General features: G+C 41.0%; 4 protein-coding genes across 12 annotated transcripts; 2 read left to right on the top strand and 2 right to left on the bottom strand.

The window, feature by feature from the left end:
- Positions 1-34,082: 34,082 nt before the first annotated feature.
- On the bottom strand, positions 34,083-70,189 carry PROS1 (protein S). Its single transcript, XM_083611568.1, has 15 exons — positions 69,928-70,189; positions 63,444-63,601; positions 61,495-61,519; positions 58,750-58,836; positions 55,441-55,563; positions 55,171-55,302; positions 53,827-53,952; positions 45,782-45,903; positions 43,063-43,181; positions 42,659-42,848; positions 41,941-42,108; positions 39,542-39,710; positions 38,043-38,191; positions 36,118-36,334; positions 34,083-34,620 (listed from the first exon to the last, which is right to left on the bottom strand). Exons 1-15 carry the CDS (start codon positions 70,004-70,006, stop codon positions 34,433-34,435), a joined length of 2,052 nt encoding a protein of 683 aa, XP_083467694.1. The 5' UTR covers positions 70,007-70,189; the 3' UTR covers positions 34,083-34,432.
- A 1,494-nt stretch (positions 70,190-71,683) lies between these two features.
- On the top strand, positions 71,684-110,148 carry ARL13B (ARF like GTPase 13B). 8 transcript variants are annotated; one of them, XM_083611649.1, is made up of 12 exons: positions 71,698-71,851; positions 72,393-72,553; positions 74,123-74,193; positions 77,103-77,352; positions 95,573-95,678; positions 96,741-96,943; positions 100,345-100,459; positions 102,537-102,792; positions 104,366-104,482; positions 105,499-105,570; positions 106,676-106,719; positions 108,572-110,148. In XM_083611649.1, the coding sequence occupies exons 2-11, from the start codon at positions 72,495-72,497 to the stop codon at positions 106,681-106,683; spliced, it is 1,257 nt and encodes a 418-aa protein (XP_083467775.1). In that variant the 5' UTR covers positions 71,698-71,851; positions 72,393-72,494; the 3' UTR covers positions 106,684-106,719; positions 108,572-110,148. The 8 variants fall into 8 exon arrangements, with proteins under 8 accessions (XP_083467776.1, XP_083467770.1, XP_083467775.1 ...); XM_083611650.1 differs by lacking the exon at positions 105,499-105,570 and having other exon boundaries at positions 71,684-71,851; XM_083611647.1 differs by lacking the exon at positions 106,676-106,719 and having other exon boundaries at positions 71,699-71,851.
- STX19 (syntaxin 19) lies at positions 84,800-95,199 on the bottom strand. Of its 2 annotated transcripts, XR_014547562.1 has the most exons (3): positions 94,464-95,199; positions 86,095-87,961; positions 84,800-85,861 (listed from the first exon to the last, which is right to left on the bottom strand). XR_014547562.1 is itself a non-coding variant. In XM_083611739.1 (2 exons), exon 2 carries the CDS (start codon positions 87,903-87,905, stop codon positions 87,030-87,032), a length of 876 nt encoding a protein of 291 aa, XP_083467865.1. In that variant the 5' UTR covers positions 87,906-87,961; positions 94,464-95,199; the 3' UTR covers positions 84,800-87,029. The 2 variants fall into 2 exon arrangements, 1 of the variants encoding a protein (XP_083467865.1); XM_083611739.1 differs by having other exon boundaries at positions 84,800-87,961.
- Positions 110,149-110,882: 734 nt separating the features above from the next.
- On the top strand, positions 110,883-127,229 carry NSUN3 (NOP2/Sun RNA methyltransferase 3; the record flags this gene model as incomplete). The annotated part of the gene is made up of 6 exons (XM_083611686.1): positions 110,883-111,011; positions 113,446-113,555; positions 115,136-115,479; positions 117,267-117,421; positions 118,279-118,400; positions 126,962-127,229. 6 exons carry the CDS (start codon positions 110,883-110,885, stop codon positions 127,221-127,223), a joined length of 1,122 nt encoding a protein of 373 aa, XP_083467812.1. The 3' UTR covers positions 127,224-127,229.
- Between the last annotated feature and the right edge of the window lie 16,950 nt (positions 127,230-144,179).

Genomic DNA, 144,179 nt, shown 5'->3' with positions numbered 1-144,179 from the left:
TGAACTTGACTGTTCTCTCAGTTACAACAGCCTGAATCTTTTCAAAATGGCGGTTCAAATCCTTACCACCCTGAGCTACACTTAAATCTATGGAGTCGTGCCAGCAACGATCATGGCCTGATGTTACAAATAAAATCACCTTTTTCCAAAGATGATTAATATTGTAGTTTTCAGTATAAGCATTAGCTTTGCCAGATACAAAGATGGTCTTGGAGGCTTGCAAACATCTGGGAACGTTTTATAAAGTGGATTAGAACCTGATGAGAATTCAAAACTTGTCTCATGTTTTGTCCAAAACTTCATCTTAATTAGGTTCATATTCCCTGCAAGCAGCCATATTTTATGTTTGTTTTGACATCACAGGCATCTGGTTAATTAAATGTCAGAGAAGCAAAGGTGGTGGGGAAAAAGACTGACACAAATAAAATATGTACGAATGAAAGTGTATGTGTGTGCGTGTGTGAGCGCATAGCGCTAAGTAGCTTTCTTTCCTCTCAAAATCTTTCCTTTCCTCGTCATAAATGTCTTCGTTTTCATAGACAGCACCGACGGAGGTTACCTTGGGGAGTTTAATGAAAGAATAAATTAAATGAGTTGAAAAGCAGAATCTTTGTGCCTCGAATCTGTGGCATCTAATCTAGCTTTGCTTTCTTTTATTCTGAAGGTCAAAGGCTTAACTTAATCTATCCCATTTTATATCAGGGTTATTTTGGATGTATTTTCTGCATTAGTTTCAGTTGTTTCTAAAACACAGTTGTCAGGAGGGGAGGGAGGGGGGACAAGCCTGGTGTATGAGCAAGATACAATATAGAGGACTGGCTGTTAATTCCATGTCAAGATCGCAGCTTGGCTGACCTTAACAGGTGTGAACGCTTAGCTGCAACCAGCTATGGGGTAAACTGAGTTAAAGCAAGATACACCATTAACCCCTTTTAACCTCATATTGTTAAATGTACTTAGAATCATGACAAAATGTGACAGGGTGCGCACACACACAAAGAAGAGATTGGGTTTCCTTTTACATTTAAACAAATCAGCATCTAAATAATTATACAGACTTATCACTTCTGTAGATAAGATGCAGCTTAAACATTTGAAGCGACAAGATTAAGGCCAATGCTTTCCCTGTGAGAATTTAGCAGACATAGCAGTTAATATCGATAAATATATCAATGCAGGTATACATTCCCAATGCTTCTTGCAAATGTGATCTTGGAATGTCAGGGCCGGTCTATTTCACATATTATTTTACAGCACAAAGGATATAACGAAATCTGGCATTGATAGAGAAAAGCTGTTGACTTCAACATTTCTAGAAAACGTATATCTTTCTTTCTGGGTTCCATACTAGCAAACAGGCTCTCTCGTTAGTGGCTGCCTTCTGATGTCTCAATGGAAGAGGCAGAAAATGACAAAGTTGCTTAATCCCAAATATCCATCTGGCACAAGAAAATCCTTTCATCTGTAAAACAGCATTTTTCAGGGCCCTGGCAAGTCTTATACTTGACATCAAAAACTTCAGGCCCTGAAATAGAACAACTTTTTTTTTTCTATCTGCCTAATCAATCAGTCCCATTTCAGTATTTTGTCCACATTTACTAGCACAGCACCTCAAAACCTCCAGATGTTTTATTGTATTTGTATTTATTTATTGCATTTATTCATCCACTTTCACACACAAAAAGTGTCCCAAGTTGACTTGCAAATAAGATTCAAATACATGAAAAACAATTACAACAGCATATTAAACAATTAAACAAGGTACCTAAAAATGCTCATCCATCAATATTTATAAAAAAGGACAAATCTATCCTACTCACCTCACAAGATGAGCACGACAAACAGGCCAAAAAAGTAACTTACTATACTCCAGATTAACAAACCTAGGTGGGCGTTCTACATGAAAATAGGGACATTCTAATTTATTTATTTTTAGAAATGTTAATAAGAACACCCAAATGCTTCCCAAGCTTTAGAATAATTAGCACTATTCTGTGTAACCACATACATTAGTAAATGTTTCTTTACACGAAGGAAGAAAATAGGGAGGAAAAAATTATCAAAGGCTTGCTATTCATTTTCTCTGTTATCAGCATGGGGATTCCTGAACTATGCAATAGCTTATGCAGTTAATTAATAGGCAAATGTGAGTATTGTCCGCACTGGTTTCATTCCAGACTGAGGTCACATCCACACAAGTGCTCTTATGTGACTTTAATCATCATGGATTCCCCCAAACAGTCCTGGAAATTGCAGTTTGTTCAGGGTGCTGAAAGTTGTTAGGAAACCCATCACAAAGCTAAAATTCCCAGCACCCTTAACAAACTGTCTCAATCTTGATTTGCTTGTGAAGTGTTTATATGTCTTCCCATTAAATCATTCACCCATTCAACACTTTTCAATGCATTTCCCTATCCTTTTCCTAACCAGTCTCCCTTTTTTTTAAGTGGATTTGTTGTGATAGGGTGACAGAGTGCTTTCATCAGCTTTAATTGCACAAACCTACATCTGCTAGTATGTGCTTGAATTTTTCCTGCAAAATGCCGATAGTCTAGATGTATCCTCAATGTTTACACCCGAAGCTAAGTTCTCTGTAACTTGAAAAATCATTCCCAATATTTTCAATATTGCTTGGTCCAAAACAAGCTGTCCTTCAGCTGGAACAAACTAAGGATGGGATTCTAGAGTAAGTCTCATTGAACTTAATGAGACTTATCTCTGGGTAAACACACACAGCATTGGGTTGCATGAGACACTAGGATGATTATTAACAGCTTGCCAATAAGCCATTCTGCAGACATTACACTCAGCATGCAGTGTGGTTAATGCAATGTAACAGATGTTCCAGTGGCAGCAATGGAGGAACCAGTCTTAAATAAATCCTCCTAGTCTGGTCTTGAATAAATTCAGCTAGAATTAATTGACAAGAGCAACATAACGAGGAAGAAAAGGAACCATCAAAGTATTTTGTTGAAGGCCTCCTTCACGTGGTACAAGCAAAATTGTGTCCTTGCATCTCTGCCATGATTTCAACAATTTCTGCGATGTCTGAAGGGCATTCACAGGTTTGTAAAGAATTAGTAACCATAACCTTAGTACCTATGATTAGGGATGCGGGTGGTGTTGTGGTCTAAAGCACTGAGCCTAGGGCTTGCCGATCGGAAGGTCGGTGGTTCGAATCCCCACGGCGGGGTGAGCTCCCGTTGCTCAGTCCCAGCTCCTGCCAACCCAGCAGTTCAAAAGCTCGTCAAAGTGCAAGTAGATAAATAAATAGGTACCACTCCGGAGGGAAGGTAAATGGCGTTTCCATGCGCTGCTCTGGTTTCGCCAGAAGCGGCTTAGTCATGCTGGCCACATGACCCGGAAAAACTGTCTGCGGACAAACGTTGGCTCCCTTGGCCAGTAAAGCTAGATGAGCACCGCAACCCCAGAGTCATTCGCGACTGGACTTAACTGTCAGGGGTCCTTTACCTTTACTTTTTAGTACCTATGATTAGTGAATACTCCTAGATAAACATTCACTATTTAGGGCTGACTATTAGAAGTTACAGTAGCATAGCATCTTTCTAAGAGGTTTTTTCATTCCTGCCACTGCAACAGAAGTCACTGTGTTGACAGCCCGGCCATCATCTTGCATCCTCCACATCCTAACCCAGATTTGATGTTGTTCTGACCCAAGGATGATGAACCTCAGGCATGGGGCTGAATGCAGCCCTCCAAGCTTCTCCATATAGCTCTTGGGACCCACCCTAGGTCACACACCTCTCCAGCCACATTCCCTGCTTTGCAACCTCCTTAGATGTTTTTTGCCTGGCTGGGATGTGTCCTTGAACTCTGATAAGGCCTTTTGCTTGCCGGATGGAAGCTAGAGAGGGGTGTGTGAGTGAGTGAAGAAACTAGTCCACTGTACCACAGTAAACTTTACATTAATTACTCTACCCAAATTTGCCTCTGACCCACCAATGGCATAGAATCAGAGAATTGTAGAGTTGGAAAGGACCGTGAGGGTCATCTAGTCCAACCCCCAATGTAGGACTTTAACCCATGTAGGACTTTGCCCAATGTAGGACTTTAACCTATGACTCTGAGATTTAAGCATTATTCTTTCTTCACTTTTCTATCTAAGGCAAAAGTGAACTTCTAGCAACAGTATGTTTTGCGCATGCGCATGCACACACACACACACGGTGTGAGGCAAGGACTTTGTGGGGGGGTTGTGTGTTTTTTCAGTCCACTGCTAACAATTAGAGTTTTTCCTTTTCTTCTTTCTCATGTGTGCCAGCAGGTGCGACCTGACATTCTTCAGGGTGAGGAAAAAAACCTTCACCTTTTGTGGCCAGAGAAAAGTACTGGCACATTCTTATCCTTTGATATGATGCATACTTCTCAAAATTCGCAGAAGAATAGAATTGCCACTCGGAAGGAAATGCTTATTAGAATACAGGGACTCTGTAGTATGCTGTGACTTAGATCTATTGCTAGTAACAGATCAGGCAAAAAAATGTTCCCATTATGTCAATTGCAAATGAAAGCTACGCACATAGATTTCACAGAAATCACAAAGCAAATGTCCATCCATCATACTCTGACTTTGTTGTAATCTGCATCCATGTCTCTATATCACTTTAATGTCTCCGGGTTTTTTGATCTGAAATTGTTGACAACCTGGGAAACTAAAATAGTGTTCTATTCCAACCATTTCCTGTGAATGCTACTTTTGCATTTACTTAGCAATTATGGAGCACTTGGCAGAGTACAAAACAGAGACATGATTATATAGTCTCCGCTTACGTTCCAGGGGAAATATAAGAATGGCAGCTCCATTCTGTTCTTTTTCTGGAAAGGCAGACACATTTTTCCCCAGGACGACTCCACACTGACAATGGGGAAATGACTGTGTGTACTGCGCAGCCTGTATGTGCCCCACCATTGACCCCCATCAGCGTCCTTCACTGAATGTACCAGTGGATACACCAGGCAGCCGAAAGCAGGTCTGTAGTCAGGATTATTATGCCGAGGGGGCCTGAGGGACCGAGGATGAATTGCAGGACATCCGGAACACACACACAGTTGTGCTCTTTTATGTAAAGTTCTTTGACTGTATTACATTTTAGTGTGCAGTTGCATAGAATGCTGCATAACTCTTCCCTTTATCCTCCCAAATAAAAGGGCAAAGGATTACTTTTTAAGATGAAAGTTGAATATTGAGAGAAGGAGTCTTGAATATCCCTGGGGACTAAAATGCCCCGTAGCTCTGTTTTCCATAGCCTGAAACATTTAGGATGTGAAAACAACATCAACTTTTATTAATAATCTTTTCTGCAACAGAGCCTAGGGTGCTGTAGAACAATGGATGACAACAGAATTACATCAGTGATTAAAATTAACATAGAACTTAAATATTCATAAAAGCAGTGTTGTTTTTTTCTGGGGGGATGCATACCCCTAAACATTTTGTGAACCTAATAGGAGAAGAAACTAAAAAAAATTTTTTTTAGTTTCTTCTGTAGCATGGTGAGCCGTCAGTTCCGTTGAATAGCACGGTGAACTGTCAGTTCCATTGCTACCCCTGATAGCAGCCTCATTTCCTTTCCCAGTGTTTCCTGAGTCTCAGATGGAAGTGAGCATTTAATGTGTGGAGTAGGAGTTGGAATCTAGCATGGTGATTGGTCAGTTTCGTTGTTACCACCTCCGATGGCGGCTTCATTTCCTTTCCCAGTGTTTCCCGAGTCTCAGACAGAAGCAAGCATTTAATGTGTGAAGCAGTGTGGAATGTGGAATCAGGAAGATGTTAGTGCACACAAGCTCATGCCAATGTGGAAGTTACTGTGAGCTGTCAGCTATGTAATATGATGTAATGCATGTTCTTTGTACTTTTGTCCATTTCCTGTATTTATTTTTCCCAATTTGAACTATAAAATTGTGATTTTCTTGAGTCAAAATGAGAGTACCCTTAAACATTTTTTTTAGAAAAAAGCCCTTGCATAAAAGACACAAATCCATGCACTGGTGTTCAGGGCAAAGTTTACAAGATCCTACTGAAAAAGCTGGGTAAACAGAAACTATTATAGCTGATTCCCAAATCCAAACAATGAAGGGGACAGACACAACTCCAAGGAACAAAGAGTTGAGATCCAGTAACAAAAAGGGATATTCACAACTACGTAGGTAATAGTTGTCCAGTACCTTTGGATCCCAGTAGGGCATTTTTTGGGCAGGGCCATGCTACCCTCTCCTTCAAGGTGAAAGATTCCATTCCCTCTCACAGAGAGACATTAACCAGACCCAGGCAATCCCTCACAGCTAGGTTACACAAGCCAAGATTCTAACATAGCAGTTAGAATAGATGCAATGGATGAGCACATCTGAGCTCTGAGGTAAACATTGCACCGTGTGGAGACATCCTAGGAAAGAGGCACATCGCATGTTAACTGACGCAGCAAAAAATGGATGCATTGGTACTTTTCCTACTTGAAGGTCACAAGTGACGATGAACTTGCAAACACAAACACAACCTGCCAGCAAGTCACATATGTGTGGAATTTGCCACAAATTCTCCACACGTGTCCTTCCATGTCGGCCTCCCATCTCCCTTTGATCATTACACAGAAATCAATAAAAAATGGGAGAGTAGACTTTATGGTCTTTCTCTTCAGACTAAAATTAAATAGCTAAGCTTGAAGAGGTCACAGAAGACATAATCTTCTTTCCCTGGGCCCTCAAGTGAGTTGTTATAAAGCCCCATAACATACCTTAGGTTTGCACAGTGCCAACCTAACCATCCCCTCGCCGCATCTGCTCTCCCTCCCAGGAAACAATAAGAGCTCACCTGCCAAGAAGCTAATGACTAAATCTAGCAACTAAATAAAGTATTTTAAAAGACAGTTAACTTTTTGTTTTGTTTTAAACATGGTGCAAAATCCTATATTTGAAGGATAATGCATTCAAAGGCATGCCTATGGACTAATATTTCAATCTGATGCCTTGCCACAAAGTACAAGAACAACACTACTAATGTGTCAGATTTCTCCAATTTCATGTCATTATGCATTTACCATCTCATGCTAAAATACTTATTGAACTAGCTATCCAATGTTATTTAAAAATGGGTTAGGAATGGAATGCCTGGCACAATGGAACACATGAGCGATCCCAGAGTTATAAATGATGGGTGGAAAGATGGATAATTCTTAGCTATATACAAAGCAAATGGTACCAGCTATGATCATTTATCAGAGATGACATCTGCAATTCATTCTGCTCTGTGCATATCTGAAAATCAGCAGCATTTTCATTCTAAGTGTGGGGCAGCTCCACAGAGACGCTGTCTCAAGTCTCAGGAGAACAGGTTAAGTCTACTTAATATGGGGACGAATCTGATTTCCAGGATGCTATTTGTCAGTCAACATAAGAATTTAAGATATAAGATATATACACTTTGTATGAAAGTCCAATTATGATTACACATCTTCAGTGCACTTCAACCTTGAGGTCCCAGATGATGTTGAACTGCAACTCCCATCATCCCTGACCACTGGCTAAGCTGGCTGGAGATGATGGTAGTTGTAGTCCGACAGCATCTGGGGATCTGAGGATGAAGAATGCTGCGCTGGATAAACTTGTAACTTTTCTATAAGCTTCACTGCTAGACCCACATTCCCTTCCCTCCCTGTTTCACAGGATGAAATCTGTCAGTCGTGTCTGCAAGAATGTGCTACTTTCCTCCTTTCCACGTCCCTTTTGTCTTTTTATTTCATACCTTTTGTCAGCCAGTCCCCTTCCTTGCACTCGCATGTGCAATCAGACGAAGCTTCAGAACTGACATCAGCAGACAGAGACATGGCAGAGCAGCGAGGGAAAAGTAAAGTGTGAGAGGCTGAGTCCAGAAGCCCTTGGAGAGATTTTCTGTCAGGCTGTAGTGAGGAAATGCAAAGTACAGCTCTATTCTTTCTTTTTCCGAGCGTCCAAAGGGCTTCCCTGCCCTCCAGATAGAATGTGTGATGAGGCGGGTGGGGGACAAGTTGGACTAGACTCCCATTATGTAAAATAAAGCCAGTTTTTATTGACATTTTCAAGACTGGCTCCGGGTCTGGGTGTGCCCTGGGAACAGTGTTGTCTGGTAGACCGCCTCCTACCTCAGTGGTACCTGGGGACAGAGGTAGTGAGCCACCATTCAAATTTTGTGCAGGCCACCTGAGATAGCATATACCTGAGTGATACTATGTCAGAGGCATTCTGGGAAATTTAAAATGGTGGGTTACTGTTCCAACACAATAGGGCGACGGAAGGCATCAGCTGCAGTGGTTCTGCTGTAAATTTGGATGACATGGGCAGAATGCTACTACTACAGCGGTACCTTGGTTTTTGAATGTCTCGGAAGTCGAACGTTTCAGTTTTTGAACGCCGAAAACCCGGAAATAAATGCTTCCGTTTTCGAACACGCCTCAGAAGTTGAACAGCTTCTGCTGAGTTTTTTCCAATTTTCTCTACTGAATTTGCAGACCGCCCTTTGTGTCTTGGTTTTCGAATGTTTTGGAAGTCAAACAGTCTTCCAGAACAGATTATGTTTGAAAACCAAGATACCAATGTACTCCCCAAATCTTGGACCTCTTCTTCTGATTTGGACAGTCTCTTCCATATCTCAGCTTTCTCGAAGAGGCCAGCCAGCTTCCACTTAATAGCTTCATGCTCACATTATCCTTTATCAGGCCTAGTCTCTGTGTTATTATGACCACCAGATGGAATTTTATGAAACTAACTGCTCCTTGATCAGTGGAACAGTAGGTTTCCCTGAGAGTATGTAGCTCTTCAAAAGGGGGGTGAGGTGAGAAAGTTGTGACAGATTTTTTTTAACAAGGAGGGAGGAGATATTGCTTGCAGTGTAATAAAACACCGTTTTCTTCCTCCTAAGTAAAATTATTTAGTACATCTTAGCTGCATTTCCTTGCCTTCTTTCGATTTGTGTCATTTTCATGCTACATGTCCTAACGATGTCTGGGAAGGCATTTTCTGGTATGCACTTCAATCCTCAGGAATAGAGGTCATTTCAGGCCATGGAAAAGGCAACCTCGGGTTTATTTCCTACAGCTCGTGTCTGTTTTGAAGATGGTGTAGAATTCTGTCTTGCTTATTTTATCACAGCCCAGTGGCCAGAGTGGGATGCCTTCCTCCCAAACTTAGCCACTGTTCACAAACAAACTAACGGTCCCAAAGTATTTGTTTTTCAAATGTGTAACTTATTAGTGAGCTCGTTTATAAACTGCTGCCGCTGCTGTCCAAGTCATTTCTTCAAAGGTCATGTTCCCGATTAAAAGAATAGGGATCAAAGTTACTAGAAGAAATTGTGATGCGTGGGTGTGGGTGTGTAAATGAATCATTAAATGAGATTTTTTGACAGAGTTCAGAAGGGATTGTGGACTTCCTGTCTGACACCAGCACATTAAAAAAGGTAAAGGTACCCCTGCCCGTACGGGCCAGTCTTGACAGACTCTAGGGTTGTGCGCTCATCTCACTCTAGAGGCCGGGAGCCAGCGCTGTCCGCAGACACTTCCGGGTCACGTCGCCAGCGTGACAAGCTGCATCTGGCGAGCCAGTGCAGCACACGGAAACGCTGTTTACCTTCCCGCTGGTAAGCGGTCCCTATTTATCTACTTGCACCCGGGGGTGTTTTCGAACTGCTAGGTTGGCAGGCGCTGGGACCGAACGACGGGAGCGCACCCCGCCACGGGGATTCGAACCGCTGACCATGCGGTCGGCAAGTCCTAGGCACTGAGGTTTTACCCACAGCGCCACCCGCGTCCCGCTACATCAGCACATTAACACCATGTTAAGTGGAAAATATATTAGGTAATGAAAAGGGTGGCAGGAAACCTCGGATAGTTCAGAGCTGAAATGCTGGGGGGGGGGGGGAATCCACAGGTCAATGGGCAGATCTTTGGTGGCAGAGAGGGGTAGCATTATTAACAGTATAAACGAAGGATCCATGTTTAGCAAGGCTTAGGAGTGGGAAATTTGTGGTCCTCTGAACCTTGTTGGACTAGAACCCCGTATCATCCCTGACCATGTGCCATGCTGTCTGCAGCTGATGGGAGTTGGAATCGAAATCTAGAGGGTCACAGTTCCCCTACCTCTGACACAGAAGATGCCAACGTCTTGTTTCTCCATTAGGCAATTGTAACATACAAGGACCTTTCATTGAAAAATGGAAATCATGAATAAAGATGGTTGTGGACAAGAAATGGAATGATGCTTAAGATTCAACTTTATGCACTCCTTACATTATAGCAGTGCTTCCCAGTGCATCCTGAAGTGTTACTGAGTGGGACACACAATGTGGGTGGCTTTCCCCCCGCCCATTTGCCATACTATCTTGTTGTGAGAACCCTTTTAAGAAAGATTACTTTCCTCCCTATATGTTGTACTTAAATTCTATTCAAATACACAGTGCCTATATATACCTTCATTCGCTACCTCAATTAATATTTAAAATGAAAAATAAAGTAATCTTAACAAACAGCCTTGTACCCAGCATTGCTTGGGAATAATAATAATAATAATAATAATAATAATAATAATAATAATTTATTACGGGCGGGCCTCCCCAGCCACTTAGGAAGCTTCCAGCAGGATATTTAAAACACAATAAAAGATCAAACATTAAAAACTTCTCTAAACAGGGCTGCCTTCAGATGTCTTCTAAAAGTCAGATAGTTGTTTATTTCCTTGGCATCTGGTGGGAGTGTGTTCTACAGGGCAGGCGCCACTGCCGAGAAGGCCCTCTGCCTGGTCCCCTGTAACCTCACTTCTCACAGTGAGGGAACCACCAGAAGGCCCTCAGCGCTGGACCTCAGTGTCCAGGCTGAATGAGGGGGTGGAGACGCTCCTTCAGGTATCCTGGGTCAAGGCCATTTAGGGCTTTAAAGGTCAGCAGCAACACTTTGAATTGTGCTTGGAAATGTATTGGGAGCCAATGTAGGTCTTTCAGGACTGGTGTTATATGGTCTCAGTGGCCACTCCCAGTCACCAGTCTAGCTATCACATTCTGGATTAATTGTAGTTTCTGGGTCACCTTTAAAGGTAGCCCCACATAGAGCACATTGCAGTAGTCCAAGCGAGAGATAACTAGAGCATGCACCAGCCTGTGTAGCAGATGGAGCTGGTAAACAGCTGCCCTGAACACAGAATTGACCTGTGCCTCAATGGACATCTGCGAGTCCAAAATGACTCCCAGGCTGTGCACCTGGTCCCTCAGGGGCACAGTTACCCCATTCAGGACCAGGGAGTCCTCCACACCAACCCACCCTCTGTCCCCCCCCCAAAAAAAAAAACAGTACAGTGTTACCTCAGGTTACATATGCTTCAGGTTACATACGCTTCAGGTTACAGACTCCGCTAACCCAGAAATAGTGCTTCAGGATGAGAACAGAAATCATGCTCCGGCAGTGCGGCGGCAGCAGGAGGCCCCATTAGCTAAAGTGGTGCTTCAGGTTAAGAACAGTTTCAGATTAAGAACGGACCTCCGGAACGAATTAAGTACTTAACCCGAGGTACCACTGTACTTCTGTCTTGTTAGGATTCAACCTCAATATATTAGCCACCATCTATCCTCCAACCACCTCCAGGCTTCAAAGAAGCCCCCGAAAATGAGTGCAGTTTTGAAACCAGTGGTTAACATCAGTGGAGTTTTGAAAGATTCAGTCCACCAGTTTCATTCAAAATGGCATTCAATTGTATCTGAAGACAGAAGAAAACCTGCTCTTTGACCATACAGAATTTAGTTATGATATCTGAAGAGGTGTCCAAATGTGTAGAGAGCAGATGGGCAGATAGAGAGAGAACTTTCCAAAATATATAGTAGCAGATAATAATAACAACATATTTTTATGGTCTGCCATTAAAATTCCCAATTAAACTCCCAATGTGGCTTATAAAACATAACAGATAACTGCTGATGTGATATTATAGCTGGGGAGCAGACATTCTGGAGACTCTCCCACCGGGACGAGCCAGGCTGGGAAGAAAACTTCAATTTAAATTGGACGTGGGCTGTGAGATATTTGGGTTTCAAACTCAATGACTAGCCACAGTGGAATATAGAGAATATTGAAAGAATCTTGTGGGTAGGGGACTGGAGAGAGAGGGCTTGAAGGTCACTGTCTGCTAAAGAAAATACAGTTATAAACAAAATCTTTGCTCCAAAAAGTGATGAATCACTGCTCCAAACCTGCTAACCAGGAGACAGGGTCTCACTGTACTTCCTCTAAAGTAAGAAGTAAGTGTGGGACTCGGAGGATTTTCAGCTCTGAAGGGATATCTGATACAATAAATAAATTAAAATAGAAAAAAAGTCTTGAAAATGCAGTTGTGACCAGCTAATGGGGAAAAGCAAAGGAGCAGCAGTTATAAACTAAATAGAATTTAACGTTAAAAGTATAGTTACGGACATAGCGTCACAAGTTAAGGTAACTATAGCCAAGGTCAAAGGATCTGAATCAACATCTGTAATGATTGCCTCAGCCAAGTTTCCTGATGTGTTCATTTCCAATGGATAAGAACGGAGAGTAATCTGGGCGACCAACTTTTTGCTTTTGTTTTCCCCCCTTGTTTGAAGTATTTCTTTTCAGTGTGAGATACCACATCCTGATTACAAGTGTGCTCAAGGGGCATGTGATGGATAGAACTGCTTTGCTTCAGAGATCCCTGGTGAAGTTCCAGACAGACAGAAAACTCCCCTTTCCCTCCCTCCTTCCCCTCCCTAAAGTCAGGGAGACCTAAAATAATAGTGAAAAGGTTAAAAGGAAGCATACAGCTCCACATTTTACTCTAATAAAGCTGTCCAGTACCTGGCCAACTAACAGAACCGTTTTTTTTTTAAAAAATCAAATGGTAACTGCTTTGCTATATAAAAGCTGGCTTCAAATGGATGGTAATAGTGTGGCTGTAATACATAATACTGTAGTTATCTAGATTAACAAACAAGACAAGGGTTTTTTTAATCAAGTGTGTATCAAATATATTAATAATAAAGCTTGCAGGTGACAGGAGCCTTGAGCTGTTTAAATAAGTTTGTATCAATGTAGGGAGGATTTTGATAATCAAAATCTTGAATAACTTTGGATAACTTAATAATAATAATAATAATAATAATAATAATAATAATAATAATAATTATTTTTATTTATTTATACCCCTCCCATCCAGTTGGGTTTCCCCAGCCACTCTTGGCAGCTCCCAACAGAATATTAATAATAATAATAAAGTGACAAAACTAAGATATGGATTGGATAATAGATCCCCTAATTGTTTGTTTATATAGATGTAAAGAATGAAAATGAAAGACAAGGAGAAGAGGGATGGGCTTAAGTTTATAGGAAATAGTTTAGTGCCCAGATGAATGATTATTTGAAAGAGAGGACATGCATCAAATTCTAGCCACATTTACACTCATATTAAATTTAAGTGGATGCATAAGTTTGACTCTGGATTTATTGCTGGAAGTTTATGGAAACTGTCACTTAAAAGACCATGGTTGGTTTTCAACTAAGTTTTACTCAGAATAGACCCATTAAAATTATTGGGCCTAACTTAGCCATGTCCATTAATTCCTAGTCTATATTAATAACACTCTGTTTCCTCTTCTTTTCCTGGACCTATGTTCTATGAAACTGGTGAGTCTACAAAAAAATTGGACACAGAGACATAACTATGCAGATGGGGAAATATTCAAATGCACAAGTTTTGCATTTTTGTTTTTTGGCCATAGGACCATGTCCTGCACTGGCATCAGCATTTGCAGTGGCCATTTTTTTAGGATAGAATTTGATCTAGAGCTTGTCACAGCTCAGCCACCAAACCTACATTTAGCATCACCATTTAGGATTGCCTTCACCAGGTACCTGTGGTGGGCCACACCCTAACCAGGGCCCAATACCAACGTCATCCACACTCAAAGCACTCTTGTATCTTTTTTAACAGTCATTGCTTACCCCAAAGAATCCTGGTAACTGTAGTTTGTTAAGGGTGCTGTGAGTTCTTAGGAGACCTTTCAGAGAGCTACAATTACCAGCAGCCTGAACAAACTACAGTTTCCAGATTCTTTGGGCGAAGCCATGACTGCTAAAGTGGTACAGTCCTGGGCACTATAGTATGTTAAGGGTGCTTAGAATTATAACTTTCTGAAGAGTAAACTACAGTTACCAGAATTCTTGGTGGGGGGGGAGGCTTTGAGTGTGGTTTGAAGGTAGACCATGAACACAGCCAGTATCTTGGTATCTGCCATTTTGTTGCACTTTTTGATGGAAAGAGCCAGATTGTAAAAGGAAGTAAGTCCAGTTGTAAGTCAACTTACATTCAAGTCAGGCTTAAGATTGTTTTGCACTGCCATACTGTCAGATCTTACGTACAAGAAAAGGACTTCTTTCTTTTTCCTGTAGGGTATCGTTGAACAGGCCGGCTTAAGCCTAACGCTCGAATAACGAAATAATGTTCAGGCACCAACAATTTATAGGCTGTGACTTCACCCCTGACATAATAAATGTTTCACTGTGCTGTTTCATTGCAGGACACTGATTTAAGACACCTCAACTCTGTTAATCTTTGGCTTTCAATTGTAGGAGAACAAATTGATTAAAAAGGTAAATAAATGCCGTGGGAGTAACCAAAGGGCCAGCTGTTACTTTCCAAGTCAGCATTTACGTGACTTGGGTTCATTTTGATGAGAATAATTTACAGCAAGATGAATAAATAATAGCAGCGTGTTCTCACTGTCTAAACACAATACATAATACCCTGGGATTTATTTTTTTTTTTTTAAAAAAACCTCTGCTCTAATGACTGATGGTTGGCTTTTATGTCGTGAGCAACTGTGACAAGTAAATCATCTGAAAATAACAGACACGCTTAGCTTTGTGTAAACCACACTCCTCAGAGGGCATCCCAAGTCAATTTGGAGAGACACTGCACTGCAGTAAAGCAGTGTGATCTCTTTTCTCCTTTCTTTATCAATAGAGAGCCCCACAGATGGTTTGCTGGGCTCACTGTCAGCTATTTACTACTACGTGGTTGGATCCATCTCTTCAAAAGACAGGTGTATGTATCATGAAGGAAGGTGTACTTCTGGTTCAATGAAGCACAGAAATGTGCTGCATTCAAGCATTTGGAGGAAGGAAACCTCCTTAAGCAGTTGCTGGGCCCACCACCGTTCTAGCATATAACATGTTTTCTACCACCATAACAAGGTGTGTGTGTGTCCTAACAAGGAGACACCTCGGCTCTTTTTAGGTGACACTTTGCTTCAAATCTCCTGATGACAGCTCCCAGGGGCATCATATAGATATATAAATAGCATGGGGAACAAGATGGAACCCTGTGGAACACCACAAGGCAACTTGCTGAATATTAGCCTCGGATGACTACTTTCTGGAAATGGCCCTGGGGGTAGGAGCAAAACCACTACAGTATGGTATTTACAACCCCCTCAGAAGTCCCAGAAATATACTGTACTCAACAGTGTCAAAAGTGGCTGAGAGATCAAAGAGAAGTGCTTTTAGTTCTTGAATGAGGCTCTTTCAATCCCAGTCACTGACTTTTGAATATTGTCATGTCTCAGTCAACAAATGCCTCATATCAGCCGTTGCCAACCTGGTGCCCTTCGGGGGTTTTGGACTCCAACTTCCATTGAGCCCAGACAGTTCAGGAGTTGTAGTTCAAAACATCTTGAGGACATCAGCATGGCAACCCATGACCCAGATAGTTACTCTGAGATCGAAGCCTATACAGATTTGAGTCAGCAGGAGACAACCCTGGCTGGCTTGAGAAACCTTATGAGGAAGATGAGAAAGAATACTACATCCTTTCAAAGGCATTGCTCCAGAAATGTTCACTTCTTGTTTAAAGTATCATCTTATTGTCATCAAGCAACAGGCCTTCAAAGCAATGTTAACATTTCCTCTTTCAATTGTGATCCTCTCTACCTCATCTCTCAGCTATTTCGTACCAACTTTTGACCTTCCTCTTCCTGCTGAGCCCAATATGGGGTGTCTGCAAACATCCCTGAACTTTCACTTTGGCCTGGATTTTCTTTGGACCCTGAAAAGGTTCATTAATTTGAAACACATCAACGTGCATTCGGGGAAGGATTAACTCACTAAGCACTGGTGCTTGGAACAGTTATGAAGAACATGATGTAACCTCTTGATCCACAGATCTGCAGGAGATTTGAAAAATGACATTAAAGGCTTTTCACCCCCTGTCCCCGGTAGAAATACATCTAAAACAAACAAACAGAGAACTGCATCAAACTTCCAAATAATATTTTGGGCCAAGATTTTCAAAGGGCCTCAGCATGGGATGGATTTTCAAATGAATCCACCTCCCTCTGTGGCATGTGTTCTTCTGAGACTTGTGTACAGAGCTGCAAAGGGATCTGTACTCCTTTAATAGCTCCTAGAATACTTACTTTTAAACTATGTGTACAGATTGTGGAATATACTGATGTTGCCCTTTATTAGAGCTTCAGTGCCACCTTTTGTGGTGTATGATGGTGTGTTGTTGTTGTTTAGTCATTTAGTTGTGTCCGACTCTTCATGACCCCATGGGCCAGAGCACGCCAGGCACTTCTGCCTTCCACTGCCTCCCGCAGTTTGGTCAAAATGGTGTGTTAGTGGAGGGGTATTATTCCTTCTGAGGCAGTTTGTCTATCTTTGGCCCCACCTTGCACTCAGATCTCTCAGATCAGGTTTAAAACATGAATAAAAATGCATAGTGTTATGCTCAATATTTCTTTGGAAGAACCATCCAAAATCAAAATTGCAAGAGCAGCCAAGGCAATATGCTGAAATAGAATAGCGTCGTTCATTGAGAAATCATGAATTTCCAATATGCACTTGAAAGGGAAAGTAAGGATGGACTGAATGAAGGCTAAGCAATGGGCAATAGTGCAAAAACAAGCAATATTAGTACACAATAAAATAATAGCTTTGTGCATTATAATTTTGTGCAGTCTGGAGGCCAAGATGATGCAGCCATCCATTGAGTAAGAGACATTTGGGACTGTAAGCACAATGGCAGCCCTAACTACTATTTCTAGCTGGAGATTCCAGGGACTGAACCTGGGTACTTCAGTGATAATGGTCAAAAGGACATAGAATCTTTTCTTCTTCTTCTTCTTTTTGGGCTGTAATTTTCAGACCCTATCTTAACATGTATTTTTGTTCGGTTCCTACTTCTCCTGTGTTCTAATGAATTAGAGATGTCAGCTTTAATGCATTGCAAAGGGAGACTCGGTGAGGATTCCGTTTGCAAGGGGATTTTTGCCAGGTTGGTTCCTAAGAAAAACAATTTAGAATGAAACAGAGCATGCTCATTTAATAAAGAAATAACCATTTCATCTATAATTCAGCATGAATCCACCTACTGGTGTGTGTGTTTGGGAAACAAATTAACGGGACAAGTGCTGCCAAATCTAAATTAGCTTAATCCCAAAAGTAGATTGATTCATGGCTTATGTGCAGCTAACTGCAGAATGCTAAATGGCCCCACCTGTGCCTATATCCTCAGGCCCAAGCTTAGTCATCATTTCAAATGGCTTCTTGATATTTACTATCTTTTAAATATAGGTATAGGAGCTTGATACTCATCTTGTATGGATACCTATCCATTGAGATGATAGGGGGCTATTTCTTCTCCTGAACCTAAAACTGCAAACAAGTTTAGATATACATATTGAGAGCAATGGATTACACTTGGCGCTAAGGGACGTGAGACGCTGCCTTATACCAAGTCAGATAATTGTTCCATGATCAATATTAGCATCGTCTTCACTTACAAACCATCCAGGCTCCATGGTTCCAAGCCAGGGGTTTTCCAAGAGAGCCCTACGTGGAGATTTTGGGAGTTCTGCAAACAAAGCAGGTTCTCTACCACTGTTCTCTACCACTGAGCTATGCCCCTTCCCCAAAATATTTGGGAACCTGGGGCTCTCCAGCTACTGTTGGACCCCAGCTCCCATAATTTCTAGCCAGCATGGCCAATGGTCAGAGTTGACTCTGTGAAGAAGTATTTCCTTTTATCTGTTCTGAAACATTGAACTTTGAGAGAGGGAGAAAGACTTCTCTCTATCAACTTTCTCTATACCATGCACAATTCGATACACCACTATCACATGCCTCCCTTACTCGTCTTTTCCCTCAAACCTTACAAATGAAAAAGCCTCTAAAATTGGTCATGGGGACCAAATTGTTCAACTGTGCAGGAAACAATATAGCTGCAAAAATTGTCACTGGGTGAATTCCAGATAAGCCTGAATGATTGCTCCAGGTATTTGCACACTTTCCAGAAAGGGGGGGGAGGTAATGGCCCTGAAATCACAGATAGATAAATATCCACATTTTGTCCCATGAATATTTGAGAAATCAACTACAGTATTTCTTCCTTCCAGTAGCACCTTAAAGACCAACTAAGTTAGTTCTTGGTATGAGCTTTCGTGTGCATGCACACTTCTTCAGACCAACACGGCTACCTATCTCTAACTGGAACTACAGTATTTCTTGTTATCATGTGAATGTGGGGAGAGTTAGGTCTCAAACATCATTGAAGTAGGGTTGCCATATTTCAAACAGTGAAAATCCGGACAGAAAAGTTGAGCTTTTCTTGGCCAAAGTTGTTCAGACAGCTGGATTTCAGGTATGTCCGGGAAATCCCATATGTATGGCAACCCTTAATGAAGATTCAGCCTCCACGTCTAACCATCTATTTTAAAGATCAGTAACAGATGGCAAATAATTGGTCATGGATAAGACCCATGTCAGTTTTCTCCATTGGTTTTGGCTGTTAAAAATCTAAAAGAAAGCGACAACAGAACATAACTGGAGTGACTCAGAGGGGAAAATAAGGTCAAATAAGAGGCTGGCCCAGAGTTTGCAGGGAAATGTTCAACTGGTTTCCTGTACAGTACATGTTACCATAATTACCAGACCACTGGGCACTCCTCCTTATATTTAACCTTCTTAGTGACTTAAAAATAATAATAATCTAGGCACATGGATATGAAGCTATGTACCTTACTTGATTCGTATTTTCTTTTACTTCATCAGAGGCAGAGTAATACCCAGTTCCCACAAATGACAGAGGAAACAATTTCTTGGTGTTCCCTCTCTTGGGCAGTAATTACAATTTGCTTGGAATGCAGTTTATTGTGATTCATTAAGCACACTTCCCAAGGGCATAATTGAGTAGCACCTACATAAATATCTGATCCGGTTAAATTCTTGGAGACGATCACAATGAAAATAATAGTAGATAGAACATTAAAAATGTACGGAGATAAAATTAACAGGATATCAAAGTTTTCACCGTATATCAGATCTCAATTCAGCCCTTATTAATGCCTATAAGAAGACTTTGACTTGAAAGATATTGAAAAAGTTGCTGAATGATACTTCCAATTTTGCACAGGTATGGTGAATAGCAGGCCAGCTCTACTAGAAATGCAGGGTTCTGGTGGGTGCAGTGAAAAAGTCAGCTAGAATCACCTTCCCTAATGTTTCATGTTCATTTAAGGCAATTCCTGATCACTGCATTCCAGACTGTCTAATAGAGTTATCAGTCTGCTGTTTCCAACCTCCAGGAGAAAACCCCCAGATATGTTATAGACTGAGGTAGGTAACCTGTGGTCTTCCAGATCTTGATGGACTGCAGCTCCCATCATCCCTGGCCATTAGGCCTGCTGGCTCTGGTTGATAGAAATTGGACTCTGACAACATCTGGAGGGCCACAAGTTCTCCATCCCTGTTATAGACAAGGATAAGAAAAACGTGAAAATGAAACCAGTTTCTTCAATTTATTTACTTGTTTGTAAGTTCATTAAGTATAATTATGCCATATTTCTACAAATGATATTCAAGAGAGATAAGAACAAATAAGACATCATAAACATAACATGCAATGTTGTAAAAGTTACAATCTATAACAGCAAATATATAGAGAGATAGAGACAATAAAGGAGCAAGTTTGATTTTGAACATTGTACTGCCAAAACAAAGAGCGATGAAAGTAAATTAAGCTAGCTAGTAAGCAAAAATAAGTTAAATATTAAAAAGTCAGCAAAACAGAACAGGGTTTGCCTGGTGCCAGAAGAAAAGGAAGAAGAAGAAGAAGAAGAAGAAGAAGAAGAAGAAGAAGAAGAAGAAGAAGATGCCATGCATATCAACCACTGAAGCCTCCTTCCCAACAAACAATGTCTGATAAATGGATGTGGTAGCATCTAGAGAACGGTTCTTTAACAAAGATTCCAGCTGCAGTTTGCACAAGAATCACTCAGATATATGGGAATCTGCAGGGTGGTTGCCTGATACCTCAAGTTTCACAAATGATATAAATGAATTCGCCTTTAAAATGAAAGCTGGAGCTCTGAAGATTATGGTTCACCTTAGGGGACAACTCCCCCACCCCGATGTGAATGCCCACACTCAGGCACCATGGTCCAAAAGCATTTGGGCTTGGTAGCTCAGAAGTATCACCTTTAAATGCACCTGGACATACTGCGAGCTAGTGAAGTTCTTAAAAAAAATATGTTCATAATGACAACCCACCCCATCAACAGGTTCTTTGCCATATTTTTCACTTTTTAATGGTAGCCCTGTGTACCACACATTATGACCTTGGCCCAGCGTCTCCACCTCTATCACTTACCCCGGACACTGAGGTCCAGCACTGAGGAACTTCTGGCGGTTCCCTCACTGCAAGAAGCGAAGTTACAGGGAACCAGGCAGAGGGCCTTCTCAGTAGTGGCGCCCGCCCTGTGGAACGCCCTCCCATCAGATGTCAAGGAAATAAACAACTACCTGACTTTTAGAAGACATCTGAAGGCAGCCCTGTTTAGGGAAGTTTTTAATGTTTGATTCTATTTTTAACATTCCGTTGGGAGTCGCTGGTGATAACCACTGTCAGTTCATTCAGTTCCTGGAGAAAATGCAGCTGCTGTACAAACTTAAGTTGGAAAAAGTCAGTGCAAGCCCCAGATCCTGTCTTGGCCATCCAGCAGCAAATGTAGATCGAGGACTACCAGCAAGCTGCCAGCTTGATTCCTGCATTGCAGGGGGTTGGCCTTAGATGACGCGTGGAGTCCCTCCCAGCTCTACAATTCTAAGAGTACAATCCACTCTGTACAGGTTTTAGTGTCTGAGGACTTCCTGTGACCAACTCTTGAAGGTTTGTTCCTTTCTCCTTTGTGTGTGGGGAAAGGGTACCGTGGTTGATTGATGGTAAGGGAAAGGAACCTATTCTAAATCCCTTATTGTTATTGCTACCCCAGGATTAACACTGAAATAAAAAAGAGATTCTAGTGAGGAGGAGACTGCCTACTATTGAATCAGACCATGGTTATATTTAGTTCATTCTCTTCCACACCAGGGGTAGCCAATGCATAGCCAGCATAACCAATGACTAGGGATTATGGGAGTTGTAGTCCAATATCAGAGCAGCACCACGTTGGCTATCTGTTGTCTATACAGACTAGCCCTGGAAAGCCACAGCCAGTCAGTGTAGATCAGGGGTCAGCAAACTTTTTCAGCAGGGGGCCGGTCCACTATCCCTCAGACCTTGTGGGGGGCCAGACTATATCTTGAAAAAAAATATGAATGAATTCCTATGCCCCACAAATAACCCAGAGATGTATTTTAAATAAAATGTAAAAACTTTTACTCATGTAAAAACACACTGATTCCTGGACCATCCATGGGCCAGATTTAGAAGGCGATTGGGCTGGATCCAGCCCCCGGGCCTTAGTTTGCCTACCCATGGTGTAGATAATACTAAACCAATAATGGGAAGCAGTTGAAAGGAAGCTTTCTATGTTCTTTTCCAGTTGTGAATCCTCATGAGCATTTTAAGCTCTGATGTGCATTCTGCCACAGACCCACATCTCTTTCTTTGCCATGTTCTTTTATAGTTTATTTAAGCATCATTGTCAGGTACCAGACACACACAGTTTTGTGTGGTGCTGTCTTTTCTTCTTTTTTTGCCCCTTGTTCTGCCTGAGTTTGGCCTTTTGCATTATTATTTTTTTCTAGTTACCTTGGGTTATGCTTCTTGTATGTGCAAGTTTAATTGCATGAAGAGCCGAACGTCAAGGCACTTTTAATTAATGCCTTAAGAAAGGTATAAACTGGAGCTCAGAAGATGAAAGCTCGGCATTTGACTAATTTAACTAAATCACACATTCAGGCATTGCCATAGCTATAAGGACAAGACCCTTTGCCAACTGTTTTTGCACACTTTGAGAATTATTCTCTTTTCTTCAGAGAGTCTTATAATATCGACATTAAAGTAAGCTTCACGGTGGACTTTCATGTTCAAAGTTCTTTTCATTTCCCCCCCTTCTTCAGATCTGATTAAAACCTTCAAACTTGCAAGTTGACATTCTTCTGCATATTGGAAAGGAGCGGGTAGGGAAGAACTGATAAATCTTTCTGCCTTTTGGGATCCCCCTGCATGAAAGATATTCTGCAGTGCTACAAAATATGCTATGGTGTTCACCTAGAAAAGCGGGTGGTGGTTTTAGTGGGGAATGTGGTTGAGGCAGAAAGACAGCATTACACTGAAATTTATAGTATTATCTTCTAGACACTTAAAAAAAAATCCACACTCCCTCATCCACACTGTGTAATATGGAATTTTCCATGTCCCATGTCACTTGATTCCCAGTATAAGAACTGCTCATGTTTAACTCAATCAGATTGAAGGATTTCATTGGTTATATTAGCCAGGCTCCTCAGAATGCAAGGATTCAAAGACTCCATTAAACTAATATGAAACAATTAATCTTAGGGTCCTGGGTTAGAGCCCCACACTGGGCAAAGGATTCCTACATTTCCAACTCTACAGTTCTATTATTCCGTGAATAACAAAGCTGAAAGGGTTCTGACCTAGTTTTTTTAAAAAATAAATCTACCCTGCCTTTTCTCCAGGCAGCTCAAGATGGTAAACCTGGCCTTCCCCATCAGTCTTCCATTTTATCTTCACAATAATCATGGGAAGTCCTTAAAGTGGGAAGACAGTGAGTAGCCCATGCTTGCCCTGTGAGCTTCATGGCTAAGTGAGGATTTGACCCTGATTCTTCCTGGCCCTAGTCTGATACTTTAACCACTACAGTACATGTATACGTATAACCTTATGCTACCTTCCTCCCTCATGAATGGGTAAAGTTTTCGTAATATGTGCATTTTAGTTATAGATGTTCATATTTTACTACTTACTTAATTGGTTTGCATACTTGTAAAACAGCTAAGAAGCCTATTTTGCCATCAAGCAGTATATAATTAAATTGTTACCACCATTATTATCTAATAAAAGGTAGCAGGAAATGCTTGTTTGTGATGAAAAATGACCCATGCTCTTGCCACATGTAGAGTGTGGTTGTGTGAATTCACCCTGGCTTTCATGCTGGAACTGAAGACTGCCTAGGATCAGTTCTTAGAAGCTTTGCTCCCTAATCCTAAGTAGGTGAGGACAGATATTTGTGTATAGTTACATATTCTGGGACACTTTTCTTCACTGCTACTCCACATGTTGCAGAAATCAACGGCAATTATGGGTCCTCTTGAACACATTAAGCCCAATTATGCATCCCACAATGCTATGGTACATTTCTTTCTTTGTACATGAATGTATTGAATGTGTTCCTCCTTTAGTTTATTTAACCATTCAGTTTAAAAGGGTGTATATGACCAGAGGCATCCTGCATAGTACATCATAGATGAAAGTTCCAGTGCAAAGCAGAACAACCTTAGCTAGAAAACACAAACTCTTGCCTGATGAAAAACAAACTAAAAAATGTGTTGCACAGTAGTTAGGACATCCTGGCAGTGACAGTTCATGTACCACTAACAGCTTATGTGGTTTTGAAGCTTTACAGCCTTTGGGTAAAGAATTGTTCTGAGTGCTGCTGATACTGCTATTGCTTTGAGTGTCCTCACACATATTTTTTCATGGTATTAAATCATTCTTTTATAAACAATTGTTTATAATAAAACTGCTTCGTTACCATTGGACCCATCCCAAGTTCCTTGACTCTAAAATAAGGGTAAAGCTGGGACATATCTTACAGAGATCAACTATACAGAAATATACAAATACCAGAAGGTAGGCTGTATTAGCTGGGGAAAACTAATATTTTGGCCCTGGTTTTATTTTTCTGTTGGAGGAGGAGTATTTAGCCTCCCCATTATAATCTCTCTAGACTCACCATTGGTGATAAGATTCTTTCACAAACCACTGTAAAGAACTTCTATTAATGGAAATAGAAGTGATGCAAACTGTAATTTTATAGCATCAAAAATGAATAGGAGAATTTCTTCCCTCAGCTAAATATTCTGATTTCGGCAATGTGAGCACCAGCTATGAAGCACATATTTGAAGTTTACAGTCCATACTTTTCCACTCTGATGATAGGAAATTTCTTTGGAAGGGCATTAGCTCAGTGCTAGAGTATCTACTTTGCATGCAGAAGGTCCCAGGTTCAGTTCCTGGTGTCTCAGAGTAGGGCTGAGAATGTCCCCTGGAGAGTCACTGCCAGTCAGAAGGATCAATGGTCCTATGAGTGTAATCATAGGGAGATTATCCCTGTTTATAGATAATCTCCCTATGGGCTGTTGCTGCCATTTTGTGACTCGACCTGCCCTCCAGCTGCCATTTCATCATTTGCCCTGGCTGATGGGAAACATCATTCCATTATAAGTTTATTTTTTAGTAGATTTCGTAAACCTGACATTGTCCAAATTAGTTTATTTGAAATATCTGGTTGGAAATTTGCAGCATCTATCTATCTATCATCTATCTATATCTATCTATCATCTATCTATCTATCATCTATCTATCTATCTATCTATCTATCTCTATCTATCTATCTATCTATCTATCTATCGATCTATCATCTATCGATCTATCTATCTATCATCATCTATCTATATCTATCTATCTATCTATCTATCTATCTATCTATCTATCTATCATCTATCTATCTATCATCTATCTATCTATCTATCTATCATCTATCATCTATCTATTTTATATATTATTTATATATCAGTGTAAAAGCACAAAATTCCATATTATAATAAAAGACAAAACAATAGCGTCCCCCAGTTTCAAATGACATAGATTGTTTAATTGGCCAAAATCCTAATTAGCCAAATCAACCATTGTAAGATGGTTTCGTAACAGTGATAAATCTAAGGTAACATGCTTTGTATGCTACTGTCAGACAGGCCCTCTTGGTATGCAACAGCGGGGGTGAAGGGAAGGTGATAACACTTTCCCTGAAATTTTAATGTCTGTTCAATTTGGCCCACAGATTCTAACCTGCAGCACTGTAGCACATTCCAGTATGCATAAGCAACTCCATGCTCTGGCTTGATTAGGTGGAGGTCATGAAAGGTAAAATCAAGGTTAGAAAGGGGCCCCCACAGAGCAAAATATGTGAGAAACACTGGTTTGCTTAGCCAGTCTTATGGGTGTATTCCTTCTGTGATAAGTAATGGTCAAGAGCACAAGCAGTGACTCATTTCTTCCAGAAGAGTCATCCCAAATGAATATTTATCCCAAATGGCTGTTATCTATCTATGAAAGAGGGGCTGTTTAACTATCTCATATACAGTTGATTTATCTTCGTAATGTGGAACCTCTTAATGACCTCTCCTTACTTACATTGTTAAACTTTTATTCAAGTACAATTTGAAGCCAAATAAATAATTTTACATATTTTTAAAGGTCTGATATCACTATAACTCTACGATAGTGAACTCTTGGCTTCATTTATGGCGTTGAATCTAAATTAATATTAATATTCCTTAATCTTTTTTCCCCACACAGCCCTATGCATGTTTGCTCAAAAGTAAGTCCCTCTGGAACTTATTCTCCCTGAGTTCAGTGGAACTTACTCCCAGGTAAATGCATACAGTGGTAACTCAGGTTAAGAACTTAATTCGTTCTGGAGGTCCATTCTTAATCTGAAACTGTTCTTAACCTGAAGTACCACTTTAGCTAATGGGCCTCCCACTGCCGCCGCGCCACCGCACAATTTCTGTTCTCATCCTGAAGCAAAGTTCTTAACCTGATATACTATTTCTGGGTTAGCGGAGTCTAACCTGAAGCGTCTGTAACCTGAAGCATCTGTAACCCAAGGTACCGCTGTATTGGACTGCAGCCTGCATATTTTCCAGTCTTTACAATGAGAGTGAATCTGAGGCTGTGTAACACCATGATTCATTCTAGAATCAATGGAGATGGAGTACTTGTCCACACACAGCCTAGATCTGTTGTATTCTTTTTCCTTTTTGCCCTTGAAAAGTGCTTCTTGAGAAACTGGCTTCATTCCAAATATGAAATATCACTGCATATCGATTTTTGCATTACCCAGCAGTGTGCTTATTTGAAAATGGATGTAGGGGGTCTCGGCTATTGGAGTTGTATCCTCAGCAGCCCAGAGATACTTTGGGTGGATGTATAACAAGATTGTAATCACTCCTTATTTGTTCACCTGGAGCATTTGCAGGGAGATGAAAGCATTGATAACCTAAAGAAGGGAAGGGTTTTAAAATACATTTTAAGTACTCACACCCCACCCTTTGGATGGCAGGATCAAGAATCAATCTAAACAGGATGTTGAGGACAAGCATGAACAATTCCAGATTGAGAAAACCTGATTTTGTGCTACACAAATGTGCATGTGCTCAAAAATGTTCCAGAGTTCCTGTGCTCCAAAACAGCATAGAATAACAAAAAAAAATATTTTCATAGTCTCTGGCAAAGTTATTTATTTGTTTCTGTCATGCTTAACGTTCAACCAGTGTTTGAATTTTGGGAGAAAAGGTAGGGTCTTTTCATAAAACTTCTCCCCCCCCCCTTTTAGCCCCATCATGGCTCCTTTAGGTTTCTAAAGACATAGCTAAGGGGACTGCAACAAATGTTAAAGGGATGGCACACCCTCACACACATATTATTTAAACACTGCTTTCAGCCACTAATATATTGCCCTTAACTGGGCATGAATCTTTGCATTTTTGGATGCTTGTTCTAAATCCTTACAAATAAGGGAATCAGTTCCGCCACAATTTTTCCATCTGCATATGAAGAGTAAGACTGCCAATCAACCAGACCCAAGTTGACCGATTTTGCTTTTAGGATTGTTACTAGAAAAGCAAAGGGGCAAAACTGCTGAGTGTGTGTTATCACCCAGTGATAGCCTGGGCAGCAAGGTCAGCAGCCAGCTCTGAGTGCTGATATACATTGAGCAGTTTGATACTGACACAGTACAGAAGTAGTCAATCCCCATTCTGCTACTTCATGAAACTGTCAGGGAAGGTTGTTGTGTTCCCTTCCTGTGCGCCTCAGCACTCGGAAGCTCAAGGTACTGGGATTCAGATATGGAAATGTTAAATTCAAAATTATTTTGCGTCCTATAGTCCTGAGAAGCATCAGAAACCCATCATCAGCCTTTCTGACTTTAAGCTACCAATAGTGATCTGCTAGCTGGTTGCTGGGGAACAAAACAAAGCAATTGAACAAATACAAAGAAGAAGAAGAAGAAGAAAAAGCAAAAGCAGAAGCAGAAGCAGAAGCAGAAGCAGAAGAAGAAGAAGAAGAAGAAGAAGAAGAAGAAGAAACAGCATCAGACAAAATCGTTCATATGAGGGCCAGCAGTAAAATTAATAAATATCTTAGGAGAATAACATCATTCCGTATAGTTACTCTGTATAGGTCAAGCAGAGTTCTTGGGTGAGGGAAGTCTACAAGTGCATGAGGCCATCGGTGGAAACAGCCTGACCCTTGTATCCACCAACTTTATAAATCTTAAAGAGTGGGGTCTCTGAGGCTGATCTTAGGACCTGGGCGTATGGCTTTAAGAAGTCATTCAAGTGACTGGGTCCCAAACGGTTCAGGGTTTTAAAGATTAATATTGGAATTTTAAATTGAGCCTGGTAATGAATAGGTACACAATGCAACAATGTTGTGAAACTGGTGTGTTAAGATTAAACTGCCTAGGTCCCACCAGCGTTCTGGCAGCTGAATTTTGCATCACCTGAAGTTTCCAGCAAACCTTTAAAAGCAGCCCTATGCAGAGAGCATGACCGTCGTTTGGTCCAGAAGTAACCAACACATGTGTGGCCATGGCCAAACTGATTTCTCCAGGCAGGGTCTCATCTGGAGAGCCAACCTAAGCTGGTAAAAGTCATGAAAGTAAACTGCAAAGAAGACACATTGTGAAAATAAGCAATTGCTCATTGCAATCAATAATTCCCTGAAAGGAATATTAGTGGCACAATATTGTAATGATGCACCTACATAGCTCCCATATTCTTGAAAAGGTACATTTTCAGTTGACTGGGCCTTTAAAGCAAAGGAAACCCCAAAATAACATGGTTTAAGTCCATAATCACCATTTCTGAATATTCAAACAACAATGTTCATGGTGAAATGCCAGATTTTGAAAAAGGTATTTTGGGTTTAAATAAAAATCTGCTTTCTACTTCTTGGATAAGAAAGAGTCCAAAGTGTTTAGTGAAATGATCTTTCATAAGTTATTAGCATCATTTGAACTGAATTATTGCAGTCACTCAGCTCCATCTTCTGGTCTCCAAATGCACAACACCAGTTTTTTAATATGTACATGGATGGAGTGGAGTTTGGTTTTTGGTTGTATAGCTGCCTTATGAAACATTAGCAATCATTTATATTGCAATGTTTAGTGTGCAAAATGCATGAATAGTCCATTCTCCTTTCTGAATCATTATCCCCTTTCCCTGTAAAGAAAACCGAAGCTAATAGACAGATTGATATATAAATAGTTTGTTCCACCCTTCCTACAAGGAGTTCAAAATGGCTCACTGCAATTATTTGAAACAGTTTAGACTCAGACGGTGACTTGCTTAAAACACCACGCTAGCCACAAACCACACTCAACCATCTCTTGATTTGGCAAATCCACTCAAGGGAAGTGTGACATTAAAGCTACATGCTGTTTGTTTGGGGAAGGGCTGGGCTTAGTGGTAGAGTAGCTGCTTTGCATGCTGAATCCCCGGTATCTCCAGGTAGGACTGAGAAACACCCCAGTCCGACATGCTGGAGATCTGCTTCCAGAGAGTGTCGACTAAAGATTTGACTTGGAGTGAAGTTGCTTCCTAAGTTCCTGATTGTTCTCTGGTCCTGACTCCTGGCTGGTTCTACCCCTTCTGCATTCTTGTGTTGTCCTCTGATCGCAATTGTTTTCCAATTCTGATTTCCAGCTCCCAGCTCCTGACTCACTCTGGGCTGCTGCCCATAGCCCGTCCTTGACAGTTAAGCAGGAAACTGGTGATGTTTAACTGTGGGTAACAGTAGTGTGTATGCTAAAGTCTGCTGAAGGGTAGTGAGACGAATGTTTGCAATGGAGGGAGCAGGTGTTCCAGACTGAAAGGTCGACCCTGCTGTGAAGGCATAGCAAAATACCTACCTGTGAGGGCAGTGAGAGAGTCAAAAATAAAAATACTATTTAATAATAATATTCACAATTGGAAATAATAATAATAATTTTTAGCAATGAGAAGAAAATAGAAGTGTGTGCCACATAATTAGGCTATTGTATTGCTTGCTGATTGGTGGTTGCTTAGCAATTGGAAATAATAGTCATAATAGAAATGTATTGGACTGTGTACAATGTAGTCACAAGAAACAAAATACTGATAAAGACAGAAAGAGAAAACTGAACACAGCTGTAAAAAAGCCTAAAAACTAAAAATTGGCAAAATCCTGTTCAGACTTCAAAACCCCTAAGCAAATAGCAGATTCGATTACTATGATCATTCCTGCTCAGTATGGCAAGAGTTAGAAGAACAATAAGACATACCACCAGAAACAATAATATTAATCTCTTGTCGCCATACATGGCACCATGAAAATACCCAAACATAGTACAGAAATGGAACTGGTTGTATTTCACTAAAAAGGACACATCCAAACTTATCCCCCCCCCAAAAAAAAGAAAAAGAAAAAGAGAGCTTGCTTCATGATTCAACTAAGATGTTAAAACTTAGTTATTTAGCAGCTGTTCCCATTCCCTGTAAACTGCATGGCCTTCCGTTTATATTCCTCAGCCGAGCGTTGTAAAGAGTTCATAGCTGAGCTATTAAAAAAGACCCCCTGGTGCTACTCCAGCTAGAATCTGAGCAGCCCGGATGGACTAAGACATGCTTTCCTGTCAAAGTGACATCTCTGTTTCAGGCTGAAGAGAAATGGCAGAGTCACCTGCTTCTTGGGTTCTCACCAGCTGAAAATTCTCAGTGGATCTTGTAAGCTTGACTTCGCTACAGTGCTATGTTTCGGACAGTAGGCAAGAAAAACATGGGGGGGAGAGAAGGAGAAATGGCAGCTGTAGCACCACCTGAGTACCAACTGCATGAGGCATATCGGGTTGTTTATCTGTGCACCCAGGTAAGATTGAGTGCCTGTGCTGAAACTGCGTTTTGGCATTGTACTAGGGACATAAGCCTTTTTTTAATGAATTTTGTGCATCAGGGGTTGACAGCATGACACCCTTGGGTGCCAACATGCCCACCAGTACCTCCTACTGCATGTGTGAAATCTCTCAGTGAACATTCCCTGAAAAATCCACAAAGGATATGAGACTGTTTCTTCTTTGCATAGGGGCTCACCAGCCTATATCCTGAACACATTCTGTTAAGCAGGCCTACATTTCATTGGGGGTTTTTCCCACTGATGGGAGGAGAGGGGAGCAAGGCTGCATCATTTTGTGATGCTTTTCCTTCCTGCTCTTTTTGATGCGGCAGTCAGTTTGTGCTACTTCACGCCCCTCCCCCAAACAGTCATTTCACAACTGGGATCCACACAGCAATTCCTCAAAATATCAAATGGCCTCCGAAAGGTTATGCACCCCTGGTGGACTGGTGCAGAGAGAAAGCCTACAAGGCTGGCTGGCTGGCTTCTGCTTCTGCCTCTTGCAGGAAAGGCTATATGACAAATAAGAACGAAAGCAAAATATACAGACATTCGTATGAATAGTCACAGTAAGAATAGCAGTGAAGATGCTTTGAGCAAATGTGAACAAAACTACCCCAAACTCTAAATCAGTGTAGAAGATGTGCTTTTATATTTGGAGAGGAAACACACATTTTTGTCTATTTCTAGATTGTAAGCCTCTTGGGACAGGGACCAGCTCACTCATTCTTTGTAAAGTATAATGTACAGGAATGCGGCTACATTATTAATAATACTAAAGCAGCAAGCATAGGGAAAGAAAATGAAAGGTTTTTGTTTATTTTTTATTTTATTTTTTGTTAAAACAAAGCAGCATTTACACTTTGGTGAAAAACCCACCTCTGTAATTTACATTACAATATCCATACAGAAAAACAAAATAGAACTCAATTGGTTTTGCAAACTTCTGTAGCAATATATTTGCTCAAACAGATCTCATTCTGAAAAATAATTACTGTCCACTATACTCTATGACTGCTACTATTAAAAAGACTGGTATTTAAAAAAATAGGGGAAATGTTTGTTTGGTGATATTGTTTATTTGTCTGCATTTAACTACTACTTACATTTAGTTTTCTTAGAAAGATGTCATTTACAAACAAAACTATACCAAAAAAAAGTCTCTGTCCATGGCACAAACTAGCAATCTGCACATGACTTGTAGAACACAGTAAACCAAGGTTTGGCGTAGCAAGTTGTCTGAACCCACTCTTGTGGCTAAACTTTGTTCTCACTAGCCACAAGCTGTAACCAAGGTTTGCTCTTGCTTTAGCTCAGCATGGTGCTGGGCCAAAAGGGAGCTTGCATGTTCATGCAGGCTTGTTAAGCTGTTGTTTGGCTTGCTGTTGTGTTGAACAAGACCAATATGTTGAGTATGGTTCCAATGCTGTGAACTGTGGCAGCATGTCAGAAAACTCAAACAGGTAAGTGCAAAGAAGTTATCTGACTATCTGGTGTCACTGCACCCAGGAATTCAGCCTGCCAAATCATTTTTAATACATTTATTTAGAGCCTTTCTATATCACTTTCTGCCAAAGGTGACCTCAAAGCCACTTTGCATATCAGAGTCACACAATTTCAATGCAAATAATAAAAGGCAATAAAAACACCAGCCATAAACAATGAAAACCAATTCATCAAGAACAGTTGAGTGTGTAAAGCTCTCGAGGAAGCAAGCAACAGAAACTACTGGGCGTCTTCACAAATTTCTTATGCTGGGCTCTGTCCAATGATGTCAGGTGCTGATACCAGCCCTCTTTACCATATTACTTAAACTTAGTGCTTTTTTACTAAATAAAATAAAATAAAAAATGTTCAGGGGTAATCTCATTTTCCTACTCACACTGAAATCCTGCCCCTCAATGAGGCCAAATTTAGATTCACAAAATGTTTAGGGGTATGCGTACCCCTGTGTACCCCCGCCCCCACCCCCCGAAAAAAAAGCACTGCTGGTACTATTACTTGAGTTAGATTGAAAAGCTTTTACTTGGTTCTTCTGAATTACAACCTCAATTATGCAAACATAAGTTCCGTTAACACTTACTGTAAGCTCTAGGCTCTTGAGACTGTGATCCTAAGCATACTCACTCGAAAGTCATTCCTGTTAGCAACACATCCCCACACATCCTGTGGGGATGTGTATCTTTAATGTGTAGGGTAGGATCAGGTATCAAAAATAAGGCTTGGGCTAGATTCTGCAGGGATTGGGGATCTCAGTTGCGCAGCAAATCCAGTAGGCTGAACTTCCCCCCTTCCCAGATCAAATGATGAACAGTGAATTCAACCATTCTTTCTGGATGGATGGACTGTGTGAACTTGATTGCTGACTCGATCCAGCCACATATCTACCTGATGTCACATATGGATGTGATTTGAAGGAAATAGCCTTGCAGGCCAAAATGGGCCCAGATTTGGCCCAGAGGCTGGAGGGTCATTACCCATGACATATAATTGACTTCTATTTGAAACTGCAGGTTTCCATTTGGAATTAAGGTGCCAAGTCATGAAGTTCTGATGCACTGGAATCATGATTCTAAACACATTCCCGTGGTTGATTTCATTGGACCTACTTAAGTGTGTCAAAGATCAAATTTTTATAATTATTGTATTTTAATCCTATTGGCATCCAAAGTTCCTTAAGCGGCATATAATGTTTCTGAGCTATGTTCTAGCCATGGCTAAAAATATAGTGCAGGTTTCAAGCCTTATGCATGTTTTCCACTTAGAAATGGGAGGAGCATACTCTTTTAGCCAACAGAGGTGTTATGCTATGAAGAAATCTAAATGGGATGCAAAGGAGGCCATCACACTGCTCGCTAATAAAACATATACAGTGGTACCTCGGGTTAAGTACTTAATTCGTTCCGTAGGTCTGTACTTAACCTGAAACTGTTCTTAACCTGAAGCACCACTTTAGCTAATGGGGCCTCCTGCTGCTGCCGCGCCGCTGGAGCACGATTTCTGTTCTCATCCTGAAGCAAAGTTCTTAACCTGAAGCACAATTTCTGGGTTAGCGGAGTCTATGTAACCTGAAGCGTATGTAACCCGAGGTACCACTGTATAGCATTCTTTCTAGAAGTGAAGCGCAAAGCTGGGATCCCTCCTGGTGAATGGACAACATACTTTAATATCCATACAAACTTTCAACCTGTCCAATAAGTCAGATATATCGCTTTCATCATATCTTCCTCTATGAATATCATAACTTGAAATATATAGTACAATGAGATCTTCCTGGCTCAGAATGTTTTATAAATGGAATGTCAGGTTACTCTATTATGGTAACTTTTTGATAGTAGAAGTTGTAGCCTGGTTGCTGCTGCTAATAGATCTGCTCTGAGAAAGAGGTTGGACCCATTTAATATAATTGCTTAAAAATAGTAAAAATGCGTTGGGGGGGGTCTCATTTGTAATTTTCTTCTAAATACTTGTGTCACTATTATTTACCTGGGACCTTTGAGACAGGATCTTCATATATACTTGATTTGCTCTACCTCTGTAGACCTGTAACACTCTTTTCGTAGGATCTATGTGCAATATTATTCTTTAGAAAAAAATGAAATGTCTTGGTTCAGTTTATTCAGTGTGATTATTTGCAGCCACAATACAATATATTAGAACCAAAACATTAAACTGAGTGCAGATAGATGTTTCTGGATTTATTCTCCAAGGTATAAAATATGAATGGTATAATTGTTGAACAGCAAACAATTCAACTAAAAACTCTTGAAATATTATAACTGAAACTATTTTGATGAAATATTAATCTTGGTATAGTCCCTTTATTTTGGAAAAGGATGCAATTCTTTTGTTCTCAAAACACATTATTAGAAAAGGAGAACCTTTACAGTTCAATTTCTGTCCTTATTCATGTTGTGCAAAACAATCTGGATTTTCTCATGAGAGATTAATGAACAGATGGGAGATCAGTGGCAGTAACACCCAGCATCTCATCCATAAGCAATGGGCATGAATGCGATCTAATGTCATTCTTTTTGGAGATGGCTTCATCCAGATCCAGCTGTTTATCATTGATCTTCACCTCCATACAGCCGTTATAAAACACTGTTACAGGGGTTGCCTCAAGTGGAACATCTGCATTAAAAAAATCAGCACTTTATTTAAATATTGATCCATGCTTCTTTTTATTTTTTGACACGTATAAATGCTAAAAGATGTATTCAGTTGTGTATCTCGTATTACACATATAGAGACACACACATATTCAAATAAATGTAGAAATCAAACAAGAGTGAGGAATGTCACACACAGAGATAAAACAAATAAAATAACATGGAAGACAAACATTTCAGCTATTGAAAATGCTCTGCATACTCCTGACATTGGGCTCCAATCCTTTATGCAAAACAACGACAGTCTGTAGGTACCCATTCATAATGTGTTCATCACTTTTTTTTGTTTTGTTTTTGTTATGGGTTTTGTTGTTAAGCCTCATTTTGCCGCATGAACTTCAAGCTGGAACACTTTTCAAGGAGGCTAATGGGGTGGGGAGTTAATCTTATTGAAAAAGCTCCTCTTTATCCAGTCATTCCCAATCTCTTTTTTTAAAACATCTCATGGTTAAACTGTAGCCACATGGCTCAAACTATGAGGGAAACCTCCCTTAGGTGGCAATTGATGGTAGAAGATTGGGATTTTCCCAGAGAATTTCCCATTGACAAAAATGTGACTATAGGTGATGTGCCCTTTGACTTTCTGTTGTGTTGATTTATGTACCTGGATTATTTCTTTGTGTGTGCTAATTCTTTTCATGGTCCTTGAGAACTATGAAGCACGTGGTGGTTCCATGTGATTCTAATTTGCTCTTTCCCCATTACTTCTATTGCCAAGGTTTAAATCATCAGCATTATTTTTCTCAGCTGCTCTCCCCTTTCTCAAATGAGAGGAAAACACACAAAAGGGCAACTACTGACCACTGGATAGCAAAGAATATGAAACTTCCATACAATGTGCTGAAGCTGATTCCACCCATAGCTAATCTAAACTCAAAGCTTACTTGCACCAGCTAGGTAACATTGTTTATTAATGTTACCTCAGTGAATTTCAGTTATTCACAATTTCCAGGTTGATTTTTACACACAGCATTTTTACACACACAGGGAAGTTCACCAAATCATAATAGCAGGTAGCATTTTGGATGGCCTTTCATAAAAAGGCTTTCCTTCACACATCTCCAAATTATTAATATGGAAATAATAGGTTGCAAAATACACTAGCTTAGTTACATTTCACATGTAATTCCTCAGTCTAGCCAGCAGAGGACACTTAAAGTATGCTGTAACAGCTTCATAAGATTACAGAGGGGGGAAAACATAAAGGAGTGGGCAGGGAAGGAGGGAAAATAGGTCCCCTAGGGTCATGTCCAAAAATAGACTTTGTGAGAGAAAGTCCTCTTCTATTAGTGCTAAACCAATGCAGTTTTAACCACTATTGCAATACCAGGTTTCGCTAGAAACTATGCAACCGTGTTTTAAAAGAAACAAAAGGACAAATAAAATTGAAACAAAAAAGTATTAAAGCATAACTTGATTATTCTAATCAATTAAATTAATTAAAGGGAACAACACTTACCAGGAATGCCACCTAAGTAGGTATCGATAGAGCCATTCATCGCTTGATCAAGAGCAGAGAGCTCCTGTTCCAAGGAGGGAAGCAGAGTGTGTGAATCAGCTGTAAGTTCAAGCTGCTGTCTAGTCACTCTGAGTTTCAGCAGCATTCTTCCTGAGGTACACAATCGCTTTGACACCAACTGGGCCACAATGACATTCTCAACTGATACAATGATATCCTATGGACCAGAAGCAAAAAATGGCCTTGTTAACGACATTTTATTTATTTCTCTTTTTTTATATCCACAAGGAAACTCGAAGCAGTTGACAGTAGAACAGTAAAACAAAGACAGCGATATCAAAAACCCACAGACAAACATGAAAAAAAGTTACAACAAATCAACAAATGCTCTAATACCCTATAAATAAAATACCCAAGCAAAAAAAAAATCACTTACCAAACAATGCACAATTCATAAATATTCAATCAATGCATCCTGACAGCAAAACCATGGTAATAAACAACAAGGGGACATGCACTTTAGTGGAATATAACCCCCAGCTGAAAATATACTGAAAATATTGTGACGCACCATTAAAGCAGGCAAATCCACTCTAGAGCCAGCAGGAGCTAAACAAAAGCAAAAGAGGAGCCCTGATGGATCACACTAAAGGCCTATCTAGTCAAGCATCCTCTGTAGCCATCCAGGTGTCTATGGGAAGGCCCCTGGCAGTTTTTTAACCAAATGGCCAGGCTAATAACAAGATCCTCTAACCAGGGAGGCACCCATTAGTACTCTTTCATCATAGGGAACTGAGAGTCATTATACCCCAATAGACCTTTATGGCTGATACCAGGGGCTTCCCTAGGCAACCTGTTTATTGAACATTCAGCCTAATTTACTTGTACAAAGCTTACACAGTGGCTAGACAAGGTTCCAGTCTTTACCGAGCATTTGTTGTGATTTGTATGTGGGATGGATAACAGTGAGCACTCTTTCTGGTCATTCATCATTCATTCATCCTATATTTTTCAGTGCCTTCAGTGATAACTTCCCCAATTGCAAAGTCTCAGCTGTTGCTGTTTTAAAGTGGATTTGATGCACCAGGGCAAGAGAGCGCTTTAGCTGCACAAACCTAAATTTACAGCGTGTGCTTGAATCCCTCCCACCGGAAAAAGAGAGACTGGGAAATAAGGAGAGGCAGCCTTCTCCATTCTCCCAACTGGCAACATAAAGAGATGAGCTGCTGGAGGCAACTGTCTCCAGTACTGGTTGTGACTGCAGCCCAGCCTGGGGAGTCCACACAAGGTGACAAAGCTGTACTTCAGTGCCAAGGGAATCTCTGGTCTACTACCTTTAGTTGTTACATGTTTTATTTTCACACTGTAGCACACGAGGAACCAACTGTAACAATGTTTTCAAAGAACTTCAAGCTCAGCATCATTATTTCTGATGAAGTAAAAGAACCTTTGCAGGACTGCACTAACTGTACTATCATCCAGAGAAGAGTTTGCTTTAAAGAATCAGGTCGTAAAAATTCTGCACATAGTAAGCTAGCAGGTCAAGGAGAGATTTCCACAGCAAACTTTCAAGCACGTCATCTCCCAAGGGCATTCTGGAGTGGTGCAGCCGAGAAAGGAAAGCTGCCCCTTTGAGTCACCTCAGAGTTCACCATTCTCAGTGGAAAAGCTCCATTCACGATTCCAAAACCAGCCTAGTCATTCACAAGTCCTAACAGTAGAACTGTCCCTCGAGACTTCACTTTGCTTTAAGCCTCTGTGGGGTGGCGGGTGGAGGAGGATACCGAATTTCAGTCAGATCAGATGCCATGGGAAGGTTGAGGGCTAAAATAGTATCCACACTTTCCCTCAACAAATTATCCCCCCGCCCCACTCAGCAAAAGAAAGAATCTGGCCAGCTCTGTCCACCATGCACAAAGAACTACCTGTGTGCCCTTGGAGTTGGAGTCAACTATGGACAAAGCAAGAGGCACCGTTTCACCAGAAACCAAGGCAAGCAGGACTCCAGTGCCTGTGGATGGCCGGATGGCCAGGGTCACGTTTATTAACCAATCTTCGTTGTTCAGGCTGCTGTCTGTTTTATTTTAAACAAAGAAAGCAAGAGAAAATTGTCAATTTAGCAAGCCACAAAAGAATTGCTTTCTAGGTTTCTTGGAAAACTTGACTCTCTAACCAAATATTTAACACTGGGGTTTTGTCTTTCCTGAACTTTTTTGTTTAACGACCAGTATGTAATTTCCTCAGACATCTCCCTTTTGATGGTTATAAGCCTCCCAGGAAGCCCTGATAAAGAACAGGATCAGAGTGTGCCAATTGCCCTGACATACTTATTCTTGGTTATTGGTCAAACTGTATGATTGCAATGTTCACAGAAAATAGGTAGCTGTTGATCTACAGCACATCACAAGAAGCTTTTCACCCGATAATCTAGTTAGAATCACATCCTGACAACAATTTAGGCCATCTAAATCTGAAGGACTGCCTACTTCCTTTTGCCTCCCTTGATGGTCTGGTTTACAAGTGTTTACCTATATATGTTCTAAAAAAATATGTCCCACCTCTCAGGGCAAAACCCTCCCAAGCGTGCATCAAAACCATTCCATGGTAAAATCAAAACATTGAAATATACTGAAACAAAAGCAATTATATATATATTAAAAAATCAGAATGCTTCTTAAATATTTTGAAATGAAAAGGTGTCTTGAAAGATGGTAGGGTAGGAGCCACTATATATCTCCCTAGGAATGAAATGGGGCAGGAGGCCTGTACTAAAAATGTGCTCTGACATTTCATCTGCCATACACAGAAGCAGAGCTGAGGCCTGGGAAATAACTCAAACTAAATAGAGGACACTGCCTCCTACTTTGGGAATTCTGGTGTCACATCAAGCCTACCACCCACATGGTTAGATGGAGAACATTGTTATAGTTCCACTGATTGCACTGAGGGCAAAGTGAAAGATAATGCCCTTCCCTCTCTGTGTGCTGTTCCTTAAATATAGTAACTAAAAGGTAAAGATAAAGGACCCCTGACAGTTAAGTCCAGTTACAGACGACTCTGGGCTTGTGGTGCTCATCTCGCTTTATTGGCCGAGGGAGCCTGCGTACAGCTTCCAGGTCATGTGGCCAGCATGACTAAGCCACTTCTGGCAAACCAGAGCAGCACACGGAAATGCCGTTTACCTTCCTGCCAGAGCGGTACCTATTTATCTACTTGCACTCTGACGTGCTTTCAAACTGCTAGGTTGACAGGAGCTGGGACTAAGCAATGGGAGCTCACTCTGTCGCAGGGATTCGAACCACCGACCTTCTGATCGGCAAGCCCAAGAGGCTCAGTGGTTTAGCCCACAGTGCCACCTGTGTCCCAAATATAGTAACTACCCCAGCTGAAAAATGTTTTCAGAGAAAGTGTGAGAATTACTTACTGTAGTTAATATGAAACTTTGCTACTCCAGTGCCAGGATAGTAAGAGCCTTTCCCAACGCTTACTAAGCAGTGTTTGCTTTCTTTCTGTTGAATGATGTCTTTTACACCAGAATTTCCCTGATTCAACAAGTTCCAGGCACGAATACACCCATCCAGGCGTGGGTTAATCTGAAGAAGAAGTTGCAGCATTGTTTGTGGCAATCCACAATGGTCCAAAAACATATCCCATACTACATGTTACCAAATGTCATCTAGACACCTTTTTCTTTCTTTCTTTTTCGGAAAAAATTAATTAGTAAGTTTTATAAATATGCCAAATAGTATCATTTTATATGCTAACAAAATTATAAATGGTATATTATATGTTGTTAAATTAGTACATTGAGGTTTATTAGGAAAGTAAGCATTTTTTCCCCAGTTTGCCCAAATATTTCACCACCAACCACAAAAATAGAGAACATGGGCTCTCTATTTCCCACAGAATTCCCACAGACTTTACATCAGTACCCGGGGTTTCCCAAATCATGTACTTAGCTGCAAAATGAATTATGTTCATAACTTGCCATAAATCCAATAATGTATACTATAGTTTCCACCCTCTACAAGAATTGATAAATGTCACAGGGTTTGCACGTCAGCAGAAGAAAAGAATTATAGGTGAGACAAGATAGATTCACGGTTCTTTTTCTCTTATTCTGAAAATGCATAGTCACCCTGACACAGCAATTGCAATGAGCATGTGCAGTTCTATTCAAGGAGGGTCTGCTTCCACCCCCATCACAGTTCAGGAAAGAAAGAAATCTGCTTGGGATCAAGAGTTTTTTGTCCATCTCTGAAGTAAGATACAAAAGTTTTTTTTAGATCACACAGTGAGGTTTTATCTAGCTAAAGAACTGTCAGTGCCTGTGTGGTGCAGCTCAATTTTGCTTTCTGCTCTTTCTTCAGAGAGGTGGATTTTATTTTTATTTTTTGTCAACTGGACAGCAAGCTATACAAGAGCAATGAACAAAAGGACCTGAATTCTAATTTTTGGACAAACCAATTTCCATGTAACTCTCATAAAATAAGAGCTTGCAGTATGGAGACAGCTTTCTGTGGGCTGACTGGTTCTCAGAAAGAAACTTTAATTATATGCCCATCAAGCTAGATAAAAAGAACCCTCAGTTTAAATGTTCCATAGGGGCAGGGTTCACGCTTACAAGGTTTTTAACCTGTGTGCTGGTTGCTTTATGTGCAGTGTTCCCACACCAGGACAACTTCCATTGTGGCCACAGTTTGCTTGTATGCAAATGCTGCACAGGAGTCTAAGAACCCTTTAAATTCCTTTCCTTTTTATCACTGTTGCCGCAAGAGTCCAGGGGGTCAGTGCATCTGGATGTTAATCAGAAGGTCAGGGGGTTGAGCCCACCCAGGGCAGGATTCCTGCATTGTGGGTGCTTGGACTAGATAACCCTCTACAATTCTATGATGCTTGAAACTTAAAGCTGCTTCTTTTATCTGCTCCTTGTTTCAGGGCCTTTGCAGGAGTGGTTTCAAGGATATGGAATGGCTGGGGAAACCCAGCCAGATGGGCGGGGTATAAATAATAAAATTACTACTACTATAGAATGTCCTTCCTTGGAAAACTCAGCAAGCTCCTTCTCTTTCAATCTTTAAGTCAAAACACTTGAATTTCACTGGATTTTTGGATGTTTCTAAGTTGCATCCTGCTGCTATAATTAGTTTACTGTTGCTCTGGTAACCTGCACTTTGTTTCCTTTTTCTTGCAGCAGCATATATTTATTATGATACATATATATAGTAAACTGCTATAATGTGGCTAAATGGCAGGATACAAATCTTCTAAATAAATAAATCTAGCACAAAACTGCTAGCACAAATGGGCCTGTTGCAAATCTGGTGTTTCCAAGCCCTATTCTAGTCTTCTCCATTACAACCCTCAATGAGCTGAACCACTTTTTCCTCCATTCCAGGATGGCTTCCCTTTTTACTGAAGTTACATGAATCTGCAGCAGTAGATACAATTAGTTGCATGCATCCTTGAATACTTGTTTCTGTTCAAAGTTTCCCCAACTTTCAAACTAATGTGTTTCCTTTTTTTCTTTTATTTTTATCTGGGGTCTGGAATTACCGGGAACGAGGAAAGCCAGACGTGTAGATTAATCTACAAAGTGGATGTGTGTTCTAAGAATAAAACTAAATAATGAAATTCACAAGTCTACCTGAAAGGATACTCTCTCACTGGCCACTCAAATGCAGTGGTACAAAGCTTCGTAAAAGATCTCAGGAAATATTGTCCATGGTGATGTTTCTAAAAGGGGGGGGTGCATTAACTCTAATTACAATAAAGGAGATAACGCAACACCTGATGTGTGACATTAGCACTGAAAACAATTACCGGTTTAATGAGAGCGTTGTCCACTTTGCGAGGTAGTCCTGCAATATACACCTTTGTCTCCAGAAAGCCATTGGAGGGCTTAAAAAGATTTCTTGGGCTATTGATGCTCATAACTGCTTCTTTTGCTATTTTTACACTGATGCTGTGCTCTAGTTCTTCCACGGAGATCTAAAGGTAAAAGAAACAGATATACTTGTGAATGTTGAGAGAAGTCGTCCCAAACCAACAAAGGGGATCTGTATTCAGAAAGCATTCTGCTTTGACTGGCACAAGGAAAAAGGAGCTCAGTTTGGTTAAAAAGACACAAAAAACCTGTGTCCAGCACCCAGGGTATGTGCACACTGATAGTATGTGCATACATCCATATACAGAAGCATTGGGAGCATGAAACAATATCCACACAAGTGCATGTGCTTGCAAACGACAGGATCTGCTAGAAGTGAATTTTCCAGCTTTTCCTGCAATTCTTTAGAAAATGCCAGTATGAGCTCCTCTTGTCTGAATGAAGAACAGGAACTGTATCAAATCTTAGACTCAGAGCTCCAATGGAGGGTTCTTTTATTATGAAGACATGGAAGTATTCTGGGGACATGAAAGTATTTTGTGAAAATGACAATCTGAAGCTAGTATTGCATATTCATCAAGGGGCTTTAAAAGTGGCGTCTTCTTTTATAAGCAATTCAATGTTCAGTTTCCTAACTCATGGGTGGGGGCTTACCATGTGCCACAAACCATCGTTAATGGCTTTGCCACCGCTTGTTACTTTGGCTGCCAGTTCATTCTTGAATTGAATTTCAATCTTTCCATCACGCAGTGCAAGCAAAAACCATTCTGTGTTGTCGTGGGATTCGGCATACAGTATAACACCCTCATTATCGTAAGTCCGGAAGTCAAATTCTGCAGAAAATCTGGGTTGTTAGGAAGGGGGAGAATGAAGTATGACTGATAAAGGAACTGGATCTGTACTTTAAGAACTTTGTAACAGAATGACAATACAATTAATAAATGGTACTGATAGGAGAGCTGCACGCTACTATTCAATAGAAACTGATAATAATAGGACTAAATGTGCATTCATACTGCTATCTACTTAAATGTGCATTCATACTGATATACACTTACCTTGTAACTTCTGGCAATCTGAACCTTAAATACAAAACAGGGATCCCTGAAAATTGCTCTGCCAGATAAAGCAATTCATAATACTTTTCAAGATTCAGGGCAAGACAATTCTGCACAACCTAGACATAACAGAAAACGAAATGTTACATTATGGTTTGATCAAGTGAGTCCACATTTCTGTTCTGAGCCAGTTTTTGTAATTTATTCCTAATCAATAGGATGAATTCAAGCAACTACCTCCTCTCCAACTATCTCCATGTACGTTGGCTCTTGCAGTCACCATGCAGTGAGAAGGTTTTACACATAAGCAATAATATTGATTATACTGGAATGATATTTAATTTAACTGGTTCCTGGTACTGAATTTCCCACACATTAGATTTGGAAACAGTTTCCACCCACTAAAGGGAAGACTGTTAATAATCCTGCCCAGATTAACAAAGACTTCTGTTTGGGGGGCCACTAGGTGGCGCATCGGAAGATGGCTGACAATAACATCTCTCCGACCCACACGAGGTAATTTGGAGGCTATGATGGGGGTAATTAGCCTCCTTAACCCCCCCAGGATTATGGGGGGGACGGCCCTTGCCTGCTGTGCCCTATACCACCCCCGAATTTGTGGGGGTGGGGGCACTAGGCACAAAGCCCTCCTGTGGGATTCCGGCACTCCTTGACGCCGTCTCGGATCCGCGCCTCCAGTTTGCAAGAATCTTCAAAAGAAACAATTTGGACGAGATAAATTGCACATACTTCAAGGAAAAAGGGGGAGTAAAGACTGCTGACAGAAGAGATCTCTGATAACAAGGCAAGAATAAAATATGAGAAGATACGACAAGATACGGTATTGCAAATGACTGAGGGGGGAGGGGGAAAAAAACCTTCCATTCCTTTTTACGTGACTTAACAAGAATCCCCTCCCCTAATAAGTCAGAACTTTAAGGACTTAAGCTGTGATTTAAGGCTGTGTGGAGATAAACTTTCGAACCAAAGCAATGTTTCAAGACGAAGCTGGAAAGTTAAGAGTTTTGGAATGACGCAGTAAAAAATACCGTCGCCATCTTGGGAGGCATTGTTGGAGCTTTTGGGTCTGGGAGGAGAAAGAGAGAAATAGTGCTGTTTACATATCGTGGATAAACTCCTCTGTGGGATTTAAGAGCGAAAAAAATGCCTGATTTATGATGGAAAGAGTGATGTTATCTACGAAGGAGATTTATGGAAACCATCTGGACTTAGATTGGAAGAACGGGAAATTCACACAGGATTATTATATTTGCTTATCGGCTTAAGGAGACTAACAGAAGAGATCGTAAAAGAAAAAGAGAAATTTTATGAATAAGATATGATGTGGAAACACCAAGATAAGACTGGATAGAATTATGAACTTTGTCTGGACTGATTGGGACTGATTTGGACACTAACGCAGTAATAAGAAGATGATTTGAATCCCCCTTTGGATCTTGAAGTATGGGTTCCCCCAACAAAATTTAAAAATTTGGCTTTGTAATTTGGAATTTATGTGATGTGATTTAATTTGATGTGATTGGCCAGTTAATAAAAATTATTTAAAAAAAAAAAACAAAGACTTCTGTTTATTCTGCCTAGTATTAAAAAATAAACCTGTGAAGCTGAAATCTTCTAGGGCAATATTTACTCGGAAGATAAATGGCCTGCTTGCCAGTTCCATTATCTTCAGGGAATGGAATCACACCCCAGGTTGCCTAATCATTAAATCACAGTTAACTACCACTCACTAGGTTCTCTTAAGTATGTTCAAGCACAATAGCAACCTTTGATCTGTGAACTATTTAAGCCCCACTACATTGAACTGCGTCAAAGCTTGTTTTAAGTGGTAGCTGTCTGAATACATTTCAACATGCCCAGCCTTGCCAAAGAAGTATAAAGGAAGCTATTCATAGAGGAATGTTTTCATTGAAATCATGCACAGCCTCATGGTTTCCTCAGCAAGAAGAGTGCATGTTAAACTGCTTTGCCCACTTACTACACCTCTTACGAATTTTTAGCTTGCTGCGAGAGAATTAAATTATTTTTGAAAAAGTGGAGCCACATGTTAACGTTATAAAACAACTATACTAGTGATGGATAGTACAAACACAGGCTTTGAACCTATTATTAAACACTTACTTTGGAGAACTATCTGAAGAAGTGTGCAAGCACACGAAATCTCATACCAATAACAAACTTAGTTGGTCTCTAAGGTGCTACTGGAAGGAATTTTTTTATTTTGGAGAACAGAGAAAGAGACAATCATTTGCAGGACTATTGAAAGTGTTATGATATGGACATGCCATTATTAATTGTTTTCCCCTTTCGTTGTCTCCGGTCAAACAGGGTTTAGAAGTTTCTGATGTGCTAGAAAACCCCTGCAAATTTAATTTTATGGATACACTCAATGAAGGGTCTCCATCAATGACCTCAGGGCACAGGTAGGGATGTATGAGATGAGATGTTCCTTTAGGTATTGGGGTTCCAAGCCATACAGGGTTTTATAGGTCAAAACCAGCCCTTTGAATTGGGTCTGGAAACAAACTGGAAGCAACTGAGGTAGGGAGCGAGGACCAGCTTTATGTGGACCCAGTTTACATTCCTCTGCCATATTCTGGACCATTTTGGACAAGTGGCTGGTGTATGTGTGGTTTTTCTGAGCCTCACTGGGGATGAATATTACTTTCCAAGGAAAGTAAGGAGGAGGATACTTCACCTCACAAGTTTTCATGTCCTTAGAAAGCTTGAAGCCCTTCTTGCCATCACAATAGCAGGTGTAGCTTCCAGGAGTATTGACACACATTTGGGAACAGGCATTTTCGGCACATTCGTCCACATCTGCAGTGAAATGGGAAAAGGCACCTTGATATTTGCACTTATCACGAGCCCAACCTCCTGGGAAGCAAACTGACATTTAAGTGGCATGAAGCTCAGGCAGTGTTGGGATTGCTCAACACATCCGCTGTTAAGTTACATGGCATGCAAGTTCCAGGTAATGGCTCCATGGTTTCTGTGCCTTTTTCCCAAAATGAATTTGGCATTCATCTACTTTAGAATGGAATGGTCTGTGGACAACAAACCCAAATGCAGCCCACCGGTTAGGTATTGTGGCTTAGCAGATACTTCACCCACACTCCAGTTTTGTAATCCTAGACTGCCACCACCAACTTCATCAAACTTTGTTACAAGTTTTGCCAGCCTACTGCACGTATATTTTCATGCATCTTAAGGAGCAGCATGCATGAAATTTCACATTATGTGCAAAGGACGATAGGCAAATCTAACTCCCTTAGTCCATGTTTAGCTGAGAAAAGAGAAGGTTAAGAAGAGACATGAGAGTGTCTTCAAACACCCAAAGGGCTGCCATGCAGAACATGCAGCAGACTTGTCCCTTTAGATGGCAGAATGAGAATGAATGGGTGGAAATTGCAAGGAAGCAGATTTTGGCTAAGCATCAGGAGAAACTTCCTAATGGTAAGAGCTGCCTGACAGTGGAACAAGCCGCCTCGGGCGGCCCTTTGCTGGAGGTACTTCAGCAGAGGCTGAGTTGCAATCTGTCAGGGATGCTGCAGTTGCATCCTGCATTGAAAATCCTGCACTGAGCAAAGGTTTGGACTTCAGTGACTTCTAGAGTCCCTTTCAACTAGTGGAGGTGATCCATTAAGATGAATGAAGCACTCCCCCACCAACCTCAGTCTGCCCTCAGCCAGCCATCACCTGCCTGCCTTCTTATTCCAGGGAGTTGGCACTGACTGTCTGCTTCCTTCTTCTAGTCGTGGTTTTGCCCTTGTAAGAATCAGCAGGGAGGAGGATGGGGAATAAAAGCAGAATTAGTTGGCTCTGCCGATCCTTGGTTCTGGCTCCACCTAGCTTTGGCCACCTTGCCTTCTGCCCTACCACCCTTAATGGGAAACAGCCACTATTGCTTCTAGCTCTAGGCTTCCAGTTTATGTGGCTCTTCTTCTCAATCACAGCAACTCAAAAGCAGTTTCCCCAACCAACAACACTCCACTCATACAAATATGTTCTTGTTGGCATCCGTCTGTCTCAGGAGACAATGTAAGCACCTAGAAAATGTCTATGGTGGCTGTGAACTGCATAACCATGACTAACTGTTGGAGAAAAATATTCACAGAAATGAGCTGCAAAGCTAAAAAGTAACAACAATAATAATCAGAGCGTAAATTGTGCAAGCAAGCTCAGACCAAGGTGCCTTCACCATGATATGATATATTGCTTTTTTAAAAAAATGTAGCATCTCAAAATGGTCCCTATTATATGCTCAAACACTATGCACCGCATACATACATGCTACCTTTGTAAAGCAAAAATCAGCTCAGTACAATTGCAGTGGGAGATGAGTGTGCGTGCCAAATTGCAAAGCCCAGGGGGCTTGGGAAGCATTCATTCAGAAAAGAAATGTGGGCTGACCAGGGCAAAACACATTTTGTCCTGACTGAGCGAAGCTGACTACGTTCTCTGCTTTGTTGGCTAAGCACAATAAATAATTTAGAAGTGCAAGGCTGTGTGAAAGACAGCATTAGTAACTTGCCTTCTCTGAGAGTAAACAAGACTCCCACTGCCTGAGAAGATCCCACTGGGATCAAGCCCAGGAAATCTTGCAAATCCTGTTCCTAAAATATCACGCTTGCATGATAAAGACTTATCATGCCCTGAGATGTATAAAATTTAAGTTGCAGAGCTTGGTTTTGCAGCAACCTAAGCATTTATGTGCACTGTCTGACTCAGAAAGCTAAAAATTTCCAGTGTATTCTAAACTGCAAAGTAGCTATAACCCTTCCACAGCTGCAGAAAAATATTGCTTTTTGCAATATTTCTGCCTCATTTGGGTCACATAAACACGGTAAAATATAGTTTAACTGATAGAATGGAAGATACTTAGAATTTAACTAGGAAGATCTCATTTACTTAGATAATAAATTCATTGACTAAGGGTGGTTTTACACTTTACACAGCAGGTGCCAGTTCTGTGAACACATGAGCATTACACCAGTCTTTCTGCAGTAGAACTTTACAATGTGTGGATGTCGTACCAATAGCTTTAAAAGTGGCTGGTTAAGCCTTTTCAAGCCAAGTAAGGCACTCACCCATCAGCAACATGCGGGGGGGGGGCAGAGTCAAAATGGGTGTGGCCAATTTGTATTTTATAAATGGGGAAATGGGGAGTTCCTTTTGACATCACAGAACCATAGCAGGGGACCTGCGGGAGTGGACAATACAAAAGAGTCTTCTTTTTTAAATAAAAGTTGACAAAATTTTGGGATGTCACAGAAAACCCTTTGGCATGATGGTACCACAAAGGAGCTTTTGGGGGAGAGGCAGGTGTAGCCTGTGGGCCACAGCTTTAAGCATTCAGCATGGTGCCACGATTGGAAATATCTAGCCTCTGAGTGGCCATTGCAGCAGACTCCAGTGTAATACTTGGTGTACTCAAGAAGGTCACATCTGCCACATGAAGTATGAAACTGCTTTAACCAAACCAAATTAGTAAAATGTTCCGAGAACTTTGGAAGGAAGTTTGCATGGCAATCCGTGTGGTGTGATGGCTACTGGTCTTGGGTCTGGATACAGAAAAGGCACGTCCAAACTCCTACCCAGCTTTGAAGCTCAGATGGTGCTCTTATAGTTCAATCCTCAATATGTCTACTCAGAAGCATGTCCCACTGAGTTCAAGTTTGTTTCTTTCTTTCTTTCTTTCTGGCATTTCTACGTAGCCTTTCAAGATCAGTTTTTGAGGCAATTTAAAATAATGTTTAAAAAAATAGCAGAAAGGTTCTTTAAAACCTTTGGTACTGAAAATGTAGGAGCAACTGAACCTAACTGACACCAGAGCTATTAAGAAGCAAAAAATATGGCTTGAGCCTCCCTAAGGAAGGATGAGATGCAAATAACTCAACAGTGGAAACAGACATCACTAACCACATGGTAAAAGATTACATAGGGACAGAAGCTAACCGGACTGGGAGGTGAATCTTACTTCAGCACCGACTATAGGACACTGCAATTTTGAACAGTAGGCTAGTTTAGGGGGTGCAGAGCAGGCCACCAGTGTTGCTGCTTTAAAATGTTTTTATTGTTTTATTCCCAACCCTTTCAGCTGATGGAACCTTGGGTGGCTAGGAGACACAGCTCTGTCCTACATCTTGCTGCTACTTCTTGCCCCTCTGGCCTCTGCATCACTCTGCCGAATGGTAGGGTTAGCCCTGGAGGCAGGAAGGCAATAGTATGGGGCTCACTACTTCATATGTAGATGGTACATACAGATATTTTTCTGTATTCCACATATTTATTTGAGTTCTTCACTGCTGGGTGGGCGTATGTTGTATATATTGATGGATATGGTGTTTTCTTTAAAGAAGATTCCTGAAATATACTCAGAGTCGCAAAGTGATTTCATGCTCTTTATTCAGCTCATAGTGGTGAGGAGGAATGAATGAAAGTCCCCTCAAGGTATCTGCTTTATATACATTATTTACACAATGGGCTGCACATGATTGGCTAATTCCGGAATTCTACTGTAAGGCAATCAGGTTGTGGATTCACTTCTATCTGGAGCATGATTGGGTGGTTCCTGCCAACCAATCATACTGCTGCATTGTTCTAGGACCAATCAGACTGCTGCATTCTGAATCCTATTGTTCTAGGACCAAGCAGACTGCTGCAGTTTGGATCCTATTCAACTCAGTACATAACACCCCTCCCCTCTAAGTTCCAGTCCTGCCCGGGAGGTCGCATTCATAGTCCTCAAGGTACGCCGGCGGCCTACGTGTGCGTTGCAGCCTGGGGTGTTCCCTGGTCCGGGGTTCAGGTTCTGGCTCGTGTTCCAAGGATGCTGGCTGTGATAGGGCTGTTTGGTCTGGCGCAACCAGCTCGCTCAGTCGTGGTTCTGGTTCCAGTGTCCTTTCGGCCTCACGGGTCCTCTCTGTATTTACTGATTCTGCCTCTCCTGCTTGCCCCTGCTGCTCTATGGTCCTCACTGCCCCACTGTTCCCTTGGGACTCCTCTGACCTGTCCTCCTCCTCCTGGTTTTCTCCCGGGAATCGTCGCCGTATCTAGTCGCAGTGGCGGCGCCAGCATTGCCCCCCATCTGTTAGCACCTCGTACGACACGGGGCCAGTGACCCTGGTGACTGTGGTGGGTACCCATGCAGGGCCTGCCCCAAAATTCTTTGCATACACTTGGTCCTGGGCCTCGAAGGTCCGGGGGTTCCTGCCTTCCCCCACCACTACCTCATCCTGAGCTCTATCGGGGTGAAGGCGGTCCAATCTGATTGCAAGGCGCCGACCCATTAGTAGTTCAGCGGGGCTCCGGCCAGTCGTTGAGCTGGGGGTGCTGTGCTGTGCTAGAAGGAATGTGGCAAGGCGGTACTCCCAATCCCCTTGCGTCATGCGGCGAAGGGTGTCCTTGGTGGTCCGCACCATGCGTTCTGCTTGGCCATTGGTGGCAGGGTGGAATGGCGCCGAACGGATGTGGCGGATGGCGTTCTGCGCTGTGAAGGTTTGGAATTCTCCTGACGTAAATGCAGTCCCGTTGTCTGAGACGAGAGTGTCAGGGAGCCCGTGGGTTGCAAACAGCCTGCGTAGTACCTGGATGGCTGCGGACATAGAAGTGGACGGTACCAGTGCGACTCCCAGCCATTTGGTGTAGGAGTCCACCACTATGAAGAATGTTTTCCCCTGAAAGGGGCCAGCGAAGTCCACATGCAGGCGTGACCATGGTGCTCGGGCGGGCTCCCAGGACTGGACTGGGGCCCTTGGGGGATCTGGGTGGGATTCTTGGCAGACCTGGCAGTGTTTGACCCAGGCCTTTATCTCTCCGTCGATCCCCGGCCACCACACATAACTCCTGGCAAGGGCCTTCATTCTTACTACCCCTGGGTGTGTCTCGTGTAGGGCTGTGAGGACCCTTTTGTGGAGGGGCTGGGGAACAACGACCCTGCTTCCCCATAACAGGCACCCCTTGTGGGCCGACAGTTCATGTTTGCGGGTTGTGTAGCTGGCGAATTCTGGCCCGGGGCTGCTGCTGGGCCATCCCCTCCACACCCAGTCCAGGACCCGGGAGATGACCCTATTTTTCTTGGAATAGTGTGCAACTTCTTGTGCCTGAATGGGGCGGTCGGGAAGCAGCTCCAGGCTCATAACCTCTTGTGCAGGTGCTGGGTTGGGGCCTGTTTCCGGTAGTGGTAGCCTGCTGAGGGCGTCCGCATGGCCCATCGCCTTCCCAGGGCGGTGAATCAGTGCATACTGGTAGCTGGCAAGGAAAATTGACCACCTGAGGACGCGAGGAGACAGCACTTGGGGGGTATGCTTTTCGGGGGCAAACAAGCCAAGCAACGGCTTGTGGTCAGTCACCACGGTGAAGGGCCGCCCGTATAAGAAATCATGGAATTTTTTTACTCCCTTCACGATTGCCAGACCCTCCTTGTCGATTTGCGAGTAGTTCCGCTCGGTTGCGTTGAGTGTCTGGGAAAAGTATGCCACCGGTACCTCTCTTCCATCCGGGAGTTGGTGTCCCAGGACAGCGCCAATGCCATAGGGCGAGGCGTCGCATGCTAGCACCACCGGCAGCCTCTCGTCAAAGTGTGCCAAGACTGAGTTTGAGACAAGCAAGTCCTTGACTGCCTGGAATGCGGCCTCCTGGCGCTGGCCCCACACCCAAGGGGCCCATTTGTCCAGGAGTCTGTGTAGGGGCTCCGCTACCGCCGCCTTGTGGGGAAGGAAGGAATGGTAAAAGTTCAATAGTCCCAAGAAGGCCTGAAGTTCAGTCTTGTTCTTGGGCGCTGGGGCATCACAAATGGCCCGTACCTTGTCCCCAGTCGGGTGGACCCCTTCTGCGTCCACCATAAATCCCAGTAAGCTAATGTAGGGGCCCTTGACCACAAGCAAGTCCAGTTGCCGCGTCCGCCCTCGGTATTGCACCCTGAAGGTCCCCACCCCCATTGTGGGGACCTTACGTTTCTGGAAGTCCCGGAGGGTGAATGGGGCCGGCCTGAGTTTGGGACCCCCAGTAGGACACAGTTTCCTTAAGGTCCTTGCCGAGATTATGGATAGAGTTGAACCCGTGTCAAGCTCCATGCGGCATGGGGCCCCCTCTATCTGTACCTCTACATAAATTTTCTCTACGTTGGGGTGGGGCAACTGGTATACCTGGAAGTCCGTGAGCTCCGTCGAGTTGCCTTGGTGTGTTGGGCCCCGGGACCTGGGGCTCTTGGATTGGTCATCTGATGCCTGGCGTCGGGTGGGCCGAGCTCGACACACCCGGGCGATGTGTCCCAATTTTCTGCACTGCCTGCACTCTGCGTTGCGGAAACGGCAGGTCCTCCTCTCGTGACTTTCCCCGCAGCTTGCGCAGTTCCCTCCTTCTCGTCGAGGCAGCTGTGGTATGTGGGCTGCTTGAGTGCGCTGCTGTACTCGGTGCACCTCCTTCTTGTCAGGTCCTGAGTCGTCGGTGAGGTCTTTGTGGTGGACCCTCGGTTGGGACGGCTGGCTCGGCCGTGCCTCTTGCGTCGACCTCTCGGCAGCTTCCGTTGCCAGGGCCTCCTCCAGAGCGACCTGGAACGTTAGGTCCTTCTTAGCGTAGAGGCGTCGTTGCAGCTTCTCATCCTTCCGGCCACCGACGAGGCGGTCACGAAGCATGTTCTCCAGCTCTGAGAAGTTGCAGAACCGGGCAGCTTGGCGGAGAGAGGTCACAAACCCAGTTATGGTTTCCCCAGGGGCTTGCCGCTTTGCGTAGAAGGCATTTCGACGAGCCACCACTGAGCGCTGTGGCGAAAAGTGCCCCTTCAGCTGTTCCATTATTGTTTAAATGGAACAGTAGCAACGTCTTCAGGCGCAAGGAGAGCCCGGGCGATTTCAAACGTCTCCTCTCCGCAGACGCTGAAGAATATTGCCCTCTTCTTGGCGTCTTCTTCATCGGTGACCCCTTTGGCTTCTAGGAGGAAGGTGAAACGGGAGGCGTACGCTTCCCAGTCTCCAGATGCTGGGTTGAATGCCGAGAAGCTGCTGTCGGTTGCCATTCTGAGTTCCCTGTGTACCGGAGCTGAAGCCTGGATACACGGTGCGAGGCAGCGGTGCGGCAGGTGGCGGTGCTGCGGTGCTGTGTGTGGCAGTCAGCTCAGCGGGATCCCACCTTCGTCGCCAGTGAAATATACTCAGAGTCGCAAAGTGATTTCATGCTCTTTATTCAGCTCATAGTGGTGAGGAGGAATGAATGAAAGTCCCCTCAAGGTATCTGCTTTATATACATTATTTACACAATGGGCTGCACATGATTGGCTAATTCCGGAATTCTACTGTAAGGCAATCAGGTTGTGGATTCACTTCTATCTGGAGCATGATTGGGTGGTTCCTGCCAACCAATCATACTGCTGCATTGTTCTAGGACCAATCAGACTGCTGCATTCTGAATCCTATTGTTCTAGGACCAAGCAGACTGCTGCAGTTTGGATCCTATTCAACTCAGTACATAACAATTCCCTTCTTTCAGCTTACTTTATGTTTTAGAAACAAGATGGTAGAAACTCAAGAGGGCTAATTTGGGTGGCATCGTCCCAATATTGTGACATTTGCAATCTGTGTGAAAAGTAATCTAAACTGCCTATGCATTACCAAAAAAAACATGAAATCTATAAAACAAACCAAACACACACAAACTAAATAGAATGTGGAAAATCTGCAGAAAATAATGATGAATATGTCAAGAAAGGTAAGCTAAAACATCATTTAAAAACAAAAGTTCTACCTTCACACTTCTTTGTAGTTGAGTTATAGGCATAACCTGCCGGACATTCACACTCGTACTTCCCAGGAGTATTCTTGCACTGTGCTGTCCCACAAATCTTTGGGTCCAACATGCATTCATTCATGTCTGTAAATGCAAAATGCTATTATAAATTTCCCACAAACAAAGGAATGGATTGATTTCTGCTGCTATTGGCTATTGTTTCTTGCCACTTGCCCCAAGGGTAGAAGGGATCTAAAGAGACAATAGGAAATGGTGAAATATGCAAAATGTGAACAGCATAAACCAATCATGGCCAAACTTGGCCCTCCAGCTGTTTTGGGACTATAATGCCCATCATCACCAGCTAACAGGACCAGTGGTCAGGGATGGTGGGAATTGTAGTCCCAAAACAGCTGGAGGGCCAAGTTTGGCCATCACTGGCATAAACCATAAACTCACAAAATCTAGACATTTTACTATTTTCAAAAAAGTTGATAGCCATAAGAATGGGCAGTTTTCCAGAGATAATTATCTTATTTTTCATATTTTCTCACAGGGCACTATATTTTCCTTGCATGTGCTTACTCATGGGGCAAGGTTCCATGTGATCAGGCTAAGCAGCTATTTTTGATATTGGAAGTACATGCTCCCCCATTTCCTTTTAATTAAGCAGTACGATTGCAATCCAGGGCCCTGCATGGGGTGGATGGTTAAGCAGCAAGCTAGACAGATGGCAAATTGTGAACACATGGGCCACACCAGGCATTAGTGGATTTACTGGTGTGTGCCTGAAATATACTCAGAGTCGCAAAGTGATTTCATGCTCTTTATTCAGCTCATAGTGGTGAGGAGGAATGAATGAAAGTCCCCTCAAAGCATCTGCTTTATATACATTATTTACACAATGGGCTGCACATGATTGGCTAATTCCGGAATTCTACTGTAAGCCAATCAGGTTGTGGATTCACTTCTATCTGGAGCATGTTTGGGTGGTTCCTTCCAACCAATCATACTGCTGCATTGTTCTAGGACCAATCAGACTGCTGCATTCTGAATCCTATTGTTCTAGGACCAATCAGACTGCTGCCTTTTGGATCCTATTGTTCTAGGACCAATCAGACTGCTGCAGTTTGGATCCTATTCAACTCAGTACATAACAGTGCCAAAACTCTAAGGCTTTGCTACTCCTGTGGCCAAGGTTGCTAATACACACAGTTCCATTTAAGATATAAGACAAACATGTTGAAACTTGCCCGTATGGACCTTAGCACTGCAATCAATAGGTATAAATCCTGTTACATAATAAGACTGTCTTTTTGTTTTATGTGTTGCTGACATTTCTATGTTGGGCTTCTTCCTTACCCTCACAGTCCAGTTTATTTGGATGTATATAATAACCATCTTCACAATAACAACGGTAGCTTCCAGGAAAATTAATACAAGTTTGACTACACCCTCCATTTCTGTTTGTTAGGTCTTCACATTCATTGATATCTAGGGGGAAACAAAACAAAGCCTTTACTAAGAAATTGCTTGCATCAATAGTGCTGGTTTGACATGGAAAGATATATTTAAAAGTGAGCCAGCTCTATTTTCCACCGTAGGGAGAGAAGAAAACCTACGATTACGTACCCTCTTCACATTTCTCTCCTTGCCATCCAGGTTTACAGACACAGGTGAACTTGGCTTGCCCATCTCTGCATTCCTTATAACCTTCTTCATTGCATGGCAGTGGAATACACTGGTCTGATATTACTGCAAAGGCAGGTAGACAAAGCAGAATAAGTGTCAGTCTTATGATCCACCTTTTCTTAATCTTGATAGTTCATCTTTTCTCTAAGAATGCAAAAACTTTATCTACAAGAACAATAATTGGCAAAGCCAATTCAGCCCTGAAAAATGTATTTTATTCCTTGCGGGGTCTTTGGGCACAGCTAATGGATGCCCGTTTGACATAGGTTTTATTTCCAACTTCTTTCACCAGTCTGAATAATAGTAAGCTTCCTATTTCTGATGAAGTGAGTGGAAATTCCTCAAGAGTTATGGTTGCCCCTTACATATGCGGCCTTTAGGAATTAGATCTAGAGACCTTTTTTCTCTCCAGCCCTATAGAAACAGTTGATATAAGACATAATCTCCTGCTGGATCTCATTTTGTTAGTTTTGTTTCTTCCGATTCTTCCTCCTTTGAGAGGAAAGGCAGGATATAAAGCTAATAAATAAAAATAATATATTGTTAATGTTAAGAGCATTGTCACTATATATATATATTACTAAATGTGCGCTGCCCTGGGAACCTTCAGGTTGAAAAGCAGGCTAAAAAAAAATTAAAAAATTAAAAATACAACACAATACAAATAGTAGGCCTTTCTTCCTTTGTGACCAGTATACGAAAGAATACAAGAACAAACAAAAGTTAAGACACCAGACTGCAGAACAATGAATTTTGAGAACTTCATTCAGCATCAGTGTGTGTGAAAGAACAGAATGGGCAGATCTACATCACACATTTAACCAATGTACTGTACATTTAAATCATGTAACTTTCCCCAAAGAATCCCGAGACTTGGAGTTCCCTCCTCATAGAGCTACAATTCCCAGCATCCTTAAGAAGCTACAGTTCCCAGGATAGCACCCACTGAGTTTTTACGCATTTCCCCCCAAGCCAGTTTCGATCTAAAATGAGAAAAAGAATGACCTAGCTGTGTTTTAATCCAGTTATGCTTACACAGCCTGTAAAAGCTTCTTCCTGAGATTGTTGTCAAACAGCAGGTGGAAAAGAGAAGGGGAAAAGCAGAAAACTAGGAAGTGGTGGAGGGGGGGGAGGAAGGAACTGTGACACGTATAAACGTAACAGAGAACACATTAGAAAACTGTTGCTGCCAATAAATGTGGTAATATTTTTTAATACATCCACCCATTAATAATTTGTCCATCCCGCAATTTCCAATGCATTTCCCTGTCACTTTCCTAACCACAAAAGTATTTTATTTTAAAGTGGATTTATTGCGCTAGGGTAACAGAACACTTTAATCCATTTTAATTGCACAAACCTAAATACCGGGTTATGAACCTGAATCTCTCCAGTAAAAATAGTGACAATCTGGAGGCAACCGTAGTGTCCCTAAGCCTTGGGATTCACCGAACCGTGAGATCAAGTGTTATGATTTCAGGCTCATCAACCAACCACTTCGAAAATTCTTATGTGGCAATGCGAAGACTTGTGGCAATGCTGAGACACAAAGTGCTTGCTGCAGGGCATGGGGCTCCGATACTCCTGGTACATCAGCTTGAGATGCTACAGAATTTTTGGGACTGGATTGCCAGGTTATGAAGTCGCAGTTACAACATTTTTTGTTGTTGCTGCTTGTAATATCGTCAGAGCTTCTCCAGTGGGTAATCTGTGACAACCGTTTTATGGCACAAGCACGTATGAGGAATAAAATTAACATCAAGTACAGCGACGCTCCTCACTAGAGACTATTCAGCAAGATAATTTGCTCACACCTCCCTGCCACCCCCCAAGAGCCTCTAATGAGAGTAAGAGAGAGAGAGAAACAAGGGATGAATAAGAACACACTTTAATTTGTGACTGCAGGCATGCTAGCACAGCAGTCTGGGAGCCACGCTCCATCTCTGACTGCACGTGTGATAATGATCAAGGATTCCTTTTTGCCCTTATCTGTTCTCAAGGACAAAAGACAGAGACAGATGCTTAAGGATTAGAATGTATGCTTCGCTTGGGATCTCTTTCCAAACACCTAGAAAATGTTGCGATAAGAACAATGAGAAGGAGCACTTACAGCAAAGGAGAGAAGCTGCTTCTGGGGGATTGCTTCCTACTCATGTCTTACACCATACTTTGGATGTGTTTATTTATTTGAAATAATCTATATATTGCCTTTCCAGTCACAATGGTTATCAAAGCTGTTTGCGCCTGATCAAACTGACTGAATGAACTGCAATGTTTGGAGTTGGAACTTTTAAGGATAAAAAGAAAGGAACCACTAGAATCAGTCAAGAATTTAGTGCAATGGTCTCCAACTTTTTCAGACCCCTAGAATCAAATTCATGTTGTAGAAATTGACCTGTTATTGGGGTTCAGGAAGGGCTGAGACAGGGGAAGCCCTCAACATTTGTGGTAGCCCTGTTATTAAGGGAGATGTTGTCCCTCTCAGAGTACTATGCCTCAGACTGCACAAGCACACCACAGCCCAGTTCCTCGACCCCATGATGAAAATAAACTCTGGGACTTTGTGGTCAAAGTTCTTAGATACCCAGTCAAAAAAGACTTCTTGCAGAGGGCATGGAGAGCTAAGATGGGGCCAAAACAGTGATAAAATCATGATATTTCCTGACTACACAAAGGAGGCCCAGGAGACATTTTCTGGTGCAGAAACACAGCTCAAGAGCACAGCATCATACTGAATTATCTTCATTAAATTTCCCACACTTTTCTGCATCAGCATTAATAGGAGAGTCCAGTCCTTTAAGGACCCCAATGTGGCTGAAGACTTCCTCAGCAGCACTTGCAGAGTTCTATGCTATGCCTCAGAATAAAGGTCAAGTTCTCTTCTTGCTGGAAAAGCACTGGAGAAACTGAGTCTGTGTAGACATTACTGGCTTAAACTGCAGCTGCGTCATTCTTTTTCACAATTTGGATTGAAGACGGTTTGGGGGGAAGCACATCCAAGGGCAGTAAAGCACAAGACATGACAGGATAGAAACAGGATAGATATGGTTCCTGACTAATGCTGAGTGCACTGGAAGCAGAGTAAACGGGGGGGGGGGGGTTGGGTTTACACAACATGAGTAACTGTGTTATCTGCAATCTGTATTTCTGGTAGACCAACTGGTGCCAGTTACAAGAAAGGCTAGGACAGAAAAAATAAAGGTACCTCTCGACTCAGGAGGTATGGTATACATAGCCACAAATGCTTACCTTTCACACAAGATCTCAGGTCAGCTGGAATCCCAGAAGTCTGTAATGGACTCGTGAAAATTTCCGTTCGAAATGAAGCCAGGCAGTCTGTGAAAGCACAAGCAATTTTAGATGTTTATTTATTTACTATATTTATGGGCTGTTTTTCAGGGCTGTCCCTCTCAAGGAAAATTAAGCTGCATATTGAAAGACAGTAACCACTGCAACCACAATCTACTATTCTAAAGATTCTTAAGGACGGTGTTCCATATTCAGCTAAATCATACAGTGAAAGAATTCTGGCATTGTCTTGCTTCAGACTGTAGAGGACTATTGGTGAGTTGAAGGTTGCTTTTTTAAAGGCATCCCACATACAAAAAGAGTTTGAAGTAGCCTTCTCCCTTCCATGCTGGCTTTTCATGTGCACAGATAACAATAAAAAACTTGACCCTCCACCTGTAGACTGAACGTGAAATGGTAGAACCATGTGGTTTTGCTGTTTGTGCAGCTCAGGGCTCATCCGCACTTCTGTTTGTGCTGCGATTTCTCGGCATAAGTCTGTGATTTGTGGTCATGGGTCTAAGCGAGTTTCTCTGGGGAAAGGGGCAGGACAAAAAATCAACAATGCTCAGACCCGTGCCTACAAATCACGGACCTGTGCCTAGAAATTGTGGCACAGACGGAAGTTTTTCAGAATCAGAAGAGGCACATTTCTTTTTCATTACCAAAGAGATCGTAGGACTGGAAGAAAATGAAGGCCACCCAGATGTTCAAGCTAAGTTCCTTCAAGCGCTAGAAATCTATAAGAGCTAGTGATGGGTAGCATATTTTGCTAGAGCTTAATTAATATTATACTCTTTAGCAGTGCTTTTTTCCCAGAGGGTACTCCAGGGTACACAGTACCAGCACCTCTTTTTTGTTGTTGTTAAAAAGTATGGCACTTGCTGTGACAACTTCATGGCAAGTACCGGCACCTATTTTTCCAGAAAAAAGCACTGCTCTTTAGTGGTAAAGTTATGTAACACTGTTTTGGTACTCCATATCTAACTATTTCTGCCTGGTTTCACAACTGATAGCAATCTGATTCTGGCAAAAAACAAAATACCAAATGTGCTAAATAGGATTAAACCATTATTATTTTTTCTTTTTTAAAAAAGCATGTCAAGACAGTACAACATTATAGTGCGCCCACCAACAGAAAGCTGACAAATCACTTCCAGGTACAGAAGGTGGGTGTAGACAAGGAATACGATTCCTCAAGCATAAAAAGAGTGGTTTATACTGTACAAGGAAGGAAAGGAGAAATCTCAACGTAATCAGCCATTACAACCGAAAAATTGGCTAGTATTGTAATGATCCTAAACACATTTACCTTGGAGCAAGTCCCATGAAACTCCCAGCTAAGATTATTTCAAATTGTTCATTGAATCAGGCAGCAAAAAACAGCAACACCTGGCTTGCTGCCATTTCATGTGTCCCTCAATGCCTTTAGATCAATCCCCATATTGCTAGGCCTACTGTGGAATGAGACACAGCCACAAAGCTGCTGCTTTATTTATCTGGACAAAAAATAAGTGGTCCTGCCCTTCTGTCCCAGGAATGTGACCTCCAGGGCAGCTAAGGTTACAGTACAACCATCTAAAATCACACCAACAAAAAGCAATATCCATCAGCCTGAATGTCACTCGATAATCAAACTTTGCCAGTAGCAAAGGCCTGTTGAAAGAGCAGCTTTTTTTACTTTTTTGCAGAAAGTAGGGAGAAAAGAGGTCAGCCAGGTTTCCAGGGGAAGGTGTTTTGGAATCAACAAAAATGTCCCCATTTATGCCAGATGCTTACTCTGATGACCACAATGAAACTCATATGGAAGGAAGTTGCCAAGGTAACTATTTCAACTTGTAGGTCCCATTTCATGAATCTTTCCCATCTGATTGCCACCACATGGGAAAAGCATGCGGAAAGCATGTGTGGGTGGGTGGGAGTATCGCACCTGCTGGGCCTCCTCAGCCATTCTGGGCAGCTCCCAACAGAATATTAAAAACATGATAAAATATCAAACATTAAAAACTTCCCTAAACCAGGCTGCTTTCAGATGTGTTCTAAAAGTCAGATAATTGTTTATTTCCTGGTGGGAGGGCGTTCCACAGGGTGGGTGCCACTACCGAGAAGGCCCTCTGCCTGGTTCCCTGTAACCTCACTTCTTGCAGTGAGGGAACCACCAGAAGGCCCTCGGAGCTGGACCTCAGTGTCTGGGCTGAACAATGGGGGGGGGGTGGAGATGCTCCTTCAGGTATACTGGGCTGAGGCCGTTTGGCGAGCTCTTTAGTCAGTCATCTTTCAATGACATAATTGCTCCCAAGAAAACTTTCCGATGCAGTTTCTTTCTCCATATAATTGCTATTGCAGACAGAAGCTAGAATGCAGGGCAGTGGGTGATCTCATAGGGAGATGCTAGCCTTGCTGGATTGAAGAAAATATGGCATTAACAGAGAACAGTTCTGTGCTGTGCATCCTGCTCTCAATGAAAAACATCCCATATAGTGTCACAGTGGGGCAGCTATAATGGGAGATGCTGCCCACACAGACGAGTAATTATATGCTTTGCAAATATAATCACATTAAGCAGTCTCACTGACTGCAAACCATTTCATTGCAGCCACCTTCCAATTTTCTCCTAAAAACTTTTAAAGAAAAAATGTGTGGTTTTTTTGCCATCTAAATGTTAAATAAGTAAATAAATTTGCACTTTTTAAAAATGAAACTTACCTAAATATCTGGGGTAGAAATAATCCTGTGTTTAAAAAGAAAAAGGAAAAAAGACAGATCCCATTAGAATGTAAATCAAATAGGAGAAACAGCTTAATTGTTTGCACTGCTTAGGATGATAATTAAAATTTGCTTGTGCTATAACTGTAATAGGTCATAAAGAAATTGATTTTATCCATTTTTAGTATCTGCCGCTTGTTTAATAGTTTAATTAAATTGTTTTTTAATGCAACTCACAAAATATTTATTAAGTAAAGTGCGGCAAAACAGTCTAACTTTGAAAATACTTCTTGAGGAACCAACAAACTGAGATCAGGTTATCTTTTCTAATTATGTGGCTAAGAACCTGTAACTGAGCTCACTATTCAATCTCATTTGTGATTTCAAAGAATGAGATGGGGCATCTTTGCTTGGTCACTCTAGAACCTGGAGGTTCCATAATTTTAAAGTCACATCTTTATACTCTGTATAGTCTGAGAACATGGTCAAGTGCTAAGGACCACCTGACATCATCATCATCATCATCATCATCATCTATTATTTATATGCCACCCATCTGACTGGGTTGCCCCAGCCATTGCCCCAGAAAATTAAAACATCAATAACAAGACCTGATAAAAGCTCTGTTGCATGGTCATTCTCTATCAAAGTGGAACAGGAGTGAAGATGAAATATGAGCAATAATTAAATGACACAAGAGCCTTATAAAGAGCAGTACAAATATGAACTAAAGTAATAATATGGAGAAATCCCATATACCGTCACTTGCTTAATGATGTGAAAGTGTACATAGGAATTGGATATGCTATTCAAACCCTAAACAAAGGCTCCTAGTATTTAGGTTTGCTGGAAAAGTCAGAATAGTGTATAAATATGTGCTTAATGATAGCTGTAAAATAAGTGTATGTACACATATTGAACATTAGAAGGGAATGTTACTGGCTGCCCTTACACTGCCGGGCTTGGTTCAAGTTTCTTGCATTAATTTACAAGACCCTTAACAACTTGGGAACAGCATACCTCAGAATGTCCTGCGCTGCCACCAAGGTATTTTGGGGAGTCACTGTTAGTGGTCCCCTGTGGCTTGGATACATGGCTCATATCCATCAGGAGCCACACATGCACTATTGCGGGCTCAATTTTGTGGGACTCCCTTCCAGTTAAAGTCAGATATTTCCCCTCCGTGTTAAACTTCCAGTGCTTATCAAATGCTTACTGAAGGCTTACTGAATTGAATTCTGATTTTATAGTATTACCGGTAACTCGTTTTTAGTCTTATTGTACACCAGTTAGAGACAACTCTGATTAACTGGTATACAAATTGTTGAAATAAATAAATAAAAGTTCTGCCTTGGTCACACCACACCTGGAGTACTGTGTCCAGTTCTGGACAGCCCACTTTAAGAAGGATATTGACAAGCTAGAATGTTTGCAGAAGAGGGGGACCAAGATGATCAAAGGTCTGGAAACCAAGCCCTATGAGGAACGGTTGAGAGAGTTGGGTATGTTTAACCTGGAAAAGAGGACACTGAGAGGAGATGTGATAGCCATCTTCAAATATTTAAAGGACTGTCAACATGGAAGATGGAGCACGCTTGTTTCCTCCTGCTCTGGAAACCAATGGTTTCATGTTAGAAGAAAGGAGATTCCGACTCCCCATCAGGAAGAACTTTCTGATGGTAGGAGTTGTTCAATAGTGGAACATACTCCTTTGGAAGGTGGTGGGCATTGCTTCACTGGAGGTTTTGAAGCAGAGATTGGATGGCCATCTGTTGTGGATGCTTCAGTTTAGATTCCTGCTTGCAGGGGGTTGGACTAGACAACCCTCAGGGTCCCTTTCAATTCTACAATTCTGAGATTCTATAAATCACAGAAGCAGGCTATGCTCTACCAAGACTACTTGCCACCCTTAGTAACTGGAAACTGTCCATAGTCTTAAGAGCTCTTACCGTTTCAGGGTTATTTTCAAAGACCTCTCTGGCTTCTTCCTTGTTGCAGTATTCTTCAATGCACTCCCGCTCCAAATTCCCCTTCTTGCTTTCTTCCATAAAGGAGTTTGCTCGACGTTTTCTTGCAAGAAACTCTGATGCATGGTGCTCAGATAAAACTTTTAAAAAACAAGCATTTTGCATATAAGAGGCTCTGCTGTGCAACCAAGCAATGTCTTAGATTATAACAAAGATTTAAAGTTAAGATTTTGGGGGCCACGTGGAGCACTATTAAAGCAGTATAACTAATTAAATGTCAGCATTGCTTTGTTTTGTGTGTGTGTGCTACAAATCCTAACCCATTAAGAACCTGCTAAACATATTAAGAACATGACAAATTCCTGGTAACGCCAGCTGGGATAATTAAGAATGAACCTATGGAGTGCCATGAAGATTGGAAAATCTTCCACAGAAGCAGCCAGTTTCTGGACTAGTCAATTTCACATGGCTACAGAATTCTCGTTTCCAGTCAGTTAGACGTGAAACTAAGTAGACCTGAAGATGCCTTTCAGAATAGCAGCAAGCAGGAACCATCCATACATCCTCAATGGAACAGACACCATACATTTAAAGCACCTGGCTTTCACCAAAGTGTACTGGTAAGTGTAGTTTGTTACAGGTGCTGAGAATTGTAGCTAAAGGCTAACTACAGTTTCCATGGTTCTTTGAGGAAAGGCATGTGCTTTGAATGAGCAGTGTGGGTGGGAACAAGGGGGTGAGGCCCAACAGCCTAGCAAGTTTCCAGCACCTATAACCTGTCATTTCATACAGAAAGTATCATGGTGACCAGGCTCCTCATGTGAGGCGCATCCACATAAGAGAGAACACTGGCCACATCCATGCCACACTAACAGTCATGGAGAATCTTGGGAACTGTATTTTCTTAAGGGCCAAGGATATGTAGGCCTGGGGGGTTAGCACTACAGTTCTCAAGGTTCTTTGGGGGGAAAACCATGACTGTTAAAGTGGTATTAGAGTTCTTGAAGTATATGGTGCGGATGTGACCACTGTGAAAAAAATAGCCACTCTTGAGTTTCCCCTGGCTCAGGTTGGGGGACAAACCGGGCAGGGGATAGTTGGTTTATCCTGGTGATTAGGCAACCATCTACAGTATACATAAGGAAAGGTAGTACTCTGGTTTTCAGCACCACCTTTCATTTGCAATCACCTCTAATAGTAAACACAGGGGGCTGAGCACCAGCAGAAAAGAAGCCAAAAGACCAGCCACTGAAAACTATGAGAGTGGTATCAAATTGGGGGAACCTTGAGATTGTGCAAGCACAAGAAATAAGCATCACCCCACCCCTTAAAAACACCAACAGCCCAATGAGCACTGAACTGCTTAGCGGCCACAGACTATTAAGTGCTAGATAGAAAATGGCATGGAATGGGGTAACTGATTAGCTGCCCCCCTGCAGCAAGTTTATCCACCCACCTACCTACCTACTCTACCAATGGATTGTCACTGAACAGTTGCTTGTGTTAGTTATATGTCAAAATGATAGAGAGGATAACTTTAAGACTACTTAAATAAGCTGTTTTGGAGGGAATCTGCATGCAATGAAGCCCGTGCAGCAGGAATGAACAAGCTCACTTTCCCACATATTGTTGAGTACTGGGCAGGGATGTATAAAAGAGGCCCCTGACAGCAGAGACTGATTGACATGCAAAGCACTCTAGGGAGAGAACAAGGACACTCCAGCAAAACTAGGCGCAACTTCTTCCTACTGGCTTGGACTGGACTGGTCTGTGGGTATTGATATGCATTTGTGAGAAGGGTTAAGAAGATTGGACATTTCTAACTAGGTGACTGGGTAAAATGAACAAAATATTGAAACAGCCTAGTTATGCAGCTTTGTATACCTGAGACACAACTGAGTAAAGAAAATACTACATTGGCAAATACAAAAACAGCAGATTTGTGCCTGTACAACTGCACAGCAAGACCATTCCATAGTTGTGTCTGTAATGTGGGATTATCTGGAACTGTGCATTCTTTCCATATTTTTGCCTTGTTAATAACGTCCTGTGATTAAAATCCAAGCAGTGAATAGGCAGGAAGGCGACTAGTAAAAAACTTCCATAGCCCTATGTAAATTTTAGTAGACTCTTCTTTGTATGGTTTTTTTAGACTGGAACTCAAGATATTTTACAAATTTTTAAAAAGTTATAAAATTAGTAAATGAATGTGCTTATATCTGTAGCATATAATTACAAGGCTTATAATATAGCACTAGCAAAATGTGCACACCAGTGTTTACTAAGAAAGAAAGAAACCCTGCCACCTAAAACTAAGTAATAAAATGAACTGTTGAGCCTTCCTGGGGAGGGTGTAGCATAACTTCAATACCACTAGCACTTCTTTAAGCACTAAAATCTTATATTCCTGACAGAGGGAACATGCAGCAATATATCATACAAGTGGGCCTACAATAGGTAGTTATGGAGTGCTCCTATTCAGGGTACCAGACATGACTTTTCCAAAGACACACCATCCCACCACTACCACCTGGTTTTATATTCCCCATCCCACAACAAACACTCAGCATCCTGTGGCCACTTAGAATGTAAAGACTGCTTTGAGCTGTTTTGGGGTGTCTCATCTCCCTGGTTAGACTTTCTCCCTCTGTATTTTTTTAAAAAACTTCTGCGAAGCTTGGGTTTCTCTGAACCCTGCTGTGAATGGTGCTGTTTTGGTTACTTAAGGAACAAAAGGTTACTTAAAGAACAAAAATATATATGTTAGGATACACAGCTGTAGGATATACAGCAACTGCTGCTAAAAAATTATTTTTTAAAATCAGTTTTGCTAGTCGGAATGGTTCAGAGCATTTCTCCATAATCTGGTACATTATTCAGATAATAGACTAGGACAGTAATTTGGATAAACAAGGCTGCATTTCTAAATAAAAATAAAACCCTATTTCAGTGGGACACCTTCTGAGCAAATAAAATTTGGTTTGGGCTGGTGGGGGGGAGGTTGAGCAGGAACTCAGGGGAGCTGAGTTCCCTTAACTTTTTTAAATTAAATAAATAATTTGAAGGGGGGTCCTACGGGGGCTGGAACTGATATACCCCCAATGCCTAAGCCAAAAATCAATAAAGTTGTTGCCATTTCTAATCCAGATCACTGTCTGCTTGAGTTTATTAATCACATCTTACATTTAGCCTTTGCTGTATGTGTATGGCGCTGCGACTGGCCCACAACAAACAAACAAACTTTGTAGTGAGTCCTCCCACCTTTTTTCCAGAAAAAAAGCACTGGCTTGGGCTTTAGGAGTTGAAAGTCACTGAAAAGTGATTCATGAATAAGGCTTTTACTGTCAGGGAAAGAAGAAATCTTCTTGCATGTAGGTCATATGTTTCGATTCAAGTGAAAGGATACTGACCTATTTAGAAGTGCTCCACTGCAATGCAGTGAGGCCTGCAGATCAAATGAGCTTTGGTCCCTTTCCAATCAAAAGTAGAGAGTATATTTATTAATTTCTTATCTATTTGGGATAATTTCTATACAGCTCAATATAGAAAATGGTACAAAATGGTACATTTTGAGTCTTGAAAGAACATACAAAATAAAATACAGGGAAAAAAACTGTACAGTGGTACCTCGGTTTATGAACTCAATCCATTCCGGAAGTCCGTTCTTAAACCGAAACCGTTCTTAAACCGAGGCGCGCTTTCCCTAATGAGGCCTCCCACCGCCAGTGCCCTTCCACCATTCGGCTTCTATTCTTAGACCGAGGTAAAGTTCGCAAACTGGGACACTACTTCTGGTTTTGCGGAGTTTGTAAACCGAATAGTTCGTAAACAGGGCTGTGCTTAAACCGAGGTACCATTGTATAGCATCTTCAATAGTGTGGACAACAAGAGGGCAATAAGAAAGAAAGAGAATAAGAAAGTTCTAACAAGGGTCTAAGAAGGAATGGAAAACTTGAGCCCTCCAGATGTTGCTGAACTACAACTCCCATCATCCCTGACCTTTTGCTATGCTGGTTGGGGCTGGTGTAAGTTGAAGTCCAGTCCTGGTCCAAAGCAAAGCACATTGGACACTTGCTGGATATCCAAAAAGAGGGAATTCCACTAAATTAGGGTTGCCATATGCCTGGACATTACTGGGATTTCAATGGCAGAAGTCCAGAGGGAATTTCCGAAATGCTAAAATACCTTGTTCCTGGTGGTTATGGAATGAATGCCAGAGTGGCTATGGAGTGGAACAGTTAAAAGTGCCTCACTTGAAAACTGGAATGCCTGGTACACAGGAAATAAGGGAGTCCCTCAAATACGCTGGTCCCAAATTGTGTACAACTTCAGTATCAGCAAGACCTCAACCTGGCCTAGGAGCACAGTGGCAGCCAGTCCAGTCATTTCAGCAACATTATATGCTGATGACAGGCTGTTCTAGTTAGGAGTCTTGACTGCTGCACTCTGAGCTAGCTGGAGAGACCAGAGCAACCAGTAATCGATCTCTGATGTCACCAATACAGTCCACAATACTGCTGTGGATACAGGTTATCCCTGTCCAGGAACCGCTGAAGTTGATCAGAGGTACTCCTCGCCACCTATTTGACCTAGCCATCTTTCTCAAGTCAACAGGGCACTTGCTATTGGCTTCCAACAGATATGGACTTCATAGTTCAATAAAACAAAAGTAAAAGTAAAACATTTTATTAGCCCCATGTTCAAATCATTGAATGCTTTGAGTTACAAATAACTTTCCTTCCAATGCAGATCTTTTGAGGCAAAAACATTTTTTTACAGCAGTATGGCATACACTGCACTTTCAAGATATATCTCAGTTCTACTAATACAGTTGTAAGTTTTGCACAAGTTGCTTTCTGCTTTATAAAAGTCAGTTGGCATTTGCTTGTTGGATCCTTGTCTTTGTTTAATTTGTTGAAAATCTGTTTCTGTATTCTGCCAGAAGTAATATATCCAGGAAAGCAAATCTATTAAGATTTATAACTTTGAAAAAAACTTTTCTATGTACAGCATATCATTTCTGAATGAAAGCAATTCCAATCAAAATGTCCATCAAATAAAAGTATTTTCACATAGATCGCTGTGAGATGCAGCAGTTCTAATAAAACTTGTCAGACTTCTACAATAAAAATAATAAAACTTTTCTGCTATCTTAAAAAAACCCCAGCTTTCCTAGCTATGTAACATTATTCTTTTAATTTAATTTCAAGTCTTAGTTTTGGATACCAACGTTGAAAGCAGAGGTAAATTCTGTGTTACTTGAAAGCTAATATTTCTGACATTTTGAACAAGCAATCCTAAACACATTTACCATGGATAACAAATCTCTCCTCATCCTCCTACATTAGGCTAGTGGGCATTGTGGCCATAGGCTATGAAAATGCCTTTCCTTTTTGCCCTCTATTGTAAAAGCTCAGCAACTTTTTGCCCCCCCCCCCATTGTGCCATAGTTTAAAACAAACTATGGTTTATTGTGAATGAGCAGTGTGCTGTTGCATACTGCTGAAAAGTTCCTGTGGAGTCCTCCTCTGCTTCTGTTGCTTCTACACCAAGAAAAAAACCTTACAAATCCATCATGGTTTGCTTAGAAACAACCCATAAGCTGAGTCCACAGTGTGGTGTGTGTGCATGTGTTAGGAGCATCATGGGAACTATTGAGCAGCATGGAATAGCACGCTGCTTGTTCTCATTAAAATATAATTTGTTTTAATTTAAGCTATGGTTTACGGAGACAGGCTACTATAGTATACCTCTTTGTGAGAGAAAAAGAACAGTACTTCAAAAGAAAGAAAGAAAGAAAGAAAGAAAGAAAGAAAACCAAGAATGTAATGGTGAAAGAATACTGCCAAAAACTCGGAAAAAAGAAACATTATTATTTTTTGTTATTATCCTGTGTCAGATATTGCATAAACATTCAGCAGCACAGCATTGTTTTTTAAGTGACCTCATTATTTTGCAGTAGTGGAAAACATGTTTATTTGTCAGTATTGCTAATTACTTCTTCAGCACATTGATTGCTTCCTAGTCCTTAGCTCTGCTTTGCACAAAAACTGATTGCTTCAGGATGGGGGATGGGGCTTTGCTTGAGCAGAACAGGGTCACTTTTCCAACAAGAGTAGCTCTTTACAATCAAAATCAGCATCTCTCAGCCATACCTGATACAAATGAACCAAATCAAGTTTACAGTTGTCCTCCGCACACATTCTGGAGAGCAAATTTCCTTGAACTCAATGGGATTTACTCCTGAGTAAACACATCTGCATCTCTACTATTGCAGAAATTTCTTGATGCAAAGATACATCCTTTGCACCCTTTTTGTTTTTAGAACGGTTTTGCAATTGTCACTACACACTACAAGCACCCAGCTGGAGCAAGAGGGCACCGGGACACAATTCTGAGTTTCACTGAAAAAGCAAACAAAAACGAACTTTTAACTAAAGTTGGGAATCCAACTGATTTTACTTACATGTCCTAGCTTCAGAGAGAGCGATCGCTGAAATATACAGGCAGGAAATAAACAAGCAAGCCACGCAGTGAAGCCTCATCCTTTGGGGGAGTAGCTGCTGTGGGTTATGTAGGGCGTGTGTATCTGTTGGGGGTTAGGAAGGGGAGGGGGCTATTTGCATTTGCTGACAGGTCGCCTTCTTGCTGCTGCTTCTCTGTTGACACCGTGCCTGGAATCAGGGAGGCAGCAGCAGGGAAAATGTTCAGACCTCCCCCTGCTGAGGGAGGGGAGGGAGAGGAGACTGGCTGGGGGCTGGAATCTGGTTGCATACAGAGGCAGGACATTTCCAGGAAACATTCCTGCTGCATTTCACATGGTGGGTAAACAGGAAGCACGGGAGGGAACCTCGAGTCCATATCCCAGAGGCCGTTGAACCTCCCTGGTGCTGGTTTCGAGCAGCTGACTGGGGAAGACAGTGGGGGTGGGTAGAGAGAGAGAGAGGAGGGATACAGTATTAGAGACAAAGCTGCCTTTCCATCATATGTTTCCCCACTGGTTTCTTTAGCATTGTACTGCATCACCGGCCCACCTGCCTTTTCCTGCTTTTCTTCCCCAAATCAAAGACTGTTACCTGCCAGGTTGAGCTTATGTTTGACTGGACTTTGGTTTCTATTTATGTATTGATAGCAGCTAGTCTTGAGAAGGTACTGGAGACAGAGCCTAGCCCATGGGTAGGCAAACTAAGGCCCGGGGGCCGGATCCGGCCCAATCGCCTTCTAAATCCTGCCTGCGGACGATCCAGGAATCAGTGTGTTTTTACATGAGTAGAATGTGTGCTTTTATTTAAAATGCATCTCTGGGTTATTTGTGGGGCATAGGAATTCTTTTTCCCCCTTCCACAAGGTCTGAGGGACAGTGGACCGGCCCCCTGCTGAAAAGGTTGCTGACCCCTGGCCTAGCCACTGCGACTAGCAGTCACTGAGAGCCTCATCACCCTTGTATCTGCCTAATCTTAAAGCCGTCCGAGATGGTGACCATCACCACTTCCCATGGAAGTGTCTTTCATTGTTAAAACTATGCTCTGTGCATATTTCAATCTTGCTTTTCTATCCAGGTGCTCTAGGCTGTGTGTGCTTTCCTCCCATCCCCCTTGTGTATTCACAACAGTCCTGTAAGGTAGGCTACGTTTTAAGTTACTGTGTGTACATAAGCTGCCGATCTTGTCAGTCGATTTGAGATGGGAATCCAGGGAGGGACCCAATCCGCATAGAGCGTCCTGCCGGCAGGAAGCCCATTCCATATGATGTAGCCATTGGCCTTTTAGGGAGGAATTATTATTTACTGGATCATTCCCTGCCTCTCCGCCAAACCTACCTACCTCGCAGGGTTGTTGTTGTTGGGAATTAAATGAGAACTATGCGTGCCACCTTGAGTTCCTCGGGCAAAAACATGGGATATAAATGCATTTTTTTTTTTTTAAAGTGTCGACTGGTGGTAACACAGGATTTACGTGCTTGGAGAGAACAGTCGAGACGACGAGAAAGCACCTCTCAAAAGGCAGCCTTTGCTGCTGCGCATCCGCATCGCGCGCGAGCTCTGGTCACCCTGGAAACCATTCCCCGCCTCCTTCGCAACTAATGGTCGGCGGGAAGCCGCCAATACAGCCGCCGCCCGCTCTCCATTGGCTCCTTTCCTTTCCTTGCCCCCGCCCCCGTTTCCTCCGCTCCGCTCTCCTGGTAACCATTGGAAACCGGCTTGGTTACGCGTCCCTTGCGCGCCCCGCGTCGTTATCGGCCTGCCTCGGGGACCCGAACCAATAAGCGATCTCCCGAGGCGTCACGTGAAAGAGGGGAAGGCGGGGCGAAAGCAGCGGGGGTCACGTGTCTCCGTTGGACGGGCCGCTCTTGAGAACCGGCGGCCGCTTTGTGGGCTCCCGGAGTGACGGGTGAGGCGGAGAAAGGGCGGTTAGCGGGGAGGGAGGGAGGGGCCGGCGAGTCCCGCGCGGCGCCTTCGAAGAGGACGCCCCTCCCCTCCGGGGAAGCCGGGGGTGGTGGACCTGTCTCGGTGTGTTGACGTGCTCCTACCCTGAGGCGCTGGTAAAAGGGGCTCGTTAGGCTCGGGCCCATTTGCCTTCTGGGCGCTTGGTTAGGGAAACGAGGCTCAGTCCAGTGTGGGGTGCCGGCTAAATATTCCCTGAGGTTAAAATCCAACCTCTGGGAATATTTTGTATCCATTATCTAGGAAAACTTAGGATCCAGCTTGCACCTCTTCACTGCGCTTCAAAATTGTGTATCTGGCACGAAGAGATGATGCTCCACTACACTGAAAACAAAAAAACCTGCTTTTTTAAACTGCAACTTTTTCAGTGGGGTAGCCACTTGAAAGCCAGCCTTATAAAAGCTGTTGATTTCTTGAGTTGGTTTTGGAATAATAAAGTTTGGTGATTCGTTATTCATTGTATCTCCTCCTCCCTTTTTTTATTTTAGGTGTAAAACAGCATCCGAGTTGCTCATGTCTTGGAACTCCAGGATCCGTCTACATGCTGCATCCTTAATTCATTTGGTGTGCTGAATGGCTGTTAGATAGGGATGTATAGTCTGATGGCCAATTGTTGCAACTGGCTAAAGCGGTGGCGAGAACCTGTCAGGTAAATTACTAGACGTTACAACCATCTCCTTTTCAATACCTTGAAGTAGTCTGAAGATTGTACTATGTCTGGCAAGTGTCACAAAGAGGATAAGTATGTCCAGCGCTGTTCTACTTGTGCAGCAGACTTCTGCTTGTGCAAAGGAGCTCTGATTTTCCTACAGGCCACTGCACAAGCTCAAAATTTGTTCCTGGGATCCCTCTAGAGCAGATTTTAGGGTGAATGAGAACACATTGTGCAAGTGGAATGCCACTCATGCAGCACTGGATACAACCCAAAAGGCTTTGAAAACAACAATAGCCCAACCATTTTGAAATGGTATATTTTTAAAACTGTAAACTGAAGAGGGTAAAAGAAATTGGTAACATTAAATGTGCACTTTGAAAGGGCATGTGGATGTGAAAATACAATAGACCTTTATTAGTGGCATTCATGTGCCTGTTCTTATTCCCCAGTCTTATTTAAAAACTTATTGGAACTGTTTGCACGTAAAGGTCCCTGTGTCTCTCCATTTTCACTAACCCAGGGTTTTATTTGAACCAGTATTCAGTCTCTGTAGCACTTTCTGCTGGAGATTAGTTCAAGAACAAAGACCTCTGGATATGAGCATGATGTCTTTGTTAACTGGGGGAACATAATCTATGTGGGGAAATGTGGTGGTTAAAGGCATGGCAACATGGCACAAGGAAACCACGACAACATTTCTGTTCAGTACTACAATTGACATCATCTATCCAGTGGCGTAGCGTGGGGGGCGCAGGGGGGGCCGGCCGCACCGGGCGCAACATCTGGGGGTTAGGGTTAGGGGGCGCAAATCCACGGGTTAGGGGGCGCAAATCCACGGGTTAGGGGGCGCAAATTACTTGCCTTGCCCCGGGTGCTGACAACCCACGCTACACCACTGCATCTATCCACATTAATCAAGAGGCAAAAACAGAATCCCACACTCTTTTTTTTTTTTTTTTTGCTGAGAAGCACTGCTGTGCTTTTTTCTAAGCAGAAAAATGATTTCTACCCAACTCAATATCCAGAGCTTGCTAGTTCTCCCTTGGTACTTGTTTCCAGTGCCACAGTATGGCCCAATAAAAACACAGGTATCTGGACATAGCACGAGAGGAAAGCAACACAATGCTCAGAGAAATTTCAAAGTTTGTACAAATGTGTGGGGGGGGGGGAACTTGACAAAAAACATATTTAAGTACACAGGGAGACCTCTACTTCTTCATATTTATGTAACTGCATCTCAGGATCCCTCTGCTCCAAGTCCCTTCTCAAAACTTGCATTTTCCAGGAAGCCTTTGGAGTATCTCCCCTAGTCACACTACCCTATGGTATGAGTAGTTGAACTTTTTTGCATATTCTTCCCCTGTTTTCCCAATGCCTCTGTTCCCAACTCTCCATTGCTTCCATGTAAGATTACAGTTACAAATGGTGCTGCATATAAGTAATAGGTACTTGGTGGTGTTGATGATTCTCGAAGATACATTCAATCCCTCCCCCCTAAAATTCTATATGGCATTCAGTCAGGACAAAGTTTGAAAATATTTTTTCTTTGTATATAATTCAAAGGAGTGTGACATTAATCATGGTCGGTCTTGATAACGCTGGAAAAACAGCAACAGTGAAAGGAATCCAAGGAGGTAAGTAATATCTAAACTATTTTTGTATTTATAAAAGTATTAAAATGAGCTTTTTAAAATATTGTTTGCACAGGAGGAATTTTTTTATTTATTGCCCTTGGCTAAAACAAGGCCAAGACTGCAGTCCTAACCTCCGTTATCTGGGAGTAAACCCCACTGAATTCAGTAGATTTACTTCTGTGTAGACATGGTTAGGATTGTGCTGCAAGATGCCATATAATGCTAGTAAATACAAAACACCCAACTGAATAAAAAAAGAATTTCTGTTAATGGCTGTACTGTTTAATTACACTCATAATATTTAACACTTTCAGGCATACGTTACAGATACTGCACTTCGTTACTTCATTAAGGAGGGACCAAATACAAATGAGTGACCAAAACCACAGATACAGTGGTACCTCTAGTTGTGAACACCTCTGGATACGTATCCTTCGGGTTACTCATGCAGCAAACCCGGAAGTAATGGGAAAGGTTTCTGCTGCATGTGCAGAAGTGGCGCCTCTGGATGCGAATGTTTCGGGGTTCACGCGGATCCCTGGAACTAATTAAATTCGTATCCAGAGGTATCACTGTAGGTCTAGGAAAAGCTATGTAATATAGCAGGATAATTGCTTTCTGTTTGATGCTACAAGTTGCACTTTTTAAGCTGAATGTGGATTCTTTTCTAGTTGAAAGCAAAACTTCTGTTGTATGGCTGTGCCCCTCCTTTGAATTCTGCTTGGGCTTATATTTGGAGATGCCATAGGCACTTGGGCTGCAACCTCATGCACTTACCAAGGAACAAGCCCCATTGAAAACAGTTGTGCTTGCTTCTGAGTATGCCTGCATAGAGGGTGCAGTGTCAGAACATCTCACTTTTTTGTGAGCATTGCTTTCATTTGTTTTGTACATCGTTAGCCACATGCACATTTTTAGTGCTTCCAGAGCCTCTGGATATCACTAATACTTTGGGAGCAATGTAGATGCAAAATGAGGCTGTTACGATCAGATATATGCACTTAAATATATATATATTACTATTTCATGTTTCCAAAGTAAAGGGTTTACAGACAATTGTTGGAGAAGATTGGTGCCTCTATCATGGTAGAGAAAAATAATGTTTGTTAGGAGTCACCTTGTGTCATAAAATGGATGGGAAACATCTTTGGTAAGCATTTGAGGAACTGCTGACATAAATTATTTTTTAATTATAGCACATATATAAAATATCCACATTAATGAGGCATTTCACATTTTAGTTTAGGATAGAAAATCAATCGTTCCCTTTTGCCTCCCCCCTTTGTATGTGCAGTAACTCTTATTTGCTGAAATGCACAGTAATGAGCAGACATCAGTAAATTTTACCTAAAAATCAATGTTGTAGGTATTACCTTTTTATGATATTGACTTGTGATATAATTTGGAAAGAAGGAAATTGTATGTGCATAACAAAGTGTTATTCTAATGATATTTTTATATCCCTATTTATAATTGGGAAGGTACCAACAATTTGCCAGATCACCTTTATCCCTTCAACCATAAAAATATCTTTTAGCATCACTTTCTCTCCTCTGTCAGCTCCAATAAAACAGCATGCAAGCTTAGCATCAAATAAAATTTCTGTTTCAGCTGGGGAGAAGTTTCAGAGGTGTCTGTTCTGAGTGCTTGACAGTTTACTGACATACATGTACACGTTGTTTTGGATGAATCCAGTCCAGAATAACAGTGGATTTTTCATATGTGAAATAGTGAGTATCTTTTCTAGGTGAAAAGATCATATGACTTCAGTATGACCCAGATCCAAAGGGCCCACGGGCAAGGGCTTTTCATTTTCAGCATCTCAGTTGAAGCTCCTGACAACTGAAAAGTCGTTGTGAACATCAGGGTATTCTCTGTGTTATGGTTCTCAACTGCAACTGGTGAAAAGAGAAAGTCACTTCACTTCTCCCCTGCCCTGAAAGCTCTTGGCATGGGCATGGGCATCTTTTGGCACTGTGATGCCTGTAGCTCCCAACAAGTTGTCATTCTAGCTTTTCTTGGGTTATGAAGCCCTGGCAGAAAACATGCCAGCAACAAATTATTTTCATTAAAAACAAATCTGGATTGAAATGTGGGAATATGAAATCAAGTGAAACGAGATCATTTTAATATGAGGAGTTTGTCACCTCCCCCTGTCCTTATTGGGTTGATTCTTCAAGGGTTCTACTCAGGGTATGTTACCTAGCTCTCTCAGTTCCTCATAAACTGACATTGTTTTGCATATGAAGTAGACATTATTAACACGAATTTCTAGTCCCACAGTGAAATATTGCCTTAAACATGCCCAGGATTTGTATAGTTCTGTTCTACAGACTGAAATTAGTAGGCCATAATTCGCAGCAAGACAGGTGATAAGAAATTTAATTTGCATTCATTGTTATCACAGCAGCTTATGCATTATTGTCTGTACACATGACATCTTGTGATCCATGTTTGTAATATTTGTAGCCATTATATACATAGAAAAACTAGAAACGGGTCTGTAAAATTCATGTTATTCTGATCCTGTAAGTACATCAATCTCTCTTACCAGATTGATGCATTGCCTCCATCCCTTCCCTTACCTCATCAAAAATAGGCTGGAGAGGAATAACATGTTGGAAGTAGGTTTCCCTTTCTCCAAACTTGATCTTGAGTTGGAAAACATTACCCTCTTCTTACCTTTCCTGTATTTGATACTTTGAGGATTATGGTTCCCGATATTCATTTTAAGTGTCTCTCTGTGTGTGCTCACACATGCTTGTGTGTCTGTTAATGTAAAAAACAAAACAAAAACTTTACAATTTGAAAAACCAGTATTCTGTCTTAAAGTGCCCACAGCCCCCCCCCCCCAAGATAATTCAAACTGTATCACAAGTATCTCATAACTTGTTCTTTAATTTCATCAGAGTCCCCAGAGGATGTGGCCCCAACTGTTGGCTTTTCTAAAATTGATCTTAAGCAAGGCCGGTTTGAAGTCACAATCTTTGACTTGGGAGGTGGCAAGAGAATCCGGGCTATCTGGAAGAATTACTATGCTGAATCATATGGGGTAATATTTGTTGTGGATTCCAGTGATGTTGAGAGAATGGAAGAGACAAAAGAAACTATGTCGGAAGTTCTAAAGCATCCCAAGATAGCAGGGAAACCTGTATTGGTGTAAGTAACAAAAATCGAGAATTATTTTAAGTACTGATCCATAACTTAAATATATTTCCTAAAACATTGAGTTTGTGATACTACTTTTTCCTTAAGTTGCCTTTAAAGTGGAATATTTTCTTTCCAACCAAACAAGCAGAGAAATTAAATTGTATTGTGCTGCTGCTGATGTCATTAGAAATGATGGCTTCAATATGGCAGAACTATTGTCTGTGCAAACACTCTTGAAATGAGTTATATAATTTCTGCAAACATTCCATTATTGCCTGTAGCGATAACTCTATAATTGTTTTGATGAATAACGATGTCAACACAAGTAATATGACCCTTGTGTTGTCTAACATAAGCATGTTATTAGCTAACCGTTGGTATTAATGAGGTCTCCGTGTTTAACACCAGGGGGTGCAAGTGATGCATTATCAGAAGAACTTGGTGTCTAGAAACTGAAGTTGTCTTATGCATAACTCTGTGTCTCGGGATGTGTGCAGGTCTAACTCCAACATCAGTGTAATGATGTAGCAGAAAGTGGATGCACTTCAATTTAGACACCTGCAGAGTAAAATACCCTTCTGCCCTTCTGAACAATATGGTCATGATCCAGCCACAGTGAAGCAGGCTTAAGTCCATTTTAATGTAATGCTAACTTACATGTTCTTAATTCTTCCATTGAAAGCAGTGGGGCTTGATAGTCAGTTTAAATTAGAACTATGAATTTAGAATTAGAATGAAATGAGAAAAGTGACACTCAGTAGCAACTGGTAACATTTTGACCTGATAGGGCTGCAACTTTTAATATATTGTGTTTTCAGCACAACATGACTTAATACATCACTTACTAGAGAGTGTATTAATTGACAGTGAAGTTGTGCTTAAAATATAATTGAACAAATGCCAGACATTTAGAGATGAATTTCATATTGTTTAATTATCAAAAAATCAATGTTTCATGTAATTACTAAAACCGTTAACTTTTTTTTTTATATATTAATTACCCATGGGTAGTATTAATTTTTTGGTAACAAAATAAATATGAAAATTATATTTGTGTGAAATTTGTGCTATTACAATGACTTTCTATACTGCATTACCTGTGACCAATCTCACACTCTCTCTCATTTTACACTCATTGTTCGGACACCAGTTGCACCACCCTAGTTACTCTTCCGGTTGGCAACTTAATTCTGATGACTGTACAAAATAACTGGCAGAGGAAACTGAGCAAACCATCCTGCCAATTGCAGAGAACACTCTGAATAATCTTTTATCTTTGATGTTGGATTTTTGGAACTCAAATGTGATTCAACTGACGAGGATTTCAGGAAATTCAGTTTGGAAAAATTTTGGTTGAAATATCTCCCTGTATATCCCAAAACAGGAGAAAGGCTCTCCACATCATTATACAATTTATGCCTTAGGGAATCTGATTTTCCTGTGCAACAGACTGGATATTTAAAGTATTCTAAGATCTGGCTATTTTAAATTTTAAATTTCATGTGCATTTTTTTAAATTTTTTGGGGGGGAAATATATATATATATATATATATATATATATATATATATATATATATATACACACATTTAAAAAGTATTCGTGATTTTTTTTAATTAAGCCCCAAAATACTGTTTATGATTAAAAGTCAGCAATGTTTCAATACTTTCTAAAAATTAAAAATAGGGGCACCAGATGTGGATGGGGGCATAACATTTTTATATAATCTGAGAGCGGGCATGGGTTAAAGGTTCAGAAATGCTGCTTTAGAACTCTTTCCACATTTCTGTCTAGGAGCGTCTTGTTTATAGATAAATCCCTACAGGTGAAGATCTTGTCATCAGTTACTTCAATCATTTTATAATAAAAATTGTTCAGAGTTTTGTTTTGGAATGAGTTAGCTATAGCTGCCAGCTGCTATTTTTATTTCTTAACTTAATTATTGAGCTACATGTTTGGGGGAGGGAATTGATCATACTCCTAGTCCCACCATCTTCACTTTAGACAACTGAAATACTGACAACATTTTGCTCTAAAACAATTAGGGTGAAATGAATGAAGTTTTGCTTCTAGGCAATTTCTTGTTATGATCCCTTTAAGCTAGTATAAGGTTGTAACTTTAGGATGGATGGTTTTGCAGAAGAATATCTAACCTTTTTTTTATTATTATTTCTGGGCCACTATCTAGAATTAGATTTGTTTGTCTCTGTTGAAGTTTCAGTCAATACTTGCTGAAAGTCCATCCGTCTTCACTGGCCACAAAGAAAGAGTGAATGTGTAGTGTGTGTGTGTGTGTGTGTGTGTGAGAGAGAGAGAGAGAGAGAGAGAGAGAGAGAGAGAGAGATGTATGCCTATGTACTTGTATTTCCCTGTGACACATAATAATGTACTTACCCGTTATCTCAAACAACTTTCTGTACCTATTTGGTATAAAGGACTTGGTGGTGACATGATCCGTCTTACTAGTGACCTATGTTAAATTGTAGAAACTGAGAACTAGATTGGCTCACCCACTATAATCTAAAAACACTGAAATGCTTGTGAGGTATCAGGCCCATGGATGCCCTCCTCTTTCATACCCGGGGCAAAAGCACGAGTAGTTACGTACATCTTAGTTGTCCATAATATTTTCACTCAAACTCTTGATAGATGAATATGTTCAACATGTGGATAGCTTTCTTCAATATAAACACACTCTAAATTTCCAAGTTCGTACAAATACTGTATTTTTTTACAGCTTACCTAGTGCAGCCATCTTTAACATTTTCATACTGAAAGCTCCCTCCTTTAAACCAATAGGTGCAAATTGGCACCCAGTTTTAATTATATGTGCACACGCCTGCCCATCTCCCTCCCTCCCACCATCTCTCGCCAAAGGAATTCTGGCAGATACTTAATGGGCTGAATTTTTCTCTTTCACACCCAAGCTCTGCCCTCCTTTGATTCTGGTGACCTCTGTTAGGCTCTGCTTTCTTGTAGTCTAATGGCAGATTACTATACCCCAATCTTAGGTAAAATCAGTGCAATTTTCACTTTTCTATGCCCCTTATTTATCTGATAAGAAAAACAAATGTTAAAGAAGCCCTGAAAGTGGTTTTACTACATTAGTGCATCTCATATGAAGTGAGAAAGAGACTGGTTGTGGGTCCTGATTTAACTAGTTGGACCAATTATTCTAGTATACATGTTTGTGCCTTTTAATATATTTTGATCAGACCATATTTGTAGCATTACCTTGCATGCTGTTTAGTAGCACCTAATTGTAAGCCACTGTTGGTTGGAAAGGTATGCTATACATGCCTCCTATTGATAGCATAACATATACCCCTTAACTGCACCTCCAGCTGGGCTGGGGGAATTAGGATCATGTTGTTGCACTAAAGCATGCATGGTTGTTGCACTAAAGCATGCATAGTTGTTGCACTAAAGCATGCATAGTTGTTGCACTAAAGCATGCATGGTTGTTGCACTAAAGCATGCACAGTATCTGAATGGACCTGCTGCCTATATGAATCAAAGACATTCTCAGAGACTAAGTGCTCTTCAGCCAAAAGCCCCTTTTTAAAGTGATCAATATTTGTGAACACAATCCTAGTAAAACAAGAAAAATACCATTCTGGTATAGAACATAGGAATTTAATATAGAAGACTTAGTTACAAATACCTATCTGGCTATAAAGCTCTATAGATTACCTCTGGCATTTATATATCAGCCTAAACTATTTCAGAAGGATGTGAGGATTTCAGTGCTGAAAGTTGTAGATAAAAGTGAATACATTCTGAATGTGTGTTCTTGTACTGAATCAGTCAAATATGTTTAGAGTTGCAATACCTTTTTAAGGGGATTAGAAGACTTTTAAAAATGTTTATTGATTGAAATCCTATACACAGAAATGAGAGTAAGTCCCATTGAATTCAGTGGGACTTGCTTCTGAGTAGATTTCTTCAAATTGTACTAGGAGTTATCTTCTAAACCATATGGAGCTTTCCATCAGCCAGACTGTACTTTGGAGTCAGCATTCGAAATTAGCTGAGCGCCAGTCACATTTTTTGACTGGCAACTGGCCTTTTGCAACTGGATGATGTCTGGGTGCCACCCTTGGCAACTAGCATCTCCCCCTGCCTGGCTGCAGTCAGCTGGTCTGCAGGCACAGCAGCAGCAAGAAAAGTGTGCATTTGCAGGGTGAATCAGCTTCTCTAGGGAGGGAGTTCCAGAGTCTGGGAGCAGCCACCAAGAAGGCCCTTTCCCCCATTCAGGCATGCCTGTGAAGGTGGTAGGACAGAGAGAAGGGCTTCATTGAAAATCTCAAAACCAGGTCATATTTGTATGAGGGAATACAATCTTTCAGAAAGCTTGGACGTTAAGGGTTTTATAGGTCATAACCAGCACTTCTGGTAAGCTAGGGCCAGTGACACAGAAGCAGGCGGGAGATTTGATGTGCTATTCTGAGATATGAGACTCTTTATAAATACATTTTGTGGCCTGGAAAAAAAAATCCACTGTTTACTTCTAGATATAAACATTTTTGCCCCTCTTGGCCATAAAAATAAACTTAGCTCAATGCTTTTCCGTAATCATAAACAATGTTCTCCTTCAAACGATGTTTGAAGCTTTGTTTTAGATGGCATCCTTGTCACAGTCAGGAAGAGATAAGTGAGTAGCACATCCTTTCGGAAGGCAACTTGTTTACCAAATCACGCAAAAGAATTATTCTGATGAGATGTGTGTGGTGCTGTAACATAGCTCTTATTCTTAAAATTATTTAATTACTCCTGAGTCTGAGGTTTCAAGTGTCTTTTTTGTAGCAATAATGACTAATAATAAAAGCAAAGATTTTTAGGAAGTAAATTCAGCAGTACATCCTGTACTTTTTTAGCAAATGTTCTGAATCGCAGCCACATACAACTTGCAATATTGTAATATGCCAAGGCAAAAATCGTTGTCTGTTTTTTCTGAAAATGTTTAATTGTATCCCTAGGTTGATGTATGTTCAGTTGCAGGGGAGGGGAGGGGAAGAGAAGGTATTGCTAAAGCCAGATACTTCATGTACAGGGCCGGTTAAACAGAACTTTGCCACATAGATTAGGAGATTAGGAGCAGTGGTGAAGTAATAAGTAAGCATGGTTTCTGTACCACTTACGTAGTGGTTATTTAAATACTACTGAACCTTCCAAAAAGAGACTCCCATACCATTGATGTAATCTATTTCAGGAACTTTTTCTTAGACTCTTTATGCCAGTGAGTGTAAATATCAGTTGCAGTTAGTTATAGTGGATCAAGAATGGTCTCTTACTTGTCTTTGCTTTTGTATATGCCTGTTCCTACAGTGTTGTGGACTATTCAATGCCATGACTATTTTGTCTCCAGTGTCAGTAGGAGGAGTAGGAGTACAGAGCCAGTAGGAGGCAGATCAAAGAGAAGGAGTATGACTAGGAAAGAATGACGGTCAATAATGTAACAGATGTGTTTTCTGATATCTTTTTGTTTCGGTTCATATTGGATTACAGTGGTACCTCTGGATGCGAACGGGATCCGTTCCAGAGCCCCGTTCGCATCCTGAAGCGAACGCAACTCATGTGTGCGGGTTGCAATTCGCTGCTTCCATGCATGCGTGTGACGTCATTTTGAGTGCATGCGCAAGCGGTGAAACCCGGAAGTAATGCGCTCTGTTACTTCCGGGTCGCCGCGGAGTGCAACCCGAAAAGGCTTAACCTGAAGCGACTGCAACCCGAGGTATGACTGTATCTTGGTGACCTATAAGGAATGATAACCATTCCTGGGAACTCCATGGCAGTGTTTGTGTCTATGGCTTTCCATGAATGGGGAAGTGTGATGATGCACCAGGAGGAAACAGTGGCTGCTTCTTTCCTCTCCCATGGTTTCACTCACTGTTGTATCCAAATTTGAGCTTGTGGTTTGCCTGACTCCAAATGATCCATTAGCAGTAACTTAGATTTATTATTGGCTTACTGCTCGAAGTGTGTTTGAGAGAGCCCAGGATCCTAGGTATGCAGAACACTAAACCAAGCCATGGCTTATCTCTCAGTAGCGTAGAGGAGTTTGGGAGGAACTTACCGTAAGTGGCTGCAGTTTCATCACTGTGCAGCAGCACACTTGCTCATTCACAGTAAGCCACAGTTTGGCTTAGTTTTATATGTGAATGAGACCAGTGTAGGAAGAAAATATAGCCATTACACTAAGGAGCTATAATGGCTGGTTGGTTGAGGGGGTGGAGAAACCGGGTGTTGTAAAAATAATTGAGGGAAACTCTGTCCTAGAGTCTTATAAGGATAACCAGTTCATCCCATAAATCATACTTTATCATTTTTTTTACCTCCTTTAACTGAAAAACCTTTGCTTTTAAGTACAGAATTTTGTAAATGGCAAGTGTAAAATCCATGGTGTTGTATTGCTATGTTTTTGCCACAGCTATTCCTTCAGGTTATTTTAAATTACAAGGTTGCATGAATGTAAATACGCTGCTGTTGGAAGAAAATGTTATATGAGATTTTAACTGGACATGCTTGGTCTGAAAAACCTGACTAGCTTGGTAGTGACTATTGTGTGCTAGTCTTGCAAAATGGGAAGGACTGATTTTTTTAAAAAATGCTGCCAGGGTGGGGGAGAATTTTAAGTGTCAGGGTTGAACAACAGCTTCAGCTGTTCATGCTTTCCTTTATGAATTGATACACGAGTCCTAAATTTTACGTGTCTGGTTCAAATTATTGTAGAGTCAATTCCCATTTTGTTCTCTCCAAAATGGAGAACAGTGGCTTAATCTCTGTGAACAGACCAGGGTATTAAGATGGATCTGATCTTGTCTTACCGTCCTGGCTTGTTAACAGATGAGTAAGTCAGCCATGGAAATAAGCCAACAAAAGGAAGGTGCTAGCCTGCTACAAATTTAGCACTCTTCATTTCCATGTTGTCCATAGAAGAAAAATCCCATACAGTACTTGGCAGTTCACATGGGAACTTAGACTTCTAACCTCTTGGCAGACTTGTTTTTTGTTCTTTGTTTTGTTTTTTTAAAAAGCCTTCTATTAAGCAGACTAGATTCCACTAGCCTATTGCATTTTCCTACTAGTTACAAAGGATACATTCTCCTTTTTCTGATAGCACAGCCTTCCCTGGTTGGGACATAGGAAAGAACTCTGGGCTTTTCCATGCACAAAGTGATTTAATATAATGCTACCCTCTAGTTTTGTACCAGCAAGGAATGATTGCCCAAAGCTAAATGGAAGAGGGAGTGTTCTTTGCTTAGCCCTGACACTTATTCCCAGATTCATAAGCCATGGTTTTTGAAAGGTTGTCTGAACCTGGTCTGCAGATGGGGCCAGATCTCATTTGCTCCTTCCATGTTAATTGTGGGGGACACCTAGCCAGCACATTTTGTACTAGAATTCAAAATGTAATGCTTGAATCTGCTCTGAATGTAGTCTGTATTCTTAAATACTTATTTTAAAAGCTTCATTTTAATATGACATGTATGAAGTACTTATCAATTACAGTATATTGCATATAATAAAACCTTTATAAAATCGGTCTGGAGCAGAATAGTAAATATGTAAAATTTTCTTGACCTGACAATGTCCAGTGACTTTTCTTGCATACTTAGGCCAACATTTATTTTCCTGTTTTAAGGCCTGTTTAACTTTTAACTTTCAGCTACACATTTCAAATACGTTACTGCCTTTCTTTTCATATAATTACAACAAAACGTGTTTTCTTTATATAGTTTTCTAATATGTAAATTGGCAACATGGTTTAATTTAATCTTCCCCACACATACTTTTCATTCTTGTCTCACACTAGTGATAGATTTGCACTTTATGTAGCAAACTGTATATATGGTAATAGTCTTTTTACTTTTTTATTCTTAGTAAAAATAAATTAGCTTTTAAAATAAATTAAATTAGCATTTGTGAAATGTGGTAATTTGACAACTATGGAGAGCTAAAGCTGCTTCTGCAGTTCTTCTGCAGACAATAGCTCTTTCGTTTCTGAATAATTATGACTCCAGTGTTAAACCACATTCAGAGTAGACTCAATTGTAATCAATTGACTTAAGCTCCTTAATAATAAGTCTTTAGTTTTGTGTTTTTAGTAGTCAGTGTCATGTTACTGTGTTCTGGCATAATTGTGGGGGGAAATATATTTATGAGATGACCACAAGAATCTCATGCCCACAAACGGACCGATCCCTTTTATGGTCTAATTGTTGCAATGCTTACATAAACAGATGTTACGCTCAGGGTCAAAGAACCACATACCTATTTCTATGTGTGCAATACAACTTTCAGCTTGTGTTGTATGCTCTATGGCAAAACGTTTGTGAACAGAGAGAACTTTTGAAAATATCTTTTTTTAAAATAAAATGGCTTAGTGGATGGTATTGTGATTCAACCAGAAAAAAATCTATTGAGGGTGATGAAGCCTTTGGACATGCCTAAAATAGATCTTTTGGTTCTAGCCTGTGGCATGATAGCAGCTTACACATGCCCTCTACACCAGGAAACTGGAACTGGCCACAAGGAAGGGACAAACAATTTTTTCCCTGTATAATGTATGAAATAGCCTTTCCCCCCATTTTTATTTTTTACCTTTTTGACCCTAGTCTTCGGATGAAATTAATAAACCTGTATTGCTAACACTTGTTTAACAGACACAGAAAAGCTGTGCTGCGAGAATAATTCCCTTTTTGGAATAACAAATGTTCAAAGTTGGTTGAAGCATGCTATGCATTTGCACCAATTTTTGTTTTTTTTTAATCATATATATTGAAGAAACTTATTATGTTTTGAAAGTATAAACCAAGACCTTGGTTACAAATGCACATCTCCCAAAATATCATAGAACTGTTATGTTTATACAAATGACATGGAAGAAAACGTGTAACATACAAAAATAGCTATATCCTTTACTGCATTCTTAAAGATTTTACACATATAATGTTTTTGTAACAACCTTTCCCCCTTTTAACCTGTTTCAGTGCAGCTCTTTTAGCTGAACAATCTATTTCCCTGTTCTTCAACTAGTATTTTGTGAAATACCACAGTCACAAATTATTTCAAACTCTTTGTTCTTAGACAAGCCAGACAACAGAGGAATGTGAACTCGCTGCAGATTTGCTGACATTGTCCTAGCATTTATTACACTGGGCTTGCAGTTTTCCTTCATCTAAACTGCTGAATAAAATTGCTAGGAGCATACAGTCACTTCCCAAGGAAGTGAATCGAATGTGGAGGCGAGTGCTGTGTGGCACCTGGTTGCACCTGTTGTCACAAGCACCTGTTTGACTAGTTCCTGTGACCTGTGACTGGTAACAGAACTCCATCCTGCTACACCCAGCACTACCTTGTTCCCTTTTTTGAGAAACTCTTCACTATTATATCAAAGTCCACCACTAGATCTTAAAAAGCAATGGCAGGGGATGAGGGTCAGAAAGTCTGTCTGTTCCCTTGTAAGTCACCCCTTTTGTTCCTTAGATCCCCTGCCAAATTTGCAGCATTCAGGGCATGTGAAAAAGAGAATTTTGAATCAAACTGTGGCTTTGCCTGATAGTGCAAACCCCCGCCCCCAGCAGGGTCACCTATGTTCATTACATACTGGATTAGGGCTATTGCAAAGAACATTTAACTGCCTGTATCCCCCCCCCAAAAAAAAAACCACACAAAAAAAACCTATTAACAGCAGGGGCAGCACCAGCAGCATATTGCTCTGCACGGATGCTTCTTTCGATACCTTGCCGCCAGCCTGAATTTCTCTGTTGTCGTCTGAACATAGTCCTGAGTTTTGACAACTTCCATTTCGATGCTGTCGATCATTTCACCTTGTTCTTCCACCAAAAGTGAGATTTGGACAAAGAGGCCCTTCAAGTCTCTCACCTGGTTCTCCAGATTGACCAGTTCTTTGTGTCTCTGTTCAATCTCAGATAGCTGAGCTTTTGTGATATTGACCTCGGTGAGCAAGTTTTCGTTGAAGATTTCCCACTTTCCTTGCTGAACCATGTCGTTCACTTCTTCCTCGGAGACTTCTTTTCCAGCCACTTCAAGCTGGCGCACAATAAAAGCTTTGCATTTCTCTTGCTTGGCTGTTATGGCAGCGTTGTACAGAAACATGATATTTTGGAAGCGACGGAACAGGACCGCCCGCTGAGCACTCAGAACCCTTATAATGGCAGATGATGAACCATGTTCTTTCTCTGCTTTCTTCAGTGTTTTTGACAAGTCGTCCAAGCACTTGCTAATGTGTTCTGCTTGAACCTTTATCCCTTTTGTGATGCTGCACTCCTTTTTAAGTACGCTGAATCTCCTCATGGAAGCCACTAGGCTTTTTTGCTGCTGGCTGAACTTTTGGACGTCTGCTGCCAAATTGTTAATATCATTGTGAAGTTGCTGGATTTCATTCAGGTACCTTTCAGTTATGGGCTCCTTTTCAAAAATGACAGCTGTTTGTTCAAGTTCTTTTTCCTCTGCCACAACACTAGGAGAACGACTGTTTTCTTCTATTAATTGCAGTTCCTTTGCTCGCAATTTAAGCTCTTGAAGGCGGTCTTTCATCTTCTGTAGAGTTTTCTGCGGTTCTGTTCTTTTTAAAACCAGACAGTTGTGTAAACCTAAGGATTAAAAACCACTTTAGTAAGCTGTTGTTTACCCACAGACCTATTACAAGGATGGCAGAAAACCTTTAACGGAGAGGGAGGGGGAGTCAGAAAAATGCAGCAGCATAAGCTACCATAAATAGGTTGCACATAAAGCAAATTTTATTTTTCCCTTAGACATGCTCTTTGAAATACTTGATCCACCTCAAGATTCTTTGAAATGTGCAGGAAATACACATAATTGTTGACTGTCTAATACTGGTCCAATATTGTACTACATCTTTTTATTATTATTTTTTGGTGTGATGGGCAGAAAGAAAATTCAAGTGATCTGCAAGGTGACAATATCTTGAAAATTACATATGTAAACATTTTTTAAAAATCCTAATCATGAATTGGAGACTTGCATGATCTTTCACTTCTTACCTTCTCTCTCCAGAGCTAACCATGGTGCAGTCTATAAACTTTGCAGAGCTAACTGCTTGGTGTGGTGAAACATTGTACGAAAGTAAACAATAACCGTGTCTGGTTAGAATGTACTCTTCTGTATTTATTAATAAATACAACTGTATTTATTAAAGGAATGAAATAGGTAAGATAATTTGTGCAAGAAATCTGCATGGAAATCTGCTAATCATGACTACAAAGTCAGAAACATTACTTCTGCATTTTGGAAAGAACTAAATCTGTGACATTAAAAACAAAAACAAAAAGCTGGTTTCTTTTTTGGCATGGAAGCAGTCCAGTTATTTTGTACTTCCCAAGAAGAGATACAGCTGTTGCTTCTAAAACCTGAAATGCTTGGTAAACTTAAAGAGTCATTACTTTAGTTTGGAGATGGTGGATTATTTATATCAAGGATGGGGAGCTTTTTTCAACCTGTGAGCCACATTTTCCAGGGAATGCATGAGAGGGTTGGGTGGGATGATAGGCAAAAGTCAGTGGGATGATGGCTTGAGATTCTTACCTTTTTGTACATTAGGCTTTGTTGCATCCATGCAACAAACACACACAGGAGCCTACATACTTCACTTTATCCAGGCAAATGAACACAATTCATGGAAGTATTCTAGTCAGGCAAAAGCAACTGAGGGCATGGAGCAGGGCTGGTAAGAAGGGGAGTTTTCTGCAAAGGTCCCAAGGGCCAGATAGCGCATGCTGGGGCCCATATTTGTCCCCTGGGCCTGAGATTTCCCACCTCTGCCTTACATAATTTAAATATCTATATCCTCTTTCCACCCAATGGTGCCCAAGGTTGCAAACAATAAATAAGATAAAACAACCATATGAAGTATAAAACAGCAGATAAAACAGGCAGATAAAAATACAGGTCTTTTAAAAAATAATAAAAACCCAGCCCATTATATTGGAAATTTGGATATTGTAGGGATTTTTTTCATTGCACATCTGTAAACAGTGTCTTGAAAGATATACATGCATGCACACACCACTCCCAATTTGAATAACTTTTTTTTTAAATAAAAGAGTGTCTCAGCCTGTTCAAAGGATCAGGCATTGCCAAACACATTACCAGAATGTGAGTAGGATTATATATAAAAACTTGTTATTCGCAAATGCTTTATTCTGTACTGGACTGAGGGAAGTAACATCAATGTCTCTTTGCTCTTCAGTTTCTACTCTCTGAAGATTCAATAGCTTGTTGATTGCTGACTAAGGATCCAATCCCTTGGGGGATATCTTCTATTCATGTTTTTGACATTTGCAAATGAACTGTTCCCAGTAGAGTGTGCCCTAACATGCAGTCCCATGGCCCTTTGATAAAACTGTGTATCTCACAGGATTATGCTCCAAATTCCAGCTCTTGTGATGCTTGTTTTTCATTGAAGGGTTTTATTTGTGGAGAGGTGGGTGAGAAAGAAGGAGAAGGTTTATGGCCTTGGAGAGAAAGAAGCAAAAGTCTTGGTAGGCTTTCAGTTTGACTGACCTTTTGGTGCATTGCCTTCATGTTAAGGCTATGCTTGCTGGTTTGGTTCACTCTAATTTTTCTGTTGTTTACCGCATTTCTGTATGCTGCAGTATAATCTATGGTGTCCCTTTATTGTAACTATATCCTATACCCATATGCTGTGGACTTAACTGTGAAAACTGGATAAGGATTGGGTGGCAAGAGCTGTAGGCTTTGAGCTGTACTCAGTGGAATTTTTCATACATTGGTTCACTCGACATTGCTGCCTGAATACAAACTTCATTTTTTTTATGAAGCAGGAGGTTTGATACTCAAAAACCACTTACTATGTTGCTTGGCCAGATCACATAGGACATCTAAAGTAAATGCATTTGCAGTTCTGGTGTCAGGACTTTGCACTCAGTTTGGCTAACACACACTGTGTAATGAGTCTAATGTTTCAGGACCAATGGTAGAATGCTTCCATGCTGAAACAGTTTCCAGTTGTCTCAGTTGGTGATTGTAAACAGTGGAACTTCCCTAAAGTGCTTGGCTCAGAAATAGTTCCCAGATCAATTAATGATTTGGTTAGAATGCAATACATATTTTAATTTAATAAACTGGGTTTGGCAGCAGTTCTTATCTGACGCCATACAGACTGCCTTTAAGGAAGGTGGTGAGTAAGTATCAGCAATATGGTACCTTGTTGTAAGCATATTAATGAAACCATTTGAGCACCTGAAAATTATATAGCTAGGGTTTATGGCCTGAGATCTGTATTTGCTTGTCATATGATTCTGTGGGAAACACCTAATTCATTGATACAACTGCTGAGTATGTCCTATTAGTCCCTTTTCAAATGTGTTTTTCTCCCTCCTTAATACTGAGGTATAATTTTCTGTGCCTCCTTGTATCATTCTCCTAAAGTGCAATCTCCAATCCCATTTCCTTAGAATACCATGAGTGTTCTGGAACTTAATAGGCAAGCATATTTCAGTACCAGTTGTTGGAAACTTGCAGTCTACAAGAAAAATAAGCTGTGTTCTGATAATACATTGCAAAACGCTGTGACTTCTAGAGCAGAAAATTTTATGATGACTTTCTTCAGTAATGTTACAAAACTGCTTGGTACAATTTAGCATATTCTTTTTTCTTTTTAAATCAGTTTGGTGCATGTAAAAAAGAACTGATGTACTAAATTGAGACTTCAGGGTACCAACCTGAAAATATCTCTTAGCATAGTCTAACACATCCCTGGCCAACATTAATTTAGTATGTCTAACCACTTAGTAATTAAGTGGCAGAACGATAGTCTCTATTTTTGTCACCTACAGAAAACACTAACTTGGTTTGCATTAAACTGAATTAATGTAAAACTGTAATTCTTGAAGCCTTGTTATTACAGTTAAAAATAAAACCTTTAAAAGTTGGCTGTTGCTCATATGCTTTTTAAGAGGCTCAGTACTCCATTGCTACATCTCTCTAGCTGTGAAACACAAGTCTACACAACAAAGAATAGAAAATGGCTGTAATAGACTTTGCACTAGCCTCTTTTGCTTCCAGGAACAATGCAAAACTCTGCTTTTAACTCAATATGATTGACCTGGTTTTAACTTAAAAAGCCTTGTGCAGTTTGGGATCAGAGTATCTGCCTCCGTATGAATTTGCCTGAGTGTTAAGATCTTCCTCAAGACACTATTCTGTTGGTGCTCCCATTTCCAAAGGTGAAGTGACTAGCAGCTGGGATAGATTTCTTTAAATTTTTGATTGGTGTTATCTAATTCTGGGTGCACTCTTTCTGAAGGCCATCCTTTCCTTTAGGCATGCGGACAAACTATTGTTTTTATTTATTTATTTTTAATGACAATTTTTATTTTTATTTTCTCTGTTACTTGCTGTTTTGGCATTTTATCATTCTGCTGCGGTTGCTTTCTAAAAAGTATGCAACATTTTGAGATGTTAGGCTAGTATTCTTCGAATTCATCCCACTGGTGCAAGGACTTCTGCTGGCTCAGTAGAACTTCCTCATCATCTCCTCTCCTCTCAGGCCCCCCATCTGCTCCCGAGGATTGGGGGAACCCCTAGAGCAGATTTGCTGGCACACAGGGTGAGGAAAGGAAATGGAAGTTCTATTGCACCAGCAAAAGTCCTTGTGTAGCAACTTCATTGGCCACAACTTTATATTTGCTGCTTGCTTTATCGTTCCATTGTAGGCTGCTGGGATATAACAAACTTTAATTTAAATATAAAATGTTTGAAATTGTAAATATATCCTCTCCTACCACTCTATTGCAGTACTGCGCGCATACACACACACACACACACACAAACACAGTGTGTGTGTGTGTGTGTGTGTGTGTGTGTGTGTGTATATATATATAAAAAATGCCTTGTGAAGATTCTACATTGCTTTTTCTATGGCAGAAGTTTACATTCCCCCTGCCTCAATCTTCTAAAGTCTCAAATAAGGAATAGAATATCTTCATTTTTCAAGAATAGCATTGCCCTTCTATTAAAGATTGTTGGTGTTGGACCAGGGTCAACACATGTATCGTTTTTACAACAGCTTTATTATATAACGAAGTATTGGATGAGAGTTGATTATTCCAGAGGTGAGAACCAAATGATACAGGGTGGAGATCACTAAATGAATACTCCCAGAGAAAGGCAGTGTGATTCAGAAATGAGGAGGAGGAGAAGCACTTCGTAATAAGAAACAGCTCATAATGAAACCAGAGCTTCAGTTGCCAATCGGCAGCAACAAACTTGAAAAAACCAGCACCATAAATGTATGCCTTACTTGGAAAGAGCCATAAATAAATTGAGTTAATGTTCTTGGTGACTGGAGAAATCAATTGTATTTGTAACTGCAACTGTACTGTTTGTTGAATAATGTTATGAACAGTTTCATATGGGCTGTGCCAATACTCTTGGAGGTAGGAATTGTTCTCTGCAAGAGTTTTGGTTGTCATTGCAAGACAGATTTTGTGTTGCGAGTTTTGCAGGGCAGGCATGATTTGTTCCCTTGTTGACGCTTTCCCTGGTAAACAGGGAGTCTTGAACTGTTTCAGCTGCTTAACAAAATGTCTACTTCTATATTGGTGAAATACTCTAAGGACTTGGATACCCTGCAGTTGAGCTAGTCATTGAAATCTTTACAGTGGTTATTGCACATTTAATCAGGCTAAGAGATACAAAATCTGTTGATAACTTAATTTAATGTTTCCTTTGAGTGTTTGCAGTGTTAACATTGCAGCATTTGTCTAGAACAGTCTTTCCCGAACGGTAATTTGAGGAACCCTGACATTCTCTAGGAGAATAACAAGAATGGCAGAAAAATATTTCTGAAAGGCGGGTCCCCAATGTATGAAATGCTGCAGGTGTTTTAGAGCTGCAATCTTCAGCCTTTTTAGACTTGGGGTCCATTGTTTAGCCCCAACAAGGCTTTCCAGAGCTCACTTCTTAATCTTTTAATGTATATTTCTATGGTGGTAATGTTACAGTTGAGACCCACTTTAGGTCATGCTGTGACTCACCATCTGAAGACCAGCATTCTGGAATATGAAGTTACTTTGGGCAACCTGGCAGTGAAGGCTCTTGCCAGCATGCCCTGATTATTATAGAATACTCTCTGTTTTGAGGGGAGTTGTTGACGGACAAGTTGGTGTACAAGGCAGTTTCTGAATGCAGAAAATATGAAAAGCCGCTATCTGAATTCAGAGTACAGAAACAGAATATTTTTAAATCACTTGTAAAGCCAGACTTTATAGGAAATTTCTAATGTATCAATGAAAGTGCCATCTGAGGCATTACATTGTGCTAACCCTGCAGCTTGCAGCAGGCAAGTTTAGCTGAACTTTTAAAAAAATCATGTTTTAACCTTTTATGATAATACCTCAGCTTTTTGAGGATTAAGGAAATCCTGGAGTAAAGTTTCATTACATCTGTTATCTGTGAGCATGACCTTTGACTGCAAGCGTTTCCACATACAGTACTCATTTTTTTTTTCATAATTGTAAGATGATGTCATTTCTGTCAAATGTACACATACACTCCCTTTCCCATGATTCCTAAAATAAAAGTGCTGAAGTTCTCCAACTGTAATAAAGTCCCCCGAGGCTCTTACAACCTTTTTCTGTTTCCTTGATTCCACACCATATTCAAGTAGGTATATTAAGCATACAAGTAAATAAAACAAGAATCCTTCACGCAATGTTTAGCTTCGTATTCTTAACTTTACAACCACCCACCTCCCAGAATATTGCTTCAAGTATATATTTTGCTGTGAACCTTCCTCAGTTTTAAAATGAGGAATTTGTGCAAAGAATGGTTTTATTGACTTGGAAAATTAAAAATGAACTCTCATCTTTTAAGCTGCTGCTGGCATGCTTCCAAATGAAACGAGTTTGGGTGCATAAAACACGTCTAGCAGATTAGTATTCATGTACCTAAGTAATAAAGCTCTACAAACATATCTATTGGAAATGTTTTCAAACTTTGCAGAGGGCAGACGTCTCCTGTATTCTTAACGCATCTTAACATTGGGGGCTTTTAAATTACTCGGTGTTCTACTTTGTATTATTTGATGTAAAATAAAACCGAACTACTTACCTTTTTTAAAAATCCTGAGTTGCCGGAAGCCTCTTTAGGATCTGGTGCTTCAAGATGCTTTGCAATATCCTTGTGAGGGTAAATAACAGAGCAGGAGTGCGATTTCCATTAAAACAGTTTCTGCTTACTTAATCCTCCTAGACCTTAATGATCATTGGGAAAGTGCATCTTAGAAAGCTGTGGAGTATGAGAGCCTTCACTAGTTACGTTGTACAACAGAGCAAATTGCTTACTTTATGCTTGGGGAATCTGGTTCTGCCTGTTGGAAACGCAGCCTTGCTTTCAAGGCGGGCCATTCTATTCTAATGAGGCAGCACCAGGAAGTGCCATTGCCTGCCTTCCTCCTTACTGGACTTGCTGGTTTACATTGCAAATGCCTGTTGCTCAATATGATTCTACTCCTAAAAATAAATCCCCTGAACATCGGATACTTGGCATGCAAATAAGAGGAATTTTTAGACTATGCATATCAGTGCCAGGGATCACAGATAATATAGAGGGGAGGAAATGCTGGGGTCCTCAGAGGCCAGCAAGCATGCATAAAGTGCTATTGTGTGAATGTACAGAGTGACTGATCCCTCCCCACTCCATGCCATCCTTTCACATGAGTTGCTGTGTGTGTGTGTGAGAGAGAGAGAGCGCGCGCACGTACGCAAGAGCGAGATAGAGTGCCAGCCCTTAGGAATAGCTATCGTGCAGGCATGAAACACCATACAGAGCTTTTGGTTCTGGCCACTGAAGATACACAAGTTTGAACTCTACTTAAAAATAACTCTTTGAATTTGTGCATTCCTTTTGTTGGAACAATTTACAACAAAACAGTAAGCTTGACATTCACCTGCTTCAAAAAAAAATATAGAAGTGTATACTGTGTGTTTTAAGAGTAATTAATACAATGTTATGATTTTCCTTTTCTGGCAATTAACCATTATGTGCAACTTATTCCTCTGAGGAGTAATTATTGTAAATGGGCAATATCGGAGACTGTCACTGCCTTCTATTGCACACATAAATTGAGATTTTCTCCTGCTATAGCTTGTTGTCTTGTACGTTTACTAATGTAAACAGTGCTGTTGCATCTTCTCACTTGGTGGCTTTCTTTTTCTTAGGTTAGCAAATAAGCAGGATAAAGAAGGCGCCTTGGCAGAAGCAGATGTAATTGAGTGTTTATCTCTCGAAAAGCTTGTCAACGAGCACAAATGTCTCTGTCAGATTGTAAGTGCATTTTAATAAGATTAATTGTAGGTTCATTTTAATAAGATTGATTAACTTCCTTAAACCTGATGTGTGAGCAGAACTTTGAAACTAGAATTGTGTAATCCCATTGTTCCCATCCACTTTACAACCAGCCATTTTCTCTTCTTCTGTGCTCCTGAGCTCTGGTTGTGATTACTGCACCAGTTTTAATAAAAGACAGGTAGACTTGCTTCAGCGGCTTAATATCCAGGCTGTAAGGAAATTAAGGCCAAACCCACCCTAGCCTTTGCCACCACTCAAATGCTTTAGGCTACTGTTCCATTGTAGTGTCCATCATTGCACTGAATTTAACTGCTGCTCTTGAGCTTTATTAACTTGTTTATTTAACAAATGTTGTTAATAAAAGGTGGCAACGGGGTGTGGTGGGGGATCAGTAACCTTTAGAGTAACCGAGTGAAATAGTTTAAGCAATGGCAAATCTTCCCAACATGTCTTTCACGATAAGTTTTATTCCAGGGTTCTGGTATTTGTTGGAACATTTCTATCTGTGGATCTGTGCAATATGCTGGTATGCACTTACGCCAAACACATGGGAGCGGGGCTAGTAAGCTCAGCCCCACAACCGCCCTCACACGCCCCTTGAATGCATGGTGGTGTCATCCTTTCTCCCATTTTATTCTTTGACATGGCAGGTTCACTTAAGATGACAGCGCTTTAAATTCCATTAACGTTATGCCACATGTGTACTGCTTTAGAAGAACCCTAGTAAAAAAAATTTCCAGTGTCTAAATCCTCATTTAAATTGCTCTTGTACCAAATTGCCAAAGTGATCATTTTCCTCATATTTTTGGAATATATATGAGGGCAGCTTCTGGGAAAGCCATTTTTGGAGTGTGTAGGCAAACCTGCACCTGCATCTCTCTGGATTGCAGCCTTTACAGTTCAGTACTGAGATGGATCAAAATGTGTATGAGTTCCAACTGACAAGCACCTGTATAATTGCCAGTGAGTTAGGATCTCTTTGTCCACGTTGATAGTAATTTAACAATATAATGCTGCTGATTTTTCTCTTGCATATAGGAACCTTGTTCAGCCATCATGGGCTATGGAAAGAAAATTGACAAATCTATAAAGAAAGGTTTACTCTGGCTGTTACATATTATAGCCAAAGATTTTGATGCCTTACATGAACGAATCCACAAAGATACCATAGAGCAAAAAGCAGCTGAAGAACAAGAGAAAAGAGAGCGGGCAGAACGAGTGAGGAAGATACGGGAAGAAAGGTATGTTTGTTTTGCTTTATAAGAAGGGACTGTATGAAAGAACACTATTAAGTTTTTTTAAAAAAAATATTTAGTTATTTAAAAAATGTCATTTGTTTAGTTTGAAGTAACATAATAACTTTCATTTATTTATTTTGAAGTAATGTAACAACTTGAAATAACATAATAATGTATATTTACTTAAGAATATTTATTTTGAAATAAATATAATAGCAACCCCAAAGGGAAATAAAAATACTTTACCAAGATATGTAAGTAGTTACATAAAACATTTTTTTCTACTGCCTTTCATCATACCATATGTCAGTGTTGTGTACAACATGGAACAACATCGCATCTCAGACAGTGTAATGTGCACAACCTTGTTTACTGATGTCTTTATGGGTGCCCTGGAGGGGAACAGTCAATGAATCTTCCATGACAATGTTAAAATTACTATTTAACTGAACTAGAAAAGTACATGTGTTGGAGATTGCTAAATCATCGAATCATAGAGTTGGAAGGGACCAAGGGTCATCTAGTCCATCTCCGTGCAATGCAGGAATTTCAGCTAAAGCATCCATGACAGATGGCCATCCAACCTCTGCTTAAAAGCCTCCAAGGAAGGAGAGTTCACTGCCTCTCGCGGGAGTCTTGTTTCACTGCCAAACAGCTCTTACTGTCAGAAAGTTTTTTCCGAATGTTTAGTTGGAATCTCCTTTCTTGTAAATTGAAGCCATTGGTTTGAGTCCTACCCTCCAGAGCTGTTAATTGTCGCTTTCCAAGTGTATTGGTAATCATGTGGTAAGGTAAAGGTAAAGGGACCCCTGACCGTTAGGTCCAGTCGTGACCGACTCTGGGGTTGCTGCACTCAACTCGCTTTATTGTCCGAGGGAGCCGGCATACAGCTTCCGGGTCATGTGGCCAGCATGACTAAGGCGCTTCTGGAGAACCAGAGCAGTGCACAGAAACTCCGTTTACCTTCCCGCCGGAGCGGTACCTATTTATCTACTTGCACTTTGACGTGCTTTTGAACTGCTGGGTTGGCAGGAGCAGGGACCAAGCAACGGGAGCTCACTTCTGATCAGCAAGTCCTAGGCTCAGTGGTTTAACCCACAGCGCCACCCGCATCCCAGTCATGTGGTAGAAGTCGTCAACTACTTTGTCAGAACCTGGAGCATCATTAGAGTGAGGCTGTTACAGTGATGCCTGCTGTGGTGGTGCCTGCTGTTCCTTGCAAAATCTTAGGGCTAGGTTCAGGTTCTTACATGCTGTTATTATGATGTGCACAGCATTCTGGAGTAAAACAACCATGAGTGATTTTATTGACGGACCACATGAGGTTTTTGTTTACTTTTTTTTTAAAAAAAACAATCTGTGTTCATAATTCCTTAACGTGCCAATCTTTTCCATTGATTTGTGTTTTATTCAGCACAGGGTGTACTGTCCACACATTAAATGACCATTCTAAAGTACAGTGCTCCAGTATCATTTAATCAGTCCAGATAATAAATGTATTTAAATGTATTGTGCTTCTGTGCAGTTTCTAAACTTTCAAAAGCACCAGAGAAACATTGTGTTTACACACTGAACATACAGAGTCCATGTGCTCAAGCATCTTGCTTGCTTGCTTGCTTGCTTGCTTGCTCTAATGACTAGGCATGGCCATTACATTGAGGCTGCAACATTAACTCTACTTACCTTGGAATAAGCACCATTCCATTTAGTGGTAGTTGCTTTTGAGTAGACATGATTAGGTTTGCCCTGTTAGCTTGTTTTTGATAGAAGTTGTAGATGATGTAAGATTGCACAGTATCAAGTTATTTCCATGACTGCATGCATTTAGGAGCACTTTTTCTCATACAGTAAAGCATGTAGAGTAAAGATTAGAGGCAGGCAGCTGCAGAAACTTCTGCATGGTTCATCAAGAGGCGGTAAAAGGCAGATACTTTGCACCATTTTTTCTCACTTCAGGTCAGCATCCTAGAAATGGCTGTTCATTAGTCTCGTGTTCCTATAGTTTTCTGTTCCTATTCTATGATAAATTAGGTGAAAATAGTACCATGCTTCGGAGAAAGCTTTGTAGACAGAAGTCCAGACAGTGATCTCTTTCCAAACTGAAGCTTTATAACAAAAGAAGCTTTAAAATAAAAGAGATGTTGATATTTTGATCATAGTAATGACTTGTTTTCCAAATCTCTCTGCTCTCCTCTTTAACTTCTGTCCCCATGTTTTCTAATTTTTTTAAAAGCAAACAATGGATATACAGTATTACAAGTCTCTGTGGAATTTATGGGAGCATTGTGTTTGCTTTTTCTGGTCATTTTAGTATATGGTGTGCAGAAACATAGATGAGATAATGTAGGAAAGATTAAAAATCCATTTAATAAGTATTTAAGTTACAGTGAATGCAGCATGTACATTGATCATACACCAAATCCCTTATGAAAGTTTTCAAAACTATAACAAAAAATCAATAAGTTTCTTGTTGCTTGTACCTCTCAGAAAAGTGCTTTGAAATACAGATTTGGTTCCAGCAGAGACTTTCCACTAGAAGAAGTGCATCTAACTGGATCTAACTCACAAGTGTTGTGTACTGAAAACTTTATATGGTTGACAACCATAACCTCCTTTCCTGATTCTCCCCCTTCTCCTACACAAGCCTCTTTGCCACTGTTTTTCCTCTTCTCTCTCCTCCCCTTTTTCCTAGCTGCCCCCATGCCTTTATTTTCCTTTTGGTTCCTGACTGTTGTTTGTCTAAATTAAATTGTCCAGAAGCACCACATGGACTACCTCCAAGCTAGTCAAATGATTCCTCTTTATGGAGTGTGCTGTATCAGAGGTTCCCAAACACACTCAACTCCCTTCTATCTATCTTCCTACTCGCTGCACCTGGTAAATAAGGCTCCCCTTGTGTGCTTTCAAAGAACAGGCAAGTCTCAAATCATCCAAAATAGGTGCTGCTAACATTACCACAACAACAAAATTGGAGAAACCTGTGTCATGAGAATCAGGTGGTGGTCTTGTGCGTGGTAAAATCTTTGGAAAATATAGGGATATTGAATTTTATCATGCTCTGAACAGAATGCATGTTCAAATGCATATTGAAAGCTGGTGGTGCTAATAGCTAAAAGAGTGTGTGCCATCAGCCAGGACATTTCAGACTTGGATCTCATTTCAGCCCCTGCTGGCTGGCCTCAAACAAGCCAGTGCTCTCACCTTCACATTCGTTCTTTGCAATTTGAGGAATAATACGCATTTGTTACAAGGGGTGTTGTAAGGATGACTGACATAATGTACATGAGATGCTTTAAACACTTATAATGTGCTAAGGAGCATAACCTAAATGGCATTTCCTTTGGAATTGTGTGGATTGAAGATCTTCTGTGTTTCTTTTTAAAAAAACAACAACAATAACAAAGAGATCGGAAAGAGCGAGAAGAAGCAGAACGAGAAGGAAGAAGTGTTCCTAATGAGGATGACTCTGAACCAATAAGAGGCAACCCATTCCAGCCTATATCAGCTGTAATCACTGAGGTATCAGAACATTTGTGTATTTTTAAAAATGTTGTTGATCATATATTTGAGACTGATACTGTTCAATAATGGATATGGATTCTGAGTCAGCTGATTAGAAGTGATTTTTCTTGCTCAACCTTCCCCTTAACAGAAAACATATTTGGAGTAACACAGATCAGCAACTGCCCCTACCAATATAAAGAATCCTAGATAAGTGCTGGTTTGGGTTTAAAAGATGGTCTAGAAGTTTTAAAAGAGGTACATTACAGTATACGTGTTCAAGTAAGGGATTTTCAACATGATCATCACCATTGTTTACTTGGAAGTTATTAACATTGATTAAAATATGTTCCCACAGACTAAATATTCAATGTATAATATTAAAAACTGGTTTGTATCCAGTGCTCTGTGAGCATGGTGTTCCACTTGTGCAACTGGACTTCTTTCTTCTCCTCTTCCCATGTGTCTCTCCTTAATCTGCTCCAGAAGGTCCCTCAAGCCAGTGGAGCAGATTTTGAGGTTGAATGTGGGGGTGGCAGGGGGTTGCAAGGCAGAGGAGGGGGAAGTTATGTTGTGCAAATGGAACTCTGCTGTACAAACTGAACAGCAGCATTGGCTACAACTCAGTATCTTAAATAGTCAAGCGGAGACAGTGGTGGACATCTTGTTTGGAGTTTCTCCAAAAATTAATCCCAAACTATTTGGTATTTCATATTATATTACAGTGGTACCTCGGGTTAAGTACTTAATTCGTTCCAGAGGTCCATTCTTAACCTGAAACTGTTCTTAACCTGAAGCACCAGTTTAGCTAATGGGGCCTCCCGATGCTGCCGTGCTGCCAGAGCAGGATTTCTGTTCTCATCCTGAAGCAAAGTTCTTAACCCGAGGTACTATTTCTGGGTTAGCGGAGTCTGTAACCTGAAGCGTATGTAACCCGAGGTACCACTGTACATACACAGTCCAGTACCCCTCTTCCATGTCTGCACATCAGGCAGCAGCCCCTTGCAAGTAATGCAAACAAGAGTGCCATACTTAGGACTGTAGGCTTGGCTCCTATCCAGGAGTGCCATAAACTTCTGCTGCTGCACCAGATATGGCACTCATTCTATAGGACAGCCATCATTGTTCCAGGAAAAATACTAAGTATGGGCTTGTTACATCTATGCAATCTAACTTTTTATAGATACTTCATTTCTATGAGCTTCTCTGAAAATGTATATGCACCTGCTTTTCCAAGTTTGCTGAAAACATAAAATATAATTCAAAACAAATACAGCTGTTAACAAAAGAGCTGCATTAAAATCAGCTTCCTTGTACTCAGACTACTCTTGATTGTTCCTTTCCTCATGAGCCAAAGACCTTTGGAAGCATATATTAAGGTCAGAACTGCCTTCATAATAGCAGCACTTTTTTTTTTTTAAGTTAAACTGGTTTAGAATAATATTACCAAAAAATGTCAGCAGCTCAGCTTCCGAAATCAATGCAAGTGATTAAAAGCTTAGTATTCTCAGCAAGGAAGAAGCTATATTACAAAGTCTTAAGTACATTATACACAGTGGTTTGTTTGTGGAATCCCCCAGTAATCTCTGTGTACATACACGGGAACTAAACTAACACTACTGAAAATATTTGTAAAGCTGAACCTTTAAATACCTGACATTTAAAAACAATTAAAATGTAAAGTTGCATATAGCATGCCTTTACTAAGAATACAGAAACTAATTAATATTCAGAGATTAAGTCTTCTATATCTGAAGTTTCTTTTTATATTATTGATTATCTATGATCTAGCAGAAAGGATGGTGTGCTACCTAGGAGATTAATAAAAAAAGCTAGGCTGACTGTGAACTCGCTTCAAATAGAGGCACCCTTTGTCTCTCTGAAGATTTATTGCTGAGCTGAATGTAAACAATTATAAAACGTTTTGCTTAGTTTGTGCTACAAATGATTTTAATAATAATATATTTTCACGGATCCTTGTAGAGTTGTTTGTTTGTTTGTTTTTCTTTTAGCTGACTTTTCCACTGTCCACCCCAAAATTTCATGTCCGCACTGCTGGTTTACAAAAATTGCATTTTTTCTTCTGCTTTGTTAGAATGAAAAGAAAATTGAACAAGAAAAGAAGAGGCAGCGGGAGGAAAATGAGAAGTCTTCCATTGCCTTGAAACCTAAAACAGATCAGGAGCAAATGGACACTCAGAGCCTGAACAGCCAGCGATCAAATGAGAGTAGATTGGTAGAAAACTATAAATCTGCACTAACACAACGTTTGGAACATGAAGATGAGAATGACCAGCAAATCTCAGAAAGTCTTGACTCTGGTGATAATGCCACTTTGAATTCTGGAATAGGTGGGTTGAGTTTCATGCTCGTAATATAAACACTGGCTTCACTTGCTAGCCAACTTCAGTTGTGTTTGCCACAACTCCCCTTCTCTGTACTCTAGCATGCCCATAATGTTTGGATGAAAGGAAGGAAATATTTTTCACTTGCACTACAGTTTGGAGAAGTGAAGACCCAGCAGGATAGCTGCCTTTTCCTCCTGCTTCTGATTAAACAGGATTTGGGAGAAATGTAGGGGTTCTTACCTCATTTGCAGAAGATAAATGGCATAAGAGATTCCTGCTTTCGTACTGTAGTGTAATTTTCAGCTCAGAGATGAAGTGAATGGGTTGCGGGTTTTAAAGCTGCTCTAAATCCTTCATCTTTGTTACCTAAGGGGACCCTTGTTGGGTGGGTTTTTATTTTTAATTCCTTCGTAAGCTGGTGGGTTCCAGTTATGATACCATGTTACAAATGTTGCTCTTAAACTTAGATTGGACTGTTTTAATTGGATAATAGGTACGCAATATGTTTCTGTGGTACGTTAGGATGAAAGTTTGCCTTGTTTATTTAAGGGCAAAGTGGTAATAGTATAAGTTATAACTTGTTATAAGATGATATCCCAAGATCATGCAAGCAGTCACTCATGCAATGGATCTTCCCCTTTCCCCATACCGTCAGATGGGCACAGTCAAATTTCATCTTTTACTCTGAATGATGATGATGAAATTTCATCTTTTACTCTGAATGATAATAATAATAATAATAATAATAATAATAATAATAATAATAATAATAAAAACAAATCCAAAATAAGTTTGCAATTCTGTATATATTTCACAGATTGCACTTGTGCTTGTTCTGAGCAAGCAGGCATTGGATTGATAGGGTCATTCTGGTTAGAATTTGGAACCTTGCTCATCCTGCCTGATGGAAATTAGCAGGGAAAGTCAAAAGTCTTACCATGCAATCCTAAACACACTTGGTGGGGCATTCTGCTTTGTGCTGTTAGTCAGAGGCTCTTTAATCAAAACTAACCTTCCCTCAACATTGTGCCCCCCGGGTGTTGTTGGGTTATAACTTCCATCAGGATGTTCCACTCTGGTCTGTGGTCAGGGATGTTGGAAGCTGTAGAACAAAATATTCAGCGGGCACCAGGGTAGGGAAGGCTAGCCTGAAAATCGTCAGGTATTCCCAGATTGGCCTGCCTCTTTGGAGGCTCTTCCTAAGATGTCCCCATTATCTTAGGTGAGAGAAAACTGTACATAGCCTTCTTGATTATGACAGCCAGCTTTTAAATGGTTGTCCCCAGGGAGGCTTGCCCAATGTCCATGTGGATGACCTTTCAGAACCAGGTGAAAACTGTTTTTCTTTTTTTCAGGCCTTTTAACCTCTGATAAGGTCGTTTTTAATGTTGCAGTTTTATTTGCTGTTTTTATTTGATTGTCGTTTCAAAGGATTACACTGTTTTTACCATTTGGAAACTATAAGCCATTCTGAAAATAGAAAGGCAGGATACCTATTTGTTAAACAAACAAGTAAACATTAGAGTTAGTTAGATGCAAAGGCTAAATTGCAAGTGTTGCTTGTGTTTTGCTTTAGAGAACAGCAAAAAGAAAACAAAGAAACTAAAATTGAAAAGGAGTCATCGAGTAGAACCAGTCAATACGGAAGAGACGGTTTCCCCGAATCCTACACCAGTAGCACCTCTTGCACCAGGTTCGTAAGCATGAATAACTACTGGTATGTCAGTTTCAAAAAGGCCATTTCACGTGACCTTTCAGATAATAGGAAAATAGATCTCACATGGCTTTTTTCATAACATACAGAAATTTTAAGAATAAACCTGCCGCTGTTGGATTTTATTCCAGAGTGAACAATACTCTTGCTAGGAGGGATTCCCCCCACCCCACCCAGCACACACTGGGAGATAGTTGGGAGCATCATTTTACAACTCCTGGAATTAAGATGCTTGAGGAATTGGATCTCCATTACCATAATTCCGACAATAATTGACCTGATTCAAAACTCTTGGGGTTAAAGGATTAACCACCACTTTTTCCACTTCCCAAATGTTCTGGTGGCAGTTCTTGGTGAAAGCCATATCAAAATATGTCTCTTGAAGGAATATACAAGCATTTGTGCCCTTAAAAAATAGGAATCCTAGATTAATGGGAAACATGACAGAATGAATAAGTGAACAGATGTGAAAGTGACACAGATTAGAAATAGTCTCATAACTGTGGGCATATAGGGAATCTCTTTCTCTCCATGCCCTGCTTATAAGTTTCCCAGAAATATTGGCTGGTTACCGCTAGAGACAGAAAACTGGATTAAATGGCCCATTACAGATGGTACTTGTCATTAGTAGCAACAAAAAAGGAGCACGACTGTTCTTACGTTCTTTCTCATCCCTGGCAGCTTGTTTTAAAATGGAATTTTCAATGCACAGTTTATTTATATTATGAATTTCTCCCCAACAGCCTAGATCCCTGCAGACATGTTGTGTTTGGGTCCCACTGACACCTAAAGGAAAATGTTCAGTGAGATTGTGTAATTTGCGTATTTTGATTGTCTCGGTGATATGTTGTTTGTTTGCCTTTAAGTATATGCGTGTAACCTTTTCTGGGTTATGAATGAATGAATACATTCCATCTTCACAAAGATGAATGTTTGCATCAGTAGATTTCTGTTTGACAATGTGGTGTTGCTCTTTGATATTCTTTTTCCTGTAGTTGGCTGGGAAACTCCTACTAAAGTTAACAGAATTCGAAAACTTGAACCTCTTGGTGAAACCCGTCGTAATGGTAATTTCAGAGGAGATCACAATTTGTTGGTTTTCCTCAGAAACCTGTTCCATTTTGCATGCTGGCTTTTTTCTTTTATTTCAGCTAACCATGTGCAGCTTTAATAGCATATTTTTTAAAGTTTTGAAAAGAGCTCATTCTTTGTTCTAGCTCCCCCTCCCCTGTTTAAAGCAAAGTGTGGGCTGCATCTTGCTTATACAGTATTTGCTTCATTCTGTTTGCTTCAATACAAATTGGTCTCTGGTGTGCCCCTGCACCATGATTTACAAATAAAGCAACCAGCACCCCATGGTAACGGATCCCATTGCATATAATACTAAATATGTACTTAGGTATAGACCAGAGGGAAAAAATGAAACAAATTGCATATATTGCCAGCTTTACATATATCAATGAATTCCTAAAGCTCAGGTGGGGTGTAGGGATAAATCTGTTTTAAAATAGACCTTTGTTCTAAATCTCATTGATTGTACAATAAATGAACCGATTCTTTTAAAAATTCAGCTGCCTTTTTCTTCTTCTCAGATGACTAATGGAGGGAAAGTATTTCCAAGACCTGTGAAATACATCTAGATGCTTTTGCATTATAGCATATCCTCATTGCTTAAGCATTTCTGTTGAGCAATATTTCAAAAAAATGGGGATGCCCTTAGACCAGCGGTAGAGCACATGCCTTGTATATACAAGACCAGACCTCATATCTCTACTTTAAAGGATTTCCCCTAGAAAGGCTGCAAATGATTCATGTCCTAGCAAACTGCTACAAGCCAGAATAGGTAATAGTAAGATGGATGAAGATTCAGGTAGGTAGCTGTGTTGGTCTGACGCAGTAGAAATATATATAAAAAATTAAAAAATTGTCCAGTAGCACCTTAGAGACCAACTAAGTTTGTTCTTGGTATGAGCTTTCGTGTGCATGCACACTTCAGATACCAAGATGGATGAAAGCAGCTTCATACATTTGCAGAACTATTATTTTTCCAAAAAAGTAAAAAAAATGTTAATACTTGTAGTGGTAAGCACAGATACTTTGCACTGTAATGAAACAGTTACGTAATATGCCTTTCCACAAATTTGTGTAACAAAATGCATCTTTCTTTTTAAGGAGTTTAAAGAGAAGAAAGCAAGAGAAAAGAGAGAACAACAGAGGTAGGGAGGAGAGTGAAGGGCTTGCATTTACTGATTTCATTCCCTTTGCTCAAAACAAGGCAGCCCGATTTGTGGCTGGAGCATGAGAATGGAAATCAAAGATATATATATATATATCCTTGGACCCAAAACGGAGCGACTTTCCCTCTCTTTCTGATGTGTAGAGCCAAAATGGAAAATCTTCTCATGCAAGAAATACTTCTGATTGCACTTGGTAACTCAGCTTGGTGAATTACTGACACAAGAATACATATGGTATTCATCACCCATAGATCTGATTCCCAGAAATACAGTTAATAATGTTTATCTGTCATTGAGTTCCTTGCATTCTTATCCGCATTTCATTAACGAAGACCCACAACTTAGATTTGAGATGATAAAACAGAATCTGGGGACAGAGAGTCATGTGCCATGGCTTTTTTGATGCTACTATGGGCACTAATGAAATTTTAGAATCTTCTGTTAGAAAGTGTGCATTTGCCAGAATTCCAATACTTTTCAGCTTCAGGAGAAAGAACAGACTTCATCAATCCTCCAAAAGGTTTGGTCTACACTTCCCATCATCTTTAGGCAGCATGGCCAGCCAGGGCTGATGGGAATAGTAATTAAAAACATCTAGAAGGCACAAGGTTTTGGGGATGTTGAGACAATTTCCCTAAAATTCAGACTATTGTAAAAACTCCCCTATGCAAAAAAAAGAAAGAAAAGCCATTGGATTCATGTATATTTTTACTATAGAAAACTATGTAGCAAATATTTATGACAATACTTAACGTCATGCAACGTCATGTATGAAAAAATAATTAACGTGACAAACTGAATCAAAACTAGGGGGCATAAGTTGTATATAGCTTACCATCTATTTTTGGTGCCACAGATTCAAAAATATCCTAAGAGCTGCTTACATGCACTTTTCCTGTTTGCTGTCTCACTTTCCTGCTGAGCACATAAACCAATAGTTTTCTTTTTCTTACTTGATAATTTTGCACGTATTAAGCTTGCATGTCTCACACATGGATTTTTTTAGAGTGTAAAGATGAATGTTTTCCTTCTCTCTTAGCTATATTTATTAATTTGGCTGTGGGGGGGGGTGTCTCCTTTTTCCTTTTCCAAATCCTGTTTATCTTAGGAAACACATTGTATTGTCTTAAAAAAAGAACTCCCCAAATGACTATTCAGAAGTGTACAAGCAAATCTGGAGCTAGTGTGTCTGGACAACATTACAGTTGAAGGTGCCCACTTAAAAGCCCCTACTATCATTTGTTGCCTCTTTGTAGCTAACTATGTTGATGTGGAAGAGAGGGAGGAACCCTGCAAGTGAATGGTCGCTTGAAATTCTTCCTTTCCCTTTCTTTATCGCTCCTGGTCAATGTGGGCTTCACATGGTTAACTATAAAGCAGTTGGGGAAAATAGCAGCAGCAACAGTTTGGGGTGTGTCTGTGTATATAATCAAAATTATCACCCCAACAATTCAGGTTAGACAAGTTTTCAATTCCGTCCCCTTTTTTCTTCATATTACGTTTTGACCCTATCCCTATATTTCTTTAACATACTATGATTTTCCTCGCTAGAATACATTACCTGTAGACAAAGTATCTGCTGGTGTGAAATGTTTCAAGCATTACCATTTTTCTTCCACAAGTCTTCACGACAAAATAATGTCATTAGGAGAAATTGCAAAATATGGGTTTAAAAAATTACGGGCAAAGGTATACCTTTTCAGTATTGTATGTTTTGCCATGCCCCCATACTTAATAAACCAGCAGACATTGGTGTTCCTCTTCTTCAAAAGAATGGCTAGATATATGACATTTTATATATTAACTTGATTTCTTTTCTGATATGTGTTAGATTTCTATGGAAAGCCGCTGCCTCCACTGACTATACGGCAAAGACCTAACAGCGATACCCATGAAGTAATTTCTTAACCAACAGTCATGTGGCAGTTTTTAAAGAAGCATGTATCATGTAAAGGGAAGACCTGTATAAGACACTGTGTTCTTGTTTCCAGAGACACCTGCTTTTCTTAAATGATGCTGGGCAAGGACAGTAAGGCTGCCTTGATATCTCAGCCATGAAGATGGCCCTCACAAACTATCCTATTTCCTTCTTGACTCACCAATTCTTCTTCAGGGTTAATGTGGAACAAGAGAACTTACATAAGTAAAACTCTTGGGAAATGGAACACTTTTTTTCCTTCCTGGAAAGGATAGTTGCAATCCTGAAGAAAACATTTTCAAGACCAAATGCAACTTAACCGTGCACGTGCAAAGACTGTTTTTAAGTTTGGCTTAATACAACAAGGAGACTTTTTCTTTTGTTCTTTTTGGGGAGTTGTAAAATACATGCATGTTCAAGTGGGGGGGGGGTATAAAGTGTACATTTTAACTATTTTTATATTTTTCTAGTATTTTGTTTTAACAGAACTATTTGGTTAACAGAACTATTTTGAAATATTAAAGTCCATAGCTATATTCATAAGCAGAACATATTTAAGAATGTCACATTTTCACAGCACTTCACTCTTGCATGTGATTTGCCTCACAAATTGTCTTGTTACTTTGCCATGCTCTGATCCGCCAAGAAGAAATGTGAGTGCAAATGGATGTTGTGCTCATGTCTTTAGTGAACCACAGCTAGACTTCCTGGAATAGTACCATTTCTATCTTCTGGAGGCAAGATTTCAGACAGATTATTAATAATAGTCTGTGTGCAGTGACCATTCCTGGAATTGATTTTTCATTTCTTCCTGTTAGATTGTGTTGCTCTTGTGCAACAAATGGAATTGTATCCAAAATTATGAGAATTTTCTTCATGGAATCATTTGATTTTGACTATAGTAACCCAAAATGAATTATCTCAGAACAAAAGCCCCAAGATCTAAGGATGGAAACTACAAGCAATAAAAAGTTGAAAATAATTTAAATTTCCTGGAAAATTAAATCACTTATTGCAGAAATTGGGAACCTGTCACTCTCCAGATACTGTTGGACTAAAGCTTCTGTCATCCATTACTTTGCAGCTGGCTGAGAGTTGCAGTCAAATAACATCTGGAGGGCCACAGGTTTAGTGTGTATGCATTTTTCTTAAGATAACACTGGAATGGTACACTTTTGTGTTCAGATTTATACATATGAGAATATATGACCAGGGAAGCCCCTGTACACGTAAGTATGATGGGCAGCTCTGAATATTCTTGTACACAGTGGATACAAATTCACACTAGCACTAAAGTGAATAAGGAAGTCTCTTCTATTGGAGCCCTCTGGATCTCTGAAAACTGTCATGTTCTGAAAACGTATTTCTAAACTTTTAACAAACAGGAAAAGAACATGAAAATTTCTTTAGTACTACATTTATGTGTGTTTGGCTATCAGTTAAAGAGAATAACTTGTACACCAGAAATAAAATTGACAATTGAAGCCTCACATTTGACTTTCAACTTCTGTGAATTTTGCGTAATTGTAAATTTCATTCCTTGAAATATGTTGTTTAGTCGTGTCCGACTCTTCGTGACCCCATGGACCCGAGCACGCTAGGCACTCCTGTCTTCCACTGCCTCCTGCAGTTTGGTCAAACTCATGCTGGTAGCTTCGAGAACACTGTCCAACCATATCTAACTTAAAACTTGTGTGAATATAAATTTCATTTGCATGTGGATGTAGAAGTTATCCATCTACTGACTGATTAATTCCCCTTGCCTGGGAAAAGCAAGGAACCACAGGACCAGCTCTTACCACATCTGAGGATGATCCTGTCTTTTGGGGGGGGGGGGTTATTTTAACTGGGTGTTTTGTGATTAAAAACATGCTTTGTCCAAAGTGCTGGTAGAGCATGACAGCATCATTTTGAAAAGCATTTTTTCCCTGCATTTTCTCCTTCTCTCCCAAGGATCTCAGAAGTGGCCTACATTCTTAATCCTCCTTTAATTCCCCATAACAACGCTGTGAAGTAGGGAGCTACAGTCCTGCCCAGCACCACGCTGCTTTCCCCTCCGGGTCCTAGCTTCGAGCCCCAAGTCGGGGGAGATTCCCTCCCCTGCATGGCCCTCGAAACCCTGCTCCTTTCGTATCAACTGCAGGGACAGAAGTCAGCGGGTTGCGAAGGCGCGGGAGGAGCGGCTGCAGCCCCGCCCTTGGGGTGACCCGGCGCGCGCTCGGCGATGCCACTTCCGCTGGGAAGGGCCGGCCCACGGGGCGCCATGCATGCGCTGCGGCGCTTGGGCCGGCGGCTCCGCGGCTGGGTAGATGTCTGTCGCCGGAGAGACACCCACTCTTCGGCCGAGGAGCAGGTGAGCGCCGAGCGGGCGTCGCCTCCTCCAGCAGGGAAAAAGGCGCAGCCCGGGCTTCCGGGCCGCTATGGGAACCAATCGCAAAGCAGAGCCTTCCCGGCCGCGCGCCGCTAGCTCCTCCCCTCTTCAAGGCTTTCAAAACTCTTGGAAGCAGCTGTAGACGCATTAAAAATTATAGATTGAAAGATGCAGCGCCAGTTTCCGGACTCGATAGAACTTTTTCTTTTCCCCTTAAAGGGCTGCCCCTTGAAATCCATCCGTTATTTTAAAGCTGGCGTTCGTGCCTCCCCCCCTCTTTCTCCACCCCGCGTCGTAGCAAAAAGGCGAGACGCTGCTGCTGTTCTTGCACGCGGGTCTTTCATTAGAGTTTCGGAAGCTGCAGCCCTGCACGCTTTCCTCACTGGCTGCGGTTGGGGCTTACTCTGAAGGGGGCTTGCAGAGGATTTCCTGGCGCGTAAAACGGAAAGCTCGGCCTTCCTGCGTGTGCGTTAAGGCGTCTCTGCGCGACCGAGCAAGGGGTTGAGACGCGTAGGGAACCTGCCGGGTTGCTTGGTAAGGGGAAAGGTTTGCCTGGAGACCCAGGATCGGCCCCGCCTCCAAGAGGCGACCTTAAGCACTTCGTTATATTTCTGGTTTGCTGCATGCTGCTTGCTTATTTACTGAGCTTCAGTGTGCACCCCACCCCACCCTGCAATATTCATTCCACACCAAGTTGCACAGCCACTCTCAATGCAGCTGCCATATATATATATATATATATATATATATATATATATATATATATACATACATACACACACACACACACAGAGAGAGAGAGAGAGAGAGAGAGAGAGAGAGATATCTGTGAACACAGTAGAAGATGGGGAACAGAATTCTGATAAATTCACCACCACCTGTCTCCCAACTGGGTCCGAGTGGAGAGTAAATCTGCCTATGGTATTTTAAGTAGCCATCATCAGGCATGGCCAGTTCCAACTCCAGCCATGTTTATTTATTACATTTATATCCCGCCTTTAAAAAGCTGGAGGCAGCTTCCTTGGTTCTCTCCTTCCCCATTTTATCCTCCCCTTTAAGCCCGTTAGTTAATTTTGGGTAGAGAGACCAAGTCACCCAGGGAGCTTCATGGCTGAGTGGGGATTTGAAGCTTGATTTCCCCTGAGCCTTGTTTCTTGCAATCCTAGTAAGCACAATGGTTCTGCCTCCATCCCTTTAACTGCACCCACCAAGATAAAGAGAAACTGGAGAGAGGCATCTGATTATCTGTCTAGAATACCTTTCCCCAGTCGAGTGACCTTCAGATGCTTTGCACTTCAACTTCCATCAGTCCCGGTTAGCACAGCTGGTATAGGAGATTATGAGCAGATTGTTGGCAGCAGGTGTTTTAAGAGGTCCATTTGCTCTCACTCCCATTCAAGAGAAGGTGGGGGTAAGCAAGTAGGTAGAAATGATGGATTCTGTGTGTATTTTCTTGGGGAACCAGGATTGGAAAGATTGGGCGTGATGCATCCTTGAGAGAGCAGTAGTATGTGTACTGCTTCCTCCTGCCGCTTGGGGTCCAGCAAGGAAGTCTGGGCAAGGAGAAGCTGCCTTGTCCTCTCACCGGCTGGCTCTTGTATGGATGATGCAGCACTGGGGACTTGGGCCCAGCGACCTCAGCCCTTCCTTACAAAGGCTGAGGTTGAGCAGGGCCAACCCTGCTGTTAGGCAGAGTGAGGCAATCACCTCAGATGCAAGTTCTTGGAGGAGGGAAGTGTCCTTAGCACTCCTGAGCCTCTGACATTTGATCTCCCTCTGCTGGAGATCAGAGCCACACACACACACACCCTGGTGCAGTAAATGATGCCATTCTGTTGCCAGTGTTGTCAGCTTCCATACGTGGAATTGGGGGCAAATGGACCATCTTGTCCTTTGCCTCAGGCTGCAAAATATTTTGAACTGGTTCTGTGGACAGGCAGGAAGAAACAGTCTTTTGCTTGCTTATACTAGAGGTTTTTGCTGCCACATTTGCATTTTTCTAGAGGTTTTTTTACTGTTGCTTCTGCATTTTTATATTTGTAAATGTATTGTAAAATGCTTGGGGGGAGGGGAGGGGAAACCTGGTAAGAAGCAACGAGCAAGCCAGTAATAATAAACAACTTACAGTGAAATCTTAACCATGTCTACTCAGAATTAAGCATTACTTAATTAATCAGGCCTCTCCTAGGTAAGTGGGGTTGGAATTACAGACAGTTATTTTCAAGTGAAGTGGAAGGGGAACTTATTCACAATTTTTTTGTATTAACCTTTTAAGAATCCATGCTGGCGTAGAAACATCAGTTACTTGTTGAGAATACAGCTTCTTAAACTGTACCACATAGAGTTAAAGTATAAGTACAGTACAGCCTTTGGGTAATTGGTATTCATATATGCTTTTTTTCATATTCTCTCCAAGTTGGAAACAAAATCAGAAACAAAGCTTCAAAAGAAAATATGCCAAGTTGTTCTCAGTCATTTTGAGAAACAATACTCCAAAGAGTTGGGAGAAGTGTGGAACTCAATCAGGTCAATTTTCTGTTTCTTTTCTCTTCTCCCACCCTCCCCCGTTGTTCAATGCACCATAAAATAATTACAGTAAGCATAGCTCCTCAGAATGCAAACTAATGCAAAGTTTTGAGTTTTCAAATGTGCTTTCTGTTTCCTCAGTCTTTTATACTGAGAAGGCGGGGGGCAAATCTGATGACTACATAAAAAAGGGATGACAAAGTTCTGGGTTTTTAGGGGCCAACATCATGCCCTCCAAGTGTTGAACTTCAACTTCCATCAGCAACAGCCAGCATGGCCAGTGGTCAAGGATGCAATGCAGGGGATTGGACTAGAATGACCATCAGAGTCCCTTCCAACTCTGCAGATCTCTGATGGAAGTCAAACAGCATCTGGATGGCACCATGTTGCTCTATTTTTCATGAGTAGTCCGGGGCTGAAAGTACATTTTGCCATGTACCCTATTTATCTAATTATTTAGGAAGACATACCTTGTTTTTCAAAGCAAAAACAAAAACATTCACATGGCAGTTCATCGGTTTTCTGGTTTCATAATAAGATGTAAACTGTTAACAACTTGAAAATATTGTTACTGTTGTTTTCCCTTGCAAATGAAATTATGGGTAAGCATTTGAATATACCTTGATTAAATTTGGATCACCAAGGACTGGAAGAATTGTCCCAGGGATTTGATATGACCCATTCACTGCTAGTTGGCCATCCCTAATGTAAAAGAAGAGTTCATAATTAGGCACAGGAAGCCTAGTATGCATGCAAATGACACAGGAACATTTCTATTTAATACAGACAAATGGACTAAATTCTATGTTTGTCTGGGTTTGCTCAGCCAGGACTAAGCTGTGCACTTTTTTAAAAAATGACTCTTGCAATGTAAGATAGCCTTTGGGGATTTGCACAATGCCTTTTCTTTGTTTATAGATGATGCAAACCAACCTGTAGATCTGGAATAATGCTTCTGGGACAGAAGAACAAGGCTGATTTCAGCCTAGAACTTTTCATTTTAGAAATTTCCCTGAGCTTTACTTCAAACTCCCGTGTGCTGTTAAGAACATAATAAGAGCCTGCTGGATCAGGCCAATGGCTCACCTAGGCTAGCATCCTGTTCTCCCAGTGGCCAGCTAGCGAGGCTGAGAAAGTGACTTGCCCACCCAAGCTGACCCAGAAAGCTTCATGCCATTCAAACCTGTCTCTTCACCATCACGACTAAACGCTACACCACTCTGACTCTCCTGTAAGACCACAGAAAACAGAAAATAAATCATGTGATCAGGGAAAAATTCAAAGGCAGTTTCTGTAATCCAACTCACACTAAGAGTGACTCATTCAAGACTAAAAATTAGGTGCAATATGTTACCCTCCTGTAGCCTTTCGTTCAGTGTATTGATCCAAATGATCATGATGAAAATGCATTTGCATGTAATGCAGTCTGCAAATTAACTGTAGCCCATCATTTTAGCATAAATCTCTGCTTGGTGCTGAGCTGTTTCCTCTCCCCTTTTCCTGATGTTGACACACTTTTGTCTTCTTATATCCCAGTGCATGCCTATGTGTAACATGTATATTTCTTTTTTAATCTCCAGTCAAGTGCTTTCAACACCTCAGTGCTGGCAGTATGCTGTCCTCCTTAATAAATTCAGTTTTTCCTCTGAAGTGGAGAATGACTTGCGCTTAAAGGGCTATCGCCTCATTGTCCCGGAAACTTCTTCGTGTTTTCGGCAGTCACTCAAGTGTTACATCAGTAGCAGTCCTGGAAGATTCCCTGCTCAGAAACACAGAGCTGGTAAACTGAAAGAATATTACCTGCTGAATGCAGCGTCAGTTCTGGCTGTGCTGGCCCTGGAAGTTGAGAATGGAGAGAAGGTTTTAGATATGTGCGCTGCTCCAGGGGGTAAATCGATAGCAACGCTTCAGTATGCTTGGCCAGGTAAACCACTGCACTCCTAAACCAATTAGAACACACAAATTGGTTGCTAGATTGCTTAAATAACCTATTAAGCAGGTTATTCAGAGGCATTCATTAAGAAAGCTCTTGCGGCATCCTTTCCCCTCCCTATTGCAGTCAAAACCCAGCACATCAGGAACTGGAATCGGAGCTGTCTAATTTTTATTTCAAACGCAATCTGCATATTATGCCCTTGCTGCCTGACACCAATTTTTCTGTGCATTAGTCTGAAGGCACATGAAAAGAAGTGCTCTGCGGTCCTCTGATATTTTCACATCATCTTTGTGATACCCTGGTACTCTAATTTTGCAGGGTCAGCTAGAGAGGGAAACAATGCAACCTTGGCATGCTCACGGGGTGCTGATACATTAAAAGAACACTTCCCAGTTTGTTGAGTGCAGGAGGCACATGAAAAGGAAAAGAGAATGTAAGAGGATTAGCAGGGCCAGCGCTACTATTTGGCAGACTGGGGAGGGTGCCTCAAGCTGCAGATGTTTGAGGGCAGCAGCAAGTTGATTGGAGGACAAGACTTTGTGGGCACATACCCCACCCTATGGGACGCGGGTGGCACTGTTGTTTAAACCACAGAGCCTAAGGCTCGCTGATCAGAAGGTCAGCAGTTCAAATCCCCACGACAGGGTGAGGTCCTGTTGCTCAGTCCCAGCTCCTGCCCACCTAGCAGTTCGAAAGCACGTCAAAGTGCAAGTAGATAAATAGGTACCGCTCCGGCGGGAAGGTAAACGGCGTTTCCGTGCTCTGGTTTGCCGGAAGCAGCTTAGTCATGCTGGCCACATGACCCGGAAGCTGTACGCCAGCTCCCTTGGTCAATAAAGCGAGATGAGTGCCGCAACCCGAGTCGGTCACGACTGGACCTAATGGTCAGGGGTCCCTTTACCTTTACTCCACCCTATACTCCCTTAAGCTAGCCTGCTGCCCTCAGACCTGGTGAAGGATGCTGTCCTGTCATCACCCCCAGATCATCTATTCCTGTGGGTGCTTTGCAATAAAAAAGGGACAGTAGGTGCTTCATTGCACACACCTGGAGTATAATGTAGTTTGCCACCAAGTGCAATTTTTACAGTATTTTTATTCTACTGTCAATATATGTGTTCCAAAAAGAGACTGCTCGACCATTTGGCTGGATCAGTGGTTCCCAAACCTACATCTCCCACCCAGCAACTTGAAAATTATTTTTCTCTGTGTTGTAGCAAATGTAATGCTGTGTGCTAGGGCTGTATGATTTTCTTTAAATTATGTTTTTATTGCTTCTTTTATTTCTTACATAGAATTCAAATGGTAATTCAGTAAAATGCAATGTGAGAAATAACAGAAGCAAGTGAAATACAACTAAAATCAGTATTGATATTTAATGTGAAGGATTTGCTGTCTCCTGTCTTCAACCACAAATCCACAGACACACTGTTGACCTCCTGAATGAAGCTCGTGGACCAAGCAGTGGTCCACGTTTTGGGTACCCCTGGGCTAGATCACTGTTCAGCAGTGATGGTTTCCACTCCTCGTATTGTGTACTGTCAAATCATCTGGCAATGGGCGAGACCAGTCAATTGATTGTGTCCCCACTACATGCTGATGTGTGTGTTTTTAAATTAGTCCTAATTCTTGAGATAATGTTGCTACTTCTAGCTTCAGCTTCCAATTTCACAGGGATTGTTCTGATAGTCTGGTTTGCATGCCACCTTGGCCAGTTTGTTGGGACAAGTGGCAAACTGACTGCATGTATTAACTTATCTGAGATTCTATTTCTTTAGGGCTTCTGCACTGCAATGAGTATGACCATTTGAGATCACGCTGGCTGAAGCAGACACTAGAATCCTTCATCCCAGAATCTTTGATGAGTCTCATTACTGTTTCACAGTTGGATGGAAGGCAAATTGGAAATCTTCAGCCTGAAGGCTTCGATAAGGTATCTCTATCATGGCTGCTAGCTTCATGGGGCTCAGACTCTCTCATTCTCCCATCAACCCCTTTTCAGTTCAGGGATATCACAATTCTCAGTGATGGCTCTTGAATAAAACAGGAAGATAAAAACTGTAATTTATTAATTATGCATTTATCCTTTGGGTCGCAGAGGCTTCCATCAGATCTCTGATATTAACATCATTTTTTCAGTTTGTATCCCACCCTTCCTCCAGAAGGAGCACAGGGCGGCAGACACAGCAATATTAAAGTATTTAAAAAACAAGTATGCCTTTTCAAACTATATGATTCTTTAAGATATTTAGAATAACCCCTCCTGGTGGTACCGTGGCCTGCCTTGATTCATCTGCCATCAACTAGGGAAAAGGCATTATTTGCAATGGCACCTACATTATGGAACAATCTCTCCCCACTCCCAAGATCCAGAACACCCCGCCCAGTGCTGAGTTTTCAATAGCAATTGAAGACGTTCTTGCTCACCCAAGATTTCAGGGATCCTTGATCACCAGCATAAGGGCTCGCTATTTATTATTAGTGTAGTGTATAGCGTATATATTTCTTACATAGTTTTGTGAAGCTTTATTTTTTTAATGGTTGTATGCTGCTTTGATACCTTTTGTGCAAACTGTTTTAGTAACTTTTTAATAAACATTTTTGTTTTGCATTTCCATAAATGCTTGCATTTGAATAAAATATATGTAGTGCTTGAAATGCAGTAAATATATATATATATATGATTTGTAGGGAGATGGCACTGTCATTGGGTGTATTCTCACAGTATGAAATTTTTCAGTCCAGAGTTTCCATGTTCGGTTTATTTTTACTTTGCTATTGGTCACTCAGGTACTAGTGGATGCTCCATGCTCAAATGACAGAAGTTGGTTATTCTGTTCCGATACCCAGCAGGCTACCCTACGATTAGCACAAAGGAAGGCATTATCTGCTATACAGATACAGCTGCTAAGGTAAGAAACACAAAGGAAGACGACTGAAATTCAATAACGCTCAGCCCTGCACTGAAGGACGTGCTGAATTGTATTCTATTCGGTGTCTGTCTGACCCATATACCATCCTCTCCATATGCAGCCACACAGAGCCAGTCATCATTCAAGAAGGCATACAGCTACAGTGTCGTCTCCCAATAACTGGCATGGTTGAGAGAGAGAGAGAGAGAGAGATTCTGCTCTTCATGCTGAGCAATAGGCCTTTAACTAGGACAGTCACAGGAGGCAGAGGAACAAGTTTGCGCTTACTTAGCTTTTAATGTACTTCAGTACAACACAGTCTCCTAAACCTTTTTTCAAAAAGCTTTTTCTTTACCCGTAGAAAAAATAATACAATTTTTTATCACCTCAGTTTGGGGGACAAATGTATCCTAAGAAAGCCATAAAAAATACATTACCTGAGTGAAGGTATGAGATGCAAGATCATTTGCACCTGTATTGAGAACTTCCCTTTTCCGGTATAACAATATTGTTGCCTGTAAGTCATCGGGTCAACAGTACCCCACAATGTTAAGTATGTACACCTACAAGAATGGCATGTAGAGTCTAACTGACCCTGCAGTTTCTAAAATGTGAAATAGCACATTGCATAATTAATATGCATGAAACATTGGCTGCTGCATTATTATTTTTTGCCATTGCCCTTCTCTTGGTGTCCGCAGTGGTAGGGCATTACTCTTGACATTTCAGGTAGGCTGAGTATGTTTCTAGACTCAGCCTAGGATTTGATCCCCTCCAGATCTGTTAGGAAGAGTTGGTTTTGGGTTGTTTTATCCATTGTAGATTGTTTAGTTTCCAAATAATACCAGCATTTAAGCAGGAAATGTATACGTACTATATTCGGGGAGGGGAAGAGAGGGGAACCACCACTGGTCACCATTTGATTATGCATTTGGAATTATCCACAACACTTTCTCTTTTGAGAGCCAGTGTGGTGTAGTGGTTAAGAGCGGTTGTCTCGTAATCTGGGGAACCGGGTTCGCGTCTCCGCTCCTCCACATGCAGCTGCTGGGTGACCTTGGGCCAGTCACACTTCTTTGAAGTCTCTCAGTCCCACTCACCTCACAGAGTGTTTGTTGTGGAGGAGGAAGGGAAAGGAGAATGTTAGCCACTTTGAGACTCCTTAAAGGGAGTGAAAGGCAGGATATCAAATCCAAACTCTTCTTCCTCTTCTTTTATTATAATAAAGAACAATCTCATGCTTTCTATCTGATTTCTGTCTGAAATTGCTGCATCATTATGCATCAAAGGAAAGAGAATCGCTGTTCTCCCTTTTTTTTGGCACATAACAAAAGTGTCAAATCTTCTAAACCAAGAAAGCTGCTGTTGACGCTTCTGGATTTGTAGACAAGGCTTTGTGGCCACATTTCTGGTTTGATTGTTTTCCCGAGTCATGTTTTCCTTAGCCAGCCTTCTGACTGGCGGCACACTGATCAGAAAGCTGTTAGTTGTTATATTCTGTGCAAAACCCTGTAAATGGGTTCTTAAATTTCTTGTTCAACCAAGCTGGCCGAGATTATGAGCCGCTCAGGCTGACTGCTCACGAAGAGGCTTGAGGCAACTCTCCACACCACATTTCGGAAAGATCTTCCTGTAAACAGGAGAAGGGGGTCACTTAAAGGCCCTTGATGGGAAATTGCCATTAAGCCTGGCCGCCTGTTGAGATGAGGGTTCATGTTGATTGCAAATATTTACAGATGCTGTTGGCCTCAAAATGATCACAGAAGCAGAATCCATATCACTCAAAATAAATTCTACAACTGGCTGTGATGGGAGAGGGACAGTTTTGCTGGGGCACAAGGCAAGTTCTAACTGGGGGGAAAAAAGGTTTTAAAACTTGGATCAGATTTGCTTATTTGCATCTAATCAGGTTCATATGGGAAAGGGCTTACCTATTTTACTATTCCCAATTCTTACCAAATACATTAATTTAACCAACTTTGTAATATGGGATATATTCTATAGTATTCCATGTGTCATACAGTCATACCTCATGTTATGTTTGCTTCAGGTTGAGCGTCTTCAGGTTGTGTCCTGCGGCGACCTGGAAGTACCGGAAAGGGATACTTCCGGGTTCTGCCACATGCGCAGACGTGCAAAATGATGTCACGCGCATGTGCAGAAGCAGGTTGTGTTCATCTCATGTTGCGAACGGGCCTCCGGAACGGATCCCGTTCGCAAGGTACCACTGTATTTGACAATAGAGCATCCTAATTTTTTTTAAAAAAAACCTTGACTGCTCATTTACTTCTTCATAAAGAAAAATTATGTTCTATCCAGAGGAGACATTTTCAGCTGGGATTTTACCCTAAGAGCATGCTCACAAATGCTCCCAGTGGGACACTACTATACTATATTATACTATACTATACTATACTATACTATACTATACTATACTATATACTATATACTATATACTATATACTATATATACTATATACTATATATACTATACTATATATACTATATAGCCCTGGTGCTGTGTTTTATCAGTGTTCCTAGCCAGATCGTGAAGCCAGCAGGAGAGTAGTGGTGTTTACATGATCTCTTTCCAGCAAACATTGGGCTTGAATAGTGTTGACCTGCACTATAAACAGGAACCCGTTTCAGGCCATTTTCATTGTTAAAACCTCCTGTAGGTGATCTGGGAATCGTAAGTTTGGACTGTACAGTGCTGAAAATCTTAAAGGTTGTGTGTGGAGGCTGTGTGTGGAGTACCTAGCCAACTCTCAGAAATAGAATTCCCATAAATCCTCAAGAAAAAGGAGGAGGGAGCTGTAATAGATAAACAATTAACAGGAAGGTGTGTTTTTTTTCTCGTGTGCCTAATTAAAACAAGTGGGTTGGGTCCAGAGGACATTATTCCTGCTTTGGTACCATCAAAATCAGTGGGACTAATATCCTGATTTACTTTATGTGGGATTGCAACTTTCATCAGCACTTGGTTATTGCTAGCCAAACCCATACAATTAAATTAATTTTCCAGATAATGTATTCTAGGTTTTTCATCTGTCCTCAAGAAAATTCATGACTTGAATTAGGTGTATTTGGTTTACTGTTGCTTATACTGCTGCCCTTGCCTTATGTTTTACTGAGGCAAGTAGAAATGATTAGAAATGTAAAATGTAGAGCCATATAATATGATAAGGTTATATGAAAGAGGAGGCCAATGAGTTAAGCAAGGATTCCCCCCCCCCCTTCGTCATTCATTTTCTCCTGCTATATATTATTTTATGGCTATTGATCAAATACTAAAGCTTTTTAATGTAGTGCTATGTTTCACCTCAGAAGTATCCCAGCTGTCAGGATGAATTGAGAGAGAAATAAAATAGTTTGTTTTCCTAAAAGTAGTGTTCTTTATGGAACGCTCTCATAAATGGCAGCACAAGAGAAGGTTGGGGACTGTTTTTCCCCCTTTTCTTTGCATGACTTCCTCAAGAAAAGGTCTACAGGAAGCTTGTGATTTATAACCGAAATATGAGTGTCTTATTGCAGTAATGCATCATGTCACCCATTTCCTTTGGAGAAATCAATCACATTTAAAACACTGACCTCCTTCAGTTTTCTCTTTCCAATATTTGACATGTAAAATCCAATTTGTGAACTCCTGGCTCAAGGAAGCATACATCATTCAGTGAAATTTTTGCAAATTTGTATAAATCATTCTAGATTATAATGCTGAAGTGGAACATTCTTGACAGCAGGAACCTTGTTGGTAGAGAAAAATCCAAACAAACCAAAATTGCCCATCTCCCCAAAGCACATTTAATCCAATTGGGCCTGCTGTCTAGAAGAGAGAGAAATTGTGTGTTTCATGAAAGCATACCAGGCTACAGCAATAGCAGCTGCAAACCAATAACTTTTCTGCTATAGTTTTGAATATTAATTCAGCCATCCACCTCTCGTTATTCATAAATAAATAAAACAATAAATGCATTGATTAATCCATTGTTATACATCCCTTTTCTGTTATGCCTTCTGGCTAAAACAAATAAAAGTAAGTTATTAATACTATAACATTTCACTGTTTTGCCATGAATCAGCAAGACTCTGAAACAGTGGGATTTTACAGCTTATGTGTGTGCATGAGATCACTCCATGTGGTTTATTACCCATTAACATATTAACACGCTGGCTAAGGGCTAATGTCTTGGAGTGAAAATCACCGCCATTCTGCTTCTCCTTAGGTCTTGCTGCCGCGCTAACCAGGTCTAGGCTGTGGTCTGGCTTAGCGTTACAGTCAACCCTGAGCTTGTGTTCATTTCCTCCAAACAAATTTTAGTTACAGCTCATGGTTTGGCTGAAGGGACTGTTGGAGGGTGAGTGTGATGTTTGGAGCATCTATGAGTACACGTGGCTTCTCACTTCACACAGTTGCCCTCTCACCTGTTGAGGTTAGCAACAATGAAGAAGGGGGTAGGCTGGCATGCTCACAGCCCTCGGTGTTTAGTTGGCCATGAAGAGGGCTAGCTTCAACTGTGCTTCAGGGTCTGGATTGCAGGTAACCGTAGCTTGCTAAATTTGGGCGTTATGGTAACCTCAAAGTTATTGGAGGCCAGAAAGTGAAGGAGTGATTTGGAACTAATCAGGGAAAGGATTGTGAGACTGCACAGATTTGAGGCATAGCACTGGTAGCCAGACCGCGGTTTTCCTATGCCGTGCAAACGGACCTAACAGCTCACTTCATTTTGATCAAAGAATCACAGTAATCTAGAGCTTTACTTTTTCCACATGTTATAAATGGCTGCAAGGCTGGAACACACAGTGGGAGAAGTGAGTGATGTACAGTCAGGCACAAAGTACTGCTGTGATCGTTCAAACATTTCTCTAGGTATATTTCTATCTATAGTTTGGACAAAGTATGGCACCAGTTTCTGTCTGGTTTGGAGTTACGATTATTAATCTAGTAGTCTATATCAGATGTTCCTTTCAATCTTTCTTTTCTTTAAAGGCAGGCATGGCCAAGTGTTAATTGGGCATGTTCTTAGGAGAAGGGGTGGAGCTACATTTATTAATTCATTGCATTAATCACCCTCCTAAGAGCCTAGGGTGATGTACAATAAAACAAAAATAGCTACAAGAGACATCAACCATGTTTTCAAAATACATATTTTTTCCTTTCACCTTGCACTACTTACGAGAGAGTGCTGAGTTTTAGTGCCCATTCAAACTAAATTTTGGGCCATGTAGAGAAACTTAGTGTGAAGCCCCATCACCCTAGCAGAAGTACTTATATGGGTTTCTGCTTGTGGGACCAGGTAGTTGACTCTTAACTCATAGTGTGCTACGAGGGTAGCCAATTTGATGCCCTCAAGGTGTTGCTGGGCTACAACTCCCATGTGCTTCAGCATGACCAGCAGTCAGGAATGATGGGAATTTATTCAGTATTTGTTTTCTATCCCTTGGGTCTATTATACCTCTCTTGGTTTGCCTCCATCCAGATTTCCAAGAATGCTGTCAGTACTCCAGATAAAAGATATATAGACTGGACTTAGGTTTGGAATTTAATGTATGTTTAGATGTAAGCACCATCTTATAAGAGGCACTCCCCCTTCTCTCATGCACGGGATGAATGCCTCTTCTGATGCCGTTATGACAAAGAAACAACACTTCAGAAACAATGCTTTGCAACCTATATGCAAATTTAATGATGCAGCTAAAACTCATATGATCAGTTCAGTTGGGTTTTAGCCCTAGCCACAGTGCTATGCAGCATCCCTCAAAGCCTTGTTCTTTTTCTACACATATACACAAATCTTTTTCGCAACATGCACACTCCCGTCTCTGTAGAACTCTGCAAACTGAGAGGGGTGACAGATCCCCCACAGAAGCTCCCTTTTTTTGCCAGTGCTTCCGTCCTCCCCCAGGAAACAGAAGAATCTTTCTTTTTCGTTTCATAGGTTGAAAAGCTACACTAAGTTACAGAGCTTCTTATACACCCTTTTAAGACCAACGGCTTTAAGGGCAGCAATATTGTAGCTATACCAGCTGGATAAACTAAAATGTAGAGGTTAATCAAGATTGCAGCCTCTCTGTCTCTCCCCCTCCCTCCCCAGGCATGGTCTGTTTTGGATAACAAAAATTAGATGAAAACAATGGGTGACTATGTGAATGATAACAGTTCAGCTAATATTTCAACTTCATATATATCCCTTTCGACCTAAAATGCTCTTTTCTCTTGGCTGAGTTTTATACAAAAGGAGCTATCATCACCTCCATAACAAGAGGTGAGACATGTATGAAGCTTTCTGGCACTGTTTTTGGCACATCACCAATGCCAGCATGTCGCCACGCTTCAGAGGCATATGATAAATTGCATATTGTGGATACAGAAGGGATTTTCTGGCCTTTTCGGATTGATTTTGTATGGGAGGGGAAAGCCTACAATAACTGGGGAATGTAAGTGGAGTGACTGTGATGTGGCTAGGACAGGTTGATCTTTAAAAGGAAAACAAAATCTATGATCACTTTCATAAGAAGGAATGTGGGGATGAAAGTAAATGTGATTTCAGCTGCTTGAGTGGCTTAGAGGGTATTGCTTTTCTGCTGATCAGAAGCAGCCCGGCATTCTCAGAAAACGACTTCTAATAGCAAACACGAGATGGCAGCGTTGAAGTACAGCATAATCTCCCATAACTCAGCCTGGAATTTTTGCTTTCTCTTTTTGCTGCTGTTTTAATACGAACAATGGATAAATTAGGGACATAATTAATGCTGGTCCTTCTAACAGGATAAAGAACATGTAATTAGTCTCTCAAGGAGTGGGCTGAGGAAGTGGAGTTTGTAATGTGAATGACTGTGCCAACTCTATTGCCCTATCTGTATGCATGTATGCCTATCTCTGTATACAGTGTGTGTGTGTGAGAGAGAGAGAGAGAGCGACCAAGAGCAAATAAATAGCAATCTATCACGAAGTTTAATGTGCCTTTATGTGAAGGAGTTGCTTTTTGGCAACTCCTAGCGACAAAAGATTTGGGGGGGAGGGTGAGCTGACATTTAAAATGTCAAGTTTTTTAAAGTTGCTGAGAATTTGAAGTGATACTTATTGCTCCTATATTCTCTTTTGCTTTTTTTGCCTTTTTCTTTTCGTGTTTGTTTTCTCTCCAGCTACTGCTAATGGAAGCCTTTAAAGGATATTCAGAATGCGTTAACAGCTTTTAAGTCTTCAGAGCGCTTGGGATAAAAAAATGTTTATTGTCCCATTTATATCCATGGCTTAAATCCACATTCTTCAACTTCCCTGCTTTGTGATTGATCCATTTATCGGTCGTTCTTTGAGCTGGTGCTAAATTTGCAATTAATTGAGCCTTGCTTAAATTCATAATAATGCTGCGTATAATTTACATAGCCCTTTCCTAGAGTGCTTAAAACACTTCACATTTTATATCAGTAACCCTTAAAGAAGCCCTGTAGGATTGACCAGTATTATTACCATATTACAGTCTGTGGGGGAAGTAAAGGGGTGATTCAAGAAAGTTGGTTGTGCTTAAGTTTAATTAAGAACAGTGGGCCAAGGTAGTTGCAACTTGTTTCTCAGTGATTTCAATGGAATACAAGTGCAACTAAATTACTTTGGATTAGGTTCACATCTACACCATACATTTAAAACACATGGCCCTCCCAAAGAATCCTGGGAACTGTAGTTCACAGACCTACAGTTTCCAGTACCCTTCAACTACAGTTCCCATGATTCTTTAGGAGGAAGCCATGGGCTTTAAATATATGGTGTGTATATGTGCTACAGAATTTAGGTTCAATACAACTCTTCAGCAAATTGAAACTTTCAAATACACTGTATAACCATTTGTTGATGGTTTATCATTTGGCTAAGTTCTGATACACAGAAGCCAGTTTGACCTTGTCCCTCATATTCTACAGCACAATTTAAATATTAGTATGTAATATCATTCCCAATAACAGCAGTGTATGAGGATATGTAATATTCCTGCATCAGGAGTGTATGTGGATAGTCTGCCCATTGCGTCCTAGAATGCTATACTGCTAAGCAAGCTGGTGCCCTCAAAATAGGTAAGATGGCGAAATGAAAAGGCGAGTTTCTAGTGAAAAGCAATATTGGGTGTGAGTTTCAGAAAGAGATGCACCATAATTGATGTTTAACAACTGTAATTGCAAACACAAATGAGAACTTTTTATGAGCATGTGACTTCATTTTTTACTATGCATATCTAGTTTTAGCAGTTCTCTCTGCACAGTCAGCATCACAGGTATAACACGATGCTGTTAATAAGAAGAACCCCAAAATGCTATTCTAATAGAAAATTTAATGATACAAAATTAAGACTTTAAAAGTATTTTCTCAAATAACACACTAATGGTTTCTGTAATATAATTAAATCAGATTTTATATTCCTTAGTTGCGTGTTAAGAAGTGTATGACTTGCTGCTGATAAGCTAGGCAATGTCCAGTCCATGGAAAGTGTGGGTCTTATTGCAAGGCTTTCTCATTTGAAATGCATATGTTGAATCAATCCAACTCAACATTTTCTGTTCCTTGCACACAGGTCTGCAATTAAAGCCTTGCGTCCTGGAGGATCTCTGGTTTATTCCACATGCACTCTTTCTAAGGCGGAGAATAGTGATGTCGTAACACACATCCTCGACTCCTGCAGCAATGTTTGTCCAGTGGATATGAGCGCCCTGGCCAGTTCTGCATCCCAGGAATTCACTCTTGCTTCTGGTGTCCAGCAGCATGAACTTCTAGTACTTCCAGAAAGGGGGAAAGCTTGGGGACCAATGTATGTAGCTAAATTAAAGAAAATGTGATTGATATTCTTCTTGTGGTTGCAGTTCTTTTAGGTCATAATGACCAATCCTTTTCTTAGGGGCAACAAGTGAAAACCTGAACAGGAGATTGAAATCCAATCTCTTCTATTTGCTGGCAGCATCCCCCTCCATTTTTCTATTTTGGTACCCAATTGGAAGATTGAGGGAGGAGCAGGGGGGTGCCCAATGGGACATGCATAGATGTGTTTTCAGTAATTGCCCCAATTCCGAATGTGAATTGTAGGCATGTTGAAGAACACCCAGTTCACTAGTCTGTTGGTTATGTGTGTGCACTTGCCTGTAGCTTGTAACGGAACTGTCAGAATTTGAGCACTCATTTTAAATCCAGTTAAATGTATTTGCTTGTAGAAACTTATTTGAACACAGGATGACACTAAGAGCAAGCAGTTTATAAAAATGGAAGCAATTGTTTCATGTATTCACAGCACCTCACTACACAAAACAGGGGAACATTTCAGGAACAAACGCCTGCTACAAATTCTATTTTTTTATGAGAACAGCAGTGGAGACTTCGTATTAAAATCATAGAATTGTAGAGTTGGATATTCTGGTGGTATCTTCTAGTTCTGCGCACACATTGAGCAGTGGACAGCAAGTTAACACCTAGATCGCACTAATCTATACTGCAGTGTCACCTGCACCCTGCAAATAGTGACAACTGGAATCCCTTTTGCCCAAGATCCTTCTGCTCAGCTGCAGAGCTCAAATTTGGTTTGCCAAAATAGTCTTGTTTTGGAATTGCTTCACCAACCTTCCGTTTCCAAGGATGTTCAGTGAATCCTAAACAGCCGCCATCAACCTCATTTAACTGGGAAAAGTTGCTGAGCAGGCATCTCTTTAGCTAGCTCTAGAAACATTAACTTTCGACTGCTTATTAGCAAGTAAGTATGTTAAATAGAAAGTTCAGCCACTGGATAGCATTTCTTTTGCACACAAAGAAGTAACTTGGGTTTTGTGATTTTCAGATGCCATGTTGCTGGAACAGTTTTCAGGACAATGAGAGATTGATTTAAAGTTATTAACATTTTATTTTCCACTATCCCACCAGTTTGTGCACTTTTAAAAAGTCAGCATCTGGTTTATATGGAGAATTTGTCCCTTTATGGTGAAGCTGTGTCATGTGCCAACGAAATCAGTTTTATTATGAAGTAACTTGTTTCCTTAGAGGATTGTTTTCTGCCTCCCTTGGAGGTTGTAGATGACACATGGAGACCAGCTTATTGTTACTGCTTTTACCTCTGTCAGAATATGCAATGAAAGAGTTGATTGTGTTGAAAGGCCTCTAAAACAGCAGATTGTCAAGCAAATGTGGTGCTTTGGCATGGAGTTTGGAGACATAAATGCATCTTATCTGGCAGCTACAAAACAAATACTTGAAATGAAACTAGGATGACAAATGGCAGTAGCCGCCACACAGTGTTACAAGAGCATTTCTACGCAAATTCAGCCATAATTACTGGTATAAACAATCCTGAACAAATGGCTTGTCTAAAGCAATGTCAGTTCTATTCTGAATGCAAGAGAGAATGAAGAAATTGCACTCTCAAGCAAATGTCCACTCATAATTTATGAATTATTGCAAAACAATACTAATATTTATTTCTTCAGTATTGATCACCCGGTCATCACTGAATATTTCAATTTTAAAGCAGGGAATGATGAAATAAAACAATAGCAGCATGCCGAAAATAATATACAAATATTACAGAATCCATAGAAACAATCGATAAATAAATTAACAGCTCCATCATAAAACAAAACTAAACTGATGTTAAGGCAACAATTAGCATTTCCAATTTAACCAAGTATCTGGATATAGAAAATAGGATATTCAAAGTGAAACAACCAAACGGTCTTAGCAGTTGTTCCCATCCCATCTCTCAACTGGAGCAACCCACTCCCCTTATTTTTCACATAAAGAAGGCTTCACTACTCTGTGCCAACAGATTTTCACTCTAGAGCTTATGAGGAGCTTCCCACCCATCACTCTCAGTATCCGGTCCAGCCAGGTTTTCACTCCTAGTGACATCAACCCTTGCCTCAATTCTCCCCAGCAAAAACCTCCCACCTTTTTCTACAATAGCAATAGAGCAAAATATGCAAGAGAAATAGAGTTGAGATACCCAAGTAATGACACCAAAGGGGCACAACCCCTGGACTGTAACTTCCATTATTGGCCATGGTGGCTGGGGCTGAGGAGTTGGGAGTCCAACTACATCTGGAGGGTCACAGCTTTCCTGTCCCTGATACACGACGCTGTGCTAGATGGACCAATACTTCAATAGACCAAGGCCACTTCCAATGGACCTATGCTCCCAGGCCATTAGGATTTCCCACAAGGACAGCCTAAGACTGACTCATATGCAGAATGGCTCTCCTAAAACCTACGAAGAGTCTGCTGGATTAGGTGAGTGGTGTTAGAATTCCTGCTCCATGATTGCAGTCATGGGATTTTTGTCTATCACATCACGGTGTATGTTTTGACTCCACATAGTGGGAAGTGATGGAGACAGGATATTGGTGTTACTGTGTTCCGTAAAGTGGGACTATTGTCCTTTGTTCTTTTTCTCTTTGCTGTCTGATGCGAGAGAGAGAGGGAGCCATGTTGCAGTGCTCCTTGTGTGTTTATAAGTAAACAAAGTAGATTAGCCAAAATGCTGAGTTGCGGAGGTCTGTTACGCAAGCTGCGAAGACTCTGTGGATCCCTAAGTGTGCTGATATCTGTTGGCATCGGTCGCTGTGATGTTCAGACAGAAGAAAGCTTTTGAAGCTCCCAAACGAAAAACCAGTCTGGCATGTGTCTCTGCCAGAGTCCTACTCAAGAGTAGGACAAGCTTCTGACAAGTGGCTCATCTAGTCAAGCATCGTGTTCTCACAGTAGTCAATTAGATGCCCTATGGGAGACCCGCAAACTGGATCTGAGGAAAACAGCACTCTTCCCTCCTATGCTTTCCAACAGAAAGCATACTCCAACTATGGAGACAGAACATATCCATGAAGGTTAGTAGTCACTGATGGATATGTTCTACCTCCGCAGTTTACAAAAACTGTTTACAGGAATTCACGCCACCATAAATGGTTATGTGTCTCCTTTAGCATCATACTGGTCGTATTTACTTAGTAAGGTCAGTGAGACCTGCTCTTAAGTAACTGCACAGCCTCGCAGCCTTTGTTGTTTAAGACTGAGAAGTCCTCCATGCAGGGTGCCAATAGATTGGGCTAGCCTCCAAGGCTACAGCATTTAGTAACAGCATGTTTAAAAGCTCCCTCAGCCCACATAACAGTGAAGCAATTAAAAGGCACCACCAAGCTATAACATAATTTTTAAAAACCCAGCAATTCATGAAGCCAGCACGTTCACATAAAACTGCCAAAAATAATAATAATAATGTGCAGATCAAAGTTTGTACAGACCACAGAGGCACTTTAAACACACAATCCTCTCCCCGCCCCAACCTAACCCTTAAAAGCTCTCAGAATGGATTTTACTGCATCTCGTACATATATTTAGGTGTCAACATGCATTTATCAGCCTAATGATGAACTACACATGGCTTCCCTCACAAGAATCCTGTGAACTAGACTTACAGGTGATGGGAATTGTTGCTTTGTGAGGTGGAAACTAGAGTTCCCAGGATTCTTTGAGGGAATGACCTATGAATGTGCTTTCGATGTATGGTATGGTTGTGACCATAGGCCATATTAAAATCAGTTCTCCACCACAGTTCTACCCATGCTTATTTGAAAAACAAATAACATTGATTTCAGTGGGCCTGAGATTGCAGATCTGTAATGAAGCCCAGCTTTTCAAACATTCTTCCACTGTATTTTGGATTATGCTGCTTCAAGTTATTTTCAGCTGTGTGTTGGATTTGCGTGCTGAATAAAATATATTCTTGCTTTTCTGCTACACTTTCTACATGGTAAATGAAACTGATGGAAAGTGTTGCAACGGGGATATTGTGATTCACCCAGCTGAATTTGTATCTTGAAATGATTCCAAATTCTGGCATTACATGTAATATTCTGGGGATTACTGCTGTTAGGTGTTTTCAGATTGTCATCTGAATGTATTAAGAACTGTATTTCTTCGTGTGATTATTCTTCAGGTTTCAAGGGCAATTTTATAACCTTTATGACTCTGATGATCAGCTTGTACACAGGGCACTGCCTTGAACAAAGTCAAACCATTGGTCCATCCAGCTCACAGCAAGTTCCAGTGTTTGTTTTCCAATTGTACCTGGATATGCAAGGAATTGTTCTTAAAAACTAGGGAACAAACAAAAACTTCCAGCAACTGGCAAACCCATCACACAAAACGCCCCCCACAAAAAACCAACCATGATTGGGTCAGGCGAAGATCTAGTGAGTTGGCATCCTATTCAGATCTGGGAACAGCTTCCAGTTCCCAGTCTAAAGTGATCCTGTCAGGGTGCCTGCAAAGTGATTGATATGGTTAATACAAACTAGAGATTTCTGCTGAGCTGCCAGGCTGCACTCTTAGCCTTGCCTTTGAGGACGAGAAGCCTGAGACAGCAACAACAAAAGCATCACAGGGAATGCCAGGCAGCTATTTTTGCCAGGGTAACTGGAAGGACTCAAATGGAAGAAAGACAAGACATGCATTTGCTATACCTTTTATGTGTTATCACCAGAGCAGTTTTTTTTTAATTAAAAAAAGGCCTCTTTCAAATTTAATAAGCACATTTCTGGGATTACATAATTAGAATTAGAATTGGCTTTTTTCTGTGTCAAACACTGCATTAGAGAGAGAGAGAGAAAGCACACTGGAGTCCAGCAATGCAATGTCTGGAAATGTCCTAGGAGATGCGGAAATGTATGGTAACAAATCATTGAGATGTGTTGCTTAGAACAGCAGTGCCCAGATAAGGCTGAGAAAAACTCCCATCCGAAAGCCTAGCAAGTCGGTCTTCCTATGTTCCTATGAAGTGTTTTAAGAAAAAAATACAGCTGGTGTTCTCCTAAATGATTTGCAGCCTGTTCCTCTCTCCCATTTTCCCCACTGTTTCTTTAGACAGATTTTTTTTTTGTGCATAGTAAAAGTAGAAGAAGAGAAGATGGGCAATGACAACTAATGTACAGTTAATTCATTGTTTCAGCTGCCTTGCCTAGCTTTGCCCAGACCAGAAATAAAGAAGGTGGATATTGTACAATTGGGTGCAATCTGGACACTGGAATTTTAGCATGGAAGGAGAGGAAGCAAAAAATGACAACAGTAGCAGGAGAAACAACCACCAGGCAGCAAAAGAACCATGATTTAAGCAAGGAGGTTGTATTTAAATGGGGAGTTAGGGCTAGATTGATAGCATTATGTCAGTAGCAAAAAGAGAAGGGCTGGAACAGTAGTTAATGGTTCTTTGGGTCTATGTTTAGCCACGTTATTTGTAAGTGTGCACAATGTTGGGATGCAAATGGTGTTTCTATATGCCATCTCTATATTTCCTTCAGAGTTGCTTACATCTTTTAATTGCATACATAAATGAGCAATTTATTCTCAATCACTCTCAGTTCCTATTTCCAGACAATGTGATCTCAAAGAATGGGTGTATTTGACTAAATGTGTATTGAGACACTTGTGTCCTCCACAGTCCTAGAACAATACAAAATGTGTTCTAGGAAAATCATGTCCTTGCTGCCAACTCATCACTCCATTTCATTTTTCTTTACCCTGAAGCGGTTAACAATTTAAAACACCATAAAAATACGATAAGCAATAAAATAACTATAGAATACAACAAGCACTGCAACATATGAATAAAGCAAAGCAAGAACCATCTCAGCTGCATGGAAACCAATACAAAAATAGTTATACAGCACCAGTTAAATCTATTTCCCCAAAGCCCTTTCCCCTGTGTAGTTGTCTCTGAGTTACTATGACGTTCTTGAATTTGTATTAGTTGTTTTGATGAATTTGTTGCTGTTGTTTGCTTTATTTACATACTATTGTGTTTGATATTACAATAATCGTGCTGTTTGGTGTGTGTTTTTATTTATAATGCTGTTGTGATTATTGTGAACTGCAATGAGCTCAATGTTTGTTGTTGGAAAAGCAGAATACAAATATCAAATCAAATTTGTCTAATCCTTTTTTTAAAGCCACTCAAGTTGGCATCGTGTAGGAAACTTGACAAAGTATTACTGACCATGAATCCAGCCTTGCTGCCTAGCCTCCCACAATTGTGTGTGCTGCAGGGATTCATGTGGTTCTGACAGCATCCCACTGTTAAATACAAATGAAGGTAAATGTGGAAGTTATTTACCTATTCAGTAATCAGGTTGTCAAACTGAAACGGCAAGCATGGGGACTACACGTGAGCTCCTCTCATCTTTGAAGCTGTGTCGTGTCTCCCATACACAATTTTGACTGAGAAAATTTTTGCATAAACTGTTTCTTAACAGCAAAGAGACATCTGTCAAAAAGGACTTTCATCGGCTAGTCTTTCAGCCTTCCCAGAATGCCTGTTGAGCCCTTGAGGGGGTGTAGTGGGCTTGGCTATATATATAAAATATTCCTGATTCCCCCACCCCTTACAGTTTACAGAACCACATGCAGTGTGTGGCAGGCATCCCACAGCTCAGAGGGCCCTATTTAAAATGCATTGTAGGTAGTAACTAAAATAAAATGACTTCCTTCTTCAGCAAAAATGTCATAACTCTCTTTCATGGCTGAGTGGCTGTGAAACCATTCTCAAGGGGAGGGGCTGGTGTCAAATTATAAAACCGAGCTTGGTATAGCTTTCATTATTTATGTGCATGTGCACTGAATTTTTCTAGTTTTTGCTCAGAGTTACAGCCTTCCCCTTAACATGCAACAAAGAGATACCTCCCACTCCCCCACAATTATACACTTATTTTATCCAAAAAATATTCAATTTGGATTATGTATTATTAATATTTAATAGTCCTTAAATATTTCATATTACAGTCTGAACACCTGTGTGATTCACGGCCAGTGGTTCAGCATTCATTTAATAACTCTGGGATGGAACTCAAGACCACAAGTGTTTTAAAACTGTCCATTATAGCTGTTTCATCCACAATTTCTTGGCCTCTGACTCCAGTAGGAGGTCCTCTTGTGTGTGTGTGTGTGTGTGAATTGTGTTTTGTATGAGAATTGTTATTGTTTTATGCATTTTTTACAGCATTCGTGTTTTTAAACATAAGTCACTTGGAGACCTTGAGAAAATCCAACTAATAAATCTAAATCTTAACAGAAAATAAAGGAATAAATAACATGAAGAACTGGACAGCTTGAAATATTGCAATTGGGGTAAGGATAAACATGGGATATGCTAGGTCCAATGCTGCAAACAGGGAGAGCTGCTACAGTGAGGGCCTCCAAAGAGGGATAATGTTAAAGTCTAGAGTGACCCTAGATAGACTAGCAGATCATGCTTAGTATGAGTTGGCCTCCTAATGAAGGGATGGGGAACCTTAAGCCCAGGTGCTGAATGTGTCCCTCTATGCCTTTCTACCTGGCTCCCATAACTGTCTCTAGGCCACTCCTTGCCAGGTCACACTCCTGACTCACCCTGCTTCACACCCTGCAAATTTTTGACCAGCTGTCCTGTGTCCTTGAATTATGTCTCTTGTGTCATGAACTGGCAGACTGTGGGGAGGAAGAAGAGGATCCCGGCGAGGGATGGAGCTGGGACTGGGACACACTGGGGCAAGCTGGGGATGGGGGAGGAGAGGTTGGTACTCACAGGGTGATGGAGGATGGCAAGGGGATGGAGGCCAATACACAGGAAGCAGAGCAGCAGGACCCATTCTGGGAGTCAGGGGAGCCACTGTCTCCATAAACATAGTGGGCTCTGAGGTGTGGGGTGCTCCAGGAGGCAGAGGCAGGCAAGAGCCCACAGCCCAGTTCACTAGCTCTAGGAGGAAGTGTGTGAGTCCTCAGCTGGAGTAGGCTTGGAGCAGGTGAGGGTCACCTGCCTCAACAAGCCCAGATGCTACAATCATCATGTTAAGTATAACTGGGCAGCAGAGTTGAAGTGCTGGGTCTGCTCAACTGCCTATGTTGATAGACTTTAGCTCGAATGCACCAGGATCTCTGAGGCACTGTGCTTTGGTTTGGATTTTGGACACGTGGATTGACTGGATAGGGGACTTGATATCCTGACTTGCTGCCAAGTAGGCCAGAAGTTCAGGGCATCTTGGTTGGGTATGTGTGGAAACTAGTCTATGATACAAAGGTTCTGTGCACTGTTCTGTCCATTTTTGCCTCTAGTCCCATCCATACTCTGGCCTCATACAGTGGTACCTCTGGTTACAAACTTAATTCATTCCGGAGGTCCATTCTTAACCTGAAACTGTTCTCAACCTGAGGTACCACTTTAGCTAATGGGGCCTCCCGCAACCGCTGCACCGCTGGTGCACAATTTCTGTTCTCATCCTTAGGTAAAGTTCTTAACCCGAGGTACTACTTCTGGGTTCACAGAGTCTGTAACCTGAAGTGTTTGTAACCCGAGGTGTTAACCTTCAGTGGTTACCTGAAGTACCCCAGAAATGAGGACCTTGGGATGAAAAAGGATCCCAACCCCTGACCTAATGGGAGTTCACATATTTAAAGTGTTGAGTGACCACCCACACATTGTGAAGCCCTTATTTGCACCTCCTAGCTAGGCTTCCATTGGAGATTATATGCCTGACAGATAAGTGGAAATTATTTATGGTGACTGATGATGGCAGCGCCATGCATCCATGCAATCAAGTAATAGCTCGACATGATTTTATCCTAATTCTCTATCCCTAACAGAGACAGTTAAGGTCAGAAAATAAATCTCGAAAATCAATTGGGACATTTTCACAAATCAAGAGAGATGAAAGCCAGCAGAAGGGTAATTTGGATAACTTCAATGTGTGTTACATCAATGTGTGTTTGTTCAATGTATAGACAAGCCAATGAGAGGCAGCAAAAAAAATTATGGTGATTCTATTTATGTGTAAATCTTCAAAGCAAAGACAGCACAGATGACCAAAATATAGATGACAGGGCTGCCACATACATTTTTTTCCATGGATCTCCTCCATTTGCAATTAAAGTCGGGAATGCGAGAGGTCTACTTTTGTTCTGAAAAATGTGCAATGGGGGATGGGAGAATTAAAACATGCCCCTTTCCACTAACGTATCTCACTGTGTTCCATTATGCTGTGCATTTTCTCTGAGTTCAGGTGTGGGAGTTGACTTGAAATTGTTTCAGGCACTCTACCCCAACCTGGTGCACAATGGCTGTAAGGGCCAGGGATGATGAGCATTGTAATCCCAAACACCCGAAGCAGAACACAGCCAGGAAAGGTGATAGAAGAACCAGTTTCACTCACGTTCATGAAAAGAGGAGCCGCTCACCCTCCTCCATCCCTACTTTACATGTGAACAGTGAAGACAGGGGTGACTGTCCTGTCACATCCCGTTGGGCCCTAAGCATGCTGCTCTATCAAAATGGGGGATATTTGCCTAGCAGTAGAGATTGGTCAGCCAATAGCCTGTTTAGGGGAGTTTTTAATGACTGCTGTTTTAATGTATTTTTAATACTTTGTTGGAAGCCACCCAGAATGGTTGGGGAAACCCAGCTAGATGGACAGGGTATAAATTATTATTATTATTATTATTATTATTATTATTATTATTATTAATTCTAATATCATCACCATCATCATCATCATCATCATAGAAAGCTCTTTCTGCTGTTTCTGGTTAAGTGCAATTCTCTTTTTCTTTCTCTCCACTTACCCACTATTGCTTAGAAGACAACTGAATGAAGCTAATGACTAGCAGCAGACGCTTTCTGGTTAGTGCCAGTGACATAAACTGGACATCATTTACATTTTCCGAAGCTAACTTTAGTTGGATCAGACTGCAGAGTGTTTGATAGAGACACTGTATGAAAAACAACTCCTCCCTTGCCTATAGCAGCATTTTAAAAATTCTACTCTGATCACATGCTTGTCAGTTAAAACTAGGATAGCTGTGACAGTATATTTTTATTAAGACTACAGTATGTGTTTGTGTGCTTTGCTTTTAATTGGGGGAAATGATTATTTTTGCATGAGGTAGTTCAAATCCAGCATCAAGGGAATGGTTATGGCATTTCATCTCATACTCTGCTTGGCAATACACAGCAGCTGCTGGTATTCTCCAAATTAATTTTCCTCACCTTCAGTAGCAGATGCCACCGTGGTGGCTATAAAATACTGTGAGCTCTGGAGGTTTCAAAGATTAAAAACAAGCCAAAGTCAAAGCTGAAAATAAATAAATGAATGAGCACGAAAAGAAGCTATTTCCTGTATTAAGAGTATATATTGCCTCTACTATGGTTACATTGGTTCTTCACCTCTGCCCCCCCCAATAGATTTAAGTATAAGAATTGCTCGTTATGGTTGTTTTGTGATAGCAGTTCCTGCGTTGGAATCAGAGAACTGGATTATTGGAAGGGCCATCAAGTCCAATCCCCTGAAATGCCAAAGCATCCCTAACAGATGGCCATCTGATTTCTGCTTTGAGACCTTCAATGAAGGAGCGTTCATCACCTTCCAAAGTAGGCCACTGTCTACTTTCCACTGTCAAACAGCTATTACTGTCATGAAGTTCCTCCTAATGTTTAGCTGGAATCTCCTTTCTTGTAATTTGAATCCATTGGTTTGGGTAAAGGTAGAAAGACGCAGGTGGCGCTGTGGTCTAAACCACTGAGCCTCTTGGACTTGCCGATCAGAAGGTCAGTGGTTCGAATCCCTGTGGCGGGGTGAGCTCCCATTGCTTGGTCCTAGCTCCTGCCAACCTAGCAGTTCGAAAGCACACCAAAAAGTGCAAGTAGATTAATAGGTACCACTCCGGTGGGGAGGTAAATGGCATTTCCATGCACTGCTCTGATGTCAGTATTCTGTTGCGCCAGAAGTGGCTTAGTCATGGTGGCCACCTGACTCAGAAAAACTGTCTGTGGAGCGGACAAACGCCGGCTCCCTTGGCCGGTAAAGCGAGATGAGCGCTGCAACCCCAGAGTCGGTCATGACTGGACTTAACTGTCAGGGGTCCCTTTACCTTTACCTTTACATTTACCTTTAAAAAGATAAAGGACCCCTGGATGGTTACGTCCAGTCAAAGACAACTATGGGGTGCAGAGCTCATCTCGCTTTCAGGCCAAGGGAGCCAGCGTTTGTCCACAGACAGCTTTCCGGGTCATGTGGCTGGCCAGCATGACTAAACTGCTTCTGGCACAATACTTAAATTCCAGTCCTCATGTAGAATAACTGCTGATTAAACACTCCTCTAGCAGTTTTTAATCAAATTTGTTTTCAATGCAGCTTTTTAAACCTTTTCTTATATGAAGGCCCTTTCATCTTCCCTTTGTAAGTTTTATATTTGGATTCATGTAAGTCTGTAAAGAATGTATGAGTTTGCGGAACGTACCACATTTGTCTACATGCTTACTTCTAGAAGTAGCTTGTACGAATGGCAGTGTTCCACAGAGGGGGTTTTTATAACACACACTTTATTAAAATCCCATTATATTGTACATTTCCCTGCACACTTAGAAAGCAAGTAATTGACAAGGATTCCCTTTCCCCATTTGGCCTTTATGAACTGGCAGGTGAACGTCAGCTTCAGTGATGACCTTTAAGAACATTCTACAATATCATTGTTTCTGACCAGAACAAGTCATAATAAGTTTAACTTCATCCATAAAATAGCAATGAAGCTGTGGTGATTCATTTGGGCAAAAAGTGAGGGGGGAACGGTGAAGTCCATTGTTGTTCCTGGACTTTTAAGATTTTAGCTATTTGTCATTTCCTACTGTATTTTCAGAAATCACTGGTAGTTGGGCTGGCTACTTGCAACATGATCAGATGAATCACAATCCTTCATGAAAGGTGCTTGCATATATTATAGCAGTACAGTAGGTTGTAGTACATGCCTCAAAGATCCATTGTTGAGGAATGCTCCCTTCCACTCATGGCAAATGTAATATCTACAGCCTTTAATGGCAAGGAGGAGAATGATGTTATAAAGTTCTCACATTAGTAGCACAGAAAAAGAGGAATAAATAAATTTAGCAGGCAACGGATGATTAGGAAATGGGAAAAGAGGAAGAGAAAACAGACAGAGACTTGAGGGACAGATCTTAATTAAGGGAAGGAAGGTATCAGGGTCAAGTCTACAGCTTGTTAGAGCCATTATGGAAGAAGATGGAAAGTATCTGGCAGCAGTCCCAGTTAACGTTCAGAAACAGGAGGTTTCTGATTATCAGGAATGCTTGATAATTGCAGGGCTCTCTCTATGCGAAGCAGTATTTGGTAGCAACTGTTTAAATACCCTAGTAAAAGTATTTATTTATTTTTGGCCTTTGTAAGCTGCCCGGTCAACCATGTCCTCTTGGGGTTTCACAATTTAAAATCCATAAAATAAATATAATAACAATTCAAAGAATCGGCATAAAACAGTATAAAACCCATGATATTTTACTGTGCTAACGGTGCCAGAATATGATTAACAAAAGTGTACCTGTGAGTGATTTTGTTTCTGTGTGTGTGAGCATTTGTGTGCAAGTGTGAAAGATTTTAAACAGAGAAATGACTTGTGATAGTCACCACTGATACAAGCGCTTCAAACTTTGTCCCAGGCAGTTGCTACAGACTATAATACTATAGAAATGCTCTAGTTACCTATCTGGAATAGATAGCGTGTGAAGCCAGCTTCAGGCTTGTCTTTTGTTTATGTTCCTGTTTCTTCAAAAATCAAAAGAAACTACAAGATACTTGTCAGCTTTCTCGTTTCAGCTCATGTAACTGTGTCCTGGAATCCATATTATAACATATTTTATCTTGCCACCACACACTACTGAGAAACGTCAATACAAATGATAGAGTAGAAGACTACCTAACAGCTTCTCTCTATGTGTTGACCCCCATTGCTCCGAAGTCATACTGAAAACATTATCGCCTTTCTACGCCAGGAGGTTTTTCCTAGTCTCTGTTGCTTTCTCTGAAGATGTATTGTACTGTATAGCCCATATTTCCATTATCAAGGTTGGCAGGTTTGGAGCAGTGTTTCTAAAGGGTTTGTTAAGAAATTACCTAGAGACTGTTGTGTCTGGTGAAAAAAACAAACCTAGCTGACTGTAGGTTTTGTTACAAAATAAGATAGCATAAAAATAAGCACAAAGCTCAGTAATGTGGCAAGCAATGTCTTAATAGATGGAGCAACATGGAGTCAGTGGTTAATTGGATTTATTGTTAAAAATTAAAATAAATCCCTGCCCTTTCAAAAGCCGCATTTATGAAACCACCTGTGCAGAAGAGGTGATGAACACCTGGAAACTAGGAGTTGGGCCCTACATTGCCATTTTGCTTCCTTGCCCTCCAAATATGTAGAATGCATTCAGACGTGGCGTTTATTGCATTAGTTTTATTGGTTATAATGCTAGAGCATCTGTCACAATTTCTAACATTCCTTTGATAATGCAGTGTTTATTTTTTCTCTTGTTGTTTTGGATGGGTGTAACATTTCAGTTAACTAAATGACCCTTAACGGTTCCCAATTTTTCCTAATTAATTCTTGGTAGGGTTTTTGGTATCTGAATCTGCTTCCATGTCCTAGCAAAGTAAATTCTTGCACAAGCTGCTGCATATTTGTGTTTAATATACCTTATTATTTAAATTGCATTGTGTATAATTTTAAAAGGCATACAGTGGTACCTCGGGTTAAGTACTTAATTCGTTCCGGAGGTCTCTTCTTAACCTGAAACTGTTCTTAATCTGAAGCACCACTTTAGCTAATGGGGCCTCCTGCTGCCGTCGTGCCGCTGGAGCATGATTTCTGTTCTTATCCTGAAGCAAAGTTTTTCCCCTGAAGCACTATTTCTGGGTTAGCAGGGTCTGTAACCTGAAGCGTATGTAACCTGAAGCATATGTAACCAGAGGTACCACTGTACTTGTTTCCACCTAAAATATTTTCTTAATGATTGTTCTAACCATTTGCCAAAATATTTTGGCTTTCCTACACCTACATCACATATGAAAAAGATATCCCTTTTCCTCACGACAGATACAGCATTTTCCATCCTCCACCCAGAGATGCCATTTTAACGCAGTTTTCCTTAAAAATGGTTGCAACTGAAAAGTCAGATCATTCCCTAAATTTCCAGACTTCCATTCTCATTTCTTTTGCATGTCTATGTTCCACTTCAACACACACACACACACACACATATTTACAATGAGAAATATTCAACCATGTAGTTATGTTAGCGCAACAATTTTAGCTGTATCTCTCCCTACCCCCATCTACTTCATTGTGGCAATGAAGATAGTACAAAAATGAAGTAGTCGCCATGGCAGCAGAACCAGCCATTTTTAAAAAAAGGATGCAGAAGTTCTGGAATGGGGTAGATTAACATTATATCTCTCTTTCTCTCAGCAAGTGTGTAGATGTAAACCTAAAGCAATGTGACTTTGGAAGGGTTGGACTCAAGGAAATAAATTTTACTTGGCATTTCTGTGAATAAAGCAAATCCATCTCTCAAAATCTTTGCAGATGCTATCTCACCATGCACTCTGCTTCCCAAAACAAGATTTGAATTTCACAAATGAAATTAGAGTGGCAAGGCCTTGCCCTGAATAGAAACTAATCCTTCAGAGTCTTTACCCTGAAGCTGCTCATGTAATCTACAAACTTGTTAATGTGCAAGTTTTGCTAATTCACTCACAATAACCTGTAATATTAATGCAGGCAAGTGTCAATATTAACATTCAGTATTAGATGCATAAAATGCTTCCTGTTTGCCTTTTAAATAATAAAAAATGTGCACTGTAAGATTCAGGTATATCACTCTGAAATTTGTATTTTATTCGAGCAATCCAGATCTCATTACATTAGGCAAACACTGTACTAGCGGAAAGTGGATCATGTAAATACCTCTAATATTATTCATGAATTTTCCCTTCTGCAGTGGGTTGAAAATATGCTACAGATATTCTCTTATAAATGACCTTGTTTAAGTTTTAGTATTGTATTCCTATATATTTTCATTACTATTTAAGAGGCTTTGATTTACGTCGCTAGGTGTGATTTAATATTTCCCTGTTCTTACTGTTCATCTGCATTTTCACTATATTTTAGTTCCTTTTCTTCCCCATATCCTCTCCAGACCTTGCTGGTCTGTTGTCGCTGATTTCTATCACTGGTTTGAACTGCCACCTATACTTAATACGTTTAGCCTTAGACAAAGTTTTAATGTAGCTTTTAAAAATCAGTCCATAAGTTATGACTACTTTTTGCTGTGTCATCCACTGGTAGAAATGAGCCCATTAAATACTTGTTATAAGCTGTCTTGCAGTGTAATGCCACTAGTATATTGGCTGCAGGGAAAATAAGACTTGCTGTTAAAACACTTCAGAGCATAGAAAGAGAGGTGTACATGCCATGTATAGTAATGTCATTGCAATCACCTTAGGGCACTGAACTTGTCTTGGTTTTTTTAAAAATCCTATTAGCAGAAAATGATGCTTTTGATGAGCTTTTAGAATCCATAATAGATATATGTCTCATGAAAACATGCATGACAAGAGAGATATTTTATTTAATCCACATATATGAACAGACTCTCTAGTCTGCTCACACATGTGGACAACATCCTCATGTATACATACATGTACAGACATCATTGCTTACTATGATAGGAATGAGTCTATCCTCATATGCTTCCCCCTCTCCACTCCTCCTCCAGATGCTTTTGTTCCTAATTATCCAAGTTTAATGCAGGTTTAATGAGAGCTGGACCATAAAGAAGGCTGATCGCCGAAGAATTGATACTTTTGAATTATGGTGCTGGAGGAGACTCTTGAGAGTCCCATGGACCGCAAGAAGATCAAACCTATCTATTCTGAAGGAAATCAGCCATTCTGAAGGAAATCAGCTCACTGGAAGGAGAGATCCTGAAGCTGAGGCTCCAATACTTTGGCCACCTTATGAGAAGACTCCCTGGAAAAGACCCTGATGTTGGGAAAGATGGAGAGCACAAGGAGAAGGGGACGACAGAGGACGAGATGGTTGGACAGTGTTCTCAAAGCTACCAGCTTTGTGAAACTGTGAGAGGCAGTGGAGGACAGGGGTGCGTGGCGTGCTCTGGTCCATGGGGTCATGAAGAGTCGGAAACGACTAAACAACAACAACAACAATGCAGGATTGGAGAACCCATGACGCTCCAGATGTTGGTAAACTGCAATTGCCAGATCTCTGGCCATTGGTTATCCGGGCTAGGGCTGATTGGATTTGGAATCAAACAACATCTGGACAGCCAGGCATCCCTTACCCTTAGTTTCATGTTACAAACAAATCCTAAACTGTGGTTAATTCTAACTACAGTTTGCTGGGGGTGCGGGGAGGGGGGAACACAACTGCATACAGAATGTTGTAGTGTGTTTCAATCTGGTTTTTTGTTTATCACTGAATTTACTGATTTTTGAGTGCTTTATAAATAGTTGCTTTTAACTGATATTTTGTTTTATTCTTTTTGTAAACCACTTTGAAGTTGTATTACAACCAAGGGGTGTATACAGCTGGCAAAACATATAAATCTGTAGGTTTCGAGCCTGCTTGATTTAAACAAACCATACTTAGAGCCTAATAGATTGCTGGGTTTAGGCAATTATAGCACGCTAAGGTTGATTAAAAAAAAAAACAGAAATAAAAACTTCTGAACTCCTCCATGTAGCTGTACCAGAAGTCTGGGAGGAGAAGGGCTATAGTTCCACAGCAGAGCAGCTGCTTTTCATGCAGAAAAATCTCAGTTTGAATCTCAGGCATCTCCAAGCAGAGCTGGGAATATCTTCTCCTGGAAACCCTGGAGAATTTCTGCCAATCACTGTAGCCAATGCTGAGCTTCATAGGCCAACATTCTGATTCGGTATTGACCC

This window comes from Podarcis filfolensis (assembly GCF_964270895.1).
Source record: "Podarcis filfolensis genome assembly, chromosome: 4".
Lineage (NCBI taxonomy): Eukaryota > Metazoa > Chordata > Lepidosauria > Squamata > Lacertidae > Podarcis > Podarcis filfolensis.
This window is presented reverse-complemented; position numbering and strand designations above follow the sequence as displayed.

Excerpts from the sequence above, each read along its gene's own strand:
- PROS1 (XM_083611568.1), bottom strand. The coding sequence starts at position 70,006 with ATGAGGCTTCACTGCGTGGCTTGCTTGTTTATTTCCTGCCTGTATATT. Across the intron at positions 45,904-53,826 it reads AACTACAAAGAAGTGTGAAG|ATGTGGACGAATGTGCCGAA; the intron begins GTAGAACTTTTG and ends ATTTCACTGCAG. Across the intron at positions 39,711-41,940 it reads ACAACGCTCTCATTAAACCG|ATTAACCCACGCCTGGATGG; the intron begins GTAATTGTTTTC and ends CTTCTTCTTCAG.
- ARL13B (XM_083611644.1), top strand. The coding sequence starts at position 72,495 with ATGTATAGTCTGATGGCCAATTGTTGCAACTGGCTAAAGCGGTGGCGA. Across the intron at positions 77,353-95,572 it reads GCAGGGAAACCTGTATTGGT|GTTAGCAAATAAGCAGGATA; the intron begins GTAAGTAACAAA and ends TCTTTTTCTTAG. Across the intron at positions 104,483-105,498 it reads AGTAGCACCTCTTGCACCAG|TTGGCTGGGAAACTCCTACT; the intron begins GTTCGTAAGCAT and ends TTTTTCCTGTAG.
- STX19 (XM_083611739.1), bottom strand. The coding sequence starts at position 87,905 with ATGAAAGACCGCCTTCAAGAGCTTAAATTGCGAGCAAAGGAACTGCAA.